The sequence below is a fragment of the Pristiophorus japonicus genome, chromosome 8, assembly GCF_044704955.1.
Source record: "Pristiophorus japonicus isolate sPriJap1 chromosome 8, sPriJap1.hap1, whole genome shotgun sequence".
NCBI lineage: Eukaryota > Metazoa > Chordata > Chondrichthyes > Pristiophoridae > Pristiophorus > Pristiophorus japonicus.
Window position 1 is genome coordinate 85,617,697 of NC_091984.1, and position 135,194 is coordinate 85,752,890.

The 135,194-nt window shown below is 44.8% G+C and overlaps 2 protein-coding genes and 1 pseudogene across 2 annotated transcripts; 1 reads left to right on the forward strand and 2 right to left on the reverse strand.

Annotated features, from left to right (window-relative positions):
* Positions 1–5,393: 5,393 nt before the first annotated feature.
* il12rb2 (interleukin 12 receptor, beta 2a) lies at positions 5,394–107,979 on the reverse strand. The gene is made up of 18 exons (XM_070888238.1): positions 107,895–107,979; positions 101,933–101,992; positions 94,155–94,433; positions 63,154–63,276; positions 57,830–58,114; positions 55,519–55,633; positions 54,311–54,537; positions 51,827–51,966; positions 51,508–51,655; positions 48,609–48,688; positions 35,528–35,741; positions 33,352–33,546; positions 29,836–29,937; positions 29,406–29,558; positions 16,431–16,571; positions 15,098–15,209; positions 9,062–9,161; positions 5,394–5,927 (listed from the first exon to the last, which is right to left on the reverse strand). The coding sequence occupies exons 1-18, from the start codon at positions 107,977–107,979 to the stop codon at positions 5,394–5,396; spliced, it is 3,093 nt and encodes a 1,030-aa protein (XP_070744339.1).
* Positions 45,717–48,362, reverse strand: LOC139268346 (PDZ domain-containing protein GIPC1 pseudogene; annotated as a pseudogene).
* Positions 107,980–112,208: 4,229 nt separating the features above from the next.
* LOC139269138 (putative nuclease HARBI1) lies at positions 112,209–113,327 on the forward strand. The gene has a single exon (XM_070888239.1). It carries the CDS (start codon positions 112,209–112,211, stop codon positions 113,325–113,327), a length of 1,119 nt encoding a protein of 372 aa, XP_070744340.1.
* The last annotated feature ends 21,867 nt before the right edge of the window (positions 113,328–135,194 follow it).

Genomic DNA, 135,194 nt, shown 5'->3' on the forward strand with positions numbered 1-135,194 from the left:
GGCTTAGATTACTTTTTATAAATGGCTTCAGGTAGCTCTTGCAGTTGACTGCATCATTTGGTTAAGTCACAACATTGAAAGCTATCCTTCAATTTTACCCCCTCCTTGAAGACATTGATTCATGCTGGTATACCTGTCAGAGTGCCACTCTTGTGTATCTTGTGCAAGTGGCTATTCATCGGAGTCTAGACGGTGAATGCTGTATTTTGCTAGCATCCAGGGATGCACTGTTTACTGCAGGGTCATGTGATAGCAACATGGAATAGGGATTGGCAGCTGATGGCATATCAAAAATGTATTAATGTAACAGGCATAATACACCTTTGCCATGAAAAAGATCATGTTTCACAACAGTTCATTGAAAAATCTTAGTGAATTTAAATGAATTGCAGTTATAAATCCTAATAACTAGGTTGTACGTGAGAGCCAAATACATTTGTAGTGGAATATTGTTGATGCAATTCAGAAGGTTTGAGTCAGAATATGTTCTCGTTAAAATGCACAGCGGTGGTTTGCAGAAGAATAATAAACTTTCCAGTTGGGAAAAGAACGAATTGAAATTATTCAGCTGGTTATTCTATTTTGTGTTCCAGTTCTCATCTTTTATCCTACACAATTAAAAGCATTAATCCACAATGGGGTACAGTTGGGAGATCACCAGCAGTATTGATAACTTGCACAAATGGCCATTCCTCATTCATGAGCTTAAACAGTGGCTCCTGGCAGGCTTTTTCACCATTGAGTTTGATCGTGCTCTCTCAAGGCATTCATACACCGCACCTTCCTGCAGGATCACTTCAGAGCAGTAACACGCGTGCACATAGTCCTCTGATTCTTTGGGGTGCTCTACCCCAATAGTTGAACTATATGCTGATATTTGCTATTTCGGCTTGCACATGAAGGTGAGCTTTCTCTGATCTATAACAGCCAGCCACAGTGTATGTTTTCTAGCAGGAGCCACTTACTAATGCTGAAAAGCTCTCACCATACAGCAAACCCAAATTTTGTGCTCTGCTACACCCCCACCAATTCCAGGGGCATTGATGATTGCTGCTGCTCCTCATGGTCTCATGATTGCAGCATTTACCCCAGTCCATCATCCATCTTTGCAGCCTCAAATCTAAAGGATGCAGGCTTTAGTGCATAGTCTGCAAACAACATAGACCATCACCAGCTTTTGTCTTGGTGCATGAAACGATATCGTATCGTCTCCTCTCCTATAACAATACTCTAGCTTCCCCCCCCCCCCCCCCCCCTCCCAACCACATCTGACCCAGCTTTGTTCCTGACCTCTACTTCCTGGTCCAATACTTGTGCATTTCCGTTGCTTCCTTTCCTCTGGTATTGTTTTGCTCTTTCAAAAGTGCTGTCATTACCTTTGTCCTTTTCTAAAAAGCTCACCCTCGCCCCATCTGGCTTCTCCAGACACTTCTATTTCCAACGTTCTTGAATGCAGTGTTGCCATCCATGTCAGTCATATCACTCCCTTTTAAACTAGTTTATATTCCACCGTCAGACCTGGGCAGTCACCAATGATATTCGATATTATCCCTTCCCTACCTTAATGCGATGATCACTTGATCCTGCTGCATTGACTCCTTTGAAATTGCCTTTTCTTGGTCCTACCTAACCCACTAGTCAGCACATCTGCAAAGGTTTCTGGTATGCCCCAAAGTTCCATCTTTGATTTATCCCTCATCTACATATTGCTGTTCAAATTATCTGTAACCGTAGGGTCAGCTAACTATACCCAGTTTCACCTCTACATCACCACCCTGTACTCCACAGCTGTAACTGCGCATTGAGTTGTATGAGCCAGAACTATTTCCTGCCCAATTGGCATAACTGAAGTCATCCTGTCTAACTTCTGTTTAAAAACTTTGCACAGTAGTCTTGATTGTATCCCTCTTAGCTCAGGTTAAAGCAAAGGGTGCACAACCTCGGTGTCCCAAGCATCAAACCCCACATGCAGTCCAGCTCAAAGATGGTCTATTTCCACCTCTGTCCCTACCTCGTCCCACAACTTCTGAAATGCTTATCCACACCTTAATTACTTCAATGCTCTTTCTGGTTCCATACTACACAAAATCTGAATTCACCGGAACTGGGCTGCCTGCATCTTCTGTCCTGCTCATCTATACTCCTTGGCCTTGTATCCCCAGCACATTGCCCTGATTTACAGAGCCCACCATGGCATTGCTCCACTCGAGTAATCACTTCTGTAATCACTTGCCACCTTACTCTCCTGGTTGCACGCTCCATTTTTCCAATTCATGCCTCCTGTGTTCTCCCTGGCATTAGTAAAGCCTTCAGCCATCAAGCCCCTGCTCGCTGAAATTTTTATCGTAAGCCCTTCCATTTTGCTACAATTTTTGTCATCTTCAGAATTCTCTTCCAACTACTGTAATGTTTGAATTAAACTATTGGGAATAGATGGCCCAGTGGTTCAACTTCTCTATTCTTTCCCTTCTCAGACTTGGGTTTGAAATAAGCCCAGATGGATGGCATGAAGTTTATTCCCTTTGTTGGCAAGAAGGTGTCGGCCTTGGTAGCATTGTCATCAGAATCAGAAGGTTGTAGGTTCAAGTTCCACTCCAGAGAATTGAAGCACCTAAGTGCGGTATTGAGGGAGTGCTGCACTGCTGGCGGTGCTATCTTTCAGACGAGACATTAAATCAAGCTCCTATATTGCAAAATGATATTTCATTCAAGTCCTAATTGTAAAGTAGTAGATATGATGTAAAATATCTCAAAATAATGCAGGTCAATAGCTTTAAGGCAGAGCGTTTCAGTGCATAGGGGAAAATAAATCACAATTTATTTTAAAATGAGGGAAATATTGGCTACTGAATCCTAAATATTATAAAAGGTTTTTGTACATTTATACATGTGTCTCAATCACCTTTTATTGCCATATTTTTCTTTTTTTTGAACAATTTTCCTGAAGCCTGAGCATGGTTCCATGGCCCTTAAGTATCTCACTTAAATGGCCATTGGAACCATTTATGACCCTAGACAGAGTGTTGGTTGGCTATTTGATCATGGGAGCATCAAAGCTGAGCTCGAATCTGCCCTAGACCAACATCCACATGCAAATTTACCAGCAGGAATCACTGGCCAGTAATTGGAAATGCGTGTTGATTTTCTCCTCCTGCTACCCTGTCTGGGAATCAAATATAGCACCTTCCCAGTCTGCATAGCTCCATACTATGCCAGTGCATTTAATAACCACTTGTATTTATATAGTTGTATTTGCTTAAAAACCTGTTGCATCTCTAACTTTTTCCAGTTTTGATAAATGGTCATCGACCTGAAACGTTAGCTCTGTTTCTCCACAGATGCTGCCTGACTTGCTGAGTATTTAAGCATTTTCTGTTTTTATTTCCAATTTCCAGCATCTGCAGTATTTTGCTTTTACAGTTGTATAGTGTTCCTCATGTTGAATGGATATCTTTAAATGTTATACAATACAGGGAAGGAAATGGGATATTGAGAGGGAAGAACAATTAGTTGGAATTAGGCAATGGGACTGAAAAGGTATGTGTAGATAAACATTTTCAACAGGCTTTTGAAAGCAGGAAGGGAGGAGGGGGTGTGAGAACACAGGCCATTAGTAGGGGAGTACAGGGAATGGGGAACAATGAACATATCTGTGCCAGAGGAGTAAAGTATGTGAGTGGGTAGGATGGGGTGAGTTCATGATGACATTTGAAGATAAGATGTTTGATGCAGGGAACCTGTGGAACTCTGCATGAGTCGGGGATGGAAGAGTGGGGTTATGAATGTGTAAGGAAAGGATTATAGCATTTTGCATGAGTTCCAATTTATGGAGGATGGAAGCAGGCAAGATGGGATGGAGCATTAGAGGTCACACCTGGAAATTATACTCATGGACTAGAATTTCAGCAACAGTGGTAGAGGTGGAGCTGGAAGAAAGCAGTTTTGATGACTGAACAAATTAAACTTTAAATAGATAGTGGTTGAGGAAGTTGATGGACCAAGTAGAGAGGCATGGGAGGAGAAAAGCGTGTTTTGTTTTGTTTGCATTCAGTCGAAGGAAATGTTCATGCATCAAAAACTTAAGCATCAGGAGTTACTGCTACCTGTTAAACTGCTGGCTGGAGGAGTCCGGGAGCAATAATTTTGTGAAATGCTCCATTAACTGACATCATGAATTGTGTTTAAGATGTCATTAAGTTCCAGTGCTATCATTAACGGGGGAGCGATGTCTACAAACGGAGTGACTGCTGCCAACGAACCAGAAGCTGTGCAGAAGCGTTCTGCACATTAATCTGGAAATTTCAATGATGTTTCTTTTTTTCAGAGCCCGTGAGATCCGAAGGCCTTCTCTGTGATACTGACATTTTTCGCCTGGCCTGCTTCATGTTGCTTGCATTTTTTCCCCAGACCCCGTCAGTCCCGAAGCAAACAACCAATAAACACAGACTGCATGCGCAACTACTTCTGGTTCATTGGCAGCAACAACTTATATTCATATAGTGCCTTTAACATAGTAAAATGTCCCAAGGCACTTCACAGGAGGGTTTTAAGACAAAACAAATAAATTTGACACTGAGCTGCATAAGAAGAAATTATGGCAGATGACCAAAGAGGTAGGTTTTAAAGAGTATCTTAAAGGAGGTAGAGAGGCGGAGAGGTTTAGGGAGGGAGTTCCAGAGCTTGGGGCCGAGGCAGCTGAAGACACGGCCACCAATGGTTGAGCAGTTATAATCAGGGATGCTCAAGAGGGTAGAATTAGAGGAGTGCAGATAGCACGGGGGTTGGGGCTGGAGGAGATAACAGAGATAGGGAGGGGTGAGACCATGGAGGGATTTGAAAACCAGGATAAAAATTTTGAAATTGAGGCATGATGGGTGAGCGGGACTTGGTTCGAGTTAGGACACGGGCTGCTGAGTTTTGATGACCTCAAGTTTACGTAGGGTTAAATGTGGGAGGCCAGACAGGAGTGCTTTGGAGTAGTCAAGAGGTAACAAAGGCATGGTTGTCACGTCTGTCCAGAAAAAAAATCTACAGAAAACATCTCCCAGACTGCCTCCAGCCAGCAGTTCTACAGTTTAAAAAAAATACTCGAGTTGAGACGCAGCTATCTCACCTTGTGTATTTAACAATATTATTGAGACATTCTATTTTACATGTGCCTGTGCACTGTGACATTACAATTAGTCCCAAATCCTTACCCCCTTGTAGTACAGTACCTGTTTAATCCACATGCAACCTTTCTAGAAGGATGCTCAAACTATCGTGTAGCACGATGTTGAAAAACAGCAAGAAGTGCCCATTATCTGAGAATATAATACTTTCCCTGGTCAGCAATGGATGCTCTCAAAATATTATATACAGATTGATTAAGAAAATTAACAAATGTGATTATCTTATTCCACAAGCGAACTACAATCAATTTTCACTACATCTAATGTTAGTTTCCCTCCATAGGAGATTTCCATTCTAGATAAGGAAGGAAGAGGCATGAATGAAAAGGAGTTTGAAAAAATGTCACTGTTGGTCTCTGTACTGTTGTCAGTAATGTGTAGGAAGTTGGAGGGGATGTAACCAACATTTTGGTTCATTATGGAGTTGTTTGAATCTGAGAGCTCCTGGTTAATTTCCACTGAGGGCAACCTTTCAATGTATAAACAAGGAAGTTGGCACTTGTAGTCCAGAATGTTCGCTTGGCTGTTCCCTGGTGAAAGACCTCCTTGGCTCAGTTCCTTGCTCTGATGCAGCTGACTAGCTGTGGACTGAATTAGTAATACGGATAGCTGGGTACTCTGATTTTGGTCAACATTCTCCATACTGCTGCAGAATTCCTGCTCTGATGACATTTCCTCTACTTGTAGCGTCTCGGGATCTTCATAAGTAGAAGCTGATTCCGTTTGGAAGACATTGTATCTTATGTCCATCTTGCCCTGTAGTAAGAAAAGAGAGCAGATTCAGGAATCGTGCATATGTAGATCAAATTTCAAGACTGCAAATAGCCATAGATAAGTATATTTTATAATTTTGTTAAAGGGTCTTTAGGTAAATTTTGCCTTTTCCCCAATCCCGTTCTTCATTCTGTTCTTTTGCATTCAAATTTTTTTTTTCTGCTGGCAGGTGGAAGCATACAGTTACGGGGTGGGCCTCTCACTGGCAACTGCAAACTTTCCCTGCAATTGGTTGCCATGAAGCAGCAGAGACCATGAAGGTCTGACTCTGATTTTCACTTCCTTCTATTTGGGGATGCTGCAGGAGGTTATGATCAATCTCTTTGGTTTATATTTCATACATTTCCAAAACAGGCCAATCTCTCAAATCAAATGGGTGGCAACCCTAAGGTTGCATCCCAACCTGATGAGGGATAGTGACACTTTTGGGTCCCTGATTAAAATGGGCTAGAGGAAAATTCACTGAGAAAAAAAACATCCAAGAGACAAAAAGATGGCTATATCTGAAAGAAATTGTGTACTTCTTTTTTCTTTGCCAAAATTACCCTTGAGCATTGAAGAAATACTGTTACTGAAATTGTTAATATAATTTTGGAGGTTATAGGGAAAGGTGTAGATTGAATGCTCCATGGGACATTATGCTTTGTGTACTGCTCAGGGGAGGGGGTGGAAATTATGTCTTTGGAGGGCAGCTGGCCAAATTGAATTGTAGAGATCTGAGGATGGATGAAAATGCTGAAGTTTTGACTATCTTTACTGATTCGGGGCATATATGCAGATGCCTAAATGGATGGATTAGTTATGACTGGATCAATCTTTGTTTTTCGGGAAAAGTTAAACCTATTAAACTGATTCTGTTTAAAAAGTAATGAGCGCCACAATTTTCAGGTCTTAGGAAAGAATGTGTTAATGTAGGAAATTGCATGATGAGTCTGCAGAGGAACAGCATGTAGGATGGCACTTTTAGCTTGCGGTGTGGGGGGAGGGAGGAGGAGAAAAAGTTCAGAGGAGCACCGACAATTGTCGAATTATTACAGAGATAAAGCTTGTGACAAAGTTGTTGGCCAGAGGTAAGCGAGGGCTCAACTTGTTAGACAATATTTTGTAAAAGGTTGGGTAGGTAGGTTGTTTCTGTGCAGAGCAAATTTTAAGTGGTGCTTTCTTGTGCATATGTGAATTGCTGTGATATCTGGGACCAATCGGCAGAAGTTGCATTTTCCCTCTGTTTAACTAGAGTGGGTTTTCAAAAATCCACAGGCAAACTGCTATAGAAATATAGAAAAATAGATGCAGGGGTAGGCCGTTCGGCCCTTCGAGCCTGCACCACCATTCAATAAGATCATGGCTGATCATTCACCTCAGTACCTCTTTCCTGCTTTCTCTCCATACCCCTTGATCCCCTTAGCTGTAAGGGCCATATCCAACTCCCTTTGGAATATATCTAACAAACTGGCATCAACAACTCTCTGCGGAAGAGAATTCCACAGGTTAACAACAGAGTGGACATCGCTCCCTGTCTTATCGACTCCCTTCCTAACTCGGGTCAGTAACTTTATCTGCATAAAGCTTTGGCAGGATTGTTGTACAGTCCTCGTTATTCAGTATAAGTGCCAGGCTGGCTCAGTTAATGGCACTCTTTCCCCCTTGAGTCGTAAGATTGTGGGCTCAAGTTCAATAGACTTGAGCATATAATCCAGGTTGGCACTTCAGTACAGTACTGAGGCAGTGCAATCTTTGGATGAGATGTTAAATCGATACTCCGTCTGCTTTCTCAGGTGGACATAAAAGACTCCATTGCACTATTCAAAGAGCAGAGAAGTTCTCCCTGGCCAATATTTATCATTCAAGCAACATCACTAAAATAAATTATCTGGTCATTGCTGTTTGTGGGACCTTACTCTGTACAAATTGGTTGTCATGTTTCCTAACAGTACAACAAAAAGGTACCTAGGAAACAGCAGACACTGAGCCAAAGAAAGGTAAAAAGATAGACTTTAAAAATGTGTGTTTGTATTATGTCTTTCATAACCCCAGGAGGATGCAATTTTCACTTTACAGCCAATGAAATACTGTTTGAAGCTGTAATGTAGGAAACGTGGCAGCCACTTTGCCCAAAGCTCCCACAAACAGCAATGTAGTAATGACCAGATAATCTGTTTGTGATGTTGATTGAGGGATAAATATTGTCCAGGACACCAGGGATAACTCTCCTTCTTTGAAATAGTGCCATAAGATGTTTTACCTCTACCTGAGAGTGCAGATGTTTAACATCTCATCCAAAAGACGGCACCTTCAATAGTGTAGCACTCCTTCAGCACTGCACTGGAATGCCAGCCTAGACTTTTGATCTCAAGTCTCTGGAGTGGGACTTGAACCCACAACCTTCTGACTTGGGCGAAAGTGCTACCAACTGAGCCATGGCAGAGACTGTTTGAAATGGGACTAATTGGATAGCTCTTCCAAAGAGCCGGCACAGGCATGATGGGCCGACTGGCCTACTTTTGGGTTCATCATTATATGATTGTATGTTAGAGCACGTGATCAAATGCTTGGTTAAAGAGGTAGATTTTAAGCAGCATCTTGGGGAAAGAGAGTGATGGAGAGGTGAAGAGGTTGGGGGGGGGGGGAAGATTCCAGAATTTCGGGCCGAGAAGTCACAGCTGCCAATGGTGGGGCAAAGGAAGTGGGGGATGCACAAGAGGCGAGTTGCCATCTGCCCATCTGTTTGTAAAAAGCCCGCCTGTGCTTTCTGCGCTCTTTTTTTCCCCTCCTTTTTCCTTCACCCTGCTTGCTCACCGTTTTGCTTTATTCTTGGAAAATGCACTGCGACATCTTTGAATGTGAGGACCACTATTAAAAAGGTTACAAGTGGAGCATGTCTTGTCTTCCTGTTCTTGGGTTGGATAATAGTGCTCCATCTAGTGGCTTGACAAAGAACTGCTAAAATCTGTTCAATTTATTTGATTCAAATTCATTGAATTTGTTTGACAGACAAAGGAAAGTAGAAATGAAAGAGGAGGATTTTCCAAATAACTTCCATTTACTAACACATTCTACATGGGTTGGGATAGTATTTTCTAACATAGAATGGAAAGTTTTTATAACGGACATGTTACCTTAATTACAGTATATTCCTTTGCCCAAGAGCAGTTAGCTGGATCAGGAATGTTTCTAACATACAGTCGAGATGTGAGTTTTGATAAAATGGACCAAATCCTGTGACAATACAAAATACAAGTAAGATGAGTGCCTTTTGACAGTTCATACAATATAGCTTGAGGAATGATCACATACATTGATCATCCACATTCTGTAATATCTCTTTCGTGTTGAGGGCTATTTAGGCAAGTGGTGGGCTGAATTATATTTAAAGCTGCATATGGTGGCTGCCCAGAGAAGTCAGCATGGTCTCGATTCCTATTGGTCCTGGGTCCTCATTAAATTGTGCTCGGTGTCGCTGTGACACTAGCTCTCCAATTGGAAGCTGGCTGATCTGGAGTCGGGTAATCGGGCGGGGTGGCTGAATGTGAAAGGCCTGCAACAGCACTTTAAAGGGAAGGGGTACAAGTATCAGGAATGAAAACTAACTTCTGATTTGGAAAATGTTCACTTCAAAATCGGGCTGAAGTGTCAGATCATCATGTCAACTGAATAGTTACAATTTGAATATTCAGTAAGGCTAATGACATGCTGGCCTTTATATCCTAAGGACTGGAATTCAAGGGAGCAGAATTTAGACTGCAGCTGTACAAAACCCTGGTTAGAGCAGACCTGGAGTACTGTGAGCAGTTCTGGACACCATACCTTCAGAAATATATATTGGCCTTGGAGGGAGTGCAGCGTAGATTTACCAGAATTTTACCCGGACTGAAATGTCAAGTTACAAAGCGAGATTACACAAATTAGAGTTGTATTCCCTAGAATTTAGAAGATTAAGAGATGATCTGATTGAAGTTTTCAAGATATTAAGGGGAACAGATGGGGTAGATGAAGAGAAACTATTTGCGCTGGTTGGGGAGTCTAGGGCTAGGGGCATAGTCTAAAAATTAGAGCCAGGCCTTTTAGATGTGAAATTAGGAATCACTTCTACACAAAGTCGGTAGAAGATTGGAACTGGCAAATGGCAGTTAATGCTAGATCAATTGTTAATTGGACACATTTATTTTGTACTGTAAAAATGGCTGCCCCTTGTCTCTGGTCCCCATGGAGGATAAGCCACACCGAGGTTGCTCTGGAATGTGTAATTGGAACCGCCCAGCAGGAGTTCTCACTGACTTTGCAAATTGTAACTCAATCCACTTTGACTTCCAGAAGCCACAGATGATAGATCTCCCCAGAGCCACCAAATGTCAACCGAAGTTCCGTACCCCAACGCAAGTGCATGATCCCCTCCTCCACCATAGATGGGGCATTGTGTGCGGATTGTTAACCGGTTTATTGGGTATGAAGTGAATAATGACAGTGTCGTGATTTCTGGATTGGAAGAACCTCTCTCCCCTCTGATCCCACACCCCGTCTCGCTCTCCTTCCCCCACCCCCCCCCCCCCTTGCCAGCCGCCGTGGCTTAGCTCTCCCCGCTTGGCCACTCGTAGGCTCGCAGAGGATCAGAAGGCCCGGTCAGTGGTTGCTCGGAGGCTCGCGGAACGTGGCCGGACTGATTGCGGGGTCCTACTTCCAGTTCGGGACCGCACTTCCAGTTCAGGCGGGGACTTGACAGAAAAAGTACAGTAGAAATAGTCAGTCCCTTGTTAATTTTAAATCTGAGATTGACAGCTTTCTTATTAACCAAAGGTATTAAGGTATATGGAGTTCGATCAGTAATCACATGGCTGCAGTTGGGGTGGAGTGCAGAATGCTTCAGCGTAAGAGGTGTCGCAGTTGTGTGGGGCGGACTTGTTGGGCTGGGTGCTCTTTACATTTCCGCCATTGTTCATAGGTTTATATGTAACCTTCAGGGCTGGTGACCGAGGGCCGTGCGGCTCTTTGTCAGCCGGCACGGACATGATGGGCCAAAATGACCGCCTCCTGCGCTGTAAATTTCTGTTTCTATCAGCCATGATCTCATTGAATGGCAGAACAAGCTCAAGGGGCTAAATAGCCTATTCCTGCTAATTAAAACAAACCAAAATCTAACCCTTTCCTCCTTTTATGTAATGCACTCCTTTGAGTGGTCAGTCATATTTGAACAGATCAGGAGCAGGGATTGATTTAATTTATGCAAGTGAGGTATTGAGGAATGGGAATTTGGATAGTCCCAACTTACGGTAGGTGGACAATGAGCAACGGTCTGATGTCACAGCAAATTGATTATAAAATATTGTGCAGATAACTCAAGTTACTGCTTTGTTCCAACTATTGCTCTCTCCCAATCACCCCAACGGACACAATGTTAAAAGGCGGTACACTTAAAGGTTCGCTCCACTGTTCTGTTCACCTTTCTTATTTTAAGACTTGACTCTGCTGCTCTGCTTGCGTCTGACTGCTAACTTTGGGGAATCTAAGCTCCTCTGTTGTTGTTGCATTTTTCATGAGTGTGGGCAGGATTTGGGTGGGCCTGGGTGCTAATGGGGGAGGCATCGTGACCCTCCCAGGCCCACCAATGGCTACACCCATGCAAAAGGTAATGGATGAGAAATACTTGAATCTAAAGTGCATGAACCAGTCCGAACATAATTTTTAAAAAGAGCTCGACCCTTCTGATTTTTTTACTCTTCACTCACATCAAGTGGAGATCCTGCTGAATGGCACTCACAAGCTGCCACTGAAGATTGCGTAAATTGTTCTCCACTAACCAGTAACACTCAGCAAAGGCAAAATTGAAGAAGCAATTCCTGACTGCATGTACTGAATGGTAGATTGCAATAGTTTTTAAAAGAACTTTGGGAGGTGGGGAAAGATTTAAAAATGAAGACTGTTGTAAGTTTAATCTGTAGCATTGAAAAGGAGAAACAAGGTGCAAAAAGGATTGGGAGAGTCAGATAGCACTAGAATAAGAAATAGTACAGTATTAGGTGGGGGTTAGACCAAGTTTACAGTGCATGTGTGTGAATGCATGAAGTATGGTAAATAAGGTTGGTGAGCTGTAGGTGCAAATGGTCACATGGGAATATGTTGTGATGATAACTGAGACCTGGCTCAATAAAAGTGTAGGATTGGGTACTAAATATTTCTGGATACAAGGTGTTCAGGAAAGTTAGGGAAAGAAGGAAAAGAGGTGGAGTGGCAGTATTGTTTAAGAATATTATTACAGTGCTGGAGAGAGAGGGGTCAAGGACAGATTCTATTTGGTTAGAGTTGAGAAACAATAGAGGTGCTATTACACTACTAGGTGTATTCTATAGGCCACCAACTAATGGGAAGAATAGAGAGGTGCAAGAACTATAGAGACTTCAACTATAATAATATAGACTGGGATAGTATAAAGTGCAGAGAGGGGGAAGGATTTCTGAAGTATGTTCAGGAGAACTTTCTTGGCCAAGGAAGGAGGCATTGCTGGATCTGGTTCTGGGGAATGAGGTGGGTCAGGTGGATCAAGTGTCAGTAGGGGAACATTTAGGGAACAGTGATCATAGTATAAGGTTTAGATTAGCTATGGAAAAGGAAAGGGAGCAATCTAGAGTAAAACTATTTAATTGGAGGAAAGCCAATTTCAGTAGGTTGAGAATGGATCTGGCCTGGGTAAAGATTGGCAGGAAAAATTGTAATCAGATAACGGGTTGCCTTTAAAGGGGAGATGGTTTGTGTACAGTTGAGGTACATTCCCACAAGGGGGAAACGTAGGGCAACCAAAGCCGGAGCTCCCTGGATGATGAAAGAGATGGAGAGTAAGATGAAGCAGAAATGGCAGATGTCGGGTTAAAAATACAAGTGAGAATCAGGCCGAGTATAGAAAGTTCAGAGCGGAAGTGAAAAAGGAAATGAGAGGGGCAAAGAGAGAGTATGAGAACAGATTGGCAGTTAATATATAAAGGGAAATCCAAAAATTTTCTATAGACACATAAATAGTCAACAATAAGAGGAAGGGTGGGACCGATTAGGGACCATAATGGCGACCTATGCTTGGAAGAGAGAGAGCATGGCTGAGGTACTAAATGAGTACTTTGGCAGCATCTTCTTCCTTGGTAAGAACAGATGCAAAGTCACAGTGAAAGAGGAGGGAGTTGAGATACCGGATGGGATAAAAATTGATAGAGGAGGTACTAGAAAGGCTGGCTGTACTTAAATAAGTCTCCAGGGCTGGATGGGATGCATCCTAGGATGCTGAGGGAAGTAAAGATAGAAATTAGGGAGACACTGGCCATAATCTTCCAATCCTCTTTGGATATGAGGCTGGTGCCAGAGGACTGGAGAATTGCAAATGTTACACCCTTGTTCAAAAAAGGGTGCAAGGATAAAGCCAGCAACTATAGGCCAGTCAGTTTAAACTCGATAGTGGAGAAGCTTTTAGAAACAATAATCAAGGACAAAATTAATAGTCACTTGGACAAGTGTGGATTAATTAAGGAAAGCCAGCATGGATTTGTTAAAGGCAAATCATGTTTAAATAACTTGATTGAGTTTTGTGAAGGGAGGGTTGATGAGGGCAATGCAGTTGGCATGGTGTACATAGACTTCTAAAAGGTGTTTGATAAAGTGCCACATAATAGGCTTGCCAGCAAAGTTGAAGTCCATGGAATAAAAGGGACAGTGGCAGCTTGGATACGAAATTGGCTAAGTGACAGAAACCGAGAGTAGTGGTGAATGATTGATTTTTGGACTGGAGGAAGGTATACAGTGGTGTTCCCCAGGGGTCAGTACAAGGGGCACTGCTTTTCTTGATGTATATTAATGACTAAGACTTGGGTGTACAGGGCACAATTTCAAAATTTGCAGATGACACAAAACTTGGCAGTATAAGTGAACAGTGCAGAGGATAGTGATCGACTTCAAGAAGGCGGCTGGTGGTATGGACGCACACTTGGCAGATGAAATTTAATGTAGAAAAGTGTGAAGTGATGCATTTTGGTAGGAAGAATGAGGAGAGGCAATATAAACACGGGTACAATTCTAAATTGTATGAACAGGAAGACCTGGGGGTATATATGCAAAAGTCATTGAAGGTGGCAGGGCAGGTTGAGAAAGCAGTTAAAAAAGCATATTGGATCATAGGCTTCATAAATAGAGGCATAGAGTACAAAAGCCAGGAAGTTATGATAAAGCTTTAGAAAACACTGGTTTGGCCTCAACTGGAGTATTGTGTCCAATTCTGTGCATTGCACTTCAGGAAGGATGTGAAGGCCTTAGAGAGGGTGCAGAAAATATATACAAGAATGGCTCCAGGAATGAGGAGTTCAGCTGTGTGGATGGACTGGAGAAGCTGGGGTTGTTCCTCTTTGAGCAGAGAAGGTGGAGAGGAGATTTGATAGTGGTGTTCAAAATCATGAGGAGTCTAGACAGAGTAGATAAAGACAAAGGGGCCAAAATTGCTCCCTCCAATAAGGCCTCTAGCCGCCTGAAAGCAATGGCCACGGGGCAGTGCGGATTAACCACCGAGTCTCTGTGGAGGGACTGCCATTTTAGAAATTGCCCTTCCTGAGTTTTGGAACGGTGTCAGGGATCGCTCCGCCTGTTTTCCCTCCATGGTGTGCACATTCTGACCCCTTACTGACTGGCAGGGACCCCTTCGCAAAATTGCCTCTTGGGAAATTGCCCCGTGGAAGCAGCCTCACTGCCGGTTGGTGCCACTGACATCTTTTGCTGTCGGTACACTCTCTGGCACAGTGACGCGGCCGCCCTTAAAGGGGAGGGCACACTGCCGCAGCTGCCATGGTATTTTTTGTCGGCCAACTACCAGGTCAGGCTGACGGTTATGGCCGCGGGTTCAGCCAGGCCGCCAACAGGCCAGCCTGGTAACCCCTCTTGGATGCCAGGTCGCTGGCCTGGCCGAAACCCTCTCCAGTGACCTGCTGAGATTTCCAGCATTTTCTGTTTTTATTTCAGATTTCAGCATCTGCAGTGTTTTGCTTTTATTCTATGATCTGTGGTCTGTCCTTTTCTGGTGACACAAATTCAAAGCCAGCAACATAACAGAAACAGTAGTGAGATCTACCTTTAAAAAGAGACTGTGAGTTTACTTAATCACAGTAAATATACCACAATTTCAGATTTATTACCTTTTTCTAACCGACTGCCATAAACAAAATCCAGAAACTACGACAGCAACCAAGAATGTTACTCCAACAACGACCACTATGATGGACTTGCTGTCAGAGAGTGGAGGACTACCTATAGGGCAAGAACATTTCAACAATGTCAATCTACTGAGCAGAGTAACAACTTCAGCAGACTGACCAACCTTATTCAACCTTCTGTTTTATAATTTCAAAATAGTGACTATCTTCCCCTCTTACAATAGTGAGAACTTTTATTTTTCCATTTAGACCACTAAAGCCATTTGACTAATGCCGGGATATGACCACCCTGATACCGCATCCAAGTAGCTATCTTTCACATGCGAGTGTAGACCGTTTTAAAGTTGGACTTGAATAAAACAATTTCTCTCTTGAAAATGCTGCACACTGATTGGTGTGGTGCGATAGGACCTTCCTGGTTTGTATGGTTCAGTATATACCGGGGCGGTGTGGGTGATTTTCATTGAGGTGTGTGGTGGACTGAATTGTATTACATTGTAAAACTGTATGTGGCGACTGCCCAGAGGAGTCAGCATAGACCTCGATCCATATTGGTCCTGGGTCCTCATTATAACATGTTGTGTCAGCGTGGCACATGCTCCCCAATCTGCAACTTGTCGATCTGGAGTCAGGTAATCGGAGTGGAGTGGCCAAATGTGAAGGGAGCATTTTAAAATAGCAAGCATCTTGTGTGCAGAACCTACAGCAGCAAATGCATCAAATATACTTTTCCTTTAAGGTTCAAAAAGGCTCACGTATGACTGCCATATAATTTCCCAAATCTCTGTCCAGCTTTCCCTGTCGTGAGGATCCCTTCAATTTTTATGAGAAATGTCTGATTTTGTCTTTGTACTACCTATGGTTGGTGGGTGGAACCAGGAACTGCTGATAAGTCGAGTGTGCGGAGACGAAAATGACATTGGGGTTCTTAACTTTGTCATCTGACCCCGATCTGCAAATATGCAAGAGCCTCCCGCCTGTTTTCAATGGGAGCTCCGGTCGCTGGACGGAGATCTGCCCAGAAAAAAATCAGAACAATGGTATCCTGGCACGATAACCCGCTGCTTGATTTTGGTCCTGTTACTGCCCCATTTCTAAACATAAACTGACCCATAACAGCACTAAAATATAACCCCTAGGTGATAGATTTACCCACTGCCTTGTACCGTTTTAAACCATATTAATTCTTTTCTTTAGTGGTTTAGTCAATGGCCATCGCTATTCCAATGTTGTTATCTGTGGTAAAACGGTGGCAGGCTTGAACCAAGCTGCCACATGTGATTAGACTCAAAACATTGAGTTCTGTTACACTTACTTTCTTGGTTGAAGTAAAATCTGTATTGTTCTCCATTCTTCCCTTCTCCGGCTCTAGTTACTGCTGTCATCCACACAATGTATCCTGTTCTTGGTTTCAGATCTGGAATTGTGTAATTCCTGCTGGTCCGATCAATATGCCCTACACAACAGCAAAGAGTGAATACAAATTATTGACCCCAAATCATTCTGTTCCAGTTTGTCCTTTTATTAGCATCTGTATTACTTTGATTCATCATCCCAATTTCTCCCCCTCCTATCCAGTTAGTGGTGACTCATGATGCTCCATAGTGAGGCTGATCAGTGGAACTGGGTCATTTGTTTCTCTTCTCCTAGCTAGGGTCACTGATGTAAACTATCGCATCCTGTTGTGTATGCAATAACTGTTAGACTGAGTACAGCTTAACTCCAAGAGGTATGACCTTGGCTCTGCTTTATTAAGACCCAAAATGCGTATGTACAAAATGGCTGGCCTTTTATACTTGGGCTGCACACGCGTAACCTCCATGGCCTCTAACAGTGATGCCATCTAGTGGCTAGTGATCCCAAAGTACATGCATGACAATACACCCCTCTGAAATATTAACAGTCTTTTACAAATTGCGATGATCTGGTGTTTTACGCTCTCAGGTTGACCGTCTCAATTCAACTCCAGCCTTGGGTGAGTGTTTAGAGTCTGTTGTGACTGGTGGCTGGGTGGCTGACCTGGTGGGAGTGGCAATGGCCATGTCACGGATTGAAAGTCCATTTTCATTGAACATGTCAGTGATTGAAAGTCCTGATTCGCTGATGACCACTGAGTCCTCTGATGACTGGGGGTAGGTTGGTTGGTCTCGATTGTCTCTTCCTCCGACTATTCCGATTCATCTGTGTGCCGCAGCTTTGTCTGATCCATATGTTTCCAGCATGTTTGTCCATTTTTGAGCTTGAAAATAAATACTGTTGCCCTCCTTGGCCATGACAGTACCAGTGATCCACTTGGGACCCTGCCCATAATTCAGAACATATACAGGATCAGTTACAGAAATATCACGTGACACAGCTGCACGATCATGATACCCTTGTTGACTTTGTCGTCTATATTCAACATGATTATTCAAGTCAGGGTGTACAAGAGATAGCTTGGTTTTAAGACCCCTCCTTATCATTAGTTCAGCAGGCGAGACCGTGGTAAGCGTGCGTGGCCTTGTCCTGTAACTCAGGAGTATGCGTGACAGGCAGGTCTGCAGTGCCCTTGGGTTACTCGCTTCATACTCTGCTTTATGATTTGGACAGCACATTCTGTTTGCCCATTGGATGCAGGTTTGAATGGTGCTGACCTTACATGTTTGATACCATTGAGTTTCATGAACTCTTGAAACTCCTGGCTAATGAAGCACGATCCGTTGTCGCTAACAACGATGTCAGGCAGACCATGTGTTGCAAACATGACACTGAGGTTCTCAATGGTAGCTGTGGATGTGCTGGATGACATGATTATACACTCTATCCACTTCGAATATGCATCCACCACAACTAAAAACATCTTCCCCAAAGCTCCACGGACTCGCCCGCTCCCCGTAACCGCTAATTCCCTTATTAGTTAAAAATGTATCTATCTGTGATTTGAATACATTCAATGAGCTAACCTCAACTGCTTTCTTGGGCAGAGAAGTGCACAGATTCACAACCCTCTGGGAGAACAAATTCCTTCTCAACTCGGTTTTAAATTGGCTCCCCCTTATTTTGAGGCTGTGCCTCTAGTTCTAGTCTCCCCGACCAGTGGAAACAACCTTTCTGCCTCTATCTTGTCTCTCCCTTTCATTCGTTTAAATGTTTCTTTCAGATCACCCCTCATCCTTCTGAACTCCAACGAGTAAAGACCCAGTCCATTTTCATTGACATGTTCAATGAAAATGGACTTTCAATCCGTGACATGGCCATTGCCACTCCCACCAGGTCAGCCACCCAGCCACCAGTCACAACAGACTCTAAACACTCACCCAAGGCTGGAGTTGAATTGAGACGGTCAACCTGAGAGCGTAAAACACCAGATCATCGCAATTTGTAAAAGACTGTTAATATTGCAGGAAGGAATCTGCAAAGTCGATGTGGATCCTGGACCATGTTTTGGAAGGCCACGACGGCAGCGATTCCGCTGGTGCTTTGCTGAGTTGTATGCAAGTGTTGCACTGTTGCACACTTGATTCTAGCTCAGAGTCAATTCCTGGCCACCATACATGAGACCGGACGATAGCTTTCATCATTACAATGCTGGGATGTGTGCTATGTAGCTCACGTACAAATTTCTCTCTCACTTTCTTGCGCATAACACGATCGCCCCACAGTATACAATCCGACTGAATAGACAGTTCGTCTTTGCGACAAATGTAAGGTTTGGTCTCCTCGCACATTTGCTTGGGTATGGCGGACCAATCACTTTTGAGGATGCAAATCTTCACCACCGATTAAAATCGGGTTCTGGCTGGTCCAGGTCTTAACTTGTTGAACCGTGACAGGGGTTCCTTCCTTCTCAAAAGCATCCATAACTAACAATAGGTCCGCCGATTGTGGCGTTTCCACCTCTGGTGTGGGCAATGGCAGATTGCTCAAAGCATCAGCACAATTCTCGGTGCCAGGTCTATGGCGAATGACATAATCATAAGCGGATAACGTCAGCGCCCACCTTTGGATGCGGGATGAAGCCTTAGTATTGATACCTTTGTTTTCTGAGAACAGTGAAATGAACGGCTTGTGATCTGTCTCCAGTTAAAACCGAAGACCAAACAGGTACTGATGCATCTTTTTAACCCCATACACACAGGCTAGTGCTTCTTTCTCTACCATGCTTTCCGCTTGAGACAAACTTTTTGAAGCATACGCGACTGGTTGAAGTTTACCCGACTCATTAGCTTGTTCGAGTATGCAACCAATTCCATACGACGAAGCATCACAGACCAATATTAAATGTTTATATGGGTCATAATATACCAGTAGCTTGTTAGAGCAAAGCAGATTAGTGGCTTTCCTAAAAGCTCTGTCTTGAGACGCACCCCACACCCAGTTGTCACTTTTTCTTAGCAGCATATGCAGTGGCTCTAATAAGGTGCTCAATTTAGGTAGGAAGTTACCAAAGTAGTTGAGTAGACCCAGGAACAAATGCAGCTCAGTCACATTCTGCAGTTTGGGTGTATTCTTGATGGCCTTGGTTTTCATGTCCGTGGGCCTGATGCCGTCAGCAGCAATTTTCCTCCCCAGGAACTCGACCTCTGGTGCCATGAAGACGCACTTTGAGCGTTTCAGTCTGAGTCCCACTTTGTCCAGTCGATGTAGAACCTCTTCCAGATTGTTCAGATGTTCCTCGGAGTCATGACCTGTGATCAGGATGTCATCTTGGAACATGACGGTTCTGGGAACGGACTTCAGCAGACTTTCCATGTACCTCTGAAATATTGCTGCAGCCGATTTCCAAAAGGGCACCTGTGATAAATAAACAGTCCTTTATGCGTGTTAATGCACATAAGTCTCTTCGATGTCTCGACCAGCTCCTGTGTCATATAGTCAGATATCAAGCCCAGTTTTGTGAACGACTTCCCCCGGGCTAGCTTTGCAAACAAGTCATCGGCCTTCGGTAATGGGTATTGATCCTGTTTCAAAACCCTGTTGATCGTAGCCTTGTAGTCTCCACAGATTCTGACTGTGCCATCACTTTTCAGCACAGGAACAATGGGGTTGGCCCATTCATTAAATTCAACCGGTGATGTGATCCCTTCATGCTGGAGTCTGTCCAGTTCGATTTCGACCTTCTCCCTCATTATATACGGAACTGCCCGAGCTTTATGATGGACGGGTCTTGCATCCGAGTCCACGTGGATCTGCACCTTGACTCCCGTGAAGTTGCCGATGCCTGGTTCAAACAGCGAGGGGAACTTGCTCAGTACTTGGGCACATTTATCTTTCTCCGATGACAACGCCTTGATGTCATTCCAATCGTCTCTGATTTTTTCAAGCCAGTTCCTGCTGAACAGCATTGGGCCATTGCCTGGGACAATCCATAGCGGTAACTCGTGAACTGCACCGTCATACGACACTTTAATTGTGGCACTGCCAATCACCATTATGAGTTCTTTGGTGTACGTTCGCAACTTGGCATTGACTGGATTCAGCCTGGGCCTCATAGCCTTAGTATCCCACAGCTTGTCGAATGCCCTCTGGCTCATTATCGATTGACTCACTCCCGTGTCCACTTCCATCGATACCGGCACCCCATTAAATTTCATGTTGTATTCAAATTTTATTATCTTAGTTAGGAATGAGTACAGTCCATACACTTCCTCCTCTGGTATCTCGGATTGCATATCCGGATCCGCGCTAGTCTGACCATCATCCTCCCATGTCTTGTGTCACAGCACGCTTGCTCATCTGCGGACACTTGCACTGGAGATGCCCCACTCTCAGACAGTCTTTGCAACTATATTGCTTAAATTGGCACTGCTGTTGCCGGTGATTTCCCCCACAACGCCAACACGGAGAAATCGGATGCATTCCCGCTGGCGGACTTTGGGCAGCTACAGGTTTTGCGTACGCAGTCGGGTAGGCCCTGCCACGTGCCACTCTGCCGAATGCCGAATCAATCATACTTGCAGTACTTGCCGAGTGTTGATTTTTCACTGATGTTTGCTTTCGACTTCTATCCATCATCATGCATGACTGAGCGATCGTGATGGCCCTGTTCATGTCCAATGTCCCCACCACCAATAGTTTATGCCGGATCACCTCGTGGTTGATGCCGATTACAAAGAAGTCCCGCAGCATGTCTACCAACACAGCCCCGAGCTTACACGGTCTCAGGTCGGCAGCAAAATCCACTGCTTTCTGGTCCTCTGAGTGAACGTGCGTGTAAAATCTGTATCTCGAGATGATGATGCCTTCGCCTGGCTTAAGGTGATTCTGTACCAATGTACACAATTCTTCATACGTCTTCTCTGTTGGACTCACAGGCAAGAGTAGATTCTTTATCAGACCAGAAATTTTTGGACCGCAAACCGTGAGGAACGCTGCCCGGCGCCAATCTGCGTCGCCGACCTCCTCCATTTTGTTGGCCACGAAGAACTGGCTCAAACGGCTCTCAAAGTCTGCCCAATCTTCTCCTTCTACGAATCACTCCAACAATCCAATTGTGCTAATTTTTGCATGTAAAAGTTCTTGTTGCCTCATTGCCAAATGTTGTGTATGCAATAACTTATACTGAGTACTGTTTAACTCCAAGAAGTATGACCTTGGCTCTGCTTTATTAAGGCCCAAAGTGACTAATATACAAAATGGCTGGCCTTTTATACTTGGGCTGCACACATGTGCATGCAGCCCAATGGCCTCCAACAGTGATGCCATCTAGTGGCTAGTGATCCCAAAAGTAAATACATGACACATCCCTACTGCCACCTTTGGTAACTCAGCACAGACTAGGAATTGAACCGGGGAACTTCCTGATCCGTATAGCAAATTACCACACCGTGTAGTGGAAATATGGCCATAGGGGGTGGGGTGGAGCCTTTTTTCCATGTTTCTTGCACTATAATATTAGTGGATCTATTGAGTGCATTCTGCTTTTCTGTGTGTTTAAAGCTATTTTCTCTTCTTCATTTGGGTCTCTGTGGGCTAGGCAGTATAACCGAGAGAGTAGGTGGGTGAGCTGATATCTGACCTTTGACTACATCACAGTCAAAATGATCAAGATAAGTGAGTGAATGGTCACACAGTCTGGTATATTACAAAGGGAGACAGCTGTGCATATGCTATGTCTGTAAGTCATTACTTGTTTTGTGCTTTAAAATAAATCAGTTTTGATCCTGGGTCCTCATTATAATGTGCTCAGTGAGCTGCCAGTGTGAAACATGGACTTAGTTAGTTAGAGGCAGCTAGTTAGTAAACATTTTGTGTAGCACCTCCCTTCCTGTGACATCATGGATAGGTTTAGTGGCTTGTGGGCCCACTCCCCATTCATGGTATCACAGTTAGGGAAATTCCACACACAATAGGGTAATTTTTAGACTACAAATTTCAATGAGTGGAAAATAGTGGGTAGAGCAGCCAGGATTTTTCCATATGCCCTGTTGGGTGAGGTTCCCTGCAATCCAGCACATAGGTAATTTTCTCCAATGTCTCCCCCAGATTTCTTTAACAAGTTGTTCTAAATTATACAAATTTGTAACAAGTGAGTGAGAGATACTATTAAGTATACTTATCAAACTGCATTTCTGATTTGTCATACAACTTACAGATTGTGTGACTATTCAATAAAATACACTTCCTCTTTAAAAGTTAACCAAGATCACATCTTAGAAGCGACTATTGTCTAACTCATTTTGAAATAAAAGGAATAATTTCTAATTTCAAATGATTACGCATTTCAAAATGTAATTATGTATTGAAATTTAACCATTAAAGGAGTGGCTGATGCAGTCAGTTAAAAATCATTTTACGTTTGGGACATTGGTTGGGACCTTTGGAATCCAGTTCAGACTGATGGGATGAAAGTTTCCTCTCTGCTGGTTGTAAGCATCTCATGTGAAATGATATGCTAAGAACCTCAGCCCAATTCATAGCACAAAAAGAGTGGATGTCACTCTGGGTCAAGAACAGGACATTCTTGAGTCTAACTCTAACACTGGACACATTTAGAAGAATCTGCACTCCACAAATTCTGCCCTCTTGAATATATCCCTGATTATAAATGCTGAACCATCGGTGGCTGTGCCTTCAGCTGCTTGGGCCCTAAGCTCTGGAACGCCCTCCTTAAACCTCTCCGCTTCTCTACCTCTCTTTCTTCCTTTTAAGATGCTCCTTAAAACCTACTTCTTTAACTAAGCTTTTGGTCATCTGCTGTAATTTCTTCTGTGGTTTGGTGTCAAATTTATCTGTTTTGTCTTATTCACTACTGTAAAGCACCTTGGGACGTTTTGCTATGTTAAAGATGCTATATAAATAAAAGTTGTTGTTGATGTTGAGAAATACTCCATTACCATCATTACAAAATTCTGCCCCGTGAAATATGGAAACTCAACTAGAATGAGTTTGAAATTTTAGTAAATTTCAAGATAAGACATAGGAACAGGAGTTGGCCCTTTAGCCCCTCAAGCCTGTTCCGCCATTCAATCAGATCTTGGCTGATCTGCGACCTAACTCCATATATTTGCCTTTGGCCCATATACCTACTACCTTTGGTTAACAAAATTCTAGCACACTCAGATTTAAAATTAGCAACTGATCTAGCATCAATTTCCGTTTGCGGATGAGGGTTCCAAATTTCTACCACCCTTTGTGTGTAGAAGTGTTTCTTAATTTCACTCCTGAAATGTCTGGCTCTAATTTTTAGACTATGACCCCTAGTCCTAGACTTCCCAACCAGCAGAAATAGTTTCTCTCCATCTACCCTATCTGTTCCCCTTATTATCTTAAACTTCACCTGTTAACCTTCTAAATTCTAGGGACAACAGCCCTAAGTTGTATAATCACTTCTTGTAATTTAACCCTTGGCGTCCGGGGGGATGCAAAATTGTCCCTTTTTATAGCCCTGTTAGCGCCTCTGGGGGGCACTAACGGGCGCAATGGTATTTTCACCCGGGGGAGGGGGGGTGTGCTATTGCCTCTCTGGAAATTGCCCCAGAGGTTTGGGTGTTCAGTCCCGGCAACGGCGCGCCCCCCGGTTAGCAACCCGGACCAGTGCACAACAAGTGATGACGTCATTGGTGTGCACGCCGACCCCTCAGCCCATTGCTGACCCCGTTCTGCCCAGCGGGAGAAATTGCCCCACCGGTTGTGAAGCTGGAGGATATCTGCTGCCGGGGCATTATTTAAAGGGGAGGCCTTTAGCGCCCCAGGCTGCCAACTTTATTTGTCAGTGAATTCTTGGGTCGGCCCGACAATGGCAGCCCTAGCATGGACCGGGCCACCATCGTACAGGACAGCACTCTGTTTTTGGTGCCAGGTTGCTGGCCCAGTCTAACAGTGGCGGCCACCAAAGGACCATGCAGAGTGGAGCATCCACGTAGTGCTGGACTCACCGCCGCACTACTGTCCCAGGGGCACCCCTCAAAGGAAGCAGAACACCGGAGATAGCGCTCCATTCCCTTTGAGGGGCATATGGCCCATTGCCGCATCTGGGGCGGGACTTCTGGGCCGGGCGATAAAAGTCCCGGCTCTGGGAAGTTACCACCCCTAATTGGGGTGAGGGGCAATTTCGCCGCCCTGGATATTATTCTGGTAAACCTACGCTGCACTCCCACCAAAGCCAATACATCCTTCCTACAGTGTGGTGCCCAGAACTGCTCACAGTGCTCCAGGTGTGGTCTAACCAGGGCACTGTACAGCTGCAGCATATTTCTATCCCCTTGTATTCTAGTCCTCTAGATATAAAGGCCAGAAACCCATTAGCTTTTTTAATTATTTTCTGTAACTGTTCATAACATTTTAATGACCTATGTAACTGGACCCCTCAGACTCTTTGGATCGCCACTGTTTTTACCTTTACACCATTTAGAAAGTACCATGTTCTATCCTTTTAAAGATCTGAAGTGGATGATCTCACATTTGCGTACATTGAAATCTATTTGCCACAGTTTTTCCCATTCACTTAATCCATTGATATCATCTTGTAATTTTATGCTTTCATCTACACTGCTTACAATGCCACCTATTTTTGTGTCATCGGCAAATTTGGATTATATGGCTTTCTATGCCATCATCTAAGTCGCTAATTAATACTGGTGAATAGTTGAGGCCCTAACACAGATACCTGCAGGACACCATTAGTCACATCCTGCCAATTTGAGTACCTACCCATTATCCCTACATTCTGTCTCCTGCCAGTCAGCCAATTTCATAACCAGGTCAATAATTTGCCTTCAATTCTATGGGCTTCTACCTTAGTTAACAGTCTCTTATGAGGGACTTTAATCAAATGCCTTCTGGAACTCCATTTGATAGCCTGCCACTACTTTAGTCACCTGTTCAAAAAATTCAAACAGGTTTGTCAGGCATGACCTACCTTTCACAATTCCATGTCGGCTTTCTCTGATCAGCTGAAAATTTTCAAGATATTCACTCATCCTATCCTTACTTATAGACTCTAGTAATTTCCTGACAACAGATGTCAGGCTAACGGGTCTATAATTCCCTGGTTTCCCTCTCTTGCCATTCTTAAATAGCAGAATGACATGTGCAATTTTCCAATCTAAAGGAACGGTTCCTGAATCGAGAGAACTTTGGAAGATTATAGTTAGGGCATCTGCAGTGTGCTCACGTACTTCCTTTAAAACCCTGGGATGGAGACCATCTGGTCCTGGGGATTTGTCGTTCTTTAGTGCCATTATTTTCTTCATTACTATTATTTTACTTGTGTTAATTTTATTGAGTCCATGTCCCTGATTCAATGTTAGTTTCCTTGGGATTTCCGCAATGCTATCCTTTTCCTCTATTGTAAATACTGACCCAAAGGAATTATTCAACATGTCCGCCATTTCCTTATTAACATTGACAATATCCCCGATATTGGTTTTTAAGGGGCCAACATTGTTCCTGACTATACCCTCTTTTTCCTAATGTAATTTAAAAAATTCTTTATTGATTTTGATATTCCATGCAAGTTTTTTTTATACTCCTTTTTGTAGCTCTTACTATCTGTTTTGTGACCCTTTGCTGTTCTTTGTATCTTTCCTATTTGCCAGGATCTGTGCTATTTTTTGCATTTTTGTATGCTTTCTCTTTTAGTTTTATGCTTTCCCTTACCTCTTTAGTCGTCCATGGCTGGCTTTTTTTGGCAAGTAAAGTCTTGCCCCTCAGGGGTATAAACTTGTTCGTTTTTGAACATCTCTCACTGATCTGCTGTCATTTTATCCATTAACAGATTTGTCCAGTTTACTGTGGACAGTTGTGTCTCATTTTCTTGAAATTGGCCTTACCTAAATCTAGAATCTTAATAGCTGTTTTGCATTTCTTCCTTTCAAACATTCCATTGAACTCAGCCATGTTATGATCGCTATTGGATAAATGTTCACGCACTGTTAGGCTGTTAACTAAATTTGACTCATTACTCATTACTAAATCTAACATGGTATGCCCCCTTGTTGCCTCTAGGACATATTGTTGTAGAAAACAGTCTCGGACACACTCAAGAAGTTTACTACCTTCTGACAGGTGCTAGTCTGCTTATGCCAATCTATATGAAAGTTAAACTCCCCCATTAAAACCACTGTCTTTACTACATGCTTGTCTAATCTCTGCATTTATACAATCTAGCACTTCACAGCTGTTGCCAGGAGGCCTATACACAACTCCCACTACAGTCTTAAATCCTTTCCTATTTATTAATTCCAACCTTAATGTCTCCACTGCCTGCTTACCTCTCAAAACAATAAACTACTTTTCTCTTGTTTTGTCACTAATTTTATTCTCAGTAATTAACATTATCAATTTTATATGTAAATATGTTTGGAATGTTCCATTATGTTTCAGATGTCACAATTTGTATTACACACAATGGATCCCTCTTAAAAATGTATATATACAAAGAGAAAGAAAACCATTCACTGACTATTTTCCTGACCTTGAAATAACCTGGCCTTTCTGCAAGGAGCAGAATCAAGCAGTTGTCGATGTAAAGAACTTCAAACAGTAACTGTATCAGTACCCAATTGACTTCCAGATCTACTCACAGGGAGTATGAGAACATAAGAAATAGTAACAGGAGTAGGCCATATGGCCCCTCGAGCCTGCTCCGCCATTCAATAAGATCATGGCTGATCTGATCATGGACTCAGCTCCACTTCCCCGCCCACTCCGCATAACCCTTAAACCCTTATCCCCTTATCATTTAAGAAACTGTCTATTTCTGTCTTAAATTTATTCAATGTTCCAGCTTCCACAGCTCTCTGAGTCAGTGAAGTCCACAGATTTACAACCCTCTGAGAGAAGAAAATCCTCCTCATCTCTGTTTTAAATGGGCGGCCCTTTATTCTAAGATTATGCCAACTAGTTCTAGTGTCCCCCATCAGTGGAAACATCCTCTCTGCATCACCTTGTCAAGCCGCCTCATAATCTTATACGTTTCGATAAGATCACCTCTTATTCTTCTGAATTCCAATGAGTAGAAACCCAAACTACTCAACCTTTCCTCATAAGTCAACCCCCTCATCCCCGGAATCAACCTAGTGAACATTATATCCTTTTGTAAATATGGAAACCAAAACTGCATGCAGTATTCCAGGTGTGGTTTCACCAATACCTCGTATAGCTGTAGCAAGACTTCCCTGCTTTTATACTCCATCCCCTTTGCAATAAAGGCCAAGATACCATTGGCCTTCCTGATCACTTGCTGTAACTGCATACTATCCTTTTGTGTTTCATGCACAAGTACCCCCAGGTCCTGCTGTACTGCGGCACTTTGCAATCTTTCTCCATTTTAAATAATAACATGCTCTTTGATTTTTTTTCTGCCAAAGTATATGACCTCACACTTTCTGACATTATACTCTATCTGCCAAATTTTTGCCCACTCACTTAGCCTGTTTATGTCCTTTTGCAGATTTTTTGTGTCCTCCTCACACATTGCTTTTCCTCCCATCTTTGTATCGTCAGCAAACTTGGCTACGTTACACTCAGTCCCTTCTTCCAAGTCGTTAATATAGAGTGTAAATAGTTGGGGTCCCAGCACTGATCCCTGCGACACCCCACTAGTTACTGGTTGCCAACCAGAGAATGAATCTGAGTAGTGATCATAATGTGAGGCCAGGTTAGCAGCTAAACATCACGACTTGTTCCAGGCTCAGACTACCTATGAGCAATGCTACAGGAGATCATTTTGTCATATAAATTGACTATATGTACAGTGCCTATTGTTGCTTAGAATTTTCTTAGAATATAAAATAACATGGAATGAGAAAAAGCCGTTTGCAATCTTCGCTATCGCGGACTCTCTAAAATCGTCTGTAATATTGTCTTTTGCCCAAAGACAATGAAATAGAACCCCAGAATATTCATCCACCCTCATAATTCCTTTATTCAACTCTGCCATGCTGCCATGTCTGCTCCTTAACCCAAGTAGCAAAGGAGCATCATGGCTCGTGAATTATTCCATTGTCTGAGTATATCTGTTTTTATTTCTCCCCTCATCTCTTGAAAGTCCTAACTCATTGCGGCACACAGTTTCACAGGAACTTGTTCAAGTGGTCATTCTTGATATAAGAGAATAGAATGAGCGTTGGTAACTATTCAACTGTGAGGGAATGACAGCTGAGCCCACTCCTGTCCTCACCTGACATCAACACATGTACACCTCCCTGCAGTGTTGGAAGACAATCACCAGTGGAGTCTTTGTCTAATTTCTCCTCCCTATCCTGTGACACGGAGGCCAATTTTAGTGCTCCTATTGATATTCTCGCTGGGAACAGATAATACAGCCACATTTGGGATTGGACCTTTCTGGAGCACACAGCTCTATTGCTCACCTAACCTTGAATCCATTTTCTGAGCTGTCAAGGAGACCTCCTCAGTCTAATTAACTGAGGTCTTTTTTTAATTCTGAGGGTTTTGATAGTGAGTAGGGAAAGCCCATTTTCTCTGGTTGGGAAGTTAGTGACAAACAATCAATTTAAAACTGTCCCAGAGAAAGTAAAGAGAGGTCAGGAGAAATTTCTTCACAGAGAGGGTTGTTTCACAGAGACTGGTTGAAGCAAAGAGCCGGCACAGACATGATGGGCCGAATGGCCTCCATTTGCACTGCTAACTTCTAAGGTTCTATTTATTTCTAAGATCTTCAATTCCATTCACACGGATATTTCTCCATAACTATGGAGATTTATGGGGATCGGGCAGGAAACTGGAGTTGCTGTAGAAGTTCAGCAGTGATCTTATTCAATGGTGGACCAGGCTCGAGGAGTCGTATGGCCTACCCCGCTCCTATTTCTTATATTCTTAACGACTATTTCTCCGCTGTACATACTATAAATTGCAGGAGGTAGCTCGGAATTCTCCTCCTGTAAGTAGATGGTGTAGCTTTCGATGCAGCCCTCCTCCTGGTCTTCTGGAACATTCTTCCAGAATATTACAGCTGTATTCTGTTTGGTGAAGATTATAGGACCGGACAGTGGTGCTGCTGAATAAAAATTTATTAAAAGCTTTGATTAAAATAACATCTCATTAGCATTGATCCCGCTAAGGTGTGCGCATGGCCGCGCAGTAACGTAAAGGTCCCATGCAGGCTACTCAATGGCTTTTACATTGTAAATATCACGCATGCATAGGAATTTAAAGTGCATTAAAAGAAGCTGACCATGCAGAACAAAGTGCAGCTTACAGGGAACATTGCTCATTACCACCAGCGCATGTCGATTATTTAGCCATGGTTTGAATATTACCACCACTTTGATTACCTTCTTGCGCTGAGTATCTCTGAGTTGACACTGGTCTCCCTGCCCCACTTTCATAAATGGCATAGACTGAGATCCGAAAACAAGTCTTGGGTTTTATTTTTTCTGCAATACAGAAAGATGGTAGTTATACTCAAAAGTATTCTGTTGTGCATAATGTGTGTGGGGGTGGGGAGGGGGGGGGGTCGAGACAGAACAGAGAACGTGTGACACAATTCAACAATTTCAGGGTGTAACCACTGCCAATCTTTATCTCACCCGCCCCCCACCCCACCACCCCGAGCCTGTTTCTTTTTTTCTCCTTGTCTCTAATGGCTGGTCATTATCCCGCCATTCACACCCTACCTTGACTAATGCTTTTCTAACTCCTTGCATTACCATTTCAATTTGGCCCATCATCCCTTTTGTCTCTCTAATCTCTCCTGTCTTCCACCCTATCACAGACCTTCCTTTTTGTTCCTTCTTCCCCTCCCCCTTTCAGTAAGAATCTGTTCTTTCCGAACACTCTCCAGTTTTGATGAAAGGTCATCGACCTGAAATGTTAACTCTGTTTCTCCTCAGATGCTGCCTGACCCTCTGAGATTTCCAGCATTTTCTGTTTTTATTCCAGATTCCAGCATCTGCAGTATTTTGCTTTTGTATTTGTTGTAGAGAATGTGTGACCGCTTGTTGCGAAAAATCTGTGGAAAATTTTTAGTATGTCACTCACACTCCTGAGTAGCTTGTTGTAGGAAAATGGGAACAGGAGTAAGCCATTCAGCCCCTCAAACCTGTTCCCTACCATTTAATTAGATCGTGGCTGATCTGGATCTTAACTCCATTCACCCACCTTGGTTCCATAACCCTTAATATCCTTACCTAACAAAAATCTAGCGATCTCAGATTTGACATTTTCAATTGATCCCCAGCCTCAACAGCTTTTTGGGGGAGAATTCCAGATTCCTACTTCCCTTTGTGTGAAGAAGTGCTTTCTGACATCACCTCTGAATGGCCTAGCTATAATTTTATGATTATGCCCCCTTGTTCTGAACTCTTCCACCAAAGGAAATAGTTTCTCTCTATCTGCCCTATCAAATTCTTCAATCTTTTCTCATCAGCCTTTTCCTGTTATAGCCTTTTGTGCCTCTTTTTATTTTATCACTGCTACCAGTGTCATTGTTCCTTTTGAATTGTTCCCTCTTGTTCCTCCTAAGATCCAAATACTTGCTCTTTTCTTCCCTGCATCCTCAGCGTGTTCAAGTCAAAACTGATCTCCTCACATGCTAACTTATTCTTTTCCAAAATATCAAAACTGTGGAACTCCTTACGTTGTTAAGTTTACCCATTCTTCTCCAATCTATAGGCATTGGAAGATCACAATATGAAAGGAATGGACTCAGTCCAAGTGGATACGCTATTCGAGCTGGGTAGGTTAGGGAGGATCAGGGAACATAGGTATGAGTCACATAAGCATAGAAACAAAATGCAAGGATGTACTTCTTTTTGAAGAGGATCATCGACCTCTGGATTAAATTGCTGGCTCATGCAGTGAGTGCGGATTTGCTGCAAACATTCAAAAGTGAGCTGGATGAGTTCCTAAGAGTGGTTAACATATTTTTATATAGAAGGTAGGTGGGCTATATGGAGATTGTGTCTCCCAGTCACTGTAGTCTGTGGAACTTGTTTGATCTCCTTCAGGAGGTTGGAGAGGAATTTCCCAGGGTTTATCAAATTAGCCTGCGATTTAAAAAAAAATATCTCCCAGGAAATTGTTTGGCTGCATTGTGTTGGAGAGGGGGGTGGGAATGTTGAATTAGGGTGATGGTGAAGAAGCACAACAGTTACCCCATGCCTGATACAGACTCAATGGACCAGATGGTCTTTACCTGTCCTTTTGTGTAATATTTGTATAAGGGGGTTAGTACAACTCATTCGGCTCACATTCCTATGAGGGGCCCAGCCCAGGATCCCTCGCTGGATCCCCATTTCCATTGCTGAGCCAAGCTGTACACTAGGTTTCCCCTGGCATAAGAAACTGGGGCTGAGGAAATCCCCAGTGTGGGAAATCCTTCCCATTGGCTCCTCTCCCATTGACATCAGGGACAGGATGGACAGAAGTTCCACCCACCCCGGCCTCTGGCAAAATGGGAAGCTCTGCAGAGGCCTGGTGTTTCCGGGTCCTGCCAGACTTCCTATTTCTGTTGGGCCTCCCACGCCCAACTTGCGCACCAGATAGGCCATTAGGATTGAGGATTTTCAGTCTCATTGTGTTTAAATAATCTGTGACACAAGTGATTCCAACATTGAATACCAATCAATGCATTTTCAGTATAGGTTTGACCTATTGCCATGATCTATGTTTACTGCCCGCACAGAAACATAAGCGGGCTGAATTATCAGGCCAACTGCCTGGCAGGAATGGGACAGCAGTGCCATGAAAATGGTGGTCAATGACCTACCGCCCCATTGTGGTCACGGCATTGATCCCCCGGGCCTACAGCTATGCAGGCTGAGTCTGGCAGTAGTCCCATTTGAGCTATTAATCAGCATCCTATGATGTACATTTGAGCAGTCATCTATTCTAACATCACTATTCAATGACATTCCTCCTCCTGCTAAGTGTTGCCAGCCTTTCCTGTTTTTGTTTCAGATTCCCAGCACCTGCAATATTTTGTTTTCTACAAGGATCTGGCCTACTAGCCTGGGTTATATGCTTCTCTTCCTTTTGAAATCCAAGCTTGTGGCGAAAGATTGATTAACAGTACCCTTATAACTAGTCAAAACTGTCAATCAAAGTAGGTTGCCCAACAGGTGTCCTCATCAATTTTTTATACTTGGTAGAACAAAGCAACAATAGGTAGTCTTTCTCCGGTAGAATAAACAAAACAGATACGCTTGTCATCTGTATTACTTGGGAAGCAATCCAGTTGAACAAGAACTCAGACAATTGACTTTGAAGTGTTGTCACATATCGCACAGGGGTATAGGTTTGCTCAATTTTCCCCTCTCCCCCCCCCAACTTCAATGCTAAACTCAGATGACCTGACTTTGCAAACTGAATGCCCCCAAACTGCCGAAAGAATAGCTTCCCTAAGGGACTCGCTGAGATTCCATTAAAAACAATCCTTTGAACGAGTAGTTACAATTTATTTTAAAATGCACACGGGTAGATTTTCATCTGTACCGGCTGGCGGCGGAGCGCAGACCGGAAGATCAGGTGGAGAGGATCAAATGATCATAATGGATCTTGGTTGATTCCTTCCATTTAAATGAGTGTAGGGACGATGAGCCAGGCTCTGTTCTGGGAGTACAATCCTCTGTGCCTGGGTTTCCTGCCAAAGCTCCACCCAGCTCCAGATGGTACAAACAAAAATCTATCCCATAAATGTAGAAAATCTTAAGATCTGAAAATGAACAGACGTTTGTCGCACTCTCATGTGGAATTTATTGCCAATCCTGCCAAAAAACACAATTGTGACAATGGGACAGTTAGGTGATGAAGTTTGCTGCTTGTTTAAAAAACAATGTGACCCGTTTTACCTGCTAATATTGCTGAAAAGTTCTGAGGAGGGAGTTTCATCCAATTTATATTCAGATTAACTTTGCCATTTACTTCTGTCCATTCCACGACATATCCTTGGACCGGGCCTGGTTGTTTGACTGGCTCCATCCACTTGATTACGAACTGCTTGTTTCCAGCATACATAGCTGAGATGTTCCTTGGTGGAGGAAGATCTGTCCATAAATAAAGTGAACAGATTTTTTAAAAAGTGAGTCGAGTGCTTTAGAGATGTACAAGTACAGGCTCTTCTTACAACGCAGCGCATTTATTCATTAGCTGCACCATGCAGGTCAAGAAGGTACCAGGTTCAATATCTGGTCTCTGGCGTTATTTCAACCAGTGCATGGATCGGGTCACTGCAAGTAGTCTCAACACCTCGAGAGTTAGGAAGGGGAAATCAGGCATTGTATCCAGTGATCCCTGCTTCAAATATGCATAGACATAGTATGAGGACAGGTTCAACTATGATGTTCCCCATGGTAGAATATCCTGGCAACACTCATTGTCTTGTCTCAACATCATAAATAATTACTTGGGCAAGGTATTGGCCCAGTGTCCATAGAAACATATCCCAGGATGGAGCCACTGCTTTCAGGAGAGGAGGGAAGAAAATCGCTGATAAAAATTATCTAAATACATTTGGGAACCATTCAAGCAGAATGTTCTGCTGAGGGAGGTGTAATATAAATAATGTTTTATATCGCTTCCTGGAATTTTTTTTCTTCCTCGCCTTCAGGTCTTGACTCATTCTGGTGTACAATTCCACAGCTGCCGATCACACGTGTGGTTTACAGCCATATAGATCAGAAAGGCTTTTGGTTCGAGCCTGGGCTGCACTGAATTACCTGATCTTAGTTGTAGTGGAAATAGGGGCAACATAATCAACCTTAGTGAGGAAACTGAACACAATTTACTTACAACATTAGACTTTGTGGTCTTAAAATGATTTAGCTCCACCTTCGAAAAATAAGATATTGTGCATTACATGATAAAACATTTCTGTCCTTATAAACAGCGTATCATCTGATTTATCATGAGCAATGCCATGCAAGATGCACAAATATTTTTAGAAGATTATGGACCAAACTTTGAAGGATAGGTTCCAATTGACTGTCCTTCATAATGTATCTTCCCTCTTATGAACTTTGGTCTCTATTGTAAAAGGACCTGTTGTCCCAAATTACCCATTTGAATCCTGTTTGACACCTATCTTTTTGCAATTGTTAACTCTCTTTAACCTCACTTGATATATGTTCTTTGGAATTTTGTTAAGGGAAAAGGAAAATCTAGGAGGAGTACTTTTAGTTCAGAAGTAGTTTCCTGTATAATGCTGTCACAGTTTTTGAGGTTTTATGCTAGATGTTAGCCTTGAGTTTTCTCGACTTCTTACCACTGAAATGCCATAAATTCATCAGAAGTGTGGTGGAAACCCTGTTTGCACATGGCAGAAAGTCTGAGGAAAATAAGGCTGTGATATCTGGTTCAGCATCACCAATCAGTCGTAAGCGGACTTCGCATCCCTACATTGCACCTTTATTTTGCCAAGTATCTAGATACATGATAGCATGGCCCAGGGATTGTAACAGAGAATCCTTATTGTGTACACTGGCCACTGGAATACAACTTGCTGCCACATGAATTCTTCTGTCTTTATGTAATAAATGTTATGAATAGATGGATATGTTGATAGGGTGAGATGAAGTGAGGTGAGAGGAGCATAAATGCCAGCATAGACCATTTGGGCCAAATGGCCTGTTTCTGTGCTGTGAAATTCGATGTAATTCTAAGAGGTAAATTCAGCCAGTGTCCCCACCCTGATAAGAATGGGGCTCACGGTGCACAGTTAAACATCCAGCCAATACTTGAAGCCAAGGCTCACACAGGAAGAATGGCCATTTGGACAAGGTGCCAGGGGAAAGCTAGCATTTGTAGTATCTTCGCCCAGCACAAACCAGGGTCTTCAGGAGAAGGAGGAGGATAACTAATTGGTGGGAAATAGGAGGCAATGAACAAAAAAAAGATTTGGCAATGTTTTTTCTTTCTGGTTTTCTCATCTTTCCCCCCACCCAACCCCTGACACTTCCCTCTCATCCCCTTCAAAACGGATGCACCAGACCTTCTTGCAACATTGTAAACAGAAAGGCTTTTTTTTACCTGTGAAATATGATATATGGAGTTGAGTAGGTGGAGAATTCCCCTTGGTGTTGTAAGCAGACACCGTGATGGTACAGCCTATCCTCGGGATGCCCACAGTATACCAGGTGTTCATAGTCTGCTGTGCCCAGTTGCTTGTGTTTTTCTTTGTGTTTTTCTGAAGTGTTACAGTGTAACCCAGGATTCTTCCTCTGCTTTCAAACACCTTGAGGAGCTATAACAGTAAAAGTGATTTAGTTCATTAAATAAGATACCAACGACATCACAATTTTTTAAATACGGCTTTCCACCCTCCAATTCTCACCACTACTATCCAGTTCAAGGGTTTAAGATAATCACATCCTGAAGCTTAGTCATGTTTCCAATTTAGTTGTTTCTCTTTCGAATCAGTTGATTAATTTTTTGTTCATCAGATGAGGAGATGCTAGGGAATGGAATACTGTGTCAATTTATGCACCCAGTCCAGTGTCAGTAGCAAGCACTTCCAAATCAGCTGTAGTAGAGGCCTGATCTGGATTAAGACTCCTAGTGAGTCTTAACTTCAGCTCCAGAACAGCATCCCCTTTTAGTCCAGTATGCCATGATTATTTGCCATCCCAACCCTTCGAGTGAGATTGCCAATATGTAGCAAACTCAAGATGGTTTTGAACTGTCGCCTTGAGCATATTAGGAACCAAGGTGAGAATACCTAAACTAATTTCACAGCCAGCAGACAGATTTGCTCACTGAAACCAATATTATACATATACAATAGCCAGAACTTTTGAAATGCTGGTTTAGATTGATTTGAAGTAGCTAGGATTAGAATTCTGTCTTGGTGATGTGATGGCTTGGTTCTCCAGTGGGCTGCGCTATGGAATGAGGGGATGACGTTTTGCCCTTGTGATTCTCCATGATCATGATCTTGTTAATATGGGCAAGTACAGAGTGGAAGCCAAACTGTTTCTCACAAGGAAGGAGAAAAATCAAAGGGAAAATCAGCTCCATGCACCCTGGTCCCGAGCACCCACTGGGAGTAGATCTCCAACCTCACTCATCAGGAAAATGGAATGTGCTTAGTAGGGAATCTAAAGATGGAACAGATTCTTGTGTGTCTCTTTTTGTTTAATTGATACTACTATGTTCCGTTCTTTCACCTGCAAGGCTTCCCTTCTCGCCCCGCATCATTACCTCTGGTGACCCCCAAGGATCTATCCTTGGCCCCCTCCTATTTCTCATCTACATGCGGCCCCTTGGCGACATCATCCAAAAACACAGCGTCAGTTCCACATGTTCGCTGAGGACACCCAGCTCTACCTCACTACCACTTTTCTTGACCTCTCCACGGTCTCTAAATTGTCAGACAAGATGAGCAGAAATTTTCTCTAATTGAATTTTTGGCAGACCGAAGCCATTGTTTTCAGTCCCTGCCACAAACGCCGTTGCCTTGCCACTGACTCCATCCCTCTCCCTAACTTCTGTTTGAGGCTGAACCAGACTGTTCACAACCTTGGTGTCATATTTGACCGTGAAATGAGCTTTCGACCACATATCCGCAGCAGAACTATGACCGTCTATTTTCATCTCTGTAACACCACCCGTCTCCATCCTTTCCTCAGCTCAGCCAGTGCGGAAGCCCTCATCCATGCTTTTGTTACCTCTAGACTTGACTATTCCAACACACTGCTGGCTGGCCTCCCACAATCTACCCTACGTAAACTAGAGGTGATCCGAAACTCGGCTGCCCGTGTCCTAACTCACACCAAACCTGCTCACCCATCATCCCTGTGCTCTCCGACTTACTGGTTAAGCAACGCCTCGATTTCAAAATTCTCGTCCTTGTTTTCAAATCCCTCCATGGCCTTGCCCCTCCCTAGCTCTGTAATCTCCTTCAGCTCCACAAACCCCAAGATGTCTGCATTCCTCTAATTCTGCCCTCTTGAGCATTCCTGATTATAATCGCTTAACCATTGGTGGCAGTGCCTTCTATTGCCGAAGTCCCAAGCTCTGGAATTACCTGCCTAAACCTCTCCGCCTCTCTTTCCACCTTCAAGACGCTCCTTAAAACCTACCTCTTTGACCATGCTTTTGATCACCTGCCCTAATTTCTCCTTATGTGGCTCGATGTAAAAAAAAATTCTCATAATTACTCCTGTGAAGCGCCTTGGAACGTTTCACTACATTAAAGGCGCTATATAAATACAAGTTGTTGTTTTCAAGTTTCTCTCTTATGCTTTATAGGTTTTAAATATGTGGACTTATATACTCTTCCTTCTCCTTCATCATCATTCTGCTGAAATCACGACTCACCAGGCTTGCCTATTAAGCTGAATTTTCCCAGCTCCGCCAAACTCCTTACCTTTTCTTTCTCCTCCAATGTACAGACTTTAAAACCCAAACTCGGCATCACCTATTTGTTTACTGCCCGAGTTACCTCTTTTCCTACTCTATTCTTCCTACTCTTTTCAAATCTAAGGTGTCTTGAATTTGGCCTTTCATCTAGGATTTAAAAAAATTCTAAATAGGTTGACTGAAGCATTTGGTGGTAAATAGGTACACGATAGAATTGTTTGTTTTTACCACAGTAGGATTAATTTTGTCCTGAAAGAAGAACAATTATTGAAACTTTATTGACAATCAAAGTACAGTTACTTAAAATGGCTTGGTGCCAGTTTTAGAAACATAGAAACATAGAAACATAGAAAATAGGTGCAGGAGTAGGCCATTCGGCCCTTCGAGCCTGCACCACCATTCAATAAGATCATGGCTGATCATTCCCTCAGTACCCCTTTCCTGCTTTCTCTCCATACCCCTTGATCCCTTTAGCCATAAGGGCCATATCTAACTCCCTCTTGAATATATCCAATGAACTGGCATCAACAACTCTGCAGCAGGGAATTCCACAGGTTCACCACTCTCTGAGTGAAGAAGTTTCGCCTCATCTCAGTCCTAAATGGCCTACCCCTTATCCTAAGACTATGTCCCCTGGTTCTGGACTTCCCCAACATTGGAAACATTCTTCCCGCATCTAATCTGTCTAGTCCAGTCAGAATCTTATATGTTTCTATGAGATCCCCTCTCATCCTTCTAAACTCCAGTGTATAAAGGCCCAGTTGATCCAGTCTCTCCTCATATGTCAGTCCTGGAATCAGTCTGCACCTTCGCTGCACTCCCTCAATAGCAAGAACGTCCTTCCTCAGATAAGGAGACCAAAACTGAACACAATATTCCAGGTGGGGCCTCACCAAGGCCCTGTACAACTGCAGTAAGACTTCACTGCTCCTATACTCAAATCCCCTTGCTATTAAGGCCAACATACCATTTGCCTTCTTTACCGCCTGCTGTACCTGCATGCCAACCTTCAATGACTGATGAACCATGACACCCAGGTCTCGCTAAACCTCCCCTTTTCCTAATCTGCCGCCTTTCAGATAATATTCTGCCTTAGTGTTTTTGCCCCCAAAGTGGATAACCTCACATTTATCCACATTATACTGCATCTGCCATGTATTTGCCCATTCGCCTAATCTGTCCAAATCATCCTACAGCCTCTTAGCGTCCTCCTCACAGCTCACACCGCTACCCAGTTTAGTGTCATCTGCAAACTTGAAGATATTACACTCAATTCCATCATCTAAATCATTAATATATATTGTAAAGAGCTGGAGTCCCAGCACTGAGCCCTGCGGCACTCCACTAGCCACTGCCTGCCATTCTGAAAAGGACCCGTTAATCCTGACTCTCTGCTTCCTGTCTGCCAACCAGTTCTCTATCCACGTCAGTACATTACCCCCAATACCAGGTGCTTTGATTTTGCACACTCTTGTGTGGGACCTTGTCAAAAGCCTTTTGAAAGTCCAAATACACCACATCCACTGGTTCTCCTCTGTCCACTCTACTAGTTACATCCTCAAAAAATTCCAGAAGATTTGTCAACATGATTTCCCCTTCATAAATCCATGCTGACTTGGACCAACCCTATCACTGCTTCCCAAATGCGCTGCTATTTCATCCTTAATAATTGATTCCAACATTTTCCCCACTGCTGATGTCGGGCTAACTGGTCTATAATTACCCGTTTTCTCTCTCCCTCCTTATTTAAAAAGTGGTGTTACATTAGCAACCCTCCAGCCCATAGAAACTGATCCAGAGTCGGGAGACTGTTGGAAAATTATCACCAATGCATCCACTATTTCTAGGGCCACTTCCTTAAGTACTCTGGGATGTAGACTATCAGACCCTGGGGATTTATCGGCCCGTCAATTTCCCTAATACAATTTCCCGCCTAATAAGGATATCCTTCAGTTCCTCCTCATCACTAGACCTTCGGTCCCCTAGTACATCCGGTAGGTTATTTGTGTCTTCCTTTGTGAAGACAGAACCAAAGTACTTGTTCAATTGGTCTGCCATTTCTTTGTTCCCCATTATAAATTCACCCGAATCCGACTGCAAGGGACTTACGTTTGTCTTTGCTAATCTTTTTCTCTTCACATATCTATAGAAGCTTTTGCAGTCATTTTTTATGTTTCTGGCAAGCTTCCTCTCGTACTCTATTTTCCCCCTCCTAATTAAACCCTTTGTCCTCCTCTGCTGTATTCTAAATTTCTCCCAGTCCTCCGGTTTGCTGCTTTTTCTGGCTAATTTGTATGCCTCTTCCTTGGATTTAACACTATCCTTAATTTCCCTTGTTATCCACAGTTGAGCCATCTTCCCCGTTTTATTTTTACTCTAGACAGGGATGTACAATTGTTGAAGTTCGTCCATATGATCTTTAAAGGTTTGCCATTGCCTATTCACCGTCAACCCTTTAAATATCATTTGCCAGTCTAATCTAGCCAATTCGCGCCTCATACCATCAAAGTTACCTTTCCTTAAGTTCAGGACCCTAGTTTCTGAATTAACTGTGTCACTCTCCATCTTAATAAAGAATTCTACCATATTATGGTCACTCTTCTCCAAGGGGCCTCACACAACAAGATTGCTAATTAGTCCCTTCTCATTACACATCACCCAGTCTAGGATGGCCAGCTCTCTGGTTGGTTCCTCGACATATTGGTCGAGAAAACCATCCCTAATACACTCCAGGAAATCCTCCTCCACCGCATTTCTATCAGTTAGGTTAGCCTAATCAATATGTAGATTAAAGTCGCCCATGATTACTGCTGTACCTTTATTGCACACATCCCTTATTTCTTGTTTGATGCTGTCCCCAACCTCACTACTACTATTTGGTGGCCTGTACACAACTCCCACTAGCGTTTTCTGCCCTTTGGTATTCGGTAGCTCCACCCAAACTGATTCCACATCATCCAAGCTAATGTCCTTCCTTACTATTGCATTAATTTCCTCTTTAACCAGCAACGCCATCCCGCCTCCTTTTCCTTTCTGTCTATCCTTCCTAAATGCTGAATACCCTTGGATGTTGAGTTCCCAGCCTTGGTCACCCTGGAGCCATGTCTCCGTGATGCCAATCACATCGTATCCGTTAACTGCTATCTGCGCAGTTAATTCGTCCATCTTATTCTGAATACTCCTCGCATTGAGGCACAGAGCCTTCAGGCTTGTCTTTTTAACACACTTGGACCCTTTAGAATTCTGCTGTAAATTGGCCCTTTTTTTTTTTGCCTTGGGTTTATCTGCCCTCCACTTTTATTATTCTCCTTTCTATCTTTTGCTTCTGTCTCCATTTTATTCCCCTCTGTTTCCCTGCATGGGTTCCCATCCCCCTGCCATATTAGTTTAACTCCTCCAAAACAGCACTAGCAAACACTCCCCCTAGGTCATTGGTTCCTGTCCTGCCCAGGTGCAGACCGTCCGGTTTATACTGGTCCCACCTCCCCCAGAACCAGTTCCAATGTCCCAGGAATTTAAATCCCTCCCTTCTGCACCATTGCTCAAGCCACGTATTCATCTGAGCTATCCTGCGATTCCTACTCTGACTAGCAGGTGGCACTGGTAGCAATCCTGAGATTACTACTTTTGAGGTCCTACTTTTTAATTTAACTCCTAGCTCCCTAAATTCGTCTCGTAGGACCTCATCCCGTTTTTTACCTATATTGTTGGTACCTATATGTACCATGACAACTGGCTGTTCACCCTCCCTTTTTAGAATGTCCTGTATCCACTCCGAGACATCCTTGACCCTTACACCAGGGAGGCAACATATCATCCTGGAGTCTCGGTTGCGGCCGCAGAAACGTCTATCTATTCCCCTTACAATTGAATCCCCTATCACTATTGCTCTCCCACTCTTTTTCCTGCCCTCCTGTGCAGCAGAGCCAGCCACGGTGCCATAGACTTAGCTGCTGCTGCTCTCCTCTGATGAGTCATCCCCCTCAACAGTACTCAAAGCGGTGTATCTGTTTTGCAGGGGGATGACCGCAGGGGACCCCTGCACTACTTTCCTTGCACTGCTCTTCCTGTTGGTCATCCATCCCCTATCTGGCTGTGTACTCTTTACCTGCGGTGAGACCAACTCGCTAAACGTGCTATTCACGTCATTCTCAGCATCGTGGATGCTCCAGAGTGAATCCACCCCCAGCTCCAGTGCCGTAATGCGGTTGGTCAGGAGCTGGAGACGGATACGCTTCCCGCACACATAGTCGTCAGGGACACCGGAAGCGTCCCTGACTTCCCACATAGTACAGGAGGAGCATAGCACCTGTCCGAGCTGTCCTGCCATGACTTAACCCCTACATAATCTTAAATTGGCAACAACAATGCTAAATGTTACTTACTGATAAAGAAAAGAAAAAAGAAAAACTACTCACCAATCACCAGCCAATCACTTAGCCCCTTGGCTGTGACGTCACCTTTCAATTTCTTTCTACTTATTTTTTGGCTTCTTTCCCTGCTGCAGCTGCACAAGCACACCTCTCGACCTCCCGTCTTTTGAAGGCCTGATCTTCGAACACTCTCTTCCTTAGGCGGCTGAAGGCTGCACTGGTGCACTGGAGGCGATGTTGAACCTTGTCGTCGATGTCTGCCCTTGCTGATAATAAGCTCCCGAGATATGGAAAGTGGTCTATGTTGTTCAGGGCCGATCCGTGGATCTTGATGACGGGGGCAGTGCTGTGTGGCGAGGTCAGGTTGGTGGAGGACCTTTGTCTTACGGATGTTCAGTGGAAGGCCCATGCTTTCGTATGCCTTGGTGAAGATGTTGACGATGACTTGGAGTTCAGCCTCTGAATGTGCGCAGATGCACACGTCGTCCGCGTACTGTAGTTCAATGACTGAGGCTGGGGTGGTCTTGGACCTGGCCTGGAGGCGGCGAAGGTTGAACAGGTTCCCACTGGTTCTATAATTTAGTTCCACTCCAGCGGGGAGCTTGTCGAGTGTGAGGTGGAGCATTGCAGCGAGGAAGATTGAGAAGAGAGTTAGCGCGATGATGCAGCCCTGCTTGACCCCGGTTCGGACGTGGATTGGTTCTGAGGTGGATCTGTTGGTCAGGATCACGGCCTGCATGTCGTCGTGGAGCAGGCGGAGGATGGGGGCAGCCAAAACTTTTGGGGGCAGCCAAAACGGAGGAGAACGCTCGATAGTCCCTCGCGGTTAATAGTGTCGAAGGCCTTTGTAAGGTCAAAGAAGGCCATGTACAAGGGTTGGTGCTGTTCCATGCATTTCTCTTGCAGTTGTCGCGCCATAAAGATCATGTCCGTTGTACCCCGTAGTAGACAGAATCCGCACTGCGACTCCGGGAAAAACTCCTCAGTCACAGGGAAAAGACGGTTGAGGAGGATTCTAACGATGACCTTCCCAGCGGCTGATAACAGGGAGATTCCTCTGTAGTTGCCGCAGTCGGACTTGTCCCCTTTTTAAAAGATGGTCACAATTACTGCATCTCTGAGATCTCCCGGCATACTCTCCTCCTTCCAGATGAGAGAGATGAGGTCATGCATTCATGCCTCTCCACCATACTTTAGTGCCTCAGCGGGGATTCCATCTGCTCCCGATGCCGCCTTGTTCTTGAGCTGACGGAGGGCCTTTTCTACCTCATGCAGGGCTGGGGTTTTGCTGAGATGGTGGCGGGTAGCATGCTGCGGGATGGAGTTGAGGACACTCGTGTCAAAGGCAGAGTCTCGGTTAAGGAGATATTTGAAGTGCTCCTTCCAGCGGGTCCTGACTGCCTGTCTTTGATGAGTGTATCCCTGTTCTTGGCCAACAGTGGGGTGGGGCCTTGGGTGCTTGGGCCGTAAGCTGAGGTGAAGAATCTTCGCATATCATGGTTGTCGGCCAGCTGCTGAATTTCCTGTGCTTTCTCCACCCACCATCTATTTTTTAGGTCGCGGGTTTTTTGTTGGACCTCAGCCTTAAGCAGTCTATAAAGTTGCTTTGCTGCTCCCGAGTTGTGTTGTTGTTTTAGATTCAGAAATACCCTGTGCTTGCGATTTATTAGCTCTTGGATCTCCTGGTCATTCTTATCCTGGTTGAGTGATCGAGTGTCTCTTCGCAGGCACTGGTTATGGTGGTCTGGAGGACAGACCAAGCGCAGTGGGCATTCTGTGTCTCGGGGTCATCAAGGGTCACCAGGTTAGCAGTGAGGCGCTGGCTGTATAGGGCTCTCTTAGCAACCTTATGGTCTACAGGGCTGTAGTGATGCTCACCCTCCTGTATGGCTCAGAGACGTGGACCGTATACAGTAGAGATCTCATATTGCTGGAGAAATACCACCAACGATGTCTCCACAAGATCCTGCAAATCCCCTGGGAGGACAGACGCACCAACGTTAGTGTTCTCTATCAGGCCAACATCCCCAGCATCGAAGCACTGACCACACTCAACCAGCTCCATTGGGCGGGCCACATTGTTCACATGCCTGACACAAGACTCCCAAAGCAAGCGCTCTACTTGGAACTCCTACATGGCAAGCAAGCCCCAGGTGGGCAGAGGAAACATTTCAAGGACACCCTCAAAACCTCCTTGATAAAATGCAACATCCCACCGACACCTGGGAATCCTTGGCCAAAGACCACCCTAACTGGAGAAAGATCATCCGGGAAGGCGCTGAGCACCTCTAGTCTCATCGAGGAGAGCATGCAGAAAACAAACGCAGGCAGTGGAAGGAGCTTGCGGCAAACCAGACTCCCCACCCACCCTTTCCTTCAATGATTGTCTGTCCCACCTGTGACAGGGACTGTAATTCCCGTAGTGGACTGTTCAGTCACCTAAGAACTCACTTTTAGAGTGGAAGCAAGTCTTCCTCGATTTCAAGGGACTGCCTATGATGATGATGATGACTTAAAATGGCAGGAGGTACGTGTAATGTAGATGTAAGCAGGTTTTTGAATTCGAGCTGTAAACATCAGAGGAAATATATGTATAAAAATTGCAAGACTCAAGTAGAAGACACTCTTTCCACAGAATAGTTGATATGAGAATTAGACTTTCAACCAAAGCAGTCAAAAGTGAATCAATTTGAATGAATATCTATTTAAGAACACGACTGAAGGTTAATTATTGTTATGGATACTCCCAGATTTACAAAGAATTATCTTCATGGATAAAAGCTATTTTTTAATGTCATATATGTACAAGAACAAAATGTCTTAAACTGACATTCACAGGATTAATATCTGTATCTATAGTTGGCCATCTATGTCATATGACTGAGTGGATCGTGATGCGTGCATGACTGGAAAAATTGTACATGATGACTGAGAAGAACTGACTTGATAAGCTAAATAGCTTTTTCTCATTTCAATTTTTCTTCAGTTCCCAAGATGCCACTACTTTATAGATAAAAATGCAATCATTTGCAGTCACCTGTAAAACTACATACCCTAGCTGATGCGATCAAATGCTGTGCACATTCACAGTTTGGTGTTGGGGCACAGCCGCAGATTAAATGACTACTGTTGAAATTCAATCCCCGATCTTTAATATGAGCCTTGAGTGTGAATTTAATACAGCAACACCTTAATTTCAGATGATAAGAATCATGCTTAATTAGCTTATCTGATGTACAGCTATCGAACAAAGGGCTCTTTTGCTAAATTAACATTTTTTCATATTTTATACCCAGTGTTTATCAGAGGAATGCTCTGTGAGTGCACTCACTCCTCTAATCTTATTTCATTACCATTCCCAGATATTGTGCAGATATTAATCCTGTGAATGTCAGTTTAAGGCATTTTGTTCTTATACATATATGACATAAAAAAATAGCTTTTATCATTCACAATGGCATTTGCATAACCATTGCAACTGACACTTAGCTGGCTTTATCCTGTGTAGGTGTCAGTGAAATCTCTCGCCGCTCCGGCGCCCTAACCTCGCTGCTCCTGCTGTACCTGCCTACTCTCCAATCACCGACCTGGGTTATGGTGATGTCCAATCCAGTCGCCCTCTTCACAGCCGTCACTCTCCAGCATGCACAATGACAACAAATGAAAGCCTTCAGGAGCTCCACGAGACGCAGGGTGGAGAGCTGTCCCTTCACCAAACCTTTCACCAGCTTGTCAATGTCGAAGTGGCAGAAACCGATGACACTCTGGCCATTGATCGCCTCGATCAGATCCCTGACGTTGATCACCTGCGTTTGGTCAATGAGGCTCCCTTGTTTGATTCTCCCTTTGTCAGTGATGGTCAGCCCCAAAGCATCTTCCGACTTGAGGATCGCCACTTCTTTCTTCTGCCCTTTGATGTGAGCAAAGATGAAATCTTTGATGCCGATCTTCCCGCCCAGCAGCTTGTCCATGTCCACCTTGTGGGTGTTCAGGGTGCAGAACAGGATCTCCCACCGGCTCCAGGCCAAACATCTGGCCTACGCGGCCGTACAGCTCCCTCACATTGCCGAACCCCTACTCACGGCCGGTGGCGCTGCCATGCATGAGCTGTGTGTGGAAGGCGAGGCGTGGCCAGAGCAGCGGTGGGTGGGAGGCGGCCCTGTCCCCATCCCCGGACCCCAGGCCCAGCCTGCCGCCCTCTGCCTCATTGTCCTCCACCAGCGGCGCAGCCTTCTTCTGGGACGTTAGGAAAGGGTTTGCAGTGGAAATTTGCAAGAAAATGTTCACACATTACCAGATTTGATGATGCTGCAGGAAGTAAAAAATAAAAAGGGCTCTTTGTCACTGGATAAAATCCTCCCAGCAACAACCGGTCGTGCAAATCTGGCAGAAGATGGCTGACAGGTCAGTAATGTGTAAACCACCCAAAAGAGCTGTATTCAAATACAGAACGAGATGGCAGACCTCAAGAAAGCTGCCAAGGTAAAAAAAAAAAGAACTTGCATTTCTATAGCACCTTTCACAACCTCAGGACATTCCAAAGCACTTTACAGCCAATGAAGCACTTTTAAAGTCTAGTCACTTCAAAAGATTATAGAACATCTTTCTATGACAAGTAGCTGCCCCAAGTAAGCCTTGACCAAAGCATTTCATAATCATAGAAATTTACAGCACCATCATGTCCGCGCCGGCCGACAAAGAGCTATCCCACTTTTCAGTTCTTGGTCCGTAGCGTTTTAGGTTACGGCACTTCAAGTGCATATCCAAGCACTTTTAAAATGTGGTGAGGGTTTATGCCTCTACCACCCTGTCAGGTAGTGAGTTCCAGAACCTCACCACTCTCAAATCCCTCTATACCTCCTACCAATTACTTTAAATCTATGCCCGCCTTGTTGATGATCCGTCTGCTAAGAAAAATAGGACCTTCCTAGCCACTCTATCTAGGCCCCTCATAATTTTATACACCTCAATGAGGTCTCCTCTCAGCCTCCTCTATTCCAAAGAAAACAAACTCAGCCTATCCAATCTTTCCTCATAGCTAAAATTTTCCAGTCCTGGCAACATCCTTGTAAATCTCCTCTGTGCCCTCTCTGGTGCAATCACATCTTTCCTGTAATGTGGTGACTAGAACTGCACGCAGTACTCTAGCTGTGGCCTAACTAGTGTTTTATACAGTTCAAGGCATAACTTCCCTGCTCTTGTATTCTATGCCTCTTCTCATAAAGGCAAATATTCTATATGCCTCCTTAACCAACTTATCTACCTCCCCTGCTACCTTCAGGATGGATGTGCACTCCAAGGTCCATTTGTTCCTCTACACATCTCAGTGTCCTGCCATTTAATGCGTATTCCCTTGCCTTGTTAGCCCTCCTCAAATGCATTAACTCACACTTCTCCAGATTGAATTCCATTTGCCACTGTTCTGCCCACCTGACCAGTTCATTGATATCTTCCTGAAGTCTACAGCTTTCTTCTTCATCCACACAGCCAATTTTTGTATCATCTGCAAACTTCTTAATCATACCCCCTACATTCAGGTCTAAATCATTGATATATACCACAAAAAACAAGGGACCTAGTACTGAGCCCTGTGGGACCCCACTCGAAGCAGCCTTCCAGTCACAAAAGCACCCATCAACCATTACCCTTTGCTTACTGCCTTTGAGCCAATTTTGGATCCAACTTGCCACTTCCTGATAACTTGTCACTCATTTCCTGCTAATTTCCAAACTTACTACCTATTGAATTATTTACCACGCAATGGCACAATGCCCACTAAAACCTAGAATTACAACTTTTGTTAAAGGGGCATCACATGGCAAATCGTTCTAACGGAAACTAGCTGTAAAATACATCATATGCATGTTCATTTACTCATGCTCAGGTTGGTCTGGATGTTGGGCATTTCTATCACTGTATGTGCTCCTTAAACTAACAGCATCTCAGGACTGCTTCTCTAGCATATAATAAAAGGAAGCAGAGCTGAACTGGGGAAGGCTCCAGGAATTGGCTTCTTTTGAGGTGGCATCATTGGCTATGAGAGCACCGAGGGAGTAGCAGAATGGTATAAGCTCAAGACTAGAACCATTCATCCCTTGTAATGCCTTGTCCTCATGGTCACTCACTGACATGCAGTCACAGTAAGAAAATGTTCGCACATTGTTCACACCAGCAGGTACAATACATGGGACAGCTTTTGCTCTCTGGCTGAGATTTGGTTTGGTATTCAATGGGGTGAAATCAGGTTATTCCTGTGAAACTAATTATCACCAGAGCTAATCCTTAACCACTGTTTACACATACTTACTTAGTAAGTAAAACCAGATATTGAATTATTTTATGAATGGCTCATTGATTTAGTAATTGGAATCTCTTACCTTCCATAAGAGAGTGGCTCTCGGGTTATTAGCATCTGACAGATCCATTGTATACCAGACATCCAGTTGTCCTATGGGAACTGTGCAGGGACAAAAAAGAAACTACTGAAGTGACATAATAACCTGGAGTAAAGGTTAATGAAGATTCATTGTAAATGCCCATCATTATATAGGTTTCACTGCATGAATTCCTCTTCAGCACAGTAACGCTTCACTGTATTAGATTTGATATAACACAGATTGTTAATGGGAAAAAAAGAACCAGGGATAAAATAGAAAGATCGACCAACATCATGCACGTATGTGTACAATGTCATCAACAGATCCAATACGGAGGCATGGGCGAGACAGTTCCAAAGTTACCCATTTGCTAGATTCTTAAGTGTTAGTGACTTCCCTTCCTCTCAGAACATAACATAAGAACATAAGAATTAGGAACAGGAGTAGGCCATCTAGCCCCTCGAGCCTGCTCCGCCATTCAACAAGATCATGGCTGATCTGGCCGTGGACTCAGCTCCACTTACCCGCCCGCTTCCCGTAACCCTTAATTCCCTTATTGGTTAAAAATCTATCTATCTGTGATTTGAATACATTCAATGAGCTAGTCTCAACTGCTTCCTTGGGCAGAGAATTCCACAGATTCACAACTCTCTAGGAGAAGAAATTCCTTCTCAACTCGGTTTTAAATTGGCTCCCCCGTATTTTGAGGCTGTGCCCCCTAGTTCTAGTCTCCCCGACCAGTGGAAACAACCTCTCTGCCTCTATCTTGTCTATCCCTTTCATTATTTTAAATGTTTCTATAAGATCACCCCTCATCCTTCTGAACTCCAACGAGTAAAGACCCAGTCTATTCAATCTATCATCATAAGGTAACCCTCTCATCTCCGGAATCAGCCTAGTGAATCGTCTCTGTACCCCCTCCAAAGCTAGTATATCCTTCCTTAAGTTAGGTGACCAAAACTGCACGCAGTACTCCAGGTGCAGCCTCACCAATACCCTATACAGTTGCAGCAGGACCTCCCTACTTTTGTACTCCATCCCTCTCGCAATGAATGCCAACATTCCATTCGCCTTCCTGATTACCTGCTGCATCTGCAAACTAACTTTTTGGGATTCATGCACAAGGACCCCCAGCATGTTGTAATTTCTCCCCATTCAAATAATATTCCCTTTTACTGTTTTTTTTTCCCAAGGTGGATGACCTCACATTTTCCGACATTGGATTCTATCTGCCAAACCTTAGCCCATTCGCTTAACCTATCTAAATCTCTTTGCAGCCTCTCTGTGTCCTCTGCACAACCCGCTTTCCCACTAACCTTTGTGTCATCTGCAAATTTTGTTACACTACACTCTGTCCCCTCTTCCAGGTCATCTATGTGTATTGTAAACAGTTGTGGTCCCAGCACCGATCCCTGTGGCACACTACTAACCACCAAATTCCAACCCGGAAAGGACCCATTTATCCCGACTCTCTGCTTTCTGTTTGCCAGCCAATTCTCGATCCATGCTAATACATTTCCTCTGATTCCGCGTACCTTTATCTTCTGCAGTAACCTTTTGTGTGGCACCTTATCGAATGCCTTTTGGAAATCTAAATACACCACATCCATCGGTACACCTCTATCCACCATGCTCGTTATATTCTCAAAGAATTCCAGTAAATTAGTTAAACATGATTTCCCCTTCATGAATCCATGCTGCGTCTGCTTGATTGCACTATTCCTATCTAGATGTCCTGCTATTTCTTCCTTAATGATAGCTTCAAGCATTTTCCCCACTACAGATGTTAAACTAACCGGCCTATAGTTACCTGCCTTTTGTCTGCCTCCTTTTTTAAACAGAGGCATTACATTAGCTGCTTTCCAATCCGCTGGTACCTCCCCATTGACAAAATGCAGTGCAACAAGCAAGGACTGTGCTTCGTACTTGCTATGACTGCTCAATCTTTGGCCACTTAAAGATTGTTATGCTCTGCACATAACATAGTGTTCATAGGATGTATTCTGACGTAGATGGATTTCAGATTTTAAACGTCAGCATGATTGAGTTGCTGCAGTTATTGGATATATGCCAGAAGTGACAGGAATCGTTTTACACCAACTGAACTCCAACGTGTCTGCTGCCCACAGTGTAATTGTATTACTGTCATACAAATTCAATCGTTTTAATAATGAAAGACATATTTAAATGCATTTCACACCTTTGGTCAAATCATTCATTAGTGCTTCATAAAGAAAGTAAATGAGGTCAACATTCTGTTTTGTGACTGATCAGGAGCTGCCTGAGTCACGAGGCTGGGTGTGATAAGTACAGTATGAGTTACCTACAAATAGGCAACCAGCCAATACTGGTCTCTGCAAACCGCCCTCTAGGATTTTAGTTTCTTGACTCATTTAAAAAGCATTATTCTACAACTTAGTTCTACAGAGACATTCTGGTGCCTCATCCAAGTAGCTGCTCTTCATGCATGAGCCAGTACAGTGAACATTGGCAGAATATTTGACTGTGGGGAGCACGATCCCCTTCTGACTTCCCACATGCACTTTCCAGCAAGAGTCACTGGGTAGTGATTAGGAGCAGGAATTCAGGGGCATTGTGACTATTTTCCATGTCCCTACCACTACCTTGGCTGAGATCAGTTAATTCAACACAACCAAGGATCAAAACTGGGGCCTTCCTGCTCTATATAGTTCATTCCCACATCACTTACCCGCTGAGACAATGGAAGAGTATTTTTCCAATTTTCTTTTGTTCTATTTTCTTTCAAATGAGCAACTTGTGAAATCATAATTAAGAAATGACAATGTGGACCTCCAGAACTGAGACACAGTAAAGGAATCATTCCATGGAGCTGACACAAAACAAATCCAAACAGCACAGCAATGGAGGAGAACTGTACCTGCCTCTGGTGTCTTGCTGACAAAGGAAGGGCTCCAGTCACTCCATAGTCCTTGGGTGTAATTAAACTTACAGCGAACCTGGAACTCGTATTCCGCAAAATGCTCCAAATCAGCCACCTTGCAACTTGTCGAATTGACTACGAATTTCTGAAATCAAACCAGAAGAAAGTATGATGCTCTAGCCAAAAGAAGAGATATCTGCCCGAATACTGCTGGAAAATCAGCCAGTACTTTGTGAGAAATCCAAGCTTTTGTAAGTTATCAAATATATGGAAATATTACAAGTGGAATAAACAGTTTAAAATAAATAAATGCTACCTTTTCCCATTTGCTGTTGGTACTTTGATATCGGATTTCAAACAACTCTGTGTTCTGTTGGTCTTTCCAATATATTGTACTAATTATGGGTGAACTGTTGCTGAATTCTATCTTACTGATATTGGGAGGATTGGGTTTCACTGAAAAAAAAAGATTGAAGCTACAGTTACTGTATTGGTATTAAAATATCGATATACAAATAAGACCAAGCATTGATTCAATGTAGAATTAAAAAGTATGTGCACTGATTCTGATTGACAGCATCATATAAAGGCACAGAATGTATGCTGTGGGATGTTGGAATAACCAAATGCTTAACGTGTTCATCAGAAATTCTTTCCTGCTATTTTAGCAGTGGCATTAGCTCATTGATCTTAATTATGTTAATATTGTCAGTGGGTGCAAGGTTCGTACCTCACTTCAGACAGTCTTGGTGAGTGGAGACTGCGGTCTGGAATTCTGGTTACCTATCCAGTGGGTGCCCTTCCTCTCACTGTATGGGTTATGGGAACCCACTAAACCCTCCCGCCATACAGAAGCAACCACCCTATCGATTGGTATAAAGATGATTATGGACATGGAAAGAGCTTTCACATTGTGGTCTATCAATCTGTAAATCCTTCCACTACTTCACACTATTCTCTAACGAAAGTGTATGTAAACAACCTATCTTTGTAATTTGGTATCCCACAGCATAAATCCAGGGCTTAAATGTTCAATGCTGTCGTTATATTACACTGAACCACTCCTGCACAAACTTATGCATGTGCAGTTGTTTAAAAGTCACATATCCTCTTCAACACAAAGACTGCCTACCTCCGTAACATCACCAATCTCCGCCCCTGCCTCAACCAATCTGCCGCTGAAACCTTCATCTATGCCTTTATCACCTCCAGACTTGACTATTTTATTGCTCGCCAGACTAGCCTCTCATGCTTCACCTTTCATAAGCTTGAGCTCATCCAAAACTGCTACCAATATTCTAGCCTGCACCATTCCATTTGCCCAGTATTCACTTGATTTACATTGACTCTCGATCCCCAAACGCCACCAATTTAATATTTTCCTCCTCATGTTTAAATCCCTTCATGACCTCATTCTCCCCAATCACTGTAACCACCTACAACCCTCTGAAAACACTGCGTATCTCCAACTCTGACCTTACGCATATCCCACTCCCTTTGTCCCACCATTGGCAATCGTGCTTTCAGCCATCTAGACCCTAAGCTCTGGAATTCCCTCCTTAAACCTCTCCGCCTCTCTACCTCCCTCTTGTCCTTCGAAACCCTCCTGAAAACCTACCTCTGTTAGGTAAAAACTCAGTTAAAAACTGCCAACTTTTTAAGCCGCCTCCCCTAATATCTCCTTTTTTGGTTCGGCCTCAATGTTTTTGTCTGATAACACTCCTGTGACGCGCCTTCAGACGTTTTACTATGTTAAAGGCACTACGTAAATTCAAGTTTTTGAGATTGTACACCCAACTTTAGAATCGCCACTACTACCACTCTTATATTTTTGTAATCTACATTCTGGACAGTACGATCCAGAAATCCCTCATTTTCTCTGGTGCTGCTTGAGTGTGGTCAATAGCTGCTCAGACATAGATTCTCTGCTCCAGAATCTGCGTTTTCTGAGACTTAGTTCAAATTTGCTGCCACTGGATACACTGAGGATCCATGATGACCCATACATTGCACTCCACACAAATCACTAAGGTCCCCTGTATTGCCATCCCTCGGTGTCTAACTTAAAAAATGTATGTAGTGTTAGCCTGAACTCGCACTAGCAGCAGACTCCTGCAAGAATCAAACTCTTCTTACTCACTTCACACAAATATTAATTCTAGGGTGAAAAATTCACCTTCAAACTCAAGGTTGAATTCAGTCTATGGCTGAAATCTCATGGAGGCTAAACTCCACATTCTTCGGGCCTCTCACGCACTACTGGCATCTTGCAGCTCAATACTTCTGCTCTACTAGTTAAATAGTTCAGCATTCTATTTGCCATGTTCATTGCTGCTCTGTATTGACTGGACATATTAAACACTGGATCTAGTAATAGATCTCTTTCACCCCTTAGTTACTTTAACATATTTCAAGGAATAATTTATGACACCCATGTATTCTTCCTATGCAAGGTGCAATTACCAGATTTATTTCTATTCATGCATCTTCTCTGATAGTTACAGGTAGTCTAGAAAGGCAAGATATGAAAAAACCACATTGTTAGCATGTAATATTGCTTTCGTGACCAGAAAATATACTGGTTGCCATTACTGGGGTTAGTTATTTGCGTATTTACTCTGGGTCACCCAGAGGGAAAATTAGTGGCAGAATGACCTCCAGGCCAGTATTGTGCAGCTATTTTCAAAACAATATTGGCCAAGTTCTAGGATTATATGGAACAAGTCACCCAGCCTTTTGGCCTAGCATGATCTATGGTACAGAGTGCAAGTATAAACATTTTTTAAAAACTGCCACAAACCAATCTCATCCAAGGTGAAGTTCATGACTGCCGAAGACTGATACCCCAGTTGGTTTGAAGCAGTTACCCAAGCTGAATAAACGGAGTATGGGTCAAAACTGTGCCCAGATTCACAAGCAAAGCCCAGCCTTTGGTGTTCTAGAGTCTTCCTGTGCTTTGTGCATTTTCCAGTTGACGGCTCTGCAGAGGTAGCTGAGGCAATGTAACTGTGTGACTCATTTCTGAACCTGAAACATTTATTAGACGTGATTGTTAAAACATATCTGTACATTTAAAATGAAAGCTGCAGCACTTCATTCTTTGCACTGAAAAAAACATCAATAGCAATAACTAAGGTGTTAGTTTGAGTTCAACATTTCCCAGATATGCTGCAAAACACAGATCATAGTTAAAACATTTAACACCCACATGATTGATATCTGCTGAGCTGCTCGTTTCATTGCAAGGCGGCAGCGGTCCATTTTGCCAGAATTCCAAAGCACCATGCCACATTGTCAAACCCATGATCCTCTGCATGTATATTCCTGTCCTCAGCTGAGCCACTGTAGAGACATGCCCAGGCAAATATGTTTGCATATTGGACAGTATAACATAAGGGTGCAGCCAGAGGCAGTCCAATAAGGACAGGTGTCTTACAAATTTGGCACCAGCGGCTGATGGGAACATAGGCACATAGGTTCCTCACAGTGAGGAGAAGTCATCAATTTACAACTAAAAGAGAGCATGAAGAGAGGTTTGGAGGCATTTCTTTGCACAGATTGTTGTTGGAGCACAGAATACTTTGCCAAAAAGAAGTGGTTAGGGCAGAGACCATTGCATGTTTTATTGGGAAAAATTGGATAAATATTTGAAACATAGGAATATACAGAGCTATGGAGGGTACAGGGGGCAGTAGGATTAGTTTTGAATTGCTCTAGCAAAGAAATAGCTTCCTTCAACCACAATGGTTGCTGCACTGTGGGGGCAAGGAGGTTGTTGGGGGGTATGGGGTACGTGGTGGGGGAGGTGATTTGGAGATCAGGGAGCATTTATGCAGAATTTTCCCTCAAAAAAATGTAAATAGATGAGGCAGTTTCCACAATTGGGTAGTTTGTGGAAGCAGCAAGCTTTAAAGTAGAATGGCTTTATTCCGTGCTTTCTTATGTGTCTCTATCATTCAGTTAATGTTTAAGGGCAACGCCAGTGTTGAATCTGGAGAATTATCTTACCACAATATGTAATTTGTACTGATGTGCGTGACTTGTCCTACATCCCAGCTGCACGATACATCACCGTCTCTTCCATTCTGAATGCATTTCAGGTTTCTGGGCTGATCTGGAGGATCTGAAATGGCAGAATTTGGAATTTTTGATGTAGAATCATTTCAAAGAATTTTTAAACATGTTTATTATAACATCAAAAGTGCTTTACACAACGAATTTGTGATGGGCAGAGACAGGCAGAAACGAGAATCATTTTGTGCCAGTAATGTTGCACAAACAGCAATAAAAGTTAATAAACAATTAATCTTAAATAAAGACAGAAAATGCTGGAAATACACATCAGGCCAGTAAGCATTTGTAAATAAAAAAGATATGTTAAGATTTTGATATAACATCTTGCCTCAGAACTGAAAGCTGTAAAATAACCAAGACCCTTTGACAGGTGTTGTTTTGTGTGCTATTCATTGAGGGAAGGATGTTGACAATAGGACTAGAAGAACTCCCTACTTTTTTTCAAAGTAGTGCCATGGGATCCTTAAAAAACACCTGAACCATCAGAACAGATAAATTTGGTTTAAAGTCTAATCTAAAGGACAGCATTTGCAACAATGCAGCAATCCCGCAGTATCTGATTAGACTGGACTGGCAGCTCAAATTCTGGTATGGGACCTACAAGCTTCTGACCCAGAACTGAGAGTGCTACCAAGTGACCCAAGTCGATTTTGGTTTCCCATCACGAAAGGCAAGAGGTGGGGGGGCCGCAAGTGCAATGGCTGCTCAGAGGAGTCAATAGGGAATCTGTCCCTGCTTATGGGTCGTTGCTTCTTTACACGAGTGAGATTGGTTGCCAGTGTGACACGTGCTTCCCCATTGGCAGCTCGCCGATTTGGAGGCAGGAAATTGGGTGCTGCTACAGGATTAAGGGCTTGCAACAGCTTAAAGAGGAGATGCACTTGTGTGGCCAATGCTGTGGGGCTGTCAAAAGATACCAGAGTTACCGCCGGGTCCTGAGGTTTACAGGTACAGCAATGGAGAAGTTTGGGAGAGGAGCGATGGCTGCTTCCTCTTGGATAGTTGGTAGGTTCCAAAGCAAGTTGGTGAATGAGCATGAGGTGGTACATGGGCATGAAGCAAGAGTTGGTACATGGGCATGGAGAGAGAGGTGGTACATGGGCATGGAGAGAGAGGTGGTACATGGGCATGGAGAGAGAGGTGGTATATGGGCATGGAGAGAGAGGTAGTACATGGGCATGGAGAGAGGTAGTACATGGGCATGGAGAGAGAGGTAGTACATAGGCATGGAGAGAGAGGTGGTATATGGGCATGGAGATAGAGGTAGTACATGGGCATGGAGAGGTGGTGCATGGGCATGGAGAGAGAGGTAGTACATGGGAATGGAGAGAGATGTGGTACATGGGCATGGAGAGAGAGGTAGTACATGGGCATGGAGAGAGAGGTAGCACATGGGCATGAAGCGAGAGGTAGTACATGGGCATGGAGAGAGAGGTGGTACATGGGCATGGAGAGAGAGGTGGTACATGGGCATGGAGAGAGAGGTAGTACATGGGCATGGAGAGAGAGGTAGTACATGGACATGGAGAGAGGTGGTACATGGGCATGGAGCCAGAGGTGGTACACAGGCATGCGATCAGCATGATCTTCAGGATCTTGCTGCAGTGCAGAAAGAAATGTATTGACCTTACCACGAGTGCCAAGGCACCCCTTCACATCACTCATTTTTTCTGCACAGCCTTGCAAAATCCTACACAACAGGAGGGAGAGGATTAGCACGGGAGGAGGGTCTGCTAGACACACTGCAAATACTCACCACGATGGACGAAGCTGCCATTGACATAATCTGAAGACACACAGCAATCAGCTGTGTGTCTGACATTTGATTTTCCACCTGCTACCATCCCGTTTTTGACGGCAAATTGAGAGGTTAGGAAAACAAAATCATCGCTACTGATTTTAAAGGCAGTCACAACAATTGTGCAAAAGATCCTTTGATGCTGCATTAGAGAGCCAAGGGGGCTGAAGAGATGCCTGAGAGAGAAAATGGGAAAAGAGATGCTTCCATCAACTTGCCCTGTGATTTACACCGGCACCATCTGTGGCAAGCACTGTCGCTCGAGAATTGGATTCTTCATGATGTTGAAGATGGTAAAGGAACTGAACTGTTTTGCCATTGACACCATCATCTTGTGAGATGGGCGGTTGCCATAGTTATCCCAAAATTGAGAAGCTTACAAAATTTAGTAATTAGCCATAACATTCTACACTCAATTCAATCAATAAAATTAAAAATACCACTTACTGCCAGCTTTAATGTCAATTCCACAAATCAAATATTCAGTGTTGCAGTGCAGCTTACAGGCAAAACTGGACTTGGGGTTTTCAAACTTTGGAATGTGTGCAGTAACTGCATTGGTGGAGATCTGTACAGTCATAAGCCGCTTGGTATTGTCTTTAATAATACATAGCTGTTGAGCTGTACACTCGTTGTAAAATGATTCCTTTAAGATGCACGATATGTTAATGCTCGATCCAAGTCTTATTATGGACGCAGGGCTGACTCGCATTTCCCCATTAGCACAGGATTCTGGAACAAGATTGTGTCATTTTTAAAATCATGTAAAAAATCTAGAAAAGCTATTGACAATACCAGCAGATAACGTTTTCGTATGATATTTCTCCTTCTGCTATTGTAATGCAAATGTCAACATATTTATTTGAATGTGTTAAGATTTGTCTGCTAATATTGCCAACAGTAACGTCTATTATTATGTTATTATGTCCTTACAATGTAGATCTTCTTTCCTGACATTAGAATAATGACTGCACTTCAAAAGTACTTCAATGACTATGAAGCGCTTTGGAACATCCTGAGGGTGGGAAAGGTGCAATATAATTGCAATTCTTTCCTTCTTTCTTTATGGATGAAGCCTCTCTATCTTCTCCTTTAATAAGCTGTGTTTGGTCAGTAGCAGATAAGACATGGTGAGGAATTATATCCCATGAACAGGATGGCTTGATAACTCAAGCAAATATTTACTAATGACTTACAGTCAGTGCCATGGGTAGACTACCAATTGTATCCCAGAGTTCTTTGTTGGGTATTGATTTATAACATTCCTAGATAAGTAATTAAAATGAGTGTTCCCTGGATTGCTTAGCAGCAAATGTACCATGGTGAGACTATGGCACATATAAACCAGAAAAGTTCCCGGTTCAATCCTCGCATATGCTAAATTACCTGATCACAGGAGAGGCTGTGTTGGGGCACAAAAAACAGTCAAGGGTCCCTTCTGATTGCGAGCTATTACCTGCTGTACCCATGGGGATATTGGGGAAGACAAGATTTGGCACTGCACTAGACACTTCCGCATTGTGATTCCGGGAGGAGCTCCTCGGCCACAGGGAGAAGACGATTGAGGAGAACTCAAGCAACAACTTTCCCAGTGGCTGAAAGCAGGGAGATTCCCCTGTAGTTGCCGCAGTCGGACTTGTCCCCCTTTTTAAAAATGGTCACAATCATTGCATCTCTGAGATCTCCCGGCATGCTCTCCTCCCTTTAGATGAGAGAGATGAGGCCATGTATCCACGCCAACAGCACCTCTCCGCCATATTTTAGCGCCTCAGCAGGGATTCCATCCGCACCCGTAGCCTTGTTATTCTTGAGCTGTTTTATGGCTTTGCCTACCTCTTGCAACGTTGGAGTTTCACTGAGTTGGTGGCGGGTTGCATGTTGCGGGATGGAATCGAAAACACTCGAGTCAAAGGCAGAGCGCCAGTTGCAGGAAAAATGCAGGGAGCAGCGCCAGCCCTTATACATGGCCTTTTTCGATCTTACAAAGGCCTTTGACACTGTCAACCGTGAGGGTCTATGGAGCATCCTCCTCCATTTTGGATACCCCCAAAAGTTTGTCAACATCCTTCGCTTGCTTCACGATGACATGCAGGCCGTGATCCTTACCAACGGATCCATTACAGACCCAATCCATGTCTGGACCGGGGTCAAACAGGGCTGCATCATCGCTCCAACCCTCTTCTCAATCTTCCTCGCCGCCATGCTCCACCTCACAATCAACAAGCTCCCCGCTGGAGTGGAACTAAACTACAGAACCAATGGGAAGCTGTTTAACCTACGCCACCTCCAGGCCAGGTCCAAGATCACCCCAACCTCTGTCGTTGAGCTGCAGTATGCGGACGATGCCTGCGTCTGTGCACATTCAGAGGCTGAACTCCAGGATACAGTCAATGTATTCACTGAGGCATATGAAAGCATGGGCCTTACGCTTAACATCCCGTAAGACAAAGGTCCTCCACCAGCCTGTCACCGCTGCACAGCACTGCCCTCCAAACATCAAGATCCACGGTGCGGGCCTGGACAACGTGGACCATTTCTCATATCTCGGGAGCCACTTATCAACAAAGGCAGACATTGATGCGGAGATTCAACATCGCCTCCAGTGCGCCAGTGCAGCCTTAGGCCGCCTGCGGAAAAGAGTGTTTGAAGAACAGGCCCTCAAATCTACCGCCCAATTCATGGTCTACAGGGCTGTAGTAATAACCACCCTCCTGTATGGATCTGAGATATGGACGATGTATAGAAGGCACCTCAAGCCGCTGCAAATCCCCTGGGAGGACAGGCGCACCAACATCAGTGTCCTTGACCAGGCTAACATCCCCAGTATTGAAGCAGTGACCACACTCGATCAGCTTCGCTGGGCAGGCCACATAGTTCGCATGCCAGATACGAGACTCCCTAAGCAAATGCTTTATGCGGAGCTCCTTCATGGTAAACGAACCAAAGGAGGACAGCGGAAACATTATAAGGACACCCTCAAAGCCTCCCTGGTAAAGTGCGACATCACCACTGACACCTGGGAGTCCCTGGCCGCAGACCGCCCGAGGTGGAGAAAGTCCATCCGGGAGGGCGTTGAGCTCTTTGAGTCTCAACGCAAAGAGCATGAAAAGGCCAAGCGCCGGCAGTGGAAGGAGCGTGTGGCAAACCAGCCCTACCGACCCCCTCCCCCGACAAATGTCTGTCCCACCTGTAACAGGGTCTGTGGCCCTCGTATCGGACTGTTCAGCCATAAAAGAACTCACTTTTGGAGTGGAAGCAAGTCTTCCTCGATTCCGGGGGACTGCCTATGATGATGATGATGAGACACTTTACAATAGAGGAAGAGGACAGCATGCCAGAAATCCCAAGGAAATTAACATTGAATCAGGGACGCAATAAAATTAATGTAAGTAAAATAACAATAATGAAGAAAATAATGGCAATAAAGAGTGACAAATCCCCAGGACCAGATAGTTTCCATCCCAGGATTTTAAAGCAAGTAGGTGAGCACATTGAAGATGTCCGACTTATAATCTTCTCTCGATTCAAGAAATGCTCCTTTAGATTGAAAAATTGCACATCACTCCGCTATTTAAGAATGGCGAGAGAGGAAAATCAGGGAATTATAGACCAGTTACCCTAGCATCTGTGTTGGGAAATTACTAGAGTCTATAATTAAAGACAGAGTTACTGAATGCCTTGAAAATTTTCAGCTGATCAGAGACAGCCAGTTTGGATTGGTGAAAGGTAGGTCATGCCTAACAAACCTATTGAATTTTTTGAGGAGGTGACTAAAGTAGTGGTCAGGGGCATGCCTTTGGATGTTATTTATATGGACTTCCGGAAGGCATTTTATAAAGTCCCTCATAAAAAAACTGTTAACTAAGTAGAAGCCCATGGAATTGAAGGCAAATTGTGTACAGTTTTGGTCTCCATACCCAAGGAAGGATATACTTGCCATCGAGGGAGTGCAATGAAGGTTCACCAGACTGATTCCTGGCATGGGGGGATTGTCGTATGAGGAGTGGTTGAGTAGACTAGGCCTATATTCTCTAGAGTTTAGAAGAATGAGAGGTGATCTCATTGAAACATACAAAATTCTTGCAGAGCTTGACAGGGTAGATGCAGGGAGGATGTTTTCCCTGGCTGCAGAGTCTAGAACCAGGGGTCACAGTCTCAGAATAAGGGGTCGGCCATTTAGGACTGAGATGAGCAGAAATTTCTTCATGCAGAGTGTGGTGAATCTTTCAAATTCTCAACCCCAGAGGGCTGTGGAGACTCAGTCGTTGAGTATATTCAAGACGAGGATCGATAGATTTTTGGATATTAAGGGACTCAAGGGATATGGGTATAGTGCAGGAAAGTGGAGTTGAGGTAAAAGATCAGAAATTATCTTATTGAATGGTGGAGCAGGCTCGAGGGGCCGAATGGCCTATTCCTGCTCCTATTTCTTATGTTCTTATGTTCTAAATTATTGACCTGGTTAGGAAATTGGCTGAGCAGCAGGAGACAGAGAATAGGGATAATGGGCAGGTTACTCTAATTGGCAGGATGTGACTAGTGGTGTCCCACAGGGATCTGCTTTGGGGCCTCAACTATTTACTGTATTTATTAACGACTTAGATGATGGGATAGAAAGCCACATATCCAAATTTGCCAATGACACAATAGGCAACATTGTAGATGAAAGCATAAAATTACAAAGGGATATCGATAGGTTAAGTGAATGGGCAAAACTGTGGAAAATGGATTTCAATGTAGGCAAATGTGAGGTCATCCACTTTGGACCTAAAAAGAATAGAACAGGGTACTTTCTAAATGGTGAAAAGCTAAAAGCAGTGACAGTCCAAAGAGACTTGGATGTTCAGGTAAATCATTAAAATATCATGAACAGGTGCTGAAAATAATCAAAAAGTCTAATGGAATGCTGGCCTTTATATTTAGAGAGCTAGAATACAAAGGGGTAGAAGTTATGCTGCAGCGAGACAAAGCCCTGGTTAGTCCACACCTGGATACTGTGAGCAGTTCTGGGCACCACACCTTCAGAAGGATATATTGGTCTTGGAGGGAGTGGAGCGTAGGTTTACCAGAATGATACCCGGACTCCAAGGGTTAAATTCTGAGGAGAGATTACACAAATTAGGGTTGTATTCCCTGTAATTTAGAAGGTTAAGGGGTGATTTGATCAAAGTTTTCAAGATATTAAGGGGAACAGACCGAGTAGATAGAGAGAAACTTTTTCCGCTGGTTAGGGAGTCTAGGACTGGGGGGCATAGTCTAAAAATTAGAGCCAGACCTTTCAAGAGGGAAATTAGGAATCACTTCTATACACAGAAAGGGTGGTAGATGTTTGGAACTCTCTTCCGCAAATGGCAATTGATGCTGGATCAATTGTTAATTTTAAATCTGAGATTGATAGATTTTTGTTAACCAAAGGTATTAAGGGATAAGGGCCAAAGGCGGGTACATGGAGATAGGTTGCAGATCAGCCATGATCTCATTGAATGGCGCAACAGGCTTGTAAGGCCGAATGGCCAACTCTTGTTCCTATGTTCACTGATGCTCCCCGAGATTGACTAGCAATCCAAAACTCAGTGTCTGGGTTCATACATGAAGGTGACTGGTTGGATGTAGTTCCATGGGATGCCAGTGCCTGTGGAACCATATCCAGCATGAATCAGCATTTAAAGAGTAATATAACTTCAGTTCAACTGAGCAATGCAATGAGCTCAAAGAAGATTTACAACACAGTAATCAATGTGTACAATTAGAATTATTTAAATGAAACTTACCGGCTCCCTTATTCTTGCACAGCATGATAGTGACTACTTTGATTAACCAACATATTCCAACAAACTCCATCAAATAATACAAGGGAAGCTCGTGATCCAGAAACCCCAGATTGTAGGCTCTTCCTGTAAAGAGATTATGCAACAGTCTCAGTTCCATATTTCAGGTTTGATCCACCTTTGCTAGCTCCACACATTCTTACCTTCTGTTAAGTTATTTCCTTTTGTTCTTCTACCAGCCAATGTAAAATGGGTTTGAGTCAGTCTCAGCCCTAACCTCAACTCTGCTCTTAGATCAGCTCAGAAAGATCCAGGAAAGTGCCTCGTCTATGCTTAGTTATCTTATTTCAGCCAAGGTAGTGAGAGCACCCTGTTGAAAAATTAACTGCCCCTGATTGATATCCAGTCATCTCTACTTGGAAATACACGTGTAAATATCCAATGAGGACAAGAATGAATTCACCTCATGGTCAAATAGCCTGCCAACATTTGCTGTCTAAGCTCATAGCTGAAGAATGTTCACTCAGGTCAAAATACTGGCACACACTTCAAAAGAGATGTTGAGTTCCTGATGCCAGCTAAGCCGCTGTGGACAGCTGCAGAGTGAAAGTGAAGCAGTTTCCTATATAATGGGCCCAAATTTGGCCCACACGTTTTTTTCGGTGCACTCACCGGAGATGCCCCGACTTCCTAGGGTGAAAACGGCGCTGAAAAGATCTCCCCGGATTCTGGCCGCTCTGTGGACTCTCCCATGGCATGGTGCAGTGTGGTCTGTCCATTAGGGGGCGGAGCTAGGGCCCTGCGCGAAAAACAGTGCTGGTAGCTCAACGCATGCGCAATGGAGGTTTCGCGCATGCGCAGTAGCTCCTGCCCCCAGCCAGAGAGAAATCCTCGGAGAGAAGTCCTGGAAGTTGTGGGAGAGAAGTTGTCGGAGAGAAGTCCTGGAAGTCGTCAGAGAGAAGTCCTGGAAGTCGTCAGAGAGAAGTCCTGGAAGTCGTCAGAGAGAAGTCCTGGAAGGCGTCAGAGAGAAGTCCTGGAAGGCGTGAGAGAGAAGTCCTGGAAGTCGTCAGAGAGAAGTCCTGGAAGGCGTCAGAGAGAAGTCCTGGAAGGCGTCAGAGAGAAGTCCTGGAAGGCATCAGAGAGAAGTCCTCGGAGAGAAGTCCTGGAAGTCGTCGGAGAGAAGTCCTGGAAGGCGTTGGAGAGAAGTCCTCGGAGAGAAGTCCTGGAAGTCCTCGGAGAGAAGTCCTGGAAGTCCTCGGAGAGAAGTCCTGGAAGGCGTCAGAGAGAAGTCCTGGAAGGCGTCAGAGAGAAGTCCTGGAAGTCCTCGGAGAGAAGTCCTGGAAGGCGTCAGAGAGAAGTCCTCGGAGAGAAGTCCTCGGAGAGAAGTCCTGGAAGTCGTCGGAGAGAAGTCCTGGAAGGCGTTGGAGAGAAGTCCTCGGAGAGAAGTCCTGGAAGGCGTTGGAGAGAAGTCCTCGGAGAGAAGTCCTGGAAGGCGTTGGAGAGAAGTCCTCGGAGAGAAGTCCTGGAAGGCGTTGGAGAGAAGTCCTCGGAGAGTCCTCGAGAAAGAGAGTCGGAGTCGGAGAGAGAGTTGAAGTCGGAGAGAGTCAGAGAGGAGTCGGAGTCGGTCCGCTGACTTCCCAGGCCGAGTTAGGAAGGTAGGACTTAAGTTAAATTTTTTATTTATTATTGATGGTTTTTATGCTTCTTGAATGTTGTTGTGAAGGTGTTTAGTGCTTTGCAAGGTCCTCTCCGCTTCCCTCCCCCTCCCCCCTATCTCTGACTACCTGCGCTGATTTCTTAACTCTCCGCAAGAGTTTTCTGTGCGGCCACAAGTGGCCACCTACGCTGGCCTAAGTTAGTTTGGAGCAACTATTAGCTGTCCAAACTGGCTTAAATGGCCAAAACGGGCGCAAGTGGCTGGTAACGCCTCCTTTTGAAAAAAAAAACGAAAGTAAAAAAAATCCTAACTAACTCACTTACACTGGCGCAAATTAAATGTGCAGATTGGGGATTTTTAAGAACTCAAGAAAAATCAAGTTGCTCCAAAAAAAACGGAGCAACTCCTGGGCAAATTTGGGCCTTTTATGAGGAATGATCATACTAGGTTGCATTGACACAGTCCAGCAGATACTTAGGAGCAGGCTAGCCTTTATAACTAGAGGGCTAGAATATAAAGGGAAGTTTTGCTATACAAAGCCCTAGTTAGATCACATCGGGAGTTCTGGGCACCGCACCGTAAAAAGATATATTGACCTTGAAAGGAGTGTAGTGCAGATTCACCAGAATGTTACCAAGTCTCCCAGGTTTAGATTATGCGGAGAGAATACATAAACTAGGCATGTATTCCCTGGAATATAGAAGGTTAAGGATTTTGAAAGGAATTTATAGGGAAGAGAGAAACTTTTTCTGCTGGTGGAGGAGTTTAGGACAAGGGGATTTAACCTTAAAATCATAGCCAGGCCATTCAGGAGAGAAACAGAAATATGGAACTCTCTCACAAACAGCATTAGACGCTAGCTCAATTAATAATTTAAATCAATAGATTTTTGCTAGTCAAAAGTATTAAGAGAAATGGAACCGAGGCAGGTGGATGGAGTCAGGATACAGGTCAGCCATGATCTCATTGAATGGCAGAACAAGCTCGAGTGACTGAATGGCCTCCTCCTGTTCCCATGAAGCTCATACCCACGCTAAGCATTGCATTTACCAACTGAACTATGGGCGACCATGCGCATTTTAACTATATGATGGTAGCACTTTGAACTATGGAGGGGAAATTAACTATCGTCCCGTTGCGGCGCTAATTTTTTGAAAGTTTGAAAAATTAGCGCCAGGCACTAACGATTTCAAAGTTAAAAAAATTCACCGCTTGCGCTCTAAGAAGGAAATGGAGCGCTAAATCAAGCACTCCATTTCCTTCTTGGCGCGCGAATGGAAGTGGGCGGGACGGAGACCTCACCAGCACTGCACACTGGGCTGCATTCAAAGGGCCCTTCCCTGCCTTAAAGGGAAGGGCCATCGCTGCAGGCTCTGCAATATGAAGGGGACCTATCTGGACCACTAAGGGAGTGGCGAACCCACGCGATCAGCCCGGCATTCACTCAGAGTGCTGGGATGAATGATTGCGGGCAGGAACCTGCAAAAAAACAAGAAAGGTAAGGTTTTTTTTACTTACCTCAGCCACCTCGCCTTTAATCATCCCCCCGTACCGGCTGGCAGCCCGATCCACGCCTCTTGCAGGTGTCGGTGCTTCCGCCCGGCGCTGTTGCAAGGTGCGGAAGTAAATTTCGAGTCCAGGGTATTACCGGGGCAATGCACACGGTGATGACGTCACAATCTCTAGGCACAGGAGATTGGGCCGCAACGCTGTAGCGCTAACAGGAGGTGCAAATGCACCCAATTTCTCCCTCATATGAGTCAAAATGTTGTGGGTTCAAGTCCCATTCCAGGGACTTGAATGCATAATCTAAGTTGACACATCAATGCAGTAAACATTTATCAGTGCAGTACTGAGGGAGTGCTCCACTTTTGCAGGTGCTGTCTTTTGGTTGATATGTTAAACCAAGGCCCTGTTTGCCCCTTAGGTGGATATAAAAGATCCCATGACACTATTCGAAAAGAGTAGGCCAATGGTCCTGGTCAATATTTATCCCTCAATCAGCACCAATGAAAATAAATTAACTGGTCTTTTATCTCATTGCTGTTTGTGGGACATTGCAGTGTGCAAATTGGCTGCCATGTTTCCCTACATTACAATAGTGCCTACATTTTTTTTCAGTACTTCATAGGCCATGAAGCACTTTGGGATTTTGTCTTTCACTCTCTCTCTATCTAGGCTACTGTCCAAATAAAACCAAGATATCTGAATACTCACATTGGTGCACAGTGACACTATGTTCGTGTTTTCCAGATCGGAGTCTCTGCAATAACAAAGAAACAATGTGAAATTAATATTTGAGATGTTCAAAGATAAACCAATATCACTAAAGCAGATTACCTGGTAATTTAGAAATGCTGGAAATACTCAGCAGGTGTGGCAGCATCTGTGGAGAGAGAAACAGAGTTAACGTTTCAGGTCAATGACTGTTGGTCAGAATTGACCAAAAGTCATCGACCTGAAATGTTAACTCTATTTCTCTCTCCACAGATGCTAGCTGACCTGCTGAGTATTTCCAGCAGTTTCTATTTTAATTTCAGATTTCCAGCATCCGCAGTATTTTGTTTGTGCACCTGGTAATTTATCTTATTGCTGTTTGTTGAACCTTGCTGTACACAAATTGCCTGTTGCATTTCCTACATTAAAACAGTGGCTACACTTCAAAAAAAGTACTTAATTGATTGTAAAGTGTTTTAGGATGCCCTGAGGTCGTGAAAGACACTGTACAGATGCAAGTGTTTTTTTTTTTCTTTTATGATCATTAACCAAAATCTTTCTGTTCTCAAAAAACTTCCATTAAATATTCAGCAAAAAACAATACGCAACATACAATTTGGTCCAGGCAAATGTGCAGTTTACCTACACAACAACAGTTGGTATATTCTGTAAGTAACACAATGTATAAATGCAAGGATTATTTAAGAGTTGTAGATTCTATTAATTAGATCCAATTTAAGTCATTCCCTTAACTCAAAATAGACCAGAATTTATGGTCTCCGTGTCGGTGTACGCTCAGTGTACGCTGTCATAAGCCTTCTGAAAGGCCCCGCAAGTTCAGGGTTTCTGCATGCGCGAAAACGCGGAACTTGCGATCTTTCAAGATATGCCTTGACAGATCTGCACCAACTAGAAAATCACTTTCGCTGGCACAGGGTTGGGCTATTTGGGCGTAAGGTTTATTATAAATCTTAAATTAAAATATTTTTAATCAAAAATTATGCACAAACCCTTAAAATTAGTTTATACATATATTGGCCCAGATTAACATGTTTAAAAAATTTTTTTTTAATTTACATTTTTATTCTATTGGCTGTAATGAAGAGACTTTTAATTACATTTTAAAATCAGAACATTTATATTTATTACAGTTATCTAAATTGTTTAATTATTTGGGGATTCCAATAGGATTTATAGGGAATTCTGTTCGGAAATGGAATCCTCCTTTCTCATTGGATGACGTGATTCCAGGGACGCTTCCAAACTACCTGCATCCCTGCGTATGCCTGGAGGCCCAGGACCCGAATGCTCCGTAGCTTTGGAGTCAGGAAGTAAGTTTGTAGATCTTTCGTGGGTCGGAGGCATACTCCGGAGGTACGCCTCCGGCTGCAAATTCAGGGCCAACTCCATTCTTGGTACCAGATTTTTTGAATATCAATTCCCAGGTGATGATTCCTGACCTTTGCAGAATTTTCCCTCAGGCAATTTAATAGATTGGGAAGTCAACAATAGGGCTGATTTCCAAAAGGAACAGCTTTAATGGGCCAAATGGCTTTTCCTCTTCCATGCTTTCAGCTCCATATTCACTGTTTCAAAGTCTGCAAATCCCCTGTTTTCTCAAATAGCTCCAGTGTACAAGACCTATTTATTCTCATCTTTCACTGCTTTAACATCTTTTCCACATCCTACTCAATCCAATTAAATGGATTGAATATTCCTATTGAACTGAAAGCAAGCTTTTCTATATTAATGTTTTCTAATATCATGTTATTTTCCTGAGGACATATTTGGTTGTTAGGTAATGAAGAGAATAATTTCTGCCTCCACTCTGATACAAGGCTCAATATGCACTCCAGTGAGATCAATCCCTCATTCCCTATGAAACATTAGAATATTTGCTTTATCTTGGTAATCCTTTAGGTTTGAACCTCCATTGGGACCATTTGTTGACCAAATACAAATGCCTCCATCTGTCTAAATCAGGCACAACAGATTTGGGCAGATGAAAGCCATCTGCACTTAACCTGCACTTGGGCTTTGGCTACTTGAAGTGATCGTAATCACGGTTGCCACCATTTTTTATGCTTCTTCATTTACTATTAAGGAGCATCACTGTTGACCTCCTCCCAGTTTAATTGGCATCCAGACACACTCCCGTGTTCTTCTTTGGCAGTGCACATGATATCGATTTGTTTAGATTTGGCAGCTGCATCACATTTTATCTATATATATATAAAAAAGCTGTTAGTGCCAGCTTGGCTCATTGCTAGCACTTGCCTCTGAGCCAGAAGGTTGTGAATTCAAGGCCCACTCCAGGACATCTGTACATAATCTAAACTGACCACTCCAGTACAGGATTGAAAGAATGCTGTGTTGTTGGAGGTGACGTCTTTTGAATGAAACATTAAACCGAGACTCTGCCTGCATGTTCAGGTGGACAAAAAAGATCCCATGGCATTCAATTGCTGTTTGTAGATTTTGCTGTGTGCAAGATCACTGTGTTTACATACGTCACAAATGCATTTCAAAAGTAATTAATTAGCTGTGAAGCACTATGGGCAAATTTGTTCTTTCCTCTAGCACTCTGTGCCCATTAAATGCAGTATCTCATACCCAGAGGTCCCACAAAGAGTGGGCAACCATGCCCTACGAAGAAGGAAAACTGATACTATTCAAAGCGATATGCCCAAGGGAACCAGAGTACAGAGATTCAACCTATTTTATAACATGGTATTTAAACCTCATTTCCCCAATGTAAAAAACAGGTACTTGCACTCGATCCTACTTTTTAATTGGAAAACCTAGCTGAAGGGTCAATGATCACAATGTAGCACATATTCTAGATTGAAAAGAATAAGAAAGACTTGCATTTGTATAGCACTTTTCATGACTTCAGAATGTCCCAAAGCACTTTACAGCCAATGAAGTATATTTTGAAGTGTAGTCACTGTTATAATATAGGAAATGTGGCAGCCAATTTGTGCTTAGCAAGGTCTCACAAACAGCAATGTGATAATGACTAAATAATCTAATTTAGTGGTGTAGGGAAGAAGATGAGGTAAATGAACAAGTAGTACTTAGATGATGTTGAGCTTGTGTTTTGAAAGTCTTTAGATTATAGAGGAAAAGAGGCTGAGAAAAGTAGTAATTTCCAAAGTTATACGGTTCTGGGGAAAATTGAGTTATAGTAGGAGACAGTATGATAACTCTTGATTTGAACACAGTGATGATGGATGGATATTTCCATTTATGTTCTGACCACTTGAAGTGATCATAATTACAGTTGCCACTCTTGTTTGTGTTATATCATTTATTTTGAGTGTGATACACAATAGAAGCAGCAGACTCTGCTGTGTGCTATTGATGCAGAACCCCAGCACCGCAGAAATAAAGAGATTTGCAGTGCTAACAATTGCATATCATATCATGAAATGTTACTCGTTAACTCCAACTATTTACCCAGCTAACCCAGCAGTTATTTCAAGAGGCAGTGTCAGGGGTTGACATGCTACCCGTCGTTACATTTTAAGGACATAAGAAAACATTAAAAGTGAGAAGACCATTTAGCCCTTCAAGACTCGTCTTCCACAGCTCTTATATAATCTACCTCATTCCGGACTCTACCACAATCATTTAACCGCCTGAAAGAAATCTTTGATAATCTCTCTATGTGTTTATATATTCTAATAACAAATCCTGTTTCAACCAGAGATTTGTCCAACTTCTTTTAAATGAATAGATTGTTTTGGGGGAATAAGAAGACCTAAAGGGAACTGCAGTAAAAATTTGATGGCAAGGTAGTAATGTAGTAATACAAAGATACACAGAACAAGAAAGCATTTAGCAATATAAATGTTTTCTGTTCTCTCTGTAACCTATTTTAAAATGGTTTATATATTTTAACAAATTCTGAAAATGTAATGCATTGATGTAAAACAGGTCAATTCTTTTATCACATGAATTGTGAGTTGTATCATTCTTCTCTCCTCAAGCAAAATAAAGGTCTGCCAAATGTGTTTTGATAAAAACAATGGGCTAGACTTTCCACTTCACATCGCCCATCTATGGCCCATCTATCGCCCAAAATGGACCTCTATTGCCCATTTTGAGCAAAAAGTGGAAACTTGGCCCAAAATATCGCCGGAAAAATAGGTCCCCAAGTTTCCACTTTGATCACTGAGATGATCGCCTAAATGATCACCCACACAAGGCCCATCCCAAGTTTCAGCACTTAGCATGCACTTCGCTGGGCCAATGCAAGGCCCAAAAGAGTGCTCAAAAATAGTTGCTTTTTCAGGGCCTTAGAGAGGGAAATGGGCAGCATGGACCAATTTTTAGCCTCTGAGGAAGGGTGGAGAATTATTCTGAGTTATTTAGAGAGTAAAATTGATGCCAATTGTACTCAGAAATTTAGGACAGGGAATATAAATAGGTATTATCACATTATCTACGCTAAATAGATCTTATGATATATCGGAATTATTTAATAAACATTTTTTACACACTGAAGTTATGTAATGATATTTCGTGGTGAAACAGAATAAACAAACAAATCTGCATTAAGAACTGTGTATTGTAAAATTTATGTCAATAATAGAGAAGGTACAAAAGTTGTACAAAGTTTTTTTTTATTAACAAAAATAATTTTTTTTAAGAACGAATGAACAACACCCTCCCTCCAACCCCCCACCCCCCGCACCAACCCACCCTTCACTCAAAGTCCCCAAAATGTGAGAAGAAGAATAAATTGAACATTTTAAAGAACAAGTGGCCATTTAAGTAATGACAACAAGTGACCATTTAAGTAATGACAACAAGTGACCATTTCAGTAACGCTAAAAAGTGACCATTTCAGAAAGAATGGAAAGTGAACAGTTAAGTAATGATAAAAAGTGAACAAGTGAACATTTAACTATTGAATACAATTGGCCAATTTAGTAACAATAACAATAACAATAACAAGAGTATAATAAATTGATAACAGCAAGTGAACATTTTAAAACAAGTGAACTACATCGAAAAGGACTCCCCCCTCCCTACCTGCGGCCACGTTTCCCTCCAGATCCTGTCCCACCTCGTGTTCGCACCCCACCTGCCCGTTTTGGTCTACGAAGACCGACACCAAGACGTCGTGCAGAGTGGGATGTCGAGACTTCCTGCCGTGGTGGAGGTGACGGAGAGGAAGTGGAAGCCTGAGGCTCTACTTCAGAGTCCGGAGGAACTGTGCCCTCCGTACTCGCTTGCATGCTCAGAGTTTCGCTGCGAGCAGACACGACACCTTGGGGTGCAAAAACATAGAAACATAGAAAATAGGTGCAGGAGCAGGCCATTCAGCCCTTCTAGCCTGCACCGCCATTCAATGAGTTCATGGCTGAACATGAAACTTCAGTATCCCCTTCCTGCTTTCTCGCCATACCCCTTGATCCCCCTAGTAGTAAGGACTTCATCTAACTCCTTTTTGAATATATTTAGTGAATTGGCCTCAACAACTTTCTGTGGTAGAGAATTCCACAGGTTCACCACTCTCTGGGTGAAGAAGTTTCTCCTCATCTCGGTCCTAAATGGCTTACCCCTTATCCTTAGACTGTGACCCCTGGTTCTGGACTTCCCCAACATTGGGAACATTCTTCCTGCATCCAACCTGTCCAAACCTGTCAGAATTTTAAACGTTTCTATGAGGTCCCCTCTCACTCTTCTGAACTCCAGTGAATACAAGCCCAGTTGATCCAGTCTTTCTTGATAGGTCAGTCCCACCATCCCGGGAATCAGTCTGGTGAATCTTCGCTGCACTCCCTCAATAGCAAGAATGTCCTTCCTCAAGTTAGGAGACCAAAACTGTACACAATACTCCAGGTGTGGCCTCACCAAGGCCCTGTACAACTGTAGCAACACCTCCCTGCCCCTGTACTCAAATCCCCTCGCTATGAAGGCCAACATGCCATTTGCTTTCTTAACCGCCTGCTGTACCTGCATGCCAACCTTCAATGACTGATGTACCATGACACCCAGGTCTCGTTGCACCTTCCCTTTTCCTAATCTGTCACCATTCAGATAATAGTCTGTCTCTCTGTTTTTACCACCAAAGTGGATAACCTCACATTTATCCACATTATACTTCATCTGCCACGCATTTGCCCACTCACCTAACCTATCCAAGTCACTCTGCAGCCTCATAGCATCCTCCTCGCAGCTCACACTGCCACCCAACTTAGTGTCATCCGCAAATTTGGAGATACTACATTTAATCCCCTCGTCTAAATCATTAATGTACAATGTAAACAGCTGGGGCCCCAGCACAGAACCTTGCGGTACCCCACTAGTCACTGCCTGCCATTCTGAAAAGTACCCATTTACTCCTACTCTTTGCTTCCTGTCTGACAACCAGTTCTCAATCCACGTCAGCACACTACCCCCAATCCCATGTGCTTTAACTTTGCACGTTAATCTCCTGTGTGGGACCTTGTCGAAAGCCTTCTGAAAGTCCAAATATACCACATCAACTGGTTCTCCTTTGTCCACTTTACTGGAAACATCCTCAAAAAATTCCAGAAGATTTGTCAAGCATGATCTCCCTTTCACAAATCCATGCTGACTTGGACCTATCATGTCACCATTTTCCAAATGCGCTGCTATGACATCCTTAATAATTGATTCCATCATTTTACCCACTACTGAGGTCAGGCTGACCGGTCTATAATTCCCTGCTTTCTCTCTCCCTCCTTTTTTAAAAAGTGGGGTTACATTGGCTACCCTCCACTCGATAGGAACTGATCCAGAGTCAATGGAATGTTGGAAAATGACTGTCAATGCATCCACTATTTCCAAGGCCACCTCCTTAAGTACTCTGGGATGCAGTCCATCAGGCCCTGGGGATTTATCGGCCTTCAATCCCATCAATTTCCCCAACACAATTTCCCGACGAATAAAGATTTCCCTCAGTTCCTCCTCCTTACTAGACCCTCTGACCCCTTTTATATCCGGAAGGTTGTTTGTGTCCTCCTTAGTGAATACTGAACCAAAGTACTTGTTCAATTGGTCTGCCATTTCTTTGTTCCGCATTATGACTTCCCCTGATTCTGACTGCAGGGGACCTACGTTTGTCTTTACTAACCTTTTTCTCTTTACATACCTATAGAAACTTTTGCAATCCACCTTAATGTTCCCTGCAAGCTTCTTCTCGTACTCCATTTTCCCTGCCCTAATCAAACCCTTTGTCCTCCTCTGCTGAGTTCTAAATTTCTCCCAGTCCCCAGGTTCGCTGCTATTTCTGGCCAATTTGTATGCCACTTCCTTGGCTTTAATACTATCCCTGATTTCCCTAGATAGCCACGGTTGAGCCACCTTCCCTTTTTTATTTTTACGCCAGACAGGTAGGGCACTGATTGCGGCTGTCTGCTGTCGAATAGCCTCCAAGGTCTCCCTTGCAGTCAGTGACTGCTCAGAAGACCAGTTGGAGAAGTTCTGGCAGAACTCGCTCCAGGATGCTGGAAACTAACTCCAGTTCGCAGAGAACTGGCTCCAGTTCGCAGAGAATCCCTCGAATCCGTGGATAAGGTCTCCCTGCACAGGGAAATCAAGCTCTCTGTCTGGCCCTCCAAGGCAGGCGATTGCTCGCCACGCTGACCAGACCTCCGTGGGGTCGGCGTTTGCAATATGGCGCGCCTTGGCGTCGCCACCTGCACACCGCTTGGTCCCGGTGCTTCTTCCATCTCAACCGAGATGGCCGCAGGTTGTTCCCCGCCCCGCAAAAAAAATCTCTTCTTCTTCTGTCTCCGTCTCCTCCTCCTCCTCCTCCTCCTCCTCCTCCTCCTCCTCCTCCTCCTCCTCCTCCTCCTCCTCCTCTCCTGCTGAAGCACAGCAGCAGGAGTCTGCAGTGGCTCCTCTTCTTCTTCAGCCTCCTGAGATGCTGGAGACAGTTCAGTGGTAGTGGACTCCACTGACTCGACAACCACTTGACCTTTAATTTGATAAACAACGATTAACTATTCAAATTATTGCATTATAATTTTTCTCGAAGTCAAAACATTGCAATGCTTTCATTTACCTCATATGCACAGGTGATCACAAGCTTTAACATGACCTAACATGACCTAATTTGAACATCTATAGTACATCACCATTATATATCAGATTATATCATAACATTACATTGTAATTGCATAACATTGAATAACATCAAATTACATTTTAATTGCATAACATTACATGCGTAACTACGATATTTTCAGTATTTACTAATGATTCACACATTGCACCATGCACATTTCACATGTCTCAAGGGTGGGTTCGGCCACACTACGGGATGTGATCGAATGGCTTTCTGGCCCCACCAAGGCCACCGCGAGCTCCTCGTAGGCAGTCAGAGTGTGCAACATTGCAGGGCCCCCGCCTGTCCTGCGCTGCTCCCGATTATTGATCGAGATCTTCTTCAGTAAATGATACGATAACATTGCACGGCATAAGCAAATGGATCAGGCGAGTTAGGACATTAAAGACATTTAAGACTGACAGATTAAAATGTTCTATTACAAATTAGCATTACGTTGCATATTTCACATTAAAACATTTAACTTTATGCTGGGTTGCATAAATTTATTCATAATTTAGTTATGTTTAAATGTAACCAAATAACATTGCAGATTCTTGTTACTATTTAGATCATTATAAATTTCAACTTACTCTCGCAGCTGCCAGTAGGATGTTCCAATGTTTGCGGCATTGGTCCGGTGTCCGGGCTTCATTGGATGCCGACATGACCACGTCGGCAATCTCTGCCCAAATCCTCCGATATGCACGGGGTGGAGGTTTCCCATGCCCACCCCGTGTCAGATCCTCCTACCTGGTGCTGACAACATTCACAAGGGCCTCATTGGCCTCCTCGCTGAAAGGCTTGGCACTACGCCTCTCAAGTGTTGCCTCCATGTCGATTATTATGAGTTGATTCAGACCACAAAATACCTTCTCCTCTCTCTCTCTCTCTCTCTCTCTCCGACCCTCACAGAGCTTCTGAGCATGTGCGATGACCCCTGACCTCCAAAACCCCGGGAAGGAGCATCAACCTGAAAAAAAATCAACCTGCACATGTGCAGTGATGCGTCGCTAGGGAAGCTTTTTTTTCATTAACTTCCGTTTTCTTTGGGCGATCGTGAGATCGCCGAGAAATCACATCGCCCATTTGACATCGCTGGGGTAAGGCCGAGTGGAAAAATCATTAAAAAAAAAAATGGGCCTTGAGCCGGTGGTCAGCACGGGTGATAGGTCCCACATCGCTGGAACAAGGCCCATTTTTTCCGGCTTTAGCCTGAAAGTGGAAAGTCTAGCCCAATGTGCCTTTAAAAGTTTGCTTTTCATATTGATTTTGCAATGTTGGCTTGATGTACGTGATTAACACTAAACTATTTCTAAACGTGGGGCTTGATTCATCATAAGAAAAATATTATGTACATTTTGTGATTGATTAATAATATTCCTTTATTGTGTGTAAGACTCATTCATTTGAAGGTATTTTTCCCTTCCCCCTTTCTTCCTTCTCTACAAATAAGGTAGAGGGGCTATCTCCTCTGCCAATGTTACGTTTCAGTAGCCATTGGGATGCCCATGTGTGAGATATCTTTGGATGAATATTTATTCCTCTAATTTTTCATCTCTCCATATGGGCCTGACCTGTAATTCTCCCAAACTGGGCACCCTAGAGCAGCAGATTTTCATCACACAGAGGATTGTGATTATGAATCTGTGTCCTTCCACAAATTCCCTTAACAAATTTTGAGACTGATAATGATAATACATTTAGTGAAAAAAGGCCCAGTTCAGTTCCTGGTATGTGACGAAGTTAGCTGTAGAGTCACCATTGGCCTAGGTGTGGTCAGGACAGTCCAGTTTTTAAAGCAGGTTGTCTGGAAATGTCTAAAAGTAACTTAGATTCCAAAAGGCTAGCTTTCAATATAGACCATTTCCCACCTTACTTTTGTATTTTATGATGTAGCAGCATTAAATATTAATGTTTTCAATGAATTGTCACCATCCGCAAAGAAAACATCAGAATTCATGTCATGATCCCACCTCTTGCTCGGCTCCTACTTTGTCCCTTGTCTGATTTTGGATTAGGAAACAAGCGACAAGCCCAGTGAACTGATCTCAGACAGCGTAATCCTGTGAGCATCCTGGGCTTTGGAGGGGAAAATTAGCCAAGATTTCCACCTCTGATTGCAATGCAGTAATCCCACCTGGAAAGTGCATGTGTTAACGTTGGTCACAGATGTAATTGGGCTTAACTGTGATGTCTCCATGGTGAAATAGCCAACTCCAGCAATGAAGAGTGACGAATTGGATGAGATATTAAAGATCAGCCAATAGCCAAAGAACCATACAGCAGCTACCACTTTCAAAAGAGAAAATGTTGGGCAGGGGACAGGAAGAGGGATAGAGAGAGAGGGGACTTGATCAATACATGCACAGATCTGCAATTTGCTGGTAGTAATATACTTGATACTGAGTTTATCTTGACATTAGTATACATAAAGGCAGTGGAAAATGAAATCCACTGTGAATCCAAACTTAATATTTTCTATTGTTTTATGTAATCATGAAAAATATTATTTAAAGGATATTCTTACTGTCACTTGAAATGCTAAGTCATTTGAAAGAGCTATGTTATCAATAAAGTTTGATATCTTCAGGAATTTGGTGTTTTATAACCTGAATGTCGTTAAACTTGTTCCTTATTATCAAATGCAATATGTAATTATGTAAAAGGTGCTAGGAGTTGAGTTTCAAATGCTGGGGCTGCTGGAAACACATATGTTGCAACTTTATAATATATATTATACAGGGAATTCCCACCGTATATTTTGCAGAAACCCTGGAGAAACAGTATAAATAGTGTTCATCCCGTTTCTCCAGGGTTTCTACTGATCTTCTGCCAAAGTTACTTCAGAAAGTCAGGGGAATCCCACGGAAATTCACCCCCATAAAGTAATAACTAGCTGGGACTGATTATAAAACTGTGATTTATCAAGAATTTCACCAGTTCATCTGAATCCCTTTATTAGAAACTGCCTTGAAATTATTCTCTAGCACCTACTATTTTTTTTATATCAAATTAGTAAATCTCCTATGATCGTGCTCATAGTGAGTCAGACATAATGGCCTGCTTCCAAAATGACAGCAATCTATTAAAACATAGAAACATAGAAAATAGGTGCAGGAGCAGGCCATTCAGCCCTTCTAGCCTGCACCGCCATTCAATGAGTTCATGGCTGAACATGAAACTTCAGTACCCCCTTCCTGCTTTCTCGCCATAACCCTTGATCCCCCGAGTAGTAAGGACTTTATCTAACTCCCTTTTGAATATATTTAGTGAATTGGCCTCAACTACTTTCTGTGGTAGAGAATTCCACAGGTTCACCACTCTCTGGGTGAAGAAGTTTCTCCTCATCTCGGTCCTAAATGGCTTACCCCTTATCCTCAGACTGTGACCCCTGGTTCTGGACTTCCCCAACATTGGGAACATTCTTCCTGCATCTAACCTGTCTAAACCCGTCAGAATTTTAAACGTTTCTATGAGGTCCCCTCTCATTCTTCTGAACTCCAGTGAATACAAGCCCAGTTGATCCAGTCTTTCTTGATAGGTCAGTCCCGCCATCCCGGGAATCAGTCTGGTGAATCTTCGCTGCACTCCCTCAATAGCAAGAATGTCCTTCCTCAAGTTAGGAGACCAAAACTGTACACAATACTCCAGGTGTGGCCTCACCAAGGCCCTGTACAACTGTAGCAACACCTCCCTGCCCCTGTATTCAAATCCCCTCGCTATGAAGGCCAACATGCCATTTGCTTTCTTAACCGCCTGCTGTACCTGCATGCTAACCTTCAATGACTGATGTACCATGACACCCAGGTCTCGTTGCACCTTCCCTTTTCCTAATCTGTCACCATTCAGATAATAGTCTGTCTCTCTGTTTTTACCACCAAAGTGGATAACCTCACATTTATCCACATTATACTTCATCTGCCATGCATTTGCCCACTCACCTAACCTATCCAAGTCACTCTGCAGCCTAATAGCATCCTCCTCGCAGCTCACACTGCCACACAACTTAGTGTCATCCGCAAATTTGGAGATACTGCATTTAATCCCCTCGTCTAAATCATTAATGTACAATGTAAACAGCTGGGGCCCCAGCACAGAACCTTGCGGCACCCCACTAGTCACTGCCTGCCATTCTGAAAAGTACCCGTTTACTCCTACTCTTTGCTTCCTGTCTGACAACCAGTTCTCAATCCACGTCAGCACACGACCCCCAATCCTATGTGCTTTAACTTTGCACATTAATCTCTTGTGTGGGACCTTGTCAAAAGCCTTCTGAAAGTCCAAATATACCACATCAACTGGTTCTCCTTTGTCCACTTTACTGGAAACATCCTCAAAAAATTCCAGAAGATTTGTCAAGCATGATTTCCCTTTCACAAATCCATGCTGACTTGGACCTATCATGTCACCATTTTCCAGATGCACTGCTATGACATCCTTAATAATTGATTCCATCATTTTACCCACTACTGAGGTCAGGCTGACCGGTCTATAATTCCCTGTTTTCTCTCTCCCTCCTTTTTTAAAAAGTGGGGTTACATTGGCTACCCTCCACTCGATAGGAACTGATCCAGAGTCAATGGAATGTTGGAAAATGACTGTCAATGCATCCGCTATTTCCAAGGCCACCTCCTTAAGTACTCTGGGATGCAGTCCATCAGGCCCTGGGGATTTATCGGCCTTCAATCCCATCAATTTCCCCAACACAATTTCCCGACTAATAAAGATTTCCTTCAGTTCCCCCTCCTTACTAGACCCTCTGACCCCTTTTATATCCGGAAGGTTGTTTGTATCCTCCTTAGTGAATACCGAACCAAAGTACTTGTTCAATTGGTCTGCCATTTCTTTGTTCCCCGTTATGACTTCCCCTGATTCTGACTGCAGGGGACCTACGTTTGTCTTTACTAACCTTTTTCTCTTTACATACCTATAGAAACTTTTGCAATCCACCTTAATGTTCCCTGCAAGCTTCTTCTCGTACTCCATTTTCCCTGCCCTAATCAAACCCTTTGTCCTCCTCTGCTGAGTTCTAAATTTCTCCCAGTCCCCAGGTTCGCTGCTATTTCTGGCCAATTTGTATGCCACTTCCTTGGCTTTAATACTATCCCTGATTTCCCTTGATAGCCACGGTTGAGCCACCTTCCCTTTTTTATTTTTACGCCAGACAGGAATGTACAATTGTTGTAATTCATCCATGCGGTCTCTAAATGTCTGCCATTGCCCATCCACAGTCAACCTCCTAAGTATCATTCGCCAATCTATCCTAGCCAATTCACGCCTCATACCTTCAAAGTTACCCTTCTTTAAGTTCTGGACCATGGTCTCTGAATTTACTGTTTCATTCTCCATCCTAATGCAGAATTCCACCATATTATGGTCACTCTTCCCCAAGGGGCCTCGCACAATGAGATTGCTAATTAATCCTCTCTCATTACACAACACCCAGTCTAAGATGGCCTCCCCCCTAGTTGGTTCCTCAACATATTGGTCTAGAAAACCATCCCTTATGCACTCCAGGAAATCCTCCTCCACCGTATTGCTTCCAGTTTGGCTAGCCCAATCTATGTGCATATTAAAGTCACCCATTATAACTGCTACACCTTTATTGCATGCACCCCTAATTTCCTGTTTGATGCCCTCCCCAACATCCCTATTACTGTTTGGAGGTCTGTACACAACTCCTACTAACGTTTTTTGCCCTTTGGTGTTCTGCAGCTCTACCCATATAGATTCCACATCATCCAAGCTAATGTCTTTCCTAACTATTGCATTAATCTCCTCTTTAACCAACAATGCTACCCCACCTCCTTTTCCTTTTATTCTATCCTTCCTGAATGTTGAATACCCCTGAATGTTGAGTTCCCAGCCCTGATCATCCTGGAGCCACGTCTCCGTAATCCCAATCACATCATATTCATTAACATCTATTTGCACAATTAATTCATCCATCTTATTGCGGATACTCCTTGCATTAAGACACAAAGCCTTCAGGCTTGTTTTTTTAACACCCTTTGTCCTTTTAGAATTTTGCTGTACAGTGGCCCTTTTTGTTCTTTGCCTTGGGTTTCTCCGCCCTCCACTTTTCCTCTGGCCTGCACTGTCATCACTGTTTTAGAATATTCAAGATGATGGCATTGACCTATTGAATATTCTAAAACAGTGATGACAGTGCAGGCCAGAGGACATATCCATAAATCAGCACGTGTTTAACCTGACAAGAGAGTTGATACTTGATTTATTTATGAGAACCAGAAATAGTTAGCAATCTGGAAGTACGGGAACAACTTGGAAGTAAAAACTATAATATGATTGTATTCTTTATTAAGGAGAGAAATGAACATCATATATCAAGATTTTAGATTTTAACAAGGCTAACTTTGAAGGGATGGTCTGGAATAGGGTAGGAGAAATTATTAGTTGATAAATCTATTCAAGATTATTAATGAATTATAAAACAAGTCCTTTTATGTGCAAAAACAGCTACTTCTAGAATGATACACTCATAGGCCCTGAACCTGGTGGAAACTAAGTTCTGCCCAAGTGCCGCCCAAAGAACCGCTGAGATCCTGACAGTACTTTAAGTGGAAGTTTCTTGAAAAAGTCCTGGAAAGACTGTCCTGCGGCAAAAAAGTGACGTACGCCCTGAATATGGGCAGCAGCGGGGGCGGGAGCTCCCAAACTCGGCGGCAAATGCAATCCTCGGCAAAGTACTGCCGGGGATTGAGTCGGGCCCAGGGAGGGAGGAGCAGATAAAATGAAAAATTTCCAAAAAATAAAAAAAAACACTGGAAAACCTTCAGGGGGCCTCATCCAACAGAATTGCTGGGGGGAAAAAAACAAAGAAAAGAAGTTTACTAACCTTTTTTTCAGGTCTTCATCTTACTTACTGTTGAGATTAGACCTGCCTCCACACGGCGGTCCTTTCCCCTGCTGCAACAGACTCCCACCCGGACCAAACTGGCTGCTCGGTGGGCAGGAGGACACTTATGCGCGTTGCACGCTAGTGGACATCAGGCAATCCTCAGCGGTCTTCCCTCCCCGCTGGCGGGAGGCCTCCACCAAACTCGCTCGGAGGGGAGGCCGCTCAGAAAACTCAGCGGCAGCGGGTGGCAGCAGGCGGTAAGTCCACCAAGTTTGGTCCCATAGTCACAGAGTGTGGTTAGCACCAGTATTGAACATAAGAAAAAGGCTTATGTAGGGGCAACGAGTAGTGGCAAGAATGAGGACTGGAAGAAATACAGAAGGAACAAAAGGAGACCATCCATCTCCCCATTCTCACTGACCTCTGTTGCTCCTTGTCCATAACATATTCAATTTTAAATCCTAGTCCTGGTCTATAAATCCCTCCATGCAGACATTGTCAAGGGAATTAGCAAAGGCTTTTATAAAAACATCAAGAAAATGAAAGTGGTAATGGACGAAGAGGGTCATTAAACGCAGGCCCTCATGAATTAATGTACAACGTTAAGAGAAGGTAAAGGAAGTGTTGGAAGTGGAAAATGGTATTCTGCTTCAGTCTTCATAGTGAATGAGATTTGTGGGAAATTTAGAGGTTTGCAGTAGAGACAGAGCTGTAATAATGGGGAACTTTCCTAAGATAAACTGGAATAAGACAAATAATTGTGGTTAAAATGGCATGGATTTCTTAGAATGTAAATTGTTTCCTTAATCATTATTATTGCATGTCCAGCAAGGAAGGATTCAGTCTTTGATCTGTGTCTGGACAACAAAGTAGGATATATGTAAGTAACCTAAATGTAGGAGAATACTTGGAAAATAGAATCATAACTTAATTAAGGTCAGATTGAAAATTGATACACAAATGGAGTCACAGATAAAAATGAGAAGTCGCTGATTTAAGTGTGATAGAAGGAGCTCTTGCACACATATACTGGTTGGAAAAAAGGAAAATTGAACAGCATACCAGCAGTGGGAGATGCAAAATAGATAAAAGAAAGACTTGCATTTATATAGCACCTTTCACGACCACCGGATGTCTCAAAGCACTTTACAGCAAATTAAGTACTTTTTGAAGTGTAGTCACTAATGTAAGGTACATTCCAGACAGCTTGTCTGACATCAAATCCTGGATGAGCTACAACTTTTCAGATTAACAGAAGGAAAACCAAAGCCATCATTTTTGATCTCTAACACAGACTCGAGTCCCTTAACCCTAATTCCACTACCCTCCCTATTCTTTGTTCATAACCTTGGTGTTGTATTTGATCCAAAGCTCAGCTTTATACCCGGCCTCCTTTCTATCACCAAAATCACTTATTTCCACCTCCACAACATTGTGTGTCGCCTTCCCGACCTCAGCCCCTCCACTACTGAAACTTTTGAACATGCCTATGTCACTTGCAGATTTAACTAATCCAAAGCTTTCCTCATTGGCCTCCCATCCTTCTCCCATCATATATTCCATCTGCCCAAATCTCTGCCACTTGTGTTCTACCGACACTAATGTTCATACATCCATCTCCCAATTCTCACTGATCTCCACTGGTTCCTCGTCAACAAAATATTACATTTAAAATCCTAATCTTGGTCTGGATATACCTCCATGGCCTTGTCCTATTCATCTCTGCAATCTCCTCAAATCCAATAGCCTTCCCGAATGCCACACTCCTCTGATTCTGGCCTTCTGTTCATCTCCTTTTCCCTATGCCCCACAATTGGCACTGCCCCCGTGTACATTAAAAAAAATTGATACACGCATACAAGAAGTCATATCATTCAAAATTAAATTTCAATTACAAACCCTATTACTGATACGCTGATGTACCCTACAGTAGACGAGGGAGAACATGAGAACATAAGAAAATAAGAATTAGAAACAGGAGTAGGCCATCTAGCCTCTCGAGCCTGCTCCGTCATTCAACAAGATCATGGCTGATCTGGCCGTGGACTCAGCTCCACTTACCCGCCCGCTCCCCGTAACCCTTAATTAACTTATTGGTTAAAAATCTATCTATCTGTGACTTGAATACATTCAATGAGCTAGCCTCACCTGCTTCCTTGGGCAGAGAATTCCACAGATTCACAACCCTCTGGGAGAAGAAATTCCTTCTCAACTCGGTTTTAAATAGGCTCCCCCATATTTTGAGGCTGTGCCCCCTAGTTCTAGTCTCCCCGACCAGAGGAAACAACCTCTCTGCCTCTATCTTGTCTATCCCTTTCATTATTTTAAATGTTTCTATAAGATCACCCCTCATCCTTCTGAACTCCAACGAGTAAAGACCCAGTCTACTCAATCTATCATCATAAGATAACCCCGTCATCTCCGGAATCAGCCTAGTGAATCGTCTCTGTACCCCCTCCAAAGCTAGTATATCCTTCCTTAAGTAAGGTGACCAAAACTGCACGCAGTACTCCAGGTGTGGCCTCACCAATACCCTATACAGTTGCAGAAGGATCTCCCTGCTTTTGTACTCCATCCCTCTCACAATGAAGGCCAACATTCCATTCGCCTTCCTGATTACCTGCTGCACCTGCAAACTAACTTTTGGGGATTCATGCACAATGACCCCCAGGTCCCTCTGCACCGCAGCATGTTGTAATTTCTCCCCATTCAAATAATATTCCTTTTACTGTTTTTTTTCCCAAGGTGGATGACCTCACACTTTCCAACATTGTATTCCATCTGCCAAACCTTAGCCCATTCGCTTAACCTATCTAAATCTCTTTGCAGCCTCTCTGTGTCCTCTACACAACCCGCTTTCCCACTAATCTTTGTGTCATCTGCAAATTCTGTTACACTAAACTCTGTCCCCTCTTCCAGGTCATCTGTGTATATTGTAAACAGTTGTGGTCCCAGCACCGATCCCTGTGGCACATCACTAACCACCGATTTCCAACCCGAAAAGGACCCATTTATCCCGACTCTCTGCTTTCTGTTCGCCAGCCAATTCTCTATCCATGCTAATACATTTCCTCCGCATACCTCTATCTTCTGCAGTAACCTTTTGTGTGGCACCTTATCGAATGCCTTTTGGAAATCTAAATACACCACATCCATCGGTACACCTCTATCCACCATGCTTATTATATCCTCAAAGAATTCCAGTAAATTAGTTAAACATGATTTCCCCTTCATGAATCCATGCTGCGTCTGCTTGATTGCACTATTCCTATCTAGATGTCCCGCTATTTCTTCCTTAATGATAGTTTCAAGCATTTTCCCCACTACAGATGTTAAACTAACCGGCCTATAGTTACCTGCCTTTTGTCTGCTTCCTTTTTTAAACAGAGGCATTACATTAGCTGCTTTCCAATCCGCTGGTACCTCCCCAGAGTCCAAAGAATTTTAGTAGATTATAACGAATGCATCTGCTATAACTTATGCCACCTCTTTTAATACCCTGGGATGCATTTCATCAGGACCAGGGGACTTGTCTACCTTGAGTCCCATTAGCCTGTCCAACACTACTCCCCCTAGTGATAGTGATTGTCTCAAGGTCCTCCCTTCCCACATTCCTGTGACCAGCAATTTTTGGCATGGTTTTTGTGTCTTCCACTGTGAAGACTGAAGCAAAATAATTGTTTAAGGTCTCAGCCATTTCCACATTTCCCATTATTAAATCCCCCTTCTCATCTTCTAAGGGACCAACATTTACTTTAGTCACTCTTTTCCGTTTTATATATCTGTAAAAGCTTTTATTATCCGTTTTTATGTTTTGCACAAGTTTACCTTCGTAATCTATCTTTCCTTTATTTATTGCTTTCTTAGTCATTCTTTGCTGTCGTTTAAAATTTTCCCAATCTTCTAGTTTCTCACTAACCTTAGCCACCTTATACGCATTGGTTTTTAATTTGATACTCTCCTTTATTTCCTTGGTTATCCACGGCTGGTTATCCCTTCTCTTACCGCCCTTCTTTTTCACTGGAATATATTTTTGTTGAGCACTATGAAAGAGCTCCTTAAAAGTCCTCCACTGTTCCTCAATTGTGCCACCGTTTAGTCTGTGTTTCCAGTCTACTTTAGGCAACTCTGCCCTCATCCCACTGTAGTCCCCTTTGTTTAAGCATAGTATGCTCGTTTGAGACACTACTTCCTCACCCTCAATCTGTATTACAAATTCAACCATACTGTGATCACTCATTCCGAGAGGATCTTTTACTAGGAGATCGTTTATTATTCCTGTCTCATTACACAGGACCAGATCTAAGATAGCTTGCTCCCTTGTAGGTTCTGTAATATACTGTTCTAAGAAACAATCCCGTATGCATTCTATGAATTCCTCCTCCAGGCTACCCCGTGCGATTTGATTTGCCCAATCAATATGTAGGTTAAAATCCCCCATGATTGCTGCTGTTCCTTTATCACATGCCTCCATTATTCCCTTGATTATTGCCCGCCCCACCGTGAAGTTATTATTTGGGGGCCTATAAACTACGCCCACCAGTGACTTTTTCCCCTTACTATCTCTAATCTCCACCCACAATGATTCAACATTTTGTTCATTAGAGCCAATATCATCTCTCATAACTGCCCTGATATCATCCTTTATTAACAGAGCTACCCCACCTCCTTTCCCTTCTTGTCTATCTTTCCGAATTGTCAGATACCCCTGTATGTTTAATTCCCAGTCTTGGCCACCCTGCAACCACGTTTCTGTAATGGCCACCAAATCATACCCATTTGTAATGATTTGTGCCGTCAACTCATTTACTTGTTGCGTGCGTTTTATCTTATGCGAGCAATCTTAGGTGTCAACATGCTCTTAATCCAGGTACCATGTCTCTCAAATTGTGTATCCTTAGGTGCAGGAGTGTTTACTTTTAAATTGTGTCTTTCATTTTTGCCAATTGTGTGAATGCAGCTTTGTTTGGCACTGCTGAATTCCTGAGGAGCAGGAACCGTCACTAAGAGATGATCCCATCCCAACCAACTGGATGTTCGGAACACAGTCCATGGAGACAATGATGGAACCGTTTCCTCGCTGAAGCTGCACCTAAAGTGAGGACCAGCTCAATTTCCCGAAACAATTTCCCCTGGAGCTGAGACTCTCGAGAATCAACGCACTTCAGCTCTGCTGGGTCCGACTCAAATCAGGGGCCCTTGGATCTGCAGGATTTGTAGTTGGCTTTAAGTGAGCGTTTCTGTGTGCAATTTGGAAGTGTGCTTACCGAGGAGTTTACATACAATACACTTCATAACCCCAATGTCTCCAGTGATTACAATGCGAACTTGGCAATACTGTAGGCAGGTCTGGAACATACAAGTTTACAGATCAGGATTACTTAACGTGCCACCAGTGCTCAATTCAGGAAGTTTTAAGGTAGAACACATTAAAAGTATTGTGCGATGTAAGAAACTTATACTGCTGTTCATCACTGGGCTCACTACTGACATGAAACTTCCCTGGTTCCAGTCACTCAGGAACTATCCACAGAGCATTCCAACATCTCTAGTTGTATGTTTCCTTTCCATTTGCAATCCTGTTCCTAACCAGATGCTCATTCTATATCAACACGAGCCATCCAAGTCATACAGCTTATACATTTAATTAGCAACAATATTACAACCCCTGCTCCCATCCACTGGCTGGGCACAGTGATGGGCCTGAGCTCCCAATGTGTAAGCTGCTCTCATTCCGAGCTGTTCATGTGGCATTAGCGTGCTAACAAAACAAAGTGCTCCCGGATAACTTGGCACTGATGATTAAAGTAATGCACTTCAACACGCAGGCCGTACACATCCCCGCCCGCTCTCCTATCTGTGGAGTACATTTGAATGAAAACGAATGAAATAAATGTGCCTACAGCTGGTTAACACCTGGTCTGTATTCCCTACAGATTGTCCACAAATCGTCTTTCATCACCACCGAGCAGAATGAGTTCGTGAAATAAAACAGACATGCTTTACCTACCTGTAGTTGTAATCCACCTACAATCCATCCATCCATTTCTCTCTCTCTTACTCTCGCTTTTATGTGTGAATCATACATGGTCGATAATTTTTTGAAGTTTGTTTAAAAACTGATATTGACGATTAGGCATATTTTGTAGTTGAGAGAACAAAGTCGGTTGAAGTATTGCAGGCTCTCAGAACTAATGCTTAAAACAGTGAAGATCGCTCATCTAAAACGAACTCTCAAGATCAGACATTGGAGATGCTGACTTTACACATCAGTTGGAAGGATTGATACTCTGTTGGAAACACTGCCGATCTTTCTGGGCTGAGCTGCAGCCCACGGCGACACTTGCCTGCTGTTCCCCACAGACATTGCTGCTCCGAGAGCTGCTGTCTCCGCCCGAAATGAACCATCACATTAAAACAACCCGAATCACACTGCCGAGGTAAACTCACCGTTCACAGCAATCCTGGATTGCAGCTCATTCTCCACGTGTTGTTAGTAACAATTTCCCGGAATTCACTCGTTGAAATAAACCACTCGGAGGCAGATCACAAAAGCCGCGTTAACAAGAGCGAGGCTGATTTTTTTTAGTCATCTATTTAAAGTCTGGGGAACAAAAAATCTTTCTGACAAATTGTAAGCTGTTGCGTGGCCGACGATCAAACCACAGTTGAGTTTTGCTCACCAGAGTTGTGCTCCTGTAATTCTATTTAAAAGCCGAGTTGTAACCACACGCTTTCGCACCCTTGAAACGTGTGATTCTTCTCACACACAGTCATCAAAAAAACCTTCGGCTGCTGCATTCTAACTCGTCTAGACTTTTTGGTGCAGTGTGTTTGAAATGGAAACCTGCTTTCCGAGCAGCCCCTGGGGTTGGAAGAAAAGTGTTTTGGAGTCGATGGGGGGCGTTAGATGTTTCATAGAAACACATCAACTCGGCAGCGCAGAAACAGGCCATTCGACCCAACTGGTCCATGTCTCAACTGACCAGCCCACGGTGGTCGGTGTTTATCACACCACAAGAGCCTCCCCCACCCTACTTCATCTTACCCTGTCAGCATATCCTTCTGTTCCTTTCTCGCTTATGTACTTATCTAGCATCCCCTTAAATACATCAAATTATGTGTTTGATTTGGGGTGAGAGCAGGGATTTAAAATTGTACAATTTAACATAAAAACATAAACATGGAACCAGAAAAAGCATTCCAACTTTTCCAGTCTGCTCCATTCACAGACTGTGCAGTCCATCCCATGAATCGCCCACCGGAATGTTCTGTGACCAATGGTTATCAATTGAAATTCAAAAACTATCGAGCAGTCCTTACAGCTTCACTGTTCAACCTTGGTAGTTACTTTCTGTCGGTCATGTCTGTTTATCACAGTTAACATAGGTGCATGTTATTCCATGGAGTATTTGAATATCTCTGTTCTTTCCCCTGTAACCTTCTTAAATCAGATGTTTACCCAACTCATTTTTGTGAAGAGTTAATTAAACAAGCGTGAAATGCTGTTGCTTTTGTACCATGGCCCATTTTTAGCTATTCAAAATAGAAATTTTTTTAAGCAAAGGATATAATTTTGATGGAGAATGTATTGTAATATACTTGATAATGGGGATAGGTTTTCACTTGGTTACTATCTGCTGATGACTTCCTAAACATAGCAGGAAGATATCCTCTGATCATTGAGTCCAGCAAAATTATAAATCTGTTCTTCTGGAATGCTTTTATAATGTTGGTAGAAACGCCAAACATAGGAATTCTTCCCATTATGTTCATAATACCACTAACACATCCATATGAAACAGAGGAAATCTCCCTCCAAAGACCTCCCTCCACAATGACACAACAAAGATTGACAACATGATATTTCCTAATGTCTGTGGGATTGGATTGCAATGTATTCTTTGGCATATGATTGACCATTAAAAAGCAGAAGAATGGGGAATCCATTTGTGCACTTAGATTAAGACGTTTGGTTCTGCTCAGATTGGGAATATTACAGTTAGAGTGAATGGAAATAGTTATTTTTAGTTAAGAAACCTAGATGAAGGACCAGGACCCTAGTATAGGATACCATCAAGGCTGGAAGAATAGGTAAATGAAGAAGCAACTATTAGATAACTTCAACTTGGGTTTTAAAAGCTAGTAGGTTAGAGGAGGAAGACCAAGGGAGGAAAGAAACTTTATAGTTTTGAGATTCTATGATGCAATGAAATTATGTGCATGGATGAACATTGTGCTCAGATTAACATCAGCCTTTCTGAACTTGAATGCATTGCAACAAGCACTTACTGTTCTGTGACATGTTGTCTATATATTTGTATGAATGATTTTTGTTCCTTAGATAAGGGTATGAGAGTCTCAAAAGGAAAGTGTGAATTACAGTTCAAAGCAAATCTTTCAAATACCTTAGTAAAAGGAAAGAAACAGGGTGAAATTTACTGATCATATGATAGGGTGAAATCTACATACAGCCAAATCTATATACTGTTTCTGTAGTTTAAATATGAACAAGTCATAAGCCATAATTTAGTTTCTCACATAGTTAGCACCAGTACACCATGTGATGTGCACATTTCATTAAATGTAATTTATGGAACTCCAGTCTGCTGTAATCTGCAATCTACTGTATGTTTTTAAAAAGAGTGAATTTAGTAACTCTTTTGATGGTCGAGTTGGTGATACACTCCATAGTGTAAAACTGAACCACACAGACCAGGAGATCCCAGGTTTGATCCCTATTCAGTGACTCGTGCTAAAAAGTGCTTGTGGGACCATTAGATGAGGAGAGGACTGGGCTCAGCTGTGATACTCCCCACCCACCCCTGAATAGAATAGAATAGCCTATTGGCACTCTCTGTCCTGGGTCAACCATGTAGAATGGGCATTTGAACAAAGTACCCAAAGGTCACTGGCAGTGGTGGAATTGTAACACAGCAAGAGTCCGTGCATTCAGCAGAGGAGCAGAAAAAAATGAAAACCTTTAGCACCAATCAACTTGCTTCCCATTACTTCTGATCTGCGCTTCATAATTCTTTTTACAGGACTGTAAAAAGAATTATGAAGCACAGATCAGAAGTAATGTCTGATATTAAGTTTTATGCATTAATAATTCTCATTAATTTACATTGGATTACATAGGATATACGGCACAGAAACAGGCCATTTGGCCCAACCAGTCCATGTTCCACTCGACCCACCTCCAGTCTTTCCTCATCTAACTCTATCAGCATAACCCCCTATACGCTTCTCCCTCATATGCTTATCTAGCCTCTCCTTAAATGTAGCTATACACTTCAACCACTCCCTGTGGCAATGAGTTCCACATTCTCATCACTCTTTGGGTAAAGAATTTTCTTCTGAATTCCCTATTGGATTTCTTGGTGACTATCTTATATTGATGGCCTCCAGTTATACTCTTCTCCACAAGTGAAAACATTCTCTCTGTATCCACTCTGTCAAAACCTTTCATAATTTTAAAGACCTCTATTAGGGCACCCCTCAGCCTTCATTTTTCAAGAGATAAGAGACCCAGCCTGTTCATCCTTTCCTGATATGTATATGCTCGCATTTCTGGTATCATCCTTGTAAATCTCTGCACTTTCTCCATGGCCTCTATATCCTTTTGATAATATGGCGACCAGAACTGTACGCAGTACTCTAAGGGCCCGAAATTGGTCGACATACCGCCCCCTACTGCTCGCCTACTGCCCGCTTACCGCCCAAAAATGCGATTTTGGTCAAAAAACACCTGCATACTGCCAATATACCGCTCTGCGGAATATTCATCATTGACATACTGCAAGCGGTATGCACACCGTCCGCCATGCAGAACTGCCCACATACCACCGACATACCACTGGAGCTGCATACCGTCCTGGAAAAGGTGGTTTTATGCGATGTTAAGTGGGCGGGAATGGGCGGTAGTGCTCGGAGCCACCATTTTTAAATCGGGAACAGTCAGATAAAGCAGCACCTCTGTATTTCTGAGGTGAACAGTGATTTTACAGTGCAATTTAGTGGAAAAGGTATTTTTATTGTTACTGAGTAACTTATTAAGATAGAAGACATCTTGGTTATTTTTTTCATCAAAAAATATTGTGGAGATTTAAAAAGAATGGGACTGTACTATCTCAGCTTGAATTGCTGACAACCTGTCTAATGGAGGAACCAGATGTGAGAAAGTTTATTGAGCAGAGTTATAAGGGTAATGGAGGAGGTCGCAGAGTGATGAGGAGGAGGAGGAGGAGGCCTTAGCCACAAAGGATTTTCAGGGAGAAGCATTCATACTTGGACCTGACCAATTGACAATGCGTTCGAAGGCGGTGTCCAAAAAGAGGTGATCACTGAGATTTGCCAGCTCATTAAGGCAGACCTGCAGCCCAGTACCAGCAACATTACTGCACTCTCGGTCGAGATGAAGGTGACTGCAGCACTTTCCTTTTATGCATGTGGCTCTTTTCAGGCATCAACTGGGGACATATGCTCTATTTCTCAGTACGCTACTCATCGGTGCATTCGACAGGTAACCGAAGCACTGCATGCACACTGAATGGAATTTATAAACTTCCCAATGACCAGGGAGGCACAGAGTGACAGGGCTTTGGAATTTGCACGCATTGCCAGCTTCCCCAAGGCACAGGGTGCTGTTGACTGTATCCATATTGCCCTGTGAGCACCATTACAGGAGGCAGAGGTGTACCGAAAATGTAAGGGATTTCACTCCCTCAACGTGCAGCTCGTTTGCGACCATACACAGTGCATAATAGCAGTGAATGCCAACTTTCCAGGGAGCATCCATGATGTGCACATCACTGTGTCTGACCTGTTCAAGTCTGAACCACAAGGTAAATGCTGGATGCTGGGGGACAAAGGGTACGGCCTCGTCACCTGGCTCGTGACCCCCCCTGCGCAACCCTCACACAGAAGCCGAGCAACGATATAATAAGAGCCATATAGCCACACGTAATACAATCGAAAAGACAATTGGAGTGCTGAAGCAGCACTTTCGATGCTTGGACCACTCGGGAGGCAGGCTACAATACCACCCTGAGCAGATTGCATAATTTAGCAATCATGCGGGGACAGGAATTGCCACAGGGAACTGCAGGATCACCTGAGGAGAGAGTGCAGGAGACGGAAGAGGAAGAAGAGGAAAATGAGGGGCAGGAGGATGACGAGGAGCTTCCAGAGGAACTCATGGCACCACCACTCTCCCCCCCTCTCCCTGCGCCCCCCAACACCACAGCAGAGAACACGCGGTGCGTATGCCACTGCAAAATTGTTACATCAGCAGCTCATAAATGAACGCTTTGCTTGAATGTGGAGAACTGTGTTTTGGGACCCTATGACTGTTACCTCAAAGGTTTGACACTGTACAAGAGTGCTTAAATTCAATTCAAATGTTTATGTAAAAATCTCAAAAATATACAGCAATTTTAAAACTTTGTAACTTATAACTATAAAATAACTGTAACAACTTTAACAACTTTAATAACAACTTTAACAAAATTTTAACAACTTTAATAACAATTTAAACAAAACTTTTACAACTTTAATAAACTTTTACAAATCAAACTTCAATTATTCAATGAACAAGTCCAACAAAAAGACCCTTTACTGTCTCGACCACGACCTCGGCCCGTTCTCGACTGTGTGCTACACCACCCTTGGGACTATTTCCCCCTTTCTTACTCCTGCCCTTCCCTTTCCCACTGCCCGTGATCCCGGACCGCCCCATGGTGGTATCAAGCCGGCGTGCAGCACCGCACCCCGAGTGCTGTTGCTGTTGTTGGGGTGCAATAAATGGGGCCTCAGGAGAAGCTCATGATGTGGAAGGCACGGCTTCAGGGCTGGAAGATGCTGTCAGCTCCCCACCCTCAGATGTTGATTCCGCGCCATGTCCCGATCCCGTTGATTGCTGCATGGCTTTGATGGCGTCAGCGGTCCGCTCCATCGCGATGATCATACGCGACATCTCTCCAACTGCCGCTCTGATAGAGCCGTGATGTTTGCGGCTATCATAGTCATGGCCTTGAGCAGCTCTCGACCTATGTCGACACTGGCCTGTGACAGACGCATCATGTCCTGGTACACGCCTACAGCAACTGATCTTTTCTGCACCAACCTCCGTCGCTACAGCAAAAGTGTTGCAACACTGGGGGTGCCTTGCTACATACGGCTTGGTCCCGCAGAATCAGAGGAGCCATGGGGGAATCTCCTGAATACAGACTCTGTGGTGGACGATGTTCCAGCTGTCCCACATGGAGCTGGTGTATCCTCCTCCATCTCAACCCCCACCCCCACCTCCACTGGCTCTAGGATCAGCGGCTCTTCCTCTTCCTCTTCCTCTTTGTCTTCCTCAACTCTTCCAGTGGTGAAGTCGGGGGAGGGCTGGGTGACCCCCAAGGTGGAGGCAGTGGGTTTCTCTGTGTCGGTGTGGTCTGAATCGTCCGAGTCTGGAAGTACAAAACAACGTTTAAAAAAGCTTGGCACCAGGGGAGGGGTCAGGGTTACTTGAGTACATAGTACAGTGACTTATTGCATTACATATCACAGACAAACAATACATATATGCATTGTGTTCCATGCCCACAACATTGCAGTGCATCACATGAGGCCAACATTACAGTGCAATAAACCTACATCTGCATAAAAAAGCTTTCGCTCAGGTCGCCTTTCATTCTTCTGCCAAATCTGTGTCCTCTGGTTCTCAACCCTTCTGCCAATGGGAACAGTTTCTCTCTATCTACTCTGTCTAGACCCCTCATGATTTTGAACACCTCTATTAAATCTCTTCTCAATCTTCTTTGCTCTAAGGAGAACAACCCCAGCTTCTCCAGTCTATCCACATACCTGAAGACCCTCATTCATGGAATAATTTTTGTAAATCTTCTCTGCACCCTTGCTAAGGCCTTCACATCCTTCCTATAGTGCGGTGCCCAGAATTGGACACAATAGCCCAGTTGAGGCCGAACCAGTGTTTTATACAGGTTCATCATAACTTCCTTGCTTTTGTACTCTATGCCTCTATTTATGAAGCCCAGGATCCCATAATCTTTTTTTAACTGCTGTCTCAACTTGCCCTGCCACCTTCAACAATTTGTGTACATATACCGCCAGGTCTCTCTGTTCATGCACCCCCTTTGGCATTGTACCCTTTAATTTCTATTGTGTTTATATAAATTCTGCTAAGTACTGTGTATGTTTAAACATAGCGGCCCAAAATGTGTTATCGGAAGTGAGGGCAGCGGAATATCTACTTGCTTCCAGGTCATGGTCCGGATCTAGCTGTAAATTGCAAGATCGGCTAATTGAAATAGTGAAAGGTATGTAGTCTGAATAAATATAGGCTACAACGCTTCAAATATTCTGGAGGGGGGGAAGAAAAATAGTTTAGGTTGAGGTTAGACCCCAAATGGGCTATGATGAGGGTATTTAATGGAAAATACCTGGAGGGGAAGGTGGGTGTGATGGAGGTAGAGTGTGGGTGAGTGAGGTGGAAGAAGGGGATTTGGTGGGGGAATGAAGGGGATGGAAATGGTGGGGAGGGGAGTGGGAGGGGTCAGGGGCTCGATAATACTTGGAGGAAATGAAACAGAACTTGCTGCTGCTTAACTGAGCAATGACAGCACTGGAGGGCACAGGGGACCTGAGCAACAAGGATGGCAGGCAGATTGAAGAAACCAGAAGCAAACTTGATGGAGAAAGACCTGCATGTCCTATTAATATCTAACTGATGCCATCAGATCTATCCTCCCATTGATCAGGGGGTATGCAGATCCAGGACCCAGCACCTGATGTGATTAAGCCTACCTTTATGATACCATCCTCTCTTGATGACAGCTCGTGTAACCTTTCCAACCAGCCCCCTTAGATACCTGCTTATGTTGGTGGCAGGATACAGGAACTGGCTGTCAACACACCTGCAATGATGACACAGCCCGTGGAAGATTTCTCCAGGAACTCAGAAGGTGTGAGACGAAGGCCATCTCTGTAAAGTTCTGCCCCCTCAGTACAGATTCACACGAGGCATGTAGTGAAGTCAAGGTCACTCTGGACCTGCACCTTTATTTCACAGCTCTGGAATGCTGCACTTGCTTGAGACCTGTCCTTATATACCATCTCTTGCAAGTGCACCCCTGGTGGTAAGGTATGCTGGTGGTTACAGGTCATATCTTATTACAGTGATGTATAGCATGTTAGGATACAGTTATATATAATAATGTAAGATACATGACATCACTCTCCCCCAAGATCTTATTGTCTTTATAAGTTCAGTCTCTCAGGTGGTCTACGCTCTCGCGTGGAGCGTCTGAGTTGTGGTTCAGTTGTTTGCCTTGGTGTCTGTTTTTCTTTGGGTGTGGTTGCTGGTATCTCGCCTGGGCTGTCTGTTTCGATTGGTGTGATTGTTGTTGACTCGCCTGGGCTGTCTGTTGGGATTGCCCTTTCCTCAGGTTGTTCCCTCTGTCTGTCCACCAGGTGTGGTGCGAGTTCCACATTGTAGTCTGCCTCTGGTTCCGCAGTGTTGTTGGTAAATCTGCTTTTGACTTGGTCTACATGCCTCTGGCAGGTTTTGCCATTGTCCATTTGTATTACCAGTAGCCTGTTTCCTTCCTTGCCCGTTACTGTCCCTGCAAGCCATTTGGGACCCCTGCCATAGTTTAGTACAAACACTTTGTCCCCTATCTCATTCTATCTCCCCCTCGAATTTCTGTCATGGTACTCAGTCAGCTTACGGCGCTTTGCCTCAACGATTTTGTGCATGTCTGGGAGGATTAATGAGAGCCTTGTTTTTAAAGTCCTTTTCATCAGCAGTTGTGCGGGGGGGGATCCCAGTCAGTAATTGCAGACGAGATCTGTATGCCAGCAGCAGTCACGACAGGCGACCCTGCAGCGTGGGACCTTGGATTTTAAGCATGCCTTGTTTAATGATTTGCACTGCTCTCTCCGCCTGGCCGATGGAGGCCAGCTTGAACGGTGCCGTCTTGACGTGATTTATGGCGTGGTCAATTATAAAGTCTTGGAATTCTGCGCTGGTGAAGCACGGACCATTGTCACTGACCAATGTGTCAGGGATTCCGTGCGTTGCAAACATGGTTGCGAGGCTCTCCACAGTAGCGGAGGTTGTGCTCGAGTTTAAAATGGTGCATTCGATGCACTTTGAAAATGCATCTACAACTACGAGGAACATTTTGCCCATGAATGGGCCCGCATAGTCTACGTGCACCCGCGACCACGGTTTGGTAGGCCAGGGCCAGGAGCTCAGTGGAGCCTCCCTGGGGGCATTGCTGAGTTGGTCACAAATGGTGCACCTTCGGACGCAGAGCTGCAAGTCCGCGTCAATACCAGGCCACCAGACGTGGGATCTGGCTATGGCCTTCAGGAGAACGATCCCTGGGTGCTCGCGGTGGAGCTCCCGGACAAATGCCTCTCTGCCTCGCAGAGGCATGACTACTCGGCTGCCCACATCAGGCAGTCTGCTTGTAGTGATAGCTCATGCATGCGCCTGTGAAAGGGTTTTAATTCCTCGGGGCAGGCATCGCGAGCCTCTGTCCAATCACCGGTTAGGACACATCTTTTTACTAAGGATAACGTGGGGTCGCTGGCAGTCCAGGCTCTGATTTGGCGAGCCGTCATGGGCGAACCTGTGGACTCAAAGGCATTGATTGCCATGACTATCTCACAGTCCTGTTCGTCAGACCCTTCCGTGGTTGCCAGGGGTAGCCTGCTGAGCGCGTCGGCACAGTTATCTGTGCCTGGTCTGTGCCTTATTGTGTAGTCGTAGGACGCCAGCATGAGTGCCCACCGTTGAATTCGCGCCGAGTCGTTGGCGTTTATTTCTCGCAGATAGGAGGGACGTGAGGGTCTTGTGGTCGGTTTCTAACGCGAACTTGGCCCCGAAAAGGTATTGGTGCATCTTTTTGACACCGTACACGCACGCGTGCGCCTCCTTCTCTACCATTAAGTCCCCGCGCTCTGCCCGCGAAAGTGACCTGGAGGCATAAGCTATGGGTTGTAATTTGCCCGCACCATTGACATGTTGCAAAATGCACCCGACCCCATACGCTGACGCATCGCATGTGAGAACTAGCTTTTTACCTGGGTCAAAGAAAGTCAAAACACTGTTGGAACACAGAAGGTTGCATGCCTTATTGAAGGCGCGTTCCTGGGCGTCCCCCCAAAACCAATCGCACCCCTTCCTGAGTAGCACTTGGAGAGGCTCCAGCAGCGTGCTTAAGTTCTGCATAAAGTTCCCAAAGTAATTGAGTAGCCCGAGAAAGGCGCACAGTTCTGAGACATTCCGGGGCCTGGGTGCCAGGCGAATTGCTTCTGTTTTGGACTCTGTTGGGCGGATTCCATCTGCGGCAATCCTTCTGCCCAAAAATTCAACCTCGGGTGCGACAAACAGGCACTTGGATTTCTTGACTCGTAGGCCTACCCCATCCAACCGCTTTAGTACTTCCTCCAAATTACGGAGATGGGAGTCGGTGTCCCTGCCCGTGATAAGTATGTCGTCTTGAAATACAACCATTCCCAGGATGGACTTGAGCAGACTCTCCATGTTGCGCTGGAATATGGCAGCTGCCGACCTGATGCCGAATGGGCATCGATTGTACATGAAAAGGCCTCGATGTGTGTTGATGGTGGTGAGTAGCTTGGATTCCTCGGTCAATTCTTGCGTCATATACGCAGATGTGAGGTCTAATTTTGAGAAAAGTTTACCTCCAGCCAATGTGGCAAATAAGTCCTCCGCTCTGGGCAGCGCAAGTACTGGTCCTGTAGGGAGACTCTGTTTATGGTAGATTGTAGTCCCCACAGATCCGTACGGATCCATCAGGCTTCATGACTGGGATGATGGGACTTGCCCCAGTCGCTAAATTCCACAGATGATATAATGCCTTCCCGCAGAAGCCTGTCTAGTTCGTGTTCAATCTTTTCCCTCATCACATAGGGTACAGCTCTGGCCTTGTGATGGACCGGTCTAGCATCCTGTGTGATGTAGATTTTGACTTTGGCCACCTTTGAAAGTGCCCACACCTGGCTGAAAGAGATGTTCAAATCGCTTTATAACTGTTGAGCAGGAGGTCCGTTCCTCTAATGACATGGCATGGACATCATCCCATTTCCAGTTTAGTTTTGCCAGCCAGCTTCTCCCCAGCAGTGCTGGGGGGTCTCCGGGAACAATCCACAGGGAAGTCAGTTCACTGTCCCTTTGTGTGTGACAGAGAGCATGGCGCTGCCGAGGACTGGTACGATTTCTTTGGTATAGGTCCTTAGTTTGGTGTCGACCCTTGTGAGTTTTGGTCTGTCTCTTTTATGCGGCCACAGTTGTTCAAATTGTTGAGCGCCCATGAGAGATTGACTCGCTCCCGTATCCAGCTCCATGTTGACAGATATCCCGTTGAGTAGGACCCTCATCATTATAGGAGGCGTCCTGTTGTAGGAGCAGCGGCCATTGATCGTGTTGACCCGCTGTACATCGGTGTCCCGGGTACTGTACCCACCATCTTCTGGTCCGCTTTCCGACCCATCCGATTCGTATATCAGCCGAGCTGCCGTTTTTTTGCACATGCGGGCCAAATGCCCTGTATTTTCACAATTTCTGCAAACAGCCTGCTGAAATCGACATCCCCTTGACGAGTGCCCACCCCCACACCTCCAGCACAGACCTGTTCCATTGTTCAAAGAGTTTCCAAAGAATGAGCTGCGTCTGGCTGATCTCTCTTGAGCTTCTCTCAGTTTGTAACTGATTGCTCGCATTGTGGGTTGATGAGGTGTGAACGGCTGTTCCTGTGGCCCTTGATGGCTTGTGCCTGCTGTCGAGAGCCTGTTCTCCCGGTTTTGTCTGTGTGTGGGGGTAGTAGCTTGTTTAGTGCTGTGAACTTCTTCTTCCGATATTTCGTTAGTTGTCGTACCTGCATTGTAAATCAACCTCGTTTCTTCTTCCCCTACCAAGAATGTCTGTGCAACCAGTGCTGCTGCCTCTAAGGTCAGGTTCTTGGTCTCTATGAGCTTTCGGAATATGTCTGCGTGGCCTATTCCTTCAATGAAAAAGTCTCTCAGCATTTCTCTCCTCAGTTCATCTGAGAACTTACATAAACTAGCCAACCTCAGAAGTTCCGCCACGAAGTCGGGTATGCTCTGGCCCACACAGCGTCTGTAGTTGTAGAACCTGTGTCTGGCCATGTGTAGGCTGCCCGCTGGCTTCAGGTGGTCTCTTACTAGTGTGCTCAATTCTTCAAATGACTTGCTTTCTGGTTTCTCGGGTGCCAACAGATCCTTCATTAAAGCGTATGTTTTCGAGCCACAGCTGGTCAAGAGATGGGCTCATATTATCGTCACCTAACCAGTCTTTGGTTACAAAGCTTTGCTGGAGCCTTTCTATAAAGTCCTCCCAATTGTTTCCCGCATTGTACTTTTCATCTGATCCGTTGTTTGCCATTCTGTGGATTCTGTAATCCCGTAACCCGTTGCCACTGTAAAGTCCTGTCCCCTCAGTACAGATTCACACGAGGCATGTAGTGAAGTCAAGGTCACTCTGGACCTGCACCTTTATTTCACAGCTCTGGAATGCTGCACTTGCCTGAGACTTGTCCTTATATACCTGTCTCTTGCAAGTGCACCCCTGGTGGTAAGGTATGCTGGTGGTTACAGGTCATATCTTATTACAGTGATGTATAGCATGTTAGGATACAGTTATATATAATAATGTAAGATACATGACAATCTCAGTTCCAAGAGGCTCGTGATACCACAAAACTGACATGCACCAAATGCTTGAGCTAAAGCTGATGTTTCAGACAAAATTTGTGGACATTCAAAGCCTCGAGCTTGACCACTTCCTAGTTTGACAAGTCATGCAGGTTAATTCATCCCTCTTTTCTACAAGTTTAAGTCAGGTGCATCCCTGGTGTAAATCGTGAAATTTCTGATGGAATCTTTTGCCCTCATTATCCTGGTATTTGCATTCATGCATCACTTCAGGAACTGGTGCATATTCTGCCAGCAGCCAAATCTTCTGGAATTTAGAATAGGTGTAACTGTGGTAGATCTGACTTACGCCACAAATTCTAGATTCCTGTGCTGTCACTACACTACTGTTGCACCAAAAAAAGAATTGGAATTTCGAGCGCAAGATATTTTTGCCAGAGTTTGCTTTAGAGAAATGGGGAAGAATAATTCATCAGATATAGAAATTCTGCTGGCTTCAAATCTCAGTCTGGCTTTTAAACAGTACACAAACTGTTTTCTTGTCATAATTGCCTACTGACACAAGGCAAAAGTGTAATATTTGCATGTATGGAATGGAGGAGAGTTTAAATGCACAATCCTCATATTGTCTTCAGCGATCTAAGATTGGTGATTAAGAAATCAGAAAGAACATTGGTCAGACCAATTTACTCATTTGGACAATTTGTCCCAAAAACAATATTGACACATGGGATGTTAGGAGGGTTGGTATTCACTGATGAGTCCTACTCCATAGAGGGAATAGGATAAGAAGACTAGGAAGGACATACAATAACAGAACAAAAAATAGTGAAGAAAGAGCAGGAAGTAAATGGAGAAAAAAGCAAAGCAGTCTAGCATGGTGTTGGAATGTATGTGTGTTAATGCAAGGAAGTTGACGAGCTGCAGGCACAAGCTGCCACAAGGGATTATAGTGATTATAACAGATACCTGGTGTAAACATGGGCAGGATTGGGAACTAAACATTTCTGGCTACAATGGCTAGAATTTTCTGGGGGGTCAGCAGGCGGGATTGGTGGTGGGTTGGGTGGGAAGTGTGATTTTTCTTGACAGCGGGTTGGGACCTCGGTGTCAACTTGCCACAACATGCCTTTGCCAATGGCGGTGTGTGATCTCCAATCCAACCCGACCCGCAGAGACCGGCGACCCAATTAAACCAATTAATGGGTTGTTGACAGATCTCTAATAATGCTTCAAACCTTACCTTTTAACTTTAACTGCTCGTCCACGAGGTCCACGCTGCTTGGGGACCATGTCTGTGAACCTGAGGCAGGAGTTGAATAGCCATTGAATCAGCTGATTACTTGACAGCTTCAAATGTACAGCAAAAACTCCCACCTGACAGATCATCACTTTCCTCAATCACAAGCTGTTTCTCAGTCCAATTCTAACACAGATTCTGCAGGCTTTCCACTTTCCACTTGCCATCCACTCTCACCTCAATGGAAGAACTCTCTCACCATTGACAGAATGCTTCTGTCACCTCTACTTCACCTGCCATCTATTGCAAATGTGTAAAAACCAAGTATATTCCCATAAGGAGGAAAGATGGAGTGCTCAAAGCTAGAGCTCCCTGGATGACAAAGGAAATAGAGGTTAAAATAAAGCAGAAAAAAGAGAGTTAGTACGAATGTCAGGTACAGAATAGAGCAGAAATCCAGGCAGAATACAGAGAGTGCAGGGGGAAATTGAAAAAAGGATATAAGAAGGGCAAAGAGAGAGTATGAGAGAAGATTAGCAGGTGACATAAAAGGAACCCAACAATCTTTTATAAACATCTAAAAAGTAAAAGGATAGTTAAAGGAATAGTGGGGCTGATTACAAACAAAAAAGGAAGGCCTGGAAATTCCCTACCTTAATGCCGTGTGTTTGCGCCGTATTTATTCAAAAATGGTGGCTGCCTCACTTCCGGCGTGGCATACGGTGGCCACCATTTTAGTGCGAGCCATAGTGCTGCCATTGTCAGCACTGGCCTCTCAAATTCAAATGAGCAGATTGTGACGTCAATCGGTGTGCAACGCCTGATTTGACACTATGATTGCTATTTCTGACGTCGCTCACGCCATCACGCCCTCTCTAAAACACTCACGGAAGAACAGGCGTGAGAGCTGCTGAGATGATGTCAGCGCTTCTTAAAGGGACACACACATCTTTCAGGTAAGTTTGGTTTGAAGCTTTTGGATTTTTAAAATATTTTATTGAAGTCGTGGCTTGGTGCATTGAGAAGTGTGTTTGGCTAGTGGTGCAGTTTGTAGGGGATGGCTCTTGAAGATGCATTCACTAACCTTGATCACTGGTTTGAGGTCATGAAACATCTTTGGTCATTGGAGCCTCAGCGATCTGGTCCCACATCTTTCTGGAGGGCCTCCTGGTCTCTGTGGGTATAGAATCTCTCTTCCTGTGTTGACCCTCTGAAGTGCTGTGTATGAGACCCTGGGTGCCTTTCCCCGACCCATTGAGCCATTTGTGTTAGTACTGAAGCACTTTTATCATTTTTTTATGTGCAGAAGGCAGTTCAGCTTTAAGTGCTAAAGACTACCATTTTGGAATTATTTTTAATGTTTTTTTTTCTCAGAAGGCATTTGAGCTCTAAAGTTTCAAGACTGCCTATTTTTTAATTACGTTTATTTTTATTTTAGAAGGCAGTTCCCCTTTAAAGGCTCAAAACTGCTTTCTAAAATGACAGCCTAGCTTTAAGAAAAGGCTGCCTTGCTCCAGGAAAGCTGTAATTGTTCTCCTTAGAGCTGAGATGGCTCAATGGAAACCTAATAGAGGTATTCAAAATTCTGAGGGGTTTTGATAGAACAAGTAGGGCGAAACTGTTTCTTTTGGCAAGTGGGTTGGTAACCAGTGGTGATAGATTTAAAACAATTGCCAAAAGAACTGGAGAGGAAATGAGGAGCAAATTTTTCACATGGAGGGGTGTTAAGATCTGGAATGCACTACCTGAAAGGGTGGTGGAATCAGAATCCACAGGAACTTTCAAAGGCAATTGGACATGTGCTTGAAGAGGACTAATTTGCAGAATTATGGGGAAAAAGCTGTGGTGTGGGTCTAAATTGGTCAGCTCTTTCAAAGAGCCAGCACAGGCACGATGGGCTGAATGGCCTCCTTCTGTGCTATAAGATTCTATAAATCTATGATAGGACAAGGTGGGGAATAGGATCATGGCTTGAATTCTGAGGTTGCTTTGCTACTGATAAAAAATTAGCTAACTTCAATCTAAGTCCAACAATTAATGCATCCACTTCATGAGACACAGAAGTGAGTGGAATTTGTTTATTATTTTTAAATCACATTTTTTGTGTCTAGTTTACATCTTAGAAACTTTTGTGCAGCTCACTCAAAACATAGATGATAAATAAACAAAGGGCTGGAATTTCGGCGGTAATTTATGATTTTGCCGGTATTTCAGTGCTAACTAATTTTCCAGCAATAAACTGGCAGTAAAATGGGTGGTAAATGGGCAGAAGGCTGCTGAATTTCCAGCCCGATATGCTGCAAATACATCGCAGATCGGTCCTGCTCAGGATTCTTCAGCTGCCTCTGTGGCCGCACTTAAAATTTTGGTTTTTACAAAACATCTTCCCGTGGAGCCATGAGCAGCAGGAGTCCTCCCCCGACTCCATTGGCATCTCAATTGCTCCCTCCTGTCCACCCGTCCCACCCATGGGCCGCTCCAACTCCCCCTCCCGGGACGTACCTGAGGGTTGTTGACGGTGAGGCAGGCGGCCTCAAATTGACGTCCTCTGTGGAGGCCGGGCTAGTACCAGCAGCTCGTCCTTAAAGATCAATTTCTATCGATCATTGAGCATTTTGCTGCGAGCATGTGCTGCCTCCACAGCTAAAAATGGGCCAGACTAATTTCTACATCCGCATGTTTATTTATAGCGTGTCTTATTGATTGTACTCTCTCCTCTGAATCAGAAGGTAAGGAGTCAAGCTCCATTGCAGAGAGATAAGTACATAACTAACACACTAAGCTGTTGTCTGCCCTTTCAGGTGGAAGTAAAAGATCTCATGGAAATATTTGAAGAAGAGCAGGAGAGTTTGTTCAGTGCCCTGGCCAATGCTTATCTCTCAACCAACATGAGCAAAATAATGTAATTGGTCATTGCTGTTTGTGGGATCTTGTTGTGGGAAAACTGGCTGCACATTTTTCCAGATTTCAATAGTGACTACACTTCAACAATACTTCATTGGCTGCAAAGCACTCTGGGAAAGATAACGGTCGTGAAAGGCGCTTTCAAAATGCAAGTTCTTTTTCTCTTTTTTGGTCTTCTTTCAGGAGGGTGTGGTGGGTGGGGAAAGAGTCTGTTCAAAAGCCTCTTGATCACAATTTGCAATATAGACCCTATCTGAGATAGTGAATGTGATTGCTAACTAATTCTGAGTCCTTTGAAAACGTTCCTTTGGTTAGCTGGAGTCCTCTGATTGGCAGCTTAGTGAGCAGAGATTTCACCTCAGTTTTATTAGCAGTTTTCTGTAAAAATAGAAGGCACTCAGAGTGAACATAAGAACATAGAAATAGGAGCAGGAGTAGGCCACCTGGCCTCTCGAGCCTGCCCTGCCATTTAATAAGATCATAGCTGACCTGATCATGGACTCAGCTTCCCTGCCTGCTCCCCATAACCCTTTATTCCCTTATTGCTCAAAAATCTGTCCATCTCTGCCTTAAATAGATTCAATGACCCAGCCTCCATAGCTCTCTGGGGCAGATAATTTCATAGATTTACAACCCTCTGAGAGAAGAAATTCCTCCTCATCTCAGTTTTAAATGGGCGTCCCCTTGTTCTGAGACTATGCCCCCTAGTTTTAGTTTCCCCTATGAGTGGAAATATCCTCTCTGCATCCACCTTGTCGAGCCCCCTCATTATCTGATATGCTTCGGTAAGATCACCTCTCATTTTTCTGAACTCCAATGAGTATAGGCCCAACTTACTCAATCTATCTTCATAAGTCAACCCCCTCATCTCCTGAATCAACCTAGTGAACCTTCTCTGAACAGCCTCCAATGCAAGTATATCCTTCCTTAAATATGGAGACCAAAACTGTATGCAATACTCCAGGTGTGGCCTCACCAATACCCTGTACAGTTGTAGCAGGGCTTCTCTGCTTTTATACTCTATCGCCCTTGCAATGAAGGCCAACATTCAATTTGCCTTCCTGATTACTTGCTCTACCTGCATACTCACTTTTTGTGTTTCATGCAAAAGGACCTCCAGGTCCCTCTGTACTGCCGCAATTTACAATTTTTCTCCATTTAAATTATAATTTGCTTTTCTATTTTTTTTGCCACAGTGGATAACCTCACATTTTCCCACATTATACTCCATCTGCCAAATTTTTGGCCACTCATTTAGCCTGTCTATATCCCTTTGCAGATTTTTTGTGTCCTCCTCACAATTTGCTTTCCCACCCATCTTTGTATCATCAGCAAACTTGGCTACATTACACTCAGTCCCTTCATCCAAGTCATTAATATGTTTTCTGTTAGTCAGCCAATCCTCTATCCATGTTAATATATTACCCCCAACCCCATGAACTTTTATCTTGTGCAGTAACCTTTTATGTGGAAACTTATCAAACGCCTTTTGGAAATCCAAATACATCACATCCACTGGTTCCCCCTTATACACCTTGCTCGTTACATCCTCAAAGAACTCCAGCAAATTTGTCAAACATGATTTTCCTTTCATAAAACTATGTTGACTCTGCTTGATTGAATTATGTTTTTCCAATTGTCCTGCTACTGCTTCCTTAATAATGGACTCCAGCATTTTCCCAACGACAGATGTTAGGCTAACTGGTCTATAGTTTCCTGCTTTTTGTCTGCCTCCTTTTTTAAATAGGGGCGTTACATTTGTGGTTTTCCAATCCACTGGGACCAGGAAATTTTGGTAGATTACAACCAATGCATCCACTATCTTTGTAGTCACTTCTTTTAAGACCCTAGGATGTAAGCCATCAGGTCCCGGGGGCTTGTCCACCTTTAGTTCCATTATTTTACCGAGTACGACTTCTTTAGTGATAGTGATTGTGTTAAGTTCCTCCCTCCCTATAGCCCCTTGATTATCCACTATTGGGATGTTTTTAGGGTCTTCCACTGTGAAGACCGATACAAAATATTTGTTCAACATCTCTGCCATTTCCCTGTTCTCCATTATTACTTCCCCAGCCTCAACCTCTAGGGGAGGGTTGGGGCGATGACGCAGTCCTGTCTGACCCCGGTCCAGATGTGGATTGGGTCTGTAATGGATCCATTGGTAAGGATCACGGCCTACATGTCATCGTGGAACAGGCAGAGGCTGGTGACGAACTTTTGGGGGCATCCAAAACGGAGGAGGACGCTCCATAGACCCTCACGGTTGACAGTGTAGGATAGATGCACTAGCATCAGTGTTCTTGCTCAGGTTAACATCCCCAGCATCGAAGCATTGACCATGTTTGATCAGCTCCGTTGGGCGGGCCACATTGTCCGCATGCCCGACACGAGACTCCCAAAGCAAGCATTCTACACGGAGCTTCGACACGGCCCCAGGTGGGCAGAGGAAACACTTCAAGGACACCCTCAAAGCCTCCTTGAGGACCTTAAAGGAAGCTTTACTCTGCTTTTAACTCGTTCGTACCTCTCCATTACACAAGATCCTTTCTGAAGTGTGACAAACCCCAATATGTTGACTGAAGGTCCTGCCCACTTAGAGAATCTTTGAAACATAAACTGAATATCCCCACCGACTCCTGGGAATATCCCCACCGACTCCTGGGAATCCCTGACCCTCGACCACCCAAAATGGAGGAAAAGCATCCAGGAGGGCGCTGAGCACCTCGAGTCCCATCGCCGTGAACAAGTAGAAACCAAAGCATAGACAGCGGAAGGAGCGTGCGTCAACCCAGGCTCCCCATCCACCCATTCCTTCAACCACTGTCTGCCCCACCTGTGACAAAGTCTGTAATTCCCACATTGAACTCCTCAGTCACCTGAGAACTCACTTTTAGAGTGGAAGCAAGTCTTCCTCTATTTCGAGGGACTTCCTATGATGATGATGACCACTGTATAGGATTGCCAACTCTGCTTGGACATATTCCTGGGGGTTTCGTCACATCACCTCCTGCCTCCAACTGCCCCACCCCCACACTGCCGTTGGTTGCCCAACATATCCAACCTGGCACCGATTGGAAAGCGAACAGACTCTTCATTACCTGATTGGATGATTCTTGACTGTCAGTCAAACAGCCTTTTTTCCCCATCTACAATAATTTTATAACGAGTAGACAGAAGTTTTCAAAGCACAATTTCTTTTAATACCCCTATGATTTTTCTTCTGGGTTGCTGGCAGCAGTGTTCTGGAGATTAGTCTTTAATTCCTGGAGACTCCAGCGCAATCCTGGAGGGTTGGCAACCCTACCACTGTTTGCGTATTTAAGTAGGCTCCCACCTGTTTCAGGCTGGAGCACTGCTCGTCTGTATCCCGAGGTGATGCACAATCATGGTGGGCTGGATGTCCGTGGGAATAAGGCGGTAAGTATGCCGCGATTTTTGACCCACTATTGCCCCATTCATCCTGAAAACAGAGCTGAAAATTGTCCCCAACAATTTGTATTTATATAGAGCCTTTAATGTAGACAAACATCAAAAGGCACTTCACAGAGGCATAGGGGGAAAAATGGACACCGAGCCAAAGAAGGCGATATTGGAAGAGGTGACCAAAAGCTTGGTCAAAGTTTTAAGGAGGACCTTAAAGGAAGCTTTACTCTGCTTCTAACTCGTTCGTACCTCTCCATTACACAAGATCCTTTTTGAAGTGTGACAAACCCCAATATGTTGACTGAAGGTCCTGCCCACCTAGAGAATCTTTGAAACATAAACTGAATGGTTTAGTCCTGGATTTTCTAAGATAGTATCTCAGTGATTTTGTGGTTGTGATGCAATGCCTGCTTTGCACAGTAAACATCACATTTGTCTATATCTTAGCTCTCAATCTGTGGCTTCTCTACTGCAAAACAGCCATAATCAAAGGGAGTAGAAATCAGAGGAAAAATGTAATAATTGTTATAGGGATTTTTTGCAAAATGTGAGGAAGCTGGAACATTCTTCTCATGTTCACGTCAATAAAACCTTGTTCACTATCGTTTTTTGAAAGTACGTGTACGATACAGTCAGCAAATGTAACAAATGGATTTCATTGACTCAGTGATCAGTTAAGGGTGGGTCAGGTGTTTAAGCTCTTGAAATAAGACAGAAAAATAAATTGTAGCGTCAGACTCTGGGATCTTCCTCGCCAATTCCACTCAGAACTCCCTGAAATACTACCAGACCCTAGGAGTTCCTTGAGGTAGACTTGCTGCCCCCTCCCCACTTTTGGGTGCAAGCCTCTCCTAAGGGACGTTCCTGTACCAGTGAATTATTGGGCCGAATCCAGACGATCTTAACGCAGACAGGTTCAGATCAGGTTATAACGTGCACTACTTTTTGTGCGATACCCCACGACTTGCACCTAGGTGTGTTTGTTGGGGGCGGGGCAGTTGTTTAAAACCATCAGCATTCAGTCACCGTAAATCAGCAGGCCTGATAATCATACCTTGTCATTCCACGCAATAATAATCCTAAAGTTATTAGACTTTGGCCACGGAAGAATATTGCGAACAACATATGAACATAAGAATGATGATGGACAGGAAAAGACCCTCTGGTCCATCAAGCCTGCCTCACACAATTGTAATGTCTTGTGGGCATCACTATATATATCCTCACCTTACCCGAAACCACATGATTTCCTGGGAGTGGCGAAAAACCCAGGCCAATTTGGGGGGGGGGTAAAAATCTGTGAAGTTCCTCTCCAACCCCTTTAGGCAATCAAAAGGGTGTCCGCCGATTTGTGGTCGAATAGCCACCAATTGCAAAATTCTCCCCGGGGGTTTTTACAGCGGTGTGGAGATCCGCCCCGCTCCCTCGATATCTGCCGTGCTCCTGCGGCTGAGTCGTTAAAGATGTCATCAGAGCGTGCACCGCAGCCTCTCCCCCCGGAAGCTGAATTCATTTTATAAAAGTCAACTAGCCGCCTGTCGGTGCCCCCGACAGTTTTTTGTGTCGGTGTACTGTGCCGGCTCAAGACCGCCGGCGGACTTCAAAGGCGTGTTGCGAGCACCTCCATTTTTTTGGCCTTAAAGTTTTTCGGAGTTCTCCAAACTTTATCACTCGCCCTTTTCAAAGCGACATTGAATGCTAGTGGGCTGGGGACCTCAATCTGTACTCCACAGAAACCTCATTGTGGAGACTGAGCTTGCAGAGGCAATGGGCTCAATGCTGGCAGCGGAACAACTCCTGCACATTGTGCATGGCGGGGAGGTACGTAGGCGGCACCATCTGCAACGGTTCCAGAGGCAGCAGGTAAGGGACGCAGCAGACATGGATGCCCAGCAAAGAGAAGGGCCTAGAAATGGCGACTGACCTCAACACAGTGAGGTTGGCCAGGAAGGACTTGGCATGGGGAAGGTGGCCGAGATAAAAAGAAGGCAGGATGCATAGGAGGCAAATGCTTGCCAGCAGCAGGCTGCAGAGGCCGAGGAGCATGAAGAGCATGAGGGAGAAGGCAATGAGCCGGCTGCCATAGGAGGAGCAGACCATAGAGTTGGAGGAAGAAAGGCCTTGTAGTGTATGTAGGCACCTTTAATAATGATTCCACGAGGCAGACTGTAGTCCTTTATTTGCAGCTCCTCGAGTGAGAACCACAAGCTATGAGCTCCTTTTTATACTGCAGTGTGCAGGTAACCCTTAGGTCTCCAGCAGCAGTACCCTCTGGTGTACAAGTAAAGGTGTGTACAGTGTAAGGGTACATTCAGTGTTGCATAACAGTAAACAGGCATGCATACACAACAACACTCCCCCCTAAGCATTTTTCATATCTTTATTGTCATGACCAGGGGAGGTGATCAGTGGTGGGCTATGGGAGGTTGTGGTGAGGGTTGTGTGGTTGCCAGGTGTGACCCCTGTGCTTGAGGCTGGCCTCATACATTACCCCTCCCTCACACACAGACCAAGTGGGTGTCACTATTGTGGGATTCCTCAGGAGGGGTAGCCACGGCAGCAGTGTATACACTGTGATGTGGGTAGTTGTGGGGTGGTGGGCAGGGCAACAAGACTGGGTGGGCTCCTTGTCCACCAATTGGGATGAGGGTCAGGTCATCCTAGGGTTTGCCAGGGAAGCTGGAGGGTATTGGCCTCATGCTCCTGGTGTTGGCCCTGGTGGCCAGGGGTTGTAGGGCTGGTCTGGTGCAGGTTGCCATTGGTGGTGGTTGGGCTGCCCATTGACCACTGTCCCTGTAGTGGGTGTGCTCCCACTGGCTGTGTGTGTGTCCTGCAAGGAGCATCACATTCATTCCAAAGGTCCAGGCTACATGGTCAGGTAGCCTGCTGGACCTGGGGGTCTCCCACAGGGGGATTCCATTGGCATCAGCATGGTCCCTGTAGGACCCAATGTCCTTTGGCAGTGTCCTACAGTATCCATGGCACCTTGGCTCTGATCACACATAGTCGAGCCTGCATTGTACATTCTATCATTTGCATCACTTTTGGGTGTCCTGGTTTCAACAGACATGGTTACATTAGGCATTTCACATTCTCTATCATTATTGTTAAGCACAATAAACTTGTTCTTAACCTTACTGACACCTGTATTCATCTCATCAGTCACATTAGTTAAACCAGCATCACAATTCATGGTTACATTGCATACATTTTCATACATGCACCCTTTTATTGCATCTTTAGCTTTAAAGTCCTTGTACTCAAATAGTTGAAACTTCCCCTTTAAATTTCTTTGGTTACTGGTCTCCTGTAAGGGAGCCTCCCAATCCGATTGGCCGCTCGGTGTCACGTGATGCTCCTCCAATGCTGCCCCTCGTGGTATGGCCGCAGCCATTTTGAGTTTAGGTCCTGCTCCTCGTGGTGCTGCAGCCATCTTCTGGCTCTGCTGCAGGTAGGCTGTGGTGCTCTTTACTTCCACAGGTTCGACCCTAGACGTCGGGAATCCCTTTCTTTCATCGATGTTCCTCTTTTGGAGTGCTGCCTCGGCCTGGAAAGTGGAGTTTGGATCCTCGGCCCTGGAGATTTTGCCGGGGTGCTGTGGAGTTGTCGCTGCGCAGTGGAACCTCCGGATGCAGCGATGGATCCACGTTCGAGGTCGATTGCCGGAGCCCGGAGGCCTGGGAGCAACTTTGCTCAGGCGGGATGCCGTTGTGGTTGATTAGCGGGATTCATCCAAAGTTCTTCAAAGGTCACTTGGCTCATCACAGACCGGTTCGTCCCTGTGTCGCTCTCCATAGAAACTGGGATGCCGTCGACGTCTGCTTTCATCGCTCACGGAGAACTTTCGGTGGAGCAGGTATGAGTTCCATACTCTTCTCCCAGAGATGTGTACAGGGTAAGGGTACATTCAGTATTGCATAACAGTGTTACAGACATCACACAGTAAACAGGCATGCATACACAACAGGCCTATTGTGCAAGGGTCTACCGGCAGCAGTTTTCCTTCATTGACCTTACCGATGACCAATGTCTCCCCAGGCTTAGATTCAGGAAGTACATCGTCAGGGAGCTGTGCAATCTCCTGCGGCCAGATCTGCCGCCTCAGACAAGCCTGAGGACAGCTCTGAGTGTCACAACCAAAGTGACCATAGCACTAAATTTCTATGCCACTGGCTCTTTCCAATCTGCTACTGCAAACATTTTGAATATTTCTCAGTTCTCCACCCATCGCTCCATCCGTCAAGTGACAGATGCTTTCTATAAGAGAAGGAGCGACTACATTTCCTTCCCGATGAGCAGGGAGAAGCAGATGAAGCGGCAGACCGGAGTTGTGCGCACTGCAGGCTTCCCCAGGGTTCAGGCCGCCATAGACTGCACCCACGTCACATTCAAGGCGCCACAAGCCAATGCGGAGATGTTCATCAACCGAAAGGGATTCCACTCCCTCAATGTGCAGCTGGTGTGCGACCACCGCCGCAAAATCTTGGCTGTTGATGCCCGGTATCCTGGCAGCAGCCATGATGCCTTTATCTTGCAACAGACCGGCGTATTTTCTGGGCCAAACCAAAATTACGGCTGGCTGCTTGGTGACAAGGGCTACCCACTGTGCACTTGGCTGCTGACTCTCCTTCGCATCCCCAGGACTGTTGCGCAACATGCCTACAACGACTCTCATTCAGCCACAAGCTGCATAATTGAGCAGTGCATCGGGATCCTTAAACACAGGTTCCATTGCTTGGACTGCTCTGGTGAAGTGTTGCAGTACTTGCCTGAGCAGGTCTCCCAAGTCGTGGTTGTCTGCTGCATGCTTCACAACCTGGCAATCATGAGGAGCCAGCCATTGGGGGACGAGCCACCAATAGTACCTGAGGAGGAGGACCAGGAGGAGGAGGTGCAGGAGAAGGATGATGATGAGGAGGGGGACCAGGATGAGGGTCGGAGGCCACCCAAGAGGCGTCGGCGCCATCCAACCCTGCAAGGGAAATGCAAACCCGTCTCATTGCTGCTCGTTTCTGATGAGTTCATGGCCATTTCACCCTTCATCTTTGCATTTCCATGGCCATCCCAATGAGCCCTTTCACACATCACAGTGAAATGATACACCTGCACAGATATGAGAACACAAATAAAGATTTATTACAGAATAAAGAAAGGTGCATAAAACATACACATAATAATTTCTCACCCTTGTGCAGCAGGGACGGATTAAGGGGGGGCAGATGGGGCAGTCGGCTGGGGTCCAAGCCTGGAGTGGGGCCCATACAGGGTCGGATTAAGGGTAAGGGTAAACAGTATTAACATAAGTGACATAGCAAGAGCAGAGCGAAGCCGCCAGGGCTCAGGCGCATGTTATTCTCAACTTGATGTAAACAGACTCTAGATGCGCTTTTTCTAGAGATGCATCCTACACACAAATTGGGGGCGAAAAAAAGGTAGGAGCACCAGCTACGCGAGGAGCAAAAGAGAGGAGAAGTAGCTAAACTGCTTAAACTGGATAATTTCTTCCAGCTAAAAATTCAAGAGCACGAAGATGAAGGCCAAAACGACGCTGTGCAGTCAACTTCAACAACGAAACCACGAGTGGCACCGGATCCACAGTTGGCCGAGTTGGAGCTCCAAGTCCACAAAGTTGAAGATGAAAACCAACTGGCTGAAAGAGACGCAACTTATGAATGACATTGGGCTGTGGGGAAATAATATCTCAGAAGACATGCAAAGCCATTGGATTGCAAAAGGTAGTGAGGTCTGCCGAAGCTGTGATAAAGACTTCTAAAACTCCAACGTGATTCATGCCAAGGAAGGATGTCGCCGATACTGCTCGAAGTCCTTCTTCACACGTGTGCACCCGCTGACCGGGGAACGTGTGGAGCGAACGTGGCTCTGTTATTCACCTGCAAACGGTAGAGTATACTGCTTTCCTTGCAAGGTCACAGCACGAACAAGTAGCCACTTTACTCATGGGTTTACTGACTGGAAGCATGGAGATGAGAGGATTTCATCTCACGAAAACAGCCACCAGCATAGAGAAGCCCTGGTAGTAATGTGCACTAGACAAGCAGGCACTGGTGTGTGGTGTGGGAGCACAAGCTCGCATTTCTGAAACACTTTGCTTTGGCGCGGTCTGGAGATATCGAAAGGATTAAAAGTTGGAAGATTCAAGATTGGATTAAAACAGGATGCTAGACAATATGGAGCCATTTAGCCATTGAAATGAGTAGCTGGTCATCTATCTGTATATTGAGTATTTGAGTGTAACTTGTTACTATGCGAATAATAATCTGATGACATTGTCTGTATGTTAAGTATGATCTGGTTTGTGTATAGTAGTTCAGAAAGCAGTTAGTCGTGAGTTAGTCAATGCCATTTTGATTCTACATCGTCTGCATGTTAATTTTCTAAATGTACAAAGTTCAAAGGCTTTTTTGGTATAAAGATAAGAGTTTGACACACACACATTAGACACTAGACACTGGACATTCGGAAGGTGTGTGCCTCACAACCAGCCACTGGAATCGGAGCAAGCAGAAAGTTGGCTTGTGAAGTGTTTGTGTCTCAGTAGCATTCATACCGGGTTTGTTTAGTATGAATGTTTAAATAAAAGACCCGATCCTGCCTTTACTACAACTGAGTGTGTGTGTAATTCGACGTTTAAAGCAACGAAGCGATAAGAGCAAGACAGTTATACAACATATTGGTGACCCCGACGTGATTTTCAAAAGTTCGTTGGCTGAGTTATTCGAAGAAGTGTTTCCCACACATCAGTTCGAGGGGTAAGCATTCTCTTAGTTGTCATGACTTAAAGGGATCTCCAGTTAGTAATGGGAGGATCAGGGAATATTCAAGCTGAGGTCCGGTCATTTCTTAATGAGTGGATTGAGTCGAAAGGGGGATCTTACGGGATAGGGCAGAAAAGATGATAGGAGGATGGAGAGAGACATGGCACTCTTTAGTGGAGAGTGTTCAGTTAAAAAAGATTAAAGTGTTTGGGTTAAAAAGTGATAAAAAGAGAAAAGCGTTAGTGTTGCAGTGTTTAATGCTGGGGATTCAAAAGTTAGGAGAAGAGGCTGAGGCTCGAGATAGGGAAGTCTCAGAACTGCGAGAGCAGCTAACAGCAGTGAGGAAAGAAGTAGGGAATTGGTGATTTCAGGCATTCAGGGCAGCCAGGACTGTTCTGACGTTGGATCAGCATCTTGCTGATGAACAGAACCGTAATGAAGATCTAGAGAAGGGAATATCTAAGCTGCAGCAGATGGTGGTATTAGGTTGCCCAGCGGAGACAGGAATTGATAAAGCTGGGTGGTATTCAGAGCATTCCCCAGGTCTGAGAGTTGAAAAGGGGATTAAAGGACAGGGAGAATGCCCACCGTTCCCATCCGCAACTCTTTTGTCTTCTCTGATTCGGAGCCTCAAACCCGTGTGGTTCGCGAGGCAACGTTAGGTACGGAGGCAGAACAGTTAGATGCCTCCTCGGTTCCTCAGACTCTTCACACTCCACAACATTATACGCAACCTTACGGTAATGTGGAGAGTGGGGGAAGCACATTCGGGTGGACAAGGCGAGAGCAGGATCATGATTCCTCTGCTCCCTATGGAGCTCGTGAAGGGAACACTACCTTAAGTGGTTTTGGGGATTCCTGATATGAGCGAGGAGGGACAAAGTTACAGGACATGAGAGCTATCCAGGGTGAAGTGGGACATGCACCGCATCAGGATCTTAATAAGTTTGCCCAGTGGTGGTGTAATATTGTGGGATGGTGGCAGTCAGGGGACATATTGGAGAAACAGAGGGTTCACATAATTCTGTGAGCTTTAGGGAATCACTGGGGAAAGGTAGTAGATTTTGAAACAACTTCCAGGTCCCTGCTTGGTAGAATAATAGCTGCAATCTTTGGTGCTCACTCAGGGCCACAGTTAATAAAGCGGCTTGCATTATTACCAGGGAAGGACCCAGGGAAGCGGGGGAATGTATATTCCAGTTGTGTAAAAGTTTGGGAAGTAATTGGATTGATATCAGTCATTACGGGGATGATACACATAGAGAGATCATTTTGACTCTCCTACTCCCTTCAGTAGTTCTGGAAATAGATGCCTGGGGTGGGGACAATAGTTTTGATAAATGGTTGGCAAGGGTAGAAAGCTTGTATCAGAGAGCTGCAGGAATTTCAGTCATGGAAGTGAGACAGGGGTTACAGCGCTGGAAGGCAGAAGGGCCTAAGTGGATGGATCCCGCGAGGAGTCACATAAAAGGAGCAGGACCAGGTGGTGCCTGGATCCATCAGTTGATAGAGGACAGAGATAGACTGGCTAAAAAATTAGAAAAATTAAAAGAAAAGCTGAAGAATCAGGAAAGAGAAGCTAGAGTCACAGACAGGAATGATTCCTCGGTTCAGTTGCTGAGGACGGGGGGAGATTCCTCAGGTGAGGGAGGATTCCTATAGGGATGTTGTTTCTTTAGGACCCTTACTTCAGGATAGGGGTGGCCATACCCTCATCGAGGCAAGTGTGGAAGGACAGCGGATAATGGACACAGGGTTTTCCGGACAAATGAAGGTTGAGGTGGTCCTGGAGGAAGGGGGATCCCCTCTTCAGAGACTGTACCCCAACACCCCAGATGCACGAGGAGCAGTTACTGAACAGTCAGAGATGAAAGCAGTGGGAGAAGCTTGCTCAGAAGCATTTAAAGTTTCTGTAGGAACGGGCTGTCTCAGAACCGATGAGATGTTCAGTGAAAAGCTCAAATGTGGGAGTTATAAACATGATCTTAAAGGATGTGAAATAGAAGTTGGAGCGTTGTAAATGTCGAGAGAGGAAATGACAGCAGTTCCGGAGGGTGAGCCGAGAGAAGGACTGGGTCTCGCGACTGACTCTTCAGTATTTCTGTCATCCTTTATTGTATGTTGTTACACTTCTCCCACAGAGCAGAGAAAATTGTTTAAAACTGTGCAGAGGGCAACAGACTTGGTCGAAGACACCGATTGCGAGTTTACATTTCTGAATGTAAACAGCATGGAATTCAGTCGAAAACGTCAAAAACTGAAAGTTGACTTAAGTGAAAATGGAGAGGGTAATTGTTAAGCTCATAATAAAGTAATGCAACTGAGTACTGTAGACAGTGAGTAAGTGTGACCTTAGCTCCTTTATTCAAACTCCAGAGTGCTGGTACAGCATGGGAGGCCTGCTTATATACAGTGCTCCCAAGGGATGCTGGGATCCCTTGGGATTCCAACAGGTAAGCCCTCTGGTGGCGGTATGATACAGGTTGCCGATGGTTGCATACATAACATCACTCCCTCCCAAAGTCAATAGTATATTTATTTACAGGGTGAGACGACCTGGGGCTTTTCGCTCCCTTGTTGATTGTCTCGGTACAAATGCAGGTGTGGGTGAGTTGGTTGGTTCTTCGCTGGGCTGCTGGGCAGCTGGCCTTGCCGGGCTGCTGGGGATGATGAGATCAGCTTCATGGTCAACTGTGATGTCGGTTGCCACTTGTGTGTGTGTTGGAGGGTCGAAGTTGGTGGTGTCCTTTTCGTGTTGCTCGTGGCTGTTTGTGAATCACAATTTGGTTTGGTCCAAATGCTTTCTGCAAATTAGTCCATTGGCAAGTTTGACTTGAAACACCTTACTCCCTTCTTTGGCTATGACAGTGCCAGCAAGCCATTTGGGACCATCTCCATAGTTAAGTACAAATACAGGATCATTGACTTCAATATCGCGTGACATGTTTGCGTGATCATGGTACATGCTTTGTTGATGCCGCCTGCCCTCGACGTGATCATGGAGATCAGGATAGACAAGAGAGAGCCTTGTTTTGAGCGCCCTTTTCATGAGCAGCTCGGCTGGGGGAACCCCGGTGAGTGAGTGGGGTCTGGTGCGGTAGCTGAGCAGGACTCGGGACAGGCGGGTCTGCAGGGAACCTTCCGACACACATTTTAAGCTTTGCTTGATGGTTTGGACTGCGCGTTCTGCCTGGCTGTTGGAGTGGGCTTGAACGGGGCAGATGTGATGTGCTTGATCCCACTGCGGGTCACGAATTCCTTGAATTCAGCACTGGTGAAGCACGGCCCATGTCGCTGACAAGGACATCGGGCAGCCCATGCGTGGCGAACATGGCTCGTAGGCTTTCCATGGTGGCAGTCGACGTGCTTACAGACATTATTACACATTCAATCCATTTTGAATAAGCATCCACAACAACCAAAAACATTTTGCCAAGAAACCGGGCCCGCAAAGTCAATGTGGATCCTAGACCACGGTTTGGAAGGCCATGACCACAAACTTAGCGGTGCCTCTCTGGGTGTATTGCTCAGTTGAGAGCAAGTGTTGTATTGGCGCACGCATGACTCGAAATCTGAATCAATGCCGGACCACCACACTGGGATCTGGCTATAGCTTTCATCATTACTTTGCCTGGGTGGGTACTATGTAGGTCGCGTATAAACGTTTCCCTGCCTTTCTTAGGCAAAACCGCACGATTACTCCACAAAAGACAGTCCGCCTGTATGGACATTTCGTCTTTGCGCCGCTGGAACGGCTTGATCTCTTCATGCATCTCCGCTGGGACACTGGACCAGCTCCCATGTAGGACACAGTTTTTTACAAGGGACAGTAAAGGATCCTGGCTGGTCCAGGTCCTGATCTGGTGCGCCGTAACGGGTGACTTTGCATTTTTGAATGCATCCATCACTAAGAGCAAGTCTGCAGGCTGTGCCATTTTCACCCCGGTGTTGGGCAATGGTAGCCGACTGAGAGCATCAGCGCAGTTCTCTGTGCCCAGTCTGTGGCGGATTACATAGTTATATGCAGACAGCGTGAGCGCCCATCTTTGGATGGGGGCAGAGGCATTGGTCTTGTTCCCTTTTCTCTCTGAGAATGGTGATATAAGCGGCTTATGATCAGTTTCTAGCTCAATTTCCACTTTCTCGCATCATATATGGCACCGCACGTGCCTTGTGGATCGTGTATCGAGAACCAAGTGGATCTGCACCTTCACTCAAACAATGACGGGAACTTGCTCAGCACCTGGGCACATGAGATGTCGTCGACGGATGAGAGCGCTCGGATGTCGTCCCAGTTTCAGCGAACTTTTCCCAGCCAGCTTCTGCCGAACAGTGTGGGGCCATCTCCTGGTACAATCCATAGTGGGAGTTTGTGCACTGCTCCATCATAGTAGACTTTTAATGCTGCGCTGCCAATTACAAGGATTAACTCTTTAGTGTAAGTCCTTAGCTTGGTGTGAATGGGGCTAAGCTTGGGCCTGTGTGCCTTGTTGCACCACAGCCTGTCGAAGGCCTTTTTGCTCATGATAGATTGACTTGCACCCGTGTCCAGTTCCATGGATACTGGAATTTCGTTCAGTTCAACTTTTAACATGATCGGTGGATATTTCGTGGTGAAGGTGTGTACCCAGTACACTTCTGCCTCCTCGATTCAAGTCTCTAGTTCAGCCTGATCCACCATGGATCGATCCTCCTCTGCAACGTGGTGGTTTGCAGGGTTTGCAGCTCATCTGCACATCTGCTGGAGGTGTCCCATTTTTCCACAGCTTCGTTACACAGTGTTTGAAACGGCATTGATGAGCTCGATGATCACCTCCGCAGCACCAACAAGGTGTTAACTGCCTCACATTAACGATTGATGGCGGACTCTGGGTCATCTGAGGTCGTGCAGCTGCCGGCGTGTACGTTCTGCCATATGCATTCCTGCCTGAAAATGACATTACTTTTTGCACAATACTAGCCAAAACATCTTTATGCTGCGAAATTTGTTTGGTGTTATCGCTGATGGACATAAATGCCTGGGCTATCGTTATGGCTTTGCTCAGATTCAGTGTTTCAACAGTCAATAGTTTGTGAAGGATAACCTCATGGCCAATGCCAAGCACAAAAAAGTCTCTTAACATTTGCTCCAGGAATCCATCGAATTTGCAATGTCCTGCAAGGCACCTTAGTTCGGCGACGTAGCTCGCCACTTCCTGGCCTTCAGACCGCTGACACGTGTAGAATCGATACCTTGCCATCAGAACGCTTTCCTTCAGATTTAGGTGCTCCCAGACCAGCGTACACAGTTCTTCATAGGATTTGGTTGTTGGTTTCACCAGAGCTAGAAGATTCTTCATGAGGCCATCGATTGTTGCCCCACAGACGGTAAGGAGGATCGTCTTTCGTTTGGCAGCGTTCTCGTCCCCTTCCAGCTCGTTGGCCACGAAGTATTAGTCGAGTCGTTCCACAAAGGCCTCCCAATTGTCCCCTTCTGAGAATTTCTCCAGGATACCAACAGTTCTTTGCATTTTCACGTGGTTGTTCGTTATCTTATCGCCAGTTGTTAAGCTCATAATAAAGTAATGCAACTGAGTACTGTAGACAATGAGTAAGTGTGACCTTAGCTCCTTTATTCAAACTCCAGAGTGCTGGCACAGCGTGGGAGGCCTGCTTATATACAGTGCTCCCAAGGGATGCTGGGATCCCTTGGGACTCCAACAGGTAAGCCCTCTGGTGGCAGTATGATACAGGTTGCCTAGGGTTGCATACATAACAGTAATCGTGCTGCTATTTGGAAGAAGGAGATGCAGAAATGGAGTACAAGATTTCAACAGCTACAGAGTTTGAATCAAGCAATTGTTGCGGACAGTAACCATCACACTACGGAAATTGAGAACGTTCGCACAACTTTGGATCAGATTGGACATGTAAGCTGGTGGGAGTCATTGTTCAGATGGAGCCCAACAGCAACTGGCGTGATGAACACAATGATACACCCTGTCCTTATGCTGGTGCTGTTTCAGTTGATTGTGCTGGTCATTTTGATTTATTGGAGCATGCTGTTGAACAAGCTGAAATGGCCATACAAATGTTACCCAGATAAGGCCTGTAGAGAGGCAAAGAGAAGAAGTGCAGGAATGTGGGAGCACAAGCCTGCATTTCTGAAACTCTTTGCTTCGGCGCAGTCTGGAGATATCGAAAGGTTTAAAGTTGGAAGATTCAAGATTGGATCAAAACAGGCTGCTAGGCGATATGGAGCCATTTAGCCATTGAAATGAGTTGCTGGTCATTTATCTGTATGTTGAGTATTTGAGTGTAACTTGTTACTATGTGAATAATAATCTGATGACATTGTCTGTATGTTAGGTATGATCTGGTTTGTGTATAGTAGTTCAGAAAGCAGTTAGTCATGATTTCAGGACAATGCCATTTTGATTCTACATCGTCTGCATGTTAATTGTCTAAATGTACTATAAAAAGTTCAAAGGCTTTTTCAAAGACACTAGACACTAGACACTGGACATTCGGAAGGTGTGTGCCTCACAACCAGCCACTGGAGCAAGCAGAAAGTTGGCTTGTGAAATGTTTGTGTCTCAGTAGCATTCATACTGGGTTTATTTAGTATGAATGTTTTAAATAAAAGACCCGATCCTGCCTTTACTACAACTGAGTGTGTGTGTAATTCGATGTTTAAAGCAATGAAGCGAAAAGAGCACAAAAGCTGTACAACATATGGATGGTCATAGTGTCTTCCAATTTGAAAATGAACGGCAGTACTACCTCAAGGTGCTAGAGCGGGCTGTCTGTGTGATAATATTTCTCTGTGAGCGAGGTATTTCATTGCGAGGCAGAGACTAAATCGTTGGGTCTCCAAGTAATGGTAATTATCTGGGTGCGTTGGAGATTCTCGCAAACTACAATGCATTTCTTGCTGAACACATCAAATGGTTCGCCAACAAAGGCAAGGGGCATACTTCATACTTGCTTTCCACCAATTGCGAAGAACTGATTAGTCTGATGGGTGGCAAAGTATTTGAGACGATTATCCAGAAATTGAAATCAGCGAAGTTCTATTCAATATCTGTTGATTCAACGCCAGATGTCACAAATTCAGATCAGCTGACATTTGTCGTTCGCTATGTTCTACCGACTGGGCCTGAGGAAGGGTTCCTAAAGTTCTTGCCAATAACCGGTCATACTGAACAAGAAATAGCAGAAATAAATACTGGCCTTTCTGGATGGGAACGGGATTGGCATACAAAATTATCGTGGACAATCTTATGATAATGCTTCAAATATGAGTGGGAAATATATTGATGTCCAAAGTATCAAAGCGCAATGCCCATATGCAATGTTTATACCATGCACAGCGCACTCACTCAATCTTGTGGGGAAAAACAGTGCCGAATGTAGCCCAGTGATTGTCAGATGTTTTGACATTTTCTCTCTGCGTCGATGCATCGCTGGCGACTACTTTACAAAAAACTAAAGCCTTTAGGGTTGTCTTCATCAAACAGTTTTCTGCTACTCGATGGTCAGTAAGGTATGAAGCAGTGTTAGCCCTACTCAAAGGTTACACTCCCATATGCGAAGTGTTGGAATCCCTGGCAACTGACGTGGAACAGAAAGTTGAATGCTGAAATGAAGCTTAGTTGACCCTTGACAAACTGGGCAAACTGGATTCAGCTATTCTCATTGTTATTTGGAACACAGTCTTGAAGCGCATTCATCTGACCAATCTCTCGCTTCAAGAGATCAGCTTGAATCTGAATATCATGGTGTCCTTATTCGAGTCCCTTGTCGATTTTGTCAAGACCCAGCGGAGAGAGTTTGAGGATTTCGAAGACCTAGGGATTAAACTGTGTGGCCACAACAAGAACAATTCAAAGAAGGTTTGTCGAATAGCAGTGTCATGAGGCCTCAGCAATGAGTGCACAAGTGTGAGTCCCTGACATGCAGCTGTAACTGTGACATGAAAGGGAGCCTCCATTGTGAGAATGCACACACACGTATATATAAGGCCTCAACAATCAAATGCTGCTTTAGTGAATATATAGTGAAGGTGGGAAATAAGAGAAGGATGAAGGAGAGGTTCACAGATGGAAGGTGAGGAGTTGGGGAAACATGTACTCACTTTCATCAGGCGGATGATGTCATTCATCCTTTTGCGGCAGTGGTTCGTGGTCGTGTCATGAATGGAGGTCCCGAGACCTCTCCAGGTATTCGTGAAAACTTTGCGAGTTGGTCTGCCTGTATCGGGATACAGGACATGCCTCCTTCCCTCCACAGCCTCCATGAGAGTCTCCAGTTCAGCGACGGAAAATCTGGTTGCCCTCTTTGCTACTGGTGCATTAGCCATGTCCTTGATTCAAACGCCCTCCCTGTTCAGGGCCTAGCTGCAAACTCTGCTCTTTAAGAAGGCCAGGGAGCAGCTGGCTCGTTAGCAGCAAACCAGTAGTAGGTGAATTTTGCGGTCCACATGCCACTCTGCACCCACACCGCTGCAAACTGCCGATTCCCGCCAGCCAATACCACTCCGCTCCATTTTTTCAGCAAAAATGATGAATTTTGATCCAATGGCCGCTGCAACCATTGTCGGTAATGACCACCCTCCTATCTTTTTTACAAGGTGGTCTCTGCCCCAGACAGAAAATGTCTAACACTTGCTTGAAGGAATTTACTGAATCGGCACCTACCATGGAAACTTGTTCCAGACATCCACTATTCACTGGAAAAAGAATCACCTCCTGGCAGCTAACCTAACCTAGAATCTGATCTTATACAACTTAAAATTGTGGTGCCCGGTTCTCCCTAACCTACTTAATTGGAACAAACTGTCTACTCGAAAATAATCTATTCCCTCCATCATCTTATAAACCTTGACCAAAGTCCCAGCATTTTTAGTCTCATCCTCATCATAGGTTGTCCCTCGGAATCGAGGAAGTCTTGCTTCCACTTTTAGAATGAGTCCTTCAGTGGCTGAACAGTCCAATATGAGAGCCACAGTCCCTGTCACAGGTGGGACAGACAGTTGTTGAGTGTAAGAGAGGGTGGGACAGGTTTGCCGCACGTTCCTTCCGCAGCCTGCGCTTGTCTTCCACATGCACTCGCCGACGAGTCTCGATGCACTTAGTACCCTCCCTGATCCACCTCATCCACCCAGGGCGGTCTTTGGCCAGGGACTCCCAGGAGTCGGTGAGGATGCTGCACTTTACCAGAGAGGCTTTGAGGGTGTCCTTGTAACGTTTCCTCTGTCCACTCTTGGCTCGTTTGCCATGAAGGAGTTCCGAGTAGAGCGCTTGTTTCGGGAGTCTCGTGTCTGGCATGCGGACGACGTGACATGCCCAGCGGAGCTGATCAAGTGTAGTCAGTACGTCAATGCTGGGGATGTTGGCCTGGTCGAGGATGCTAATGTTAGTGCGTCTGTTCTGCCAGGGAATTTGTAGGATCTTGCGGAGGCATCGTTGGTGGTATTTCTCCAGCGACTTGAGGTGTCTATTGTACATGGTCCATGTCTCTGAGCCATACAGGAGGGCGGGTATTGCTACAGCCCTGTAGACCATGAGCTTGGTGGTAAATTTGAGGGCCTTGTCTTCGAACATTCTTTTCCTTAGGCGGCCAAAGGCTGTGCTGGCGCTCTGGAGTCGGTGTTGAATCTCCTTATCAATGTCTGCTTTTGTTGATAAGAGGCTCCCGAGGTATGGAAAATGGTCCACGTTATCCAGATCTTGATGACTGGGGGGCAGTGCTCTGCAGCGAGGACAGGCTGGTAGAGGACCTTTGTCTTACAGATGTTTAGCATAAGGCCCATACTTTCGTACACCTCGGTAAATAAGTTGACAATGTCCTGGAGTTCAGCCTCTGAGTGTGCGCAGATGCAGGTGTCGTCCGCGTATTGTAGCTCGACGACAGAGGTTGGGGTGGTCTTGGACTTGGCCCGGAGACGGTGAAGGTTGAACAGCTTCCCACTGGTTCTGTAGTTTAGTTCACTCCAGCGGGGAGCTTGTTGACTGTGAGGTGGAGCATGGCAGTGAGGAAGATTGAGCAGAGGGCTGGGGCGATGACACAGCCCTGTTTGACCCCGTTCCGGATGCGAATTGGGTCTGTAATAGGTCCGTTGCTAAGGATCACGGCCTGCATGTTGTTGTGGAGCAGGCGGAGGATGTTAATGAACTGTTGGGGGCATCCAAAACGGAGGAGGACGCTTCATAGACCCTCGCGGTTGACAGTATCAAAGGCCTTTGTAAGGTCGAAAAAGGCCATGTATAAGGGTTGGTGCTGCTCCCTGCATTTTTCCTGCAGCTGTCGCGCTGCAAAAATTATGTCCGTTGTGCCCCGTAGGGGGCATAATCCACACTGCGACTCCGGGAGGAGCTCCTCGACCACGGGGAGAAGACGGTTGAGGGGACTCTAGCGACAACTTTCCTAGTGGCTGATAACAGGGAGATTCCTCTATAGTTGCTGCAGTCGGACTTGACCCCTTTTTTGAAGATGGTCACAATCACTGCATCTCTGAGATCGTCTGGCATGCTCTCCTCCCTCCAGATGAGAGAGATGAGGTCATGTATCTGCGCCAACAGTGCCTCTCTGCCATATTTTAGTGCCTCAGCAGGGATTCCATCCGCTCCCGTAGCCTTGTTGTTTTTGAGCTGTCTTATGGCTTTTCCTACCTTGTGCAATGTTGGGGTTTCACTGAGGTGATGGCGGGTCGCATGCTGTGGGATGGAGTCGAGCACACTCAAGTCAAAGGCAGAGTCTTGATTGAGGAGATCTTCGAAGTGCTCCTTCCAGCGGGCCCTGATTGCCTCGGTGTCCTTGATGATTGTTTCCCTGTTCTTGGCCAGCAGTGGGGTGGGGCCTTAGGTTTTTGGACCATAGATGGCCTTGATTGTGATAAAGAATCCTCGCACATCATGGCTGTTGGCCAGTTTTTGTATCTCCTGTGCTTTCTCCATCCACCTGTTCTTTAGGTCCCGGGTTTTTTGTTGGACCTCAGCCTTGAGCCGTCTGTAAATTTGCTTTGCTGCTCCCGAGTTGGGTTGCGGCTTAAGGCTCAGAAATGCTCTGCACTTGCGATCTATTAGTTCTTGGATCTCCTGATCATTCTCATCAAACCAGTCCTGGTGTTTTCTGGTTGAGTGACCAAGCGTCTCTTCACAGGCACTGGTTATGGAGGCCTGGAGGGCAGACCAAGCGCTGTGGGCATTCTGCGTCTCAGGATCATCAAGGCACACCAGGTTAGCCATGAGGTGCTGACTGTAAAGGGCTCTTTTAGCTGGGTCTTTAAGTGCCCCGGCATTGACTATTTTGTGGCACTGCTTCTGCTGCCCCCTCCGCTTTGGGGCTATGTTAATGTCAATGATGGATCGGATTAGGCGGTGGTCCGTCCAGCAGTCGTCAGTTCCTGTCATGGCGCAGGTGATGCGCATATCCTTGCAATCCCTGGCTCGGACGATGACATAGTCGAGCACGAAGTTGTTGCCATAATGCCTTGCATTTGTCCCTCTGGCGGAACAGGGTGTTGGTGATGAGAAGTTCATGTTCTAGGCATTTTGTCAGGAGTAGGATACCGCTGGAGTTGACTTTCCCTACCCCCTCTCTGCCAATCACGCCTCCCCAGAGGGCTGTGTCTTTGCTGACCCTGGCATTGAAGTCACCGAGAAGGATCAGTTTGTCGCCCGTGGGGACGTGGGACAGGGATTTTTCGAGGCTAGAGTAAAAACCCTCTTTGGTCTCGTCCGTTGCATCAAGTGTTGGGGCGTACGCACTGATGACTGTGGCACATTGGTTCCAGGATAGGGTGAATCGAAGAATCATGAGGCATTCATTAACCCCACAGGGGGAGTCTTTGAGGCGGTCGACCATCTCATTTTAGATGGAAAAGCCGACTCTGTGAAGACGGCGTTCTTCCTCTGGTTTCCCTTTCCAGAAAAAGGTGTAACCTCCACCTTTTTCCTTGAGCTGGCCTTCCTCTGCCAGTCGGGTCTCGCTTAGGGCGGCGATGTCAAAGCGTCTAAGTTCCAGGGCAACTATGGCGGTGCGGTGTTCCGGCCTGTCGCTGTTGGGGTTGTCCATGAGGGTCCTGATGTTCCAGGTCTCAAACTTCATTTTGAAGGGGTGGAAGATGCCTGTGCATGAGTTCTTTTAAAGTGGGGTGGCCGTTGCACACCAGTTACTACACGGGCTTAGCTGAGCAATGTCTTGGTCCAGTGGCAAGGGAGTCCAAGACGACTGGAGGCCACGCACTGTTATATAGGCTTAGTTGCCTATGGTGAGATGTTGGCCGCAAGCTCGTTAGCGCCCTTGATGGTAAGTGGTCTGAGGCTTGATTGAGGTCCAGCCATCATCGAGGAGAGGCCTGATCGTCGCAAGAGGAAAGAAGGCCCTCCGCTTTAAAAAGTCTGTATTAAAATGATGATTTTTTTTAAAAGTCCGTATTAAAATATTAAAAGGAAACATTAAAACATTAAAAATGTTAGATTAAATGAAAAACTAAAAGGCCTGGTGGGTTGATCTCCTGGTGTTTGGTTCCCAGTGTCTCTCGGGGGCTCTCGGTGTGTCAGGCTCCCGGTGTCTCTCAGGAGCTCCCGATGTGTCAGGCTCCTGGTGTTTGGTTCCCGGTGTGTCAGATTCCCGGTGTTTGTTTCCTGGTGTGTGGGATTCCCGGTGTTTGATTCCCAGTGTGTCGGACTCCCGGTGTCCGATTCTCGGAGTCTCATAGTGGCAGGAACACTAATCAACCAAACTTCTATACCTTGGATGATGTCCCGGTGTAGGCCATGAGCCCCGAACAGGAGCCTTTCGGCCCGGGATAGAAGCGGGCCAGTGCGGGGTCCTTTTTTAGCCTATCATAATAACTAAGATGCTTCAAACTGGGAATTAATCTAGTGGCTCTCCTCTGCACCCTTTTTACAGCCTCAATATCACCCAACATACTTCTCTACTTCTCAAACTTTAAGACCAACACATGCTTTGATTAAACATCCGTGGGCTGTTAATGGGGATCAATGGGCAAATTATAGAATAAGGTTGCAAAAATCACCCGGGCACATTACAGTTTACTTACCTTCCCTACTTTCTGATTCCCATGAGCAACACAAGGGTGCTCTGCCAGTATATATACAAACTGAATGATTTCTTACCATTTTCCACTAACTTGCAATTTTACATTTTTCTTTAAACCACTATCTAACCAATTGATCATAACGAAGCAGCTGATCCTTGGCCTTCTTAAAGGCAGGTTTTGCAGTTGTGTCTTGACTTCAGTCTGAGTTGCTTCAGAGGAGATGACTGCAGGGGGATGTTTGAGGAGGGCCAGCTGCTTCAGTGACGTTGAGCTGGAAAGCCTGATGCAAGCTGTGGAGGGAAGGAGGCTGTTACTCTTCCCTGATACTGGTGGGTGACCAATTCGGAGCATCTTCGTAATGTCTGGAGGGAGATTGCGGAGGAGTTTTCAAGGACCTCCATTCACCAGTGCACCCCCACCCAATGCAGGAAGAGTCTCACCGACCTTATTCGAGTGATGAAAGCGGGTACATGTTCCCCCAACTCCTCACCTTACATCTGCCAGAATCTCCTTCACCTTAACTTCTTTCTCACCAACACTATATAGTAGCTGTTGTTTGTGATCCTGACCAACGGATCCACCACAGACCCAATCCACATCTGGACCGGGGTCAAACAGGGCCGCGTCATCGCGCCAACCCTTTTCTTGATCTTCTCGCTGCCATGCTCCATCTCACGCTCAATAAGCTCCCCGCTGGAGTGAAACTAAATTATAGAACCAGTGAGAACCTGTTCAACCTTTGTCGCCTCCAGGCAAGGTCCAAGACCGTTTCATCCTCTGTCGTTGAACTACAGTATGCTGATGACGCTTGCGTCTGCGCACATTCAGAGGCTGAACGCCAAGCCATCGTCAACATCTTCACTGAGGCGTACGAAAGCATAGGCCTTACACTAAACATCCATAAGACAAAGGTCCTCCACCAACCTGACCCCACCACACAGCACTGCCTCCCCCGGTCATCAAAATCCGCGGCGCGGCCTTGGACAACGTGGACCACTTTCAATACCTCGGCAGCCTAATATCAACAAGGGCAGACATCAACAACGAGGTCCAACACTGCCTCCAGTGCGCCAGCGCAGCCTTTGGTCGCCTGAGGAAGACCAGGCCCTCAAATCTGGCACCAAGCTTATGGCCTACAGGGCTGTAGCGATACCTGCCCTCCTGTATGGCTCAGAGACATGGACCATGTACAGTGGGCATCTCAAATCGCTGGAGAAATACCACCAACGATGTCTCCGCAAGATCCTGCCAATCCCCTGAGAGGACAGACACACCAACGTCCGCGCTCTCGATCAGGCCAACATCCTCAGCATCGAAGCACTGACCACACTCGAACAGCTCCGTTGGGCGGGCCACATCATTCGCATGCCCGACACAAGACTCCAAAAGCAAGCGCTCTACTCTGAACTCCTACACGGCAAGTGTTCCCCAGGTAGGCAGAGGAAACATTTCAAGAACAACCTAAAAGCCTCCTTGATAAAATGCAACATCCCCATCGACACCTGGGAATCCCTGGCCAAGACCGTCCTAAGTGCTGTAAGATTTCTCAAAATTCACAGATCCCCCAATGCTTGAAGAAACCCTGAGGAGAATAACTTTGGACTCTTTTTTTGAACAAGCTTTGGGACGGTAAAATACATGTTGGGTCTGTAAAGGGAAAAAGGCTGCAAACCAGACCTCTGTAAAGCCAGTTTGGATATTGGAGTTAATCAAATTGTCTGGGGGAACTGTTTAACCTCAGTCAGCCCCCTGAGAAGACATTAACATTTCCAACAATCGACCCACGGAAGAGTAGCCCCCACTGTAATCACAGGACCCATTCAACACATGCATAATTCTAATCACCTTTCCAAACTGCAAAGAAATCTTGGACCCAGACAGGCAACTCGAAACCAGAGTAACTTTAACAATAGCTGGGAGCTCATCAGCTCATGAATAGTGAGTACAGCAGTCCCGAAACCATTTTTCGCAACATTGACACATTTTAATCAGGTTACCGTTGACGCGCCCACCAAAAATTAAACAAAGAACGGGGGTCGATTTGGAGCGCAGATTAGAAGGCCTCTCAAGGTATAATTGAGGGCCTGTCTTACAGTCAGGAGTCGAGGTGGTGCAGTCAAGAGTTCTACAGAGCACCCGAGTTCAGTGACATCTTCAAACAGCTTCAGTGGCCTAGAACATCATCAGACATATCGCAGCAATAAGAGCCTTACGACACTACCAACAAAGCATTACCATCAACCGACTTGGTAATACTGAGCCATCGCGACCGACAAATTTCGTCAAAAACCAACTTGGGAGAAAACCGGAGATTCGAAAGTTTTCCACTCTACAATCTGTTCCTGACCTGCCGATGGATAAAATCTTACCTAAAGTAACTCAAAACCGTTTCTCTGCAAGAAGAAAAGTGGGTACTTATCCCATACATCCAACACGCGCCCTACCGCATCAGCGGACACACCCCAACTGAAGGAGAACGCAGTAAGAGGTCTTCTACCACGTTCGGGGTATGGCAGGCAGAACCAACGGAATCCAGCGAACCCCGAAATCGCGAACCACCATCAACTGTCCAAAGGAAGGATTGGTGAGCATTATCCCTGGTCCCCTAGAGTTCAACTTAGCTAGAGAGAGGCATTGGGAGGTGGGAGGTATTTTTTGCTGTATTTTCCTTATGTATATTAAAGTGTTCCCCATCTTTAGAGTGTAAAATTTTGACAGTGCATTATAATATTGTATTTATTTATTGAATAAAACCAAAAGTTTCTTGCACCAAAACCAATTGTCTGCTGCACTTTTGTCACATCCCCAAATAAATACAAGGTCTAGAAGCGAGGGAGTGGGAGCGAGTTGAACCGCTCAAAGTCAGAGGTGAAGCTGACCCACACACCACCCCCTACATAATGGTGCCTGCGGCAGGGTACAAAGAATGTGATGCAGTGGACACTTTTTGAAGAGAAAACTAAAATGGAAGAGAGGATTTTCTCTTGCGTATTCAAGAAAGTAAAAATTACCAAGAAATGAGTGTTCAGTCTGTTGCGTGCTGAGCGTCCGGGAGACACTACAGCCTAATGGACTGAGAGCAAGGACCAGAAGAAGTCTGTGGAGAAAGCAATCTGGTTGGTCTGCTTGCAGCGACAGGTACAGCTTTTATATAAAAGCGTGGAGGCACTGAAAGCAGAGCTAAAGGAATCTGAGGAACAGTCTCGCACAAGGGCTATGGTAGGGGAAAGATTATTGGCAGAACTAAATCAACAAAAACAAGAAAAACTGCAGCTAGTGGAAACATACAAGAACAGACAGGATTACTTTCAGTGCCAGGTCACTGAAGCTAAGAATAATGAACTAGTGTTGCGGGAAGAGAATGCCCGTCTCACCAAGCAAGTAAAAGTGCAGGAGGAGAGGTTGAGAGACATCCAGGCAGCTTACAAAGTAGCAAGCACTAGGGGGTTTGAGTCGGGAGACCACGGCCCCTGCCAGCAACAAATAAATAGTCTGAACCTTGCTCTGTCCAAGGCTAAAGGCATGGTATGCCTAATAAGTCCGGGTGCAGCCTGGGTGGACCTGGAAGAACAGGTGGAAACTGTTTAGTCGCCACCTGTGGTGCCAGGGAATGACCCGGTTGGGCAGCAGGAGGGGCGAGCGGGGATAGACTTTCGACCACTACCTGTGGCGCCGGGGTTGGACCCAGTTCGGCAGCAGGAGGGACGAACGATTTGTGAGGCGGGCAGGGATTGCGGACCACCACCACCTGTGGCACTGGCTTTTAGCTCGGTTTGGCAGCAAGGAGAGGTGGGCGAGCCAATGCGAGAAGGGCCGGAACCGGGATGTGCCCAATCCGGCAGCAAAAGTTTGGCCCGCCCAATGGGTGGTGGGGGCCAGGGGCCCCTTGAAAGTCACTTTGTGGTTACCCATGGCACCCAACAAGCTTAGGGCTATGGTAAGCCACTTGGGTAAGCTCACTCACAAAGGGGACCCCTCGGTCCACTTCATGGAGATGGAACAGGCGGGGGGGCATTAACGGGTGCGATGATTCTGAAATGGCAAAAATGCTCCTTTTCTCACTGGATAGCAGACTGTACCAGCCTGCAGCGAGCAAGAAGGGGCAGGGCACGTACGATGCTATCCGGGAGGAAATTCTGGAGGCCATGGGCTTGAATGATGGAAGTCCCTTCTCCCGGGTGGAGAAGGCAGTGCAGCTCGCAGGAGAGACCCCACAGGTTTTCGCAGATAGACTGTGGCCTGTGTACCAGAGTGCCTGTAGTGGGGCTCTCGACTGAGCTAACCTGACCCGGGACGAGAAGGCCCACTGGCTCTGAAGCCTGGTGGCGAATAGCTTGCCGCGGATCAAAGCCAAGACTGAGGTTTGGTTTGACCCGAAGGATCCCCATGCCACCGAGGAGACAGTGGTAGACAGCTGACCCTGGCTTACCGGAACGGCAGAGGGACGGAAGAGCACCCACCTAAAGGAAAGGTCCACGAAATAAGGCCAAGTCAGAATAAGAAAGAGTGGCAGCAGGAAGGGGGTAACTGCTTGGGGTGCGGGAAGAGTGGGCATTGGAGAAAGGACTGCAGGAATCCGTGGAAGAACAGCATAGGAAAGAATTCTCCAGCTCCTGCCCAAAAGGCCGGGACTGGGGCACTGACCTCTCCCCATACGTTCGACGCATTCGTGGCTGTGCTCCGAACTGTATTAGATGGCCCAGGGAGGGTAGCTACCGCCACCGGTACTGTAACCCGATCTGCCCCATGCAACTCAGAACAGTGACTAGACTCGGCGCAGTCTGTCTACCTGTGTCCCCTTGAGTATGATACATGGAAGAGACCGTGTGTTTAGATGGAGGTGGAAAAGGTGAAGGGGACTTATCTGCTGGATGCTGGAGTGTCAAGCACCCTCATCTATGCAGATGACCCCGCCACCTCACCTCTGCCTAACAGGGTCCCATACAGCTTAGTGGGGTTTACAGGTAACAAGCAGGCTGGCTCGTTCTCCATCCCGCTTTCCATTCATTTGGGAGCACTCCACACCAAGTGGACTTGTGTCTTAATGAAGTGGGAGCAGGAAAGAAAGGAGATCTTGGAGGCCGATTTCATCATAGGCCACAGGATTCTAGTGCATCTTAGGAACCACTGTCTTTGGGGGGCAGTATGTACCGGAAAGGAAAGTGAGGTGGCAGTTATCTCAGAAAAACAGGGCAAGGGGACTTTGTGCACCGTGAAGCCACAGGAGGGTTACGACCTCGAACTGCTGGTCAGTAACACTCCGATGGAATACCAAGCGTATGTGAGGGCACATCTTGCAGCATTCGCCACCCACAAACATGATTGTGGGAGGGTAAACGGGGTTGAGGTTAGTGTGGATGGGGATCCCATGACCCGACCGCAAAAGCAGTACAATTTCCTCACGGAGGTGGAGGCAGATATGGAAACGGCCTTGGGTTCTTTAGTTAAACAGGGGGTATTGAGACCGATAGCCACCCACGTAAACTCTCTGTTGTGGTCAGTTAAGAAACCGGACAACTCCTGAAGGGCCACGGTGGACTACCGGGTGCTCAACCGTAACATCCCAGCCTGTGCACCCACGGTCGCAGCCGTCGCTGACCTCATTGGAAGTATCCCAGCATCCGCGACCACCTTCACGGTGCTGGATATTTCCAACGGATTTTGGTCAATCCCTTTACGGAGGGAGGACCAGTACAAGTTTGCCTTCACATTCAAAGGCCAGCAATACACCTGGAACTGTCTCCCTCAGGGCTTCCACAACAGCCCTAGCATTTTCCATCAATGCATGGCTGATTGTTTGAAGGGTTTCAGCAGGCCCCAGCAGTTAGTACAGTATATGGATGACCTGCTCCTATTCACCAATGAGGGGGAGGAGCATGGCCCACTGCTGGAGTTGCTCAGGGAGGAAGGTTTCAAAGTCAACCCTAAGAAGGCGCAGCTCGGCCAGCAGGAAGTAAAATTGTGCGCGCTGGGGAAAGGGCCATTGTCAAAGCTAGAAGGGAGACAGTGCAGGAGTTACCAGCCCCCAGCTCAGTGACAGGAGTGAGATCTTTTCTAGGGCTAATCGGGTACTGCAGAGATTTCATTGAGCATTATGCAGCCACAACAGCCCTTCTGCTTCGACTCCTACACAAGGGGGTGGAGTGGGATTGGGACGAGGGTTGCGAGGCAGCATTCATCAAACTTAAGAAAGATCTGCAGACCGCGCCGGCCCGAGGGGCTATTGATGGGGAGAAGGAGTTTTTCCTGGAAGTGGTAGCCAGCGGGGACAGTACGGCCAGCTGAGACCGGTGGTTTACTCCTCCAGGATATTCATGGATGTGGAGAAGGAGTACTCCAACTAGGAGAGGCACCTCCTAGCCACTCACTGGGCTATGAAGAGATCATTGATCTTCACAGGGGGATCCCCTATCAAACTCCTCACACATCACATGCCCACCCAGGTGTTCCTGGATGGGAGAATCAAAGACTGGACAGTGAGCAGTGCCCGCATTGCTTGCTGGACCCTACTTCTCTACCAGATGGACCTCAAGGTAAAAGATCTCTGCGAGCCAAGGCTCGTGGCCAATATGATTTATCCAGGGACAGCCCACCGGTGTTCTGTTGAAGGGATATTGGAAGTTAACGTTGTCATGTATTCAACTATTATTGTAACCCATGTATAAGCTGACCTAAGTTATACACCTTGAGAACACTGACCACAGGGGGTAAATTTGTGGGAGACACTCCTAACCTGGACTTTCAGGTATAAAAGGGGAAGCTCCACCCACCTTCATCACTTGAGGTCTTGGTAATAAAGGTAACTGGTCACAGAGTGACCATTCTCTCAAGTATGGGCCTCGTGTGCATTTATACTGTATAGTAAGGACATATCATTGGCGACGAGAAACTGGGATTTAAACCACGTGAGCATGGCCACTAGCAGCACAGAAGAGAGGTACTGTGTTGGTGATGATTGGGATGATTTTATTGAGAGACTACAGCAAAGTTTTGTCACTAAGGAATGGTTGGGACAGGATTCGGCCGATAAACGCAGGGTTCATCTCCTGACGGTTTGTGGATCCAGAACATACTCCCTGATGAAGGACCTTCTAGCGCTAGAGAAGCCAGCGGA

Excerpts from the sequence above, each read along its gene's own strand:
- il12rb2 (XM_070888238.1), bottom strand. The coding sequence starts at position 107,979 with ATGGGGAAAAAAGGCTGTTTGACTGACAGTCAAGAATCATCCAATCAG. Across the intron at positions 16,572-29,405 it reads GCTACCTCCTGCAATTTATA|GGCATATTGATCGGACCAGC; the intron begins GTATGTACAGCG and ends GCTGTTGTGTAG. Across the intron at positions 9,162-15,097 it reads TGGCAGTCGGTTAGAAAAAG|GATTTGGTCCATTTTATCAA; the intron begins GTAATAAATCTG and ends GTATTGTCACAG.
- LOC139269138 (XM_070888239.1), top strand. The coding sequence starts at position 112,209 with ATGCATACACAACAGGCCTATTGTGCAAGGGTCTACCGGCAGCAGTTT.